This window comes from Xenopus tropicalis, chromosome 3 (genome assembly GCF_000004195.4).
Source record: "Xenopus tropicalis strain Nigerian chromosome 3, UCB_Xtro_10.0, whole genome shotgun sequence".
NCBI lineage: Eukaryota > Metazoa > Chordata > Amphibia > Anura > Pipidae > Xenopus > Xenopus tropicalis.
In genome coordinates this window covers 68,152,010-68,296,188 of record NC_030679.2, presented here as the reverse complement: position 1 = coordinate 68,296,188, position 144,179 = coordinate 68,152,010, and the positions used below count along the sequence as shown (strand labels likewise).

The following is a 144,179-nucleotide window of genomic DNA, read 5'->3' as shown; positions in this document are numbered from 1 at the left end:
GCACTGTTGATCACCTCCTCCAGTCTCTTTGCCTGCTTGACACTGCCCTATCGTAGTGTTCTTACCTGACAAATCTGTTTTTCAGTGACTCTTATAATGGTGTATCATCTTCCTTACCTCTGTTGGAGTCCCACAAAGCTTTGTCCTAGGTCCCAATATTATTTTCCTCTGTACTTACCTTGGCAAATTAATTCATATTATTTTGAACACCTCCTTTATGCTGACAAGACTCACATTTATTTCTCCTCTATTGATTTCTACCCAGAGCTCTTTACTTGGACCTCTTACTGCTTTTATGTTATCTCACCTTGGATGTCCCAAGCTAAGTCAGAAATGGTTCTCTTTCCCCCATCCAATAAAAGGGGGGGGGGGAGGACTAAGCCCAGTACTAAGACCAATGCCCAGCTCAGGTGGCATTTATCCCAAGTAATGCAGGAAGGTGCCAGCCTTAAAAAATATGACTGGAGGTGAATAGTTAGGACCACCATATGGGGTTTACCTTGACATGGTATGGTGGCTTCTCAATTTTAAGATCATACCTTTGTAACTAAAAAAAGTTTTGTAAATACATGCACTTGCATAGATAATTAATGACTGGTAATACAGGAGTCTTCACTTCAATATTGAAGTGCTCTACCCCTTTAATCCTTTTTGAAACAGGTGCCTATCAATGAATGAACCCAACCTGCTGTGGGTCTATGAGCATGCTGTAAGATTTGTTGTACTGCCTCAAAGTGACTTTATTTGCTCACTGAGGCCCAAAACGTTGCCTTGTTGGATGCCTACTTACAATGACTGGCCTACTTACAATGACTGGGATGCAAAAGGAATCTTACAGTGTGCAGCAGTTTCTTGGACTACATGGTAATACAGGAGCATGGAATGTGCATTGATCAATTCCCTCTTTATTGTATGATTGTAGCTAATTTGGCCAGATCAATTGCACTTTCATTTTAACTTTGCCTTGGAGTGCTCCTTTTTGCGTATTTCCCCCACCCAAGACCCACAGCATTCCAGAAGTGCCAATTAAAATTAACAGGCCCGGTGCCTTAGTGTTATCCTTGATTTTGCCCTGTCCTTCCCTCCTCGTATCCAGTCACTTACTAAATCATGACACTTTCACTGAATGTATATTTCCAAAATGTAGTAATTTACTACTCAGGATGCTACAAAAATTGGGATTCACTTACTCATTTTATCATGCATTGGTTACTGTAACTCTCTGTTAATTGTCCTTACTCTCTAAAGACCATCCAGTCCATAATAAATACTGACACCTAGGCTAATACACCTCAGCATCCACCCCCCACCCACTGCCATTCTATTCTGCCAATCCCTGAAATGGCTTACTCTGCCATTAAAAATAAACCAATTGTTGCTCTCCTTTACATGTCTCTAATTACCTCCTTGCACACTTGCATTTAAGACTTTGCAAGAGTTGCACTCCTTCACTGGAATTCTCTCCCATGTTCTGTATGACCTTCTCTCACCCTCTTCCTTCAAAAGATCTCCTAAAACATTTCTTTAAAGATGCTTACCCTCATCTAGCTTAATATAGCTTCAGTATGCACCATATGCTGCTAAAAGCACAATTCCACATCTCTTACCTGATGTTGCACATCCCCACACTATTGGTCTTAACCCTTTCTTCCTTTAGCTTGTAAGCTGTGTTGGGCATGGCCCCTTTTACCTTTTTGTATTGGTTCTTGGTAATTTTTTTTAAATTTTTTATATGTTTTTTATTGTGCATTTCCATTGGCTGAAGAGAGCTATGGGGGCAGATCAAAAATCAACAACAGAACATGTAATGTCGTCCTGATAGTAAAAAAAATGACCAGGAAATGAGTCTGGAACACCTGGTTTTAGGAGTAAGGAGTGAAAAACAGAATTAATCTGCAGGCTGGCTGGAAGTTTTAACTTGAATGTTAAAAAATGAATTTGTTTGGTTATCATAATGGAACCTATAAACACCTGACCCTTCTTGTCTCTTCATGAAATTTCAGTCAATCTAGATGATCAGATTTATCGATCTTCAATAGTGTCTGGAATCTAAACAAGGGCTAATTCCTCTTCCAGTTCTTCTGAGAGACCAATAAAAAAATGGATTTTTCAGGGCTTTATGGCTTTATCATTCCACTGTGTATCTAGAGCAAACTTGTGAAACTCAGTAACATAGTTCTCAGCAGTATGCCTTCCCTGTTGAAAGTCCTTTAATACAGCCTCGCCTGTAAGAGCCTACATATCTTGTAAAAATGCCTTTGCTTTGCTGTTCCAGGTGATGGTACCCCAGGTCTGAGGGTCTCCAGACCAAACTTACTTTAGTTTATTTGCAGGGATAGGTATGTGGCTGAAGACAAAAGAGGAGCTGATTACTATTCAAAAATGCTCCGTATTGATTGATATTTATTATTTAACCATTAATGAATTTATTGATATTAATGCAGTCTTCGAAGAAACGTTCAGGGAGAGGAACTTGTGTTCAGTGGAACAGTTTGGTAGTGAAACACAAAGTGCGGCAGCAGTCTAAGAGTCTGAGGTAGCGTCAGGAAAGAAGACTTCCTGTAAACAATTTTGTGCTAGAGCAGTGGTTACTGAACTAGAATGTCTATAGAAGAGGCTTCCACACTAGTCCTCCTCTTGGTGAAGTGATTCTGTCAGGTACAGTGTTATTTAGGAAGCCAGTGACGGTGGTAGTCTCTCCTATAGAAGGAACAGCTGCCCAGAGAAGGAGTGGCAAAAGCTCTGGGTAATGAAGACCACTACTAGGCAATGGCCATGAAACTTGGTACAAAATCAGCAGGCGAAAGCAGAGTTGTGTCCATGTATAGTTGGGTAGGCAGCAAAGGTTTGCAGGTCAGAAGTTAGGCAAAAGGTCAGAAAGAAACAGATATGTCAAATCACACGTTGCAGTTTTTTTTTTTTTTTTTACAAAACATATTTATCTATTCTATATAAATACATATGTGGTATTGTGGAGTCTTCACATAGTTTAGGAAATCATATGAACATTTCCTTTATAACTACTGAGAATACATTATGATGTTGTAAACTGCAAGTGCCAGTAGAAATACAAAGTGCATACATAATGGGTAAATACTTTCAAAATACTTTTGTATATATGATTTTGTGGAGTTTTCTTGACAGACAGTTTTTTTTTTATAATTCATTTTTTAATGGTTTTCAATCTTTGGGGCACAGAAAAGAAAGGGTTGGAAAAAAAAGTCAAATATAAATCAATTTACACAATGGTAATATATAGAGGACCAACCAGTCCCTTAAGAGGTGGTCACTTATTTGGGTAGGCTGATATTACCTAAGTAATATAGAGTGGGGGGAATAAGAAAGAATAAGCTAGTGCAGATTTGATCTCTAACATCTTTATCTTGAAGGGATGTGGTAGTAGAGAAGCAAATTAGTATTTATCAATTTAGTATCATTTCATCACTTGCTAATCTTAAAGTAAATGTTCCAGGCTGTCAGTTTGTTTTTTTCTTAGCAGCATGGGGACAGATTTTTCAAAATGTGAGATTAGAGCTCACCACAGAAAAATTCACTCACTTGTTGAACTCTAATCTCACATTTTGATAAATCTGCCCCTTAGGGCTCTGGCACACGAGGAGATTTGTCGCCTGCGTTTTTTCCCCCTGGCGCTTTGGCGACAAGTCGCCATGACAATACCCATGAAGAGATTTCATGCGAGTTGAGCTCCAGGCGACCTGCTACCCATGGTACACTCAACAGTTAACCCCCCCTCATGTTTACTCAAGTCGCTCAGAAAAGGGTCTGTGTTCGATTTGAAACAGCAGGCGATTTGAAGTAACCTCCCCGTGTGCCAGAGCCCTAACTCAGAAGCTCTAGTGAGAAAGCAGGGAGCTTTTAAGCCCCAGCTCATTATCATACACTAGAAAGTAGTTCTTTATTTTAAAGGCTACATATCAGCTAGAGGCAATATTTGGCTACAATTTGTACACGAAATACAGATAAAGATTGCCAGTGCTCGGTCTAACCCAGGCTGTAGTGTTGACCAGCTGCTAGCAACACTATTGTGCCAGCACTCAGTCTAAGGGCTTCCGATTTCCGGAAATCGCGCCGCCGCGTCTGCCATCCCGCTGGCGACTTACATGTTCGCCGGTGGGATGGCAGGGGTAGGCAACTCGGGGAGATTAGTTGCCCGCGAACAGGGAGTTAATCGCGGGTGACTAATCTCCCCCGTGTGCCAGAGCCCTAACCCACATTCTGGAGTTGACCAGCTGCTACAAATGATAAAAAGCCATTATTTGTACACAAAAAGAAAGAGAAAGATTGCCAGCGCCCAGCTAATTAGCATACAACTGTAAGTAGTTTCTTATTTTAAAAGCTACATAGCAGCTAGAAGCATTATTTGGCTACAATTTGGATAAATAATGGCTTTTTTATCATTTGTAGCAGCTAGACAACTCCAGAATGTGGGTTAGACCTAATGCTGGCACAAGAGTGTTTCTAGCAGCTGGTCAACACTACAGCCTGGGTTAGACTGAGCGCTGGCAATGTTTTTCTGTGTTTAGTGTTACCTTGAAAAAATCTTTAGGTGGGGAACCCAGTAGACTCCAATGGCCTTATAGATGGCAAAGATAGTAAGATTAACAGTAAATAGCCTGGGATACACAAGTGTAGGCCCTCTTCGCTTTTATCTCAGAATTGTATCCATCTAGTTGGAACCGACCATGAGGTTTATAGCCACATTCACCATGTCTTGAAGCAATGGTTGATGGATCTTTAGAAGAAAGGCATACTACAGAAGTAAATGTTTAGCCTCTGTGAAATTTGCAAACCTAAAATTATGTAATGTTTTACAAATTTGATAGCTTCTTACTTGTAACAGCCAAAAACTAAATCAGATGTAAATTTAGAGCAGATAGTATGACCAGTCGTTTCATATTTTCTATAGATAAGCTGAGCCATATTGCTTTATTCATAGTTTGTATAATGTAAAGAATAAACTATTTTGTATTAAAAATAGTTCTTGCAGTCAGAGCACAAATGTAATGCCAATATGTGTGAGCTACTCAATTAGGTATCTAAGACGCTTTCTATATTCTCAAGTAACACCAGACTGCCATTCTAGCACTGCTATTTTAATTCTACACCTGTGCTGGAAAGTTGTCATACTGATGGCTGGTTTTTATTTTAAATCACTTCTCTGCCAAGATAAATTATATATAGTTTTATAGTACAAAGCAAATATTTAGTTTTAGTATTTGAATGTTACAATGCATAACTTCATGATTACTGCATTTATTATTTGTTTTATGTTTCTTTTCAGTGATTTGAAGAACTTGACTATATATATATTTGCAAATTCTTTGCATTCTGTTTTTGTTTGCATTTTTGTGAATATGTATGGATGTATATCTTTATTTATAAACCACTACTTATGTACGCTGCGCTGTACAGTAGAATAGATTAATACAAACGGGGTTATTAAAATAATAATAGATAAATACAAAGTATAACAACAAATATAAATAAATACAAGGCACAGTTGCAATAAGTTAAGAGACAAGAGGATGGAGGTCCCTGCCCTATAGAGCTTACAATCTTGATGAAATATATTTATAGTGTTAGAGCATAAGCAGGGAAATCATCTAGGCTGTGCTTTTTTGCATAGTTCGGGGTTATTATTTTATTACTTTTACGTCTTACTTTTTAAATATATTGATGCATAGAATATACTAGCCTCCCATAAAGCATCTCTCTTAAAGGAATAGCATACATATATACCTTTGCTAAATATGCACACAATAAATAGGACTTTGTTGAAATTGCATTCTGCCTTTTGTTTGCATTAAATTCCAGATTTTTCTATTTTTTGCCATTAAAAAGCACAACTCGCCCATTATGTGTGTGACGTAGGCGGGTAAGTCGCATGCACCACTCCTATGTCACGAGCATGCACATAATGAATGAACCGGGAGCCTCTCTCATTATGCACATGCGTGCTTAAAAACATGGCCGTCCTCACTGGGAGCTGCTTCCCGCAGCTGGCAGCCTAGCACTATTGTAGGGAATCAGAGAACCCTTACCCCTTTTTTCTGTTTGTAACATCATCCAGCACAGTTACAGACTAGAGACAAATCTGATTGGCTGGAAGCCCCAGTGCGCCTGGAAAAAAAGGATGATGCAGAGAGAGACAGGGTTTGGAGCCAAAACCACAGAGTGGGCCAGCAGAGGTTATAAGGGAGCCCTACTGCAGCAGCCAGAGAGAGAACCAGCCAGATCCAGAGACAGTAAGAGCGCAGCATGGAAAGTAAAGGAGCTGCCAGTAGCCTGAGAGGCTATGGGTGCTCAGCTTGGGTCAGCTTTGAGCTCCAGCCCTGGAGAAAGAGAGATTGTTCTGCATTCTGTTCAGCTGCTTGGATGCTTGGTTGCCATCTTTGTGTGTCCCCTGTGTGAGGACAGGTGTTTTTCATGAGCCTACTATGTGGGAACAACTGCCTTATCCAAAAGGAGAGATACTTTGGGAAAAACAATTCTATTGTGTTTTTTTAATGTTTTTTTTTTTTTTTTAAAGTATGGTGATCCATCCTCTAAAACAGGAGTCCCCAACCTTTTTTACCCGTGAGACACAATCACATGTAAAACACATTAACAGAGATCCTGGGTGTTGCCAAATAAGTGCTGTGATTGAACGTTTGGTAGTCCCATGTAGACTGCCAGCCTGCTTAAAGTAAACTAGTGTCTTTATGCCTCTAAAACTTTCCTCCAAACCTGGAATTTTACAATTAGCACCTGCTTTGAGGCCATGGAGTGCAACATCAAAGGGGTTGTTGAGCTACATGTTGCATGCAAGCAACAGGTTGGTGATTACTGCTCTAAAATATTCTCACAGTCTAAAGAGAAGTGTGATACAGGGCATTGGAAAATACTTGCTGTCAAATTGGCTTTATAAGTTTAGTGCCACCTGCTGGAAAGTGCGCTGCATGCGTCATGATGCAGCACATGTGTGTTGTAACGTGACATACGTGGTGACGCGGCACACTTTGTGTGGCGCACATATTGCGACATATGTGCATTATGACGCAGCGTACATGTGCCGTTACATGCGCACAGGCGCACAGTTGAGACATCCAAAGCCTTTTAAAACTACACAATTCCTAACCGCACCACCACCAAGTCCTCTAATGTAGATAACAAGGAAAATTTTCTCAGAAAGAATAATTAACTGATAAACTGATAGTTTATAGTATAGTATATTACATGACCTACTAAAGGGGTTGTTCACTTTCAATGTCCAAATCATTTTAAACCACCAACAATGCTCTCAGCATGTTAGAAAATCCATTTTCCTTAAAAAAAAAGTTAAAAGGCCACCTTAAAAGTTACTTTTTATACCTGTTAAATCAGTCCTTCTTTTTTCTCTCTGATCAGTTTTCTGAAGGGATGGGAGTGGCTTTTTTTTGAACCTGACACACTGGGGGTCATTTATAAAATTCACAGAGCGCAAAATTATTTGCACAGTACATACAACATATTTGACCTGCCCCTGTTTACATTTAGAAAGCATAACAAAACTGGTGCATTTAATGTGCAAATATAATTGCGAAATTTTTATTTAAATGTCCTTAAAGCTTTTTAAATATGACATATTTGCAAATTGCGAAAAAAATAACTCTGCGTCCAAGTTAAGCCACAACTTTAGGGGCGGAAAATAATAAACTTGCACAGAGGGCATGCTCATGCAAATCACAATCTCATTTGTGAATTCTTGTGTTCAATTCTCATTTCACTACGATTTACAAAAAAAGGAAAGACAGGCACAGCAAAATGTAACCATTTAGAGGGAAACATGCACAAACAACCATTTGCAGAAAAAATACATGCTGTGTGAACCTTTAAACAGGGAACCAGTTCATGGTCCCTTAAACTGTTGGGGGGCCGGACTATAGTCCTCAAACTACGGGCCACTCTCACTGCCTGCTCCCCACTCCCTGCTGTGGAGTCAAACTACGGCCTGCTCCTGCGTCCTCTCTCTCCCAGTTCCCCTGCTCCCCACTGCCACCTCCCACTCCCTGCTGTGTCCTCCTGCTCCGTCTTCCCCCGCCAGAGCCGGTCTTACCAAGTGCGGGGCCCAATTGGAACCAATGTAGCAGGGCCCCCTTGATGGAGTTTTGCTATCTGGCACAGGGTTTCAGGGCTGGGTATGTGAAAAATACCTGTTTTTGCCTGGAGTGGGGAGCCTGGGGAAAAACCATCTGTGCGCCTGTTGGATATTTGGGCATGCCCTTGTAGAATTTCCCAGGCAACTGAGAAGCATAGCACAGCCAATATGCCTCCCTCTCTTCTCCTGTTCCCCCCTACTTTTTGTCCTGACACATTCGCTTCTCTTCTCTGCCCCACTTTAATGTGTGCGTCATTTATTGCCCAGTTTCAGTGCAGCATCGTTGATTCAGCCAGTGGCTTTAAATTCTTCTCTCACCGCTGATTGTTTCCTTCTCCTAGGTCACGGGTCAGACTTGTGCTGTGTGCCTGCGTGCCTCTTTTACAGGATAACAGACATTGTGCAGCACAAAGCAGACCCAGGAGTAGGAAGCAATCAGCAATGCCATGGAACTTGCAGGGAACTGGCAGGACTGCAACCAAAGCCAAAAGAAAAAGCTCCGGTATGCGCAAACATGCCCAGTTTAGGCAAGCAGAAGTAAAAGGACAAAAGAAAAACTACTGGCTCCTGCTGTGGTATGGGGCAGCCATTGGAGCAGGGCCCGATGTGGCGCAATCGGTCCAATTGGCCTAAGGCTGGCCCTGCTCCCCTCTGCCACAGGTGAGGACGCATTAGGGGCTGGTTAAATTACCTTGGGGGGCCGGATACGGCCTACAGGGTGTAGTTTGAGAAGGCCTGTCTTACATCATTAAGGCCAGGCTTTGCTTGTGCACTCTAACCAGTTGCATAAACTGAAAGGTCATTGGTTAATTTCTGCCTTGCAATAAATCCAACATACAGGAGTTAAGTCTGCTGCAAGTACTATACGTGACATCATATAAGGAAGTAAAAAAGCAACTGTAGTGTTTATAGGGGTCACTGAGCCCCCCCCAGCACAGCCTTTTCATAGAGAATTATATATACTCACAGAATGAATTCACAGAAAGTGTGTTATCATTTATTGAATTAATTGAAATTACAGAAAAACATTCAAACACCAGATGGCAGTATTTGTTTTCTATTTACAATAGTCTCAGCTTGCTTAGACTTCACAATTCTTTTTTTTTTATATATAAACTTTAACCTCTGCATCCATCTAATATATTAAAGTTTAAAATATTTAACTCAGCATAATTCATAACTTCTGTATGCCAAATGAGTTAAAGTTACTTTCAAGTGAGTGCCAGTTTGTTAGACCCAGAAAAGGGGCATCTATGACAAATTACAATAATTTTATTAAACAAATTAATTAAAAATCAGCATCTTACATATTGCTTTATAGAGATTGTTCATTATTCATATTAGAACCTGCTGCAATACAGTGATCTTGCCTTTCTAATTACAGGTGTTTTCTAATTCAATATTAATTATAATATATTTCATTGCCCAATAATTATCTTTCAGGAGTCCTCTACCAAAAAATTTATTTTGCAAAATGAAAGAAAAATGTACATGAACAATTATCCAATATATGTTAATGAAACTTTTTTTTTTATTGTTTTTAAAGTTATTGAAAATGTGATTATGGCAGAGTATACACTAGAGATGCACCAAATCCACTATTTTGGGGCTAACTACTGAACTGAATTTGGATCCAAATTTGCATACACTGCTCTCAAATTGCAAAGGAACATGATAGTTTCAAGTCTGGGCCACAGAATAAAGCATACTTAACATGGTCTATATGCCTCTAGTAATAGGATAACATAATAATTAAAGTATATATTCTAAAAAAAAAGTAAATGTTGCTACAAGGCTCCGTTGACATTGGAATGCGAACATTCTAAACAAACGTTTTCTGAAATTTGAACATAACCACTAAGCTTATAATAAAATAACAGATATTTGAAAATACAGGACTTATTTAGTACTTATACAGGACTTATCCAGCAAAAGTTTTGAACCCTTAATTTTAAAATGCTTTTGGCATCCCTGGGATGGGGTAGTCCCACAATCTGGGAATCACTGTTTGTCTTGTCCTATGAATGTTTTAATACTTGACTACATACTAACTGACTACAAGTTAGTTCTTGCCCCACAAACTGCAAAGTCAGTTTTAAATAGATGCAAAAGCGACAGTATGTTCTTGCACCCCTGTGAATGTACCTGGAAGTTGAAGTTATATTTAAAAAAAAACAAACCTTTTCAAATAGGGAAACATTTTCTAGGTGCATTGTACTGAGCTACTACTAATCTGTATTGCCTAATGCTGTAATAAAAGCTGAAATGCTTTGTTCAATAGCATTTTAATAATATAACTAGAAAGGGAAGTTTGAGAACAAACTTCATGTTGGGTTGCAAAACGTGAAATCTGATCTGTTGTTGGCTCCTCCCACTTTTTCTAACCTTTGACCACAGTTATATAGTAAAAACCATTGTTTTTTTTAAAGGGAAACGAAAGGTAAAGTCACTTGGGGGTGCCAAAATGTTAGGCACCCCCAAGTGACTTTAACCGCTTACCTCGTACCCCGGGCTGGTGCCCCTGTTGGGAGAAAACAGCACCAGCCCGGGGCACCTGGAGCGCAGCGCTTCCGTGTTCTGGCTTCCTCTTCCTGAATGCCAGCGGTGGGCGCATGCGCAGTAGAGTGAAAAGCCGACTTTAATGTTTAAGTTCGGCTTTTCTCTCTACTGCGCATGCGCGCGCAGCGAAACAAGAGGAAGGAAGCGCCGGCAGCTACCCCGGGCTGGTGCTGTTCCCTCCTCACAGAGGCACCAGCCCGGGATAAAAGGTAGGTGGTCAAAGTCACTTGGGGGTGCCTAACATTTTGGCACCCCCAAGTGACTTTGACTTTCTTTTCCCTTTAAAACCCTGGTTTTAATAGCAGCAATTTAAATTTCCCCACTGAAAGTCAATGAGTGACATCTGATTGGTGGTCGGTGGCTCCGCCCACTTTTTCTAACCTGGAACTGCAGTTACCCAGTGACTAACTCTGCAAAGTTTAGGGACCCTAGGATTAATAGTTAGAGAACGGCAGCATTTTAAATTTAAACCATTAAAGTCAATAGGTAAATTGTGATTGATGGTTGGTGGGTGTGCCCACTTTTTCTAACCTTGAGTCAAAGTCACCCAGTGACAAACAGTGGGCACCCTGGCATAAATAGTGTGAGAATGGCAGCATTTTAAATTTAAAGCAATAAAATTCAATGGATGTAATCTGATTGGCTGTTAGTGGCCCAACCCACTTTTCCTATTTTTGAACTGCAGTCCCCCAGTGACCAACTTTGCAAAGTTTGGGGACTCAGGCATAAAAATTGTGAGACTGACTGCATTTTACACTTCACCATTGAAAGTAAATAGGTGAAATGTGATTGGCTGTTGTTGTCCCCGCCTACTTTTTTCTAACTTTGAACAGCAAATACCCAGTGACTAACGTTGGAAAGTTTAACAACCCTGGAAGTAATACTGAAATAATGGCATCAGTTTAAATATAAACCAATGAAATTTAATGGGTGGAAATGGATTGGCTGTTGGTGGCTCCGCCCACTTGTCTAACCCTGAATATGCAGTCATCCAGTGACTGACTGTGCAAAGTTTGGGTACCCTGACATAAATAGTGTGAAAAAGGCAGCAATTTAAATTTAAACCAAAAAAATTCAATAGGCGAAGTCTGATTGGCTGTTGGTGGCTCTACTCACTTTTCAAAACCTGAAAATCAATAGTTAAAATCTGATTGGCTGTTGGTGGCCCCACCCACGTATTCTACCGCTGAACCGCAGTTACCTCGTGACTAGCTCTGCAAAGTTTGGGGACCTTAGTATTAATATTTAAAGAATGACAGCAGTTTAAATTTAAACATATGAAGTCTATAGGTGAAATCTGATTGGCTGTTATTGGCCCTGCCCACTTTTCTAAACTTGAAACATAGATACCCAGTGACAAACTGTGTAAAGTTTGGGGACCCTGACATTAAACATGTGAGAATGGCTGCAGTCAGAATTTCCCCACTGAAAACAATGAAAGAAATATGATTGGCTTTTGCCGGCCCCACCCACTTTTTCTAATCTTGAGTATGAAGTCATGCAGTGACTGGCTGTGCAAAGTTTGGGAACCCTGGCATCAAACCAATAAAATTCAATAAGTGAAATCTGATTGGCTGTTGGTGGCTCCGCCCACTTTTTTTAAAACTAAAACCACAGTCCCCTAGTGACCAACTGTGAAAGGTTTTGGCCCTTGGTGTTAATACTGTGATAATGGCAGCAGGTTGGATTTCCCCATTGAAAGTAATTATGTAAAAACTGATTGGCTGTTAGTGGCTCCGTCCACTTTTTCTAACCTTGAACTGCAGTTACCTGGTGCCTAACCCTGCAAAGTTTGGGGACCCCGGTGTTATTACTGTGAGAATGGCAGCAGGTTGAATTTCCTCCAAGTCAATAGATACAATCTGATTGGCTGTTCACAGCTCCGCCTACTTTTGGGCACCAAACTATCATCATATTTTCATTCAGGCTGATCCCATGACTGTGTGATTCAAGTTTGGGGAGTGTGGCCTCAAAGCTGTAAGATTGGCCGCAGTTTCAATTTCCCCATTTCAGTCAATGGATGAAATTTGATTGGCTGTTGTTGGCCCCTCCTACTTTGCGGCCATCCAACAAATGTCGCTGTTTCATTTGGGGTGACCCCATTATTATGTTATTCAAGTTTGGGGGGTGTAGCTTCAAAGCTGTAAGAGTGGCAGCAGTTTGAAAATCTTCCTTGTCAAAGTCAATGGGAAAATTGGGGGGTTTGGAGCGGCGCCACAAAAAGACGGGGGGCGGGATCACTTAGAAAAGCACAAGCACAAACCTGCTCCGCTATGGGGCGAAGAAGTGTGGAGAGTTTGGGTGTTGTACCCCTAAAACTGTAGGAGGAGTAGCGTTTCGAAAATGGGGGGGGCGCTAAGAAGAAGAAGAAGAAGAAGCGGAAGAAAAAGCCAAAGTTGAAGAACAGTTTGTTGGGGTTTTCAACCCAACACAATTAGACTACTAGAAGTTACTATTTCATTTGGAATCTGTGAATAATAGCCCACTTTACCTAAATAAACAAGCAGTATGCTATATCTGATAAATAATTTTTGGGTTTTAAAATAAATTCTGCCTTAATCTTCACAAAACATGCAGTGACTAATGTAATAAAAACCACTACACATAAGGTATATTTTCCCTTTAACTATGAAGCAAATAATTATGGTCACTTAAATACATTTGTAAGAGTCTGTAGTGCTGTCTACAGGGAAGTAATCAATCTTCTGACTTTGGTGTAATCACATTATCCATTGCCAATTTAGATTGCCCAACCATGCTTATTTATTTATTTTACAACTGACATCACACATATGAGCTAAAAAGCTTACTGCCAAATGGCAAAAGTCAAAATGTCACTCATATAAAACATGCACTGTCACTAATGAATCGAGCAATGTGCTTAGAAGCATGAGTGCACCTGCCCTCTGCCTGCTAATGCAGACAGGTTCCTGACTTCATGGGGCTTATCCATTGCTAATTTTTATTTCAGACGTAACACTCTATGTTTCTGTAGTACTAGCTCCTTTGTGATCTAAGTTTACATCTTTATGGCTAAGTTACACAGTTTCTGCAAGACTAATGCTGCATTCAATGCTTATGAAATATCTACAAAAACTTTGATTGGGACTGTTTCAAGTAGAATGCTGTAAAATTATAAAGTAAGATAGTATTGCAGGTTTGTAGAAACTGCCTGTTTATTATATATCTGTAGCATGCCCGGTGCAACGTCAAGCCTACAGCCCCCCGTTTGAACTCCGCTTTTCCTTAGTTGTTCTGCCTGTTCCCTTCAGTAACCCCCAATAACACGACTCTCAGGCATATTTTGGGGTGGAAAGGCCACAGCTTTTTATTACCATTAAGGTATTCTTAACAAGAAAAACTGTTTCAAGAACTGGATATAACTGGGATCCACCCCCAGAGAGTTCCCATAACAGTCAGCACTGGCTTGCAGCCATCATACCACCGGGCCCTGTTCCCTCCTTCGCAAGCATTTCTCCGCCACAGCCGGCTACTGCCTAGGCCCCTAGGCATAGTTCACTCCCCCCAACAACTCATAAATGGTCGTTTCCATCCCCGCCTGCAAACATGTCTAGTCCCACTTCATTCAAGTGGATGCCATCGGGTCATAGAAAACCCGGCAAAATAGGGACTAAACCTCTATGTCTGATAACAAAGCCTCCTAAACTACGCACTTTTTGGGCCACCATTGCAGCCCAGCTATCCGCATATTTCCAGTAGGACCGCCCAATTATTTCTGGAAAAATTTACTTTGTAGCAGGGAACAACTCCACCAACTGTCAATGTCTCTCTGCATAATCCTGATTAGCTCCCGCTGTGATATACAACCCAAGTCGTTGCCTCCTGCATGCATGAGCAGCACATCAGGCGCACTGGCAGTGCGGGCCCACCTCAAGCAAAACCTGCTCCCACAACATCCCCGAGTGCCTGTGCCACCTAATGATCATTTGGTCTTTAGCAAGGCCCAGCCGTGTACCCAGTGCTCAGATGATTGCTCTGTCCTGGGCCAAACGGATGAATAAGTGGCCAACAATCCAGGCAATCAGCGGTGAATGACCTGAAAAAAGTGGGGGGGGAAAAAACAAGGAGCAAGGACAAAACCAGTAAAACATAGAACATAAAATACAAGACTGTGTCAATCTTAACCGTCAGCTAACGGCCCTCGGCCCCCTTTTTGCCGATCCTGACATATGATCGAAACCGTGCTGATACCCATCTGCCCAGTTTCTTTATTACCTCGCCCCCCCAGGCCCAATCTAGCTGCTTTCGTTGCTGCCCCAATGCGGAATGAGTGCCGTACTCTGCCCCCTCCAACCCACTGGCAAGCAAACCCCTTCGGAGCATGTACAAGAATTGGTATCTGGTCAGGGGTGAGCCATCACTATGTATAAAGAATGGCCCTTCGCTGACCCCCCTCTTTTTTGCGTAGTCCCTCACAGATTGTACTGGGCAACCCTGACCCCCCAAATTACACAATGGCTCCTTTTGCCAGCTGACCCGTTTCGATCGGCGTAGCCGTATGACCACCTGCTGTGTTGTCAAGGAATCATCCGAAAATGCTATCCCCCAGGCTTCTGATGGCTATTGCTGACTACTTCCCCTACCCTGAAAGCCCCGAAAAAACTAACTGAAAATGCTGCTTGAAATAACACGCATTCAAAACTATCAGCGCATACCTCTGGTAATTTGCTGAGCAGGTTACGTAGCAGTGAGAGAGAAATGGGTTTTCTCGTATCCTGACTGCAGCGCTGTCGTTGTGCACATCTCACCACTAGACCCACCATGAATTCCTTTGTAATGTCCTTTTTGCCCCAACTTTTAAACCAAAAAGCCATGGCCGCTACTGTCCTTTCAATGGATGCAGCCGAGAGGCCCCTCTTCAGCTGCCGGCAAAGCAACCACAATAGGCCCTCCAGCTGTCTGGTCTCACTTTTTGGGACCCCCAATGGCACCCACAGGCTCTCCCAATTCTTCCATAAGCTGTAAGCTGCCCATGTAGTAGACGCCAAAGCCGCCTTCAACGCGTGCTCTAGGACCGACAGGCCAGGCTTCAAAGGGGCGGTGGGCAGCATGTGCCCTGCTGATCTGCGCTCGGGGCAACCATGTGAAACCTGTCCCACTGGAATCAAGAGAGCGAGTCAGCAATGTCAGTCTGGCACCCTGGGACATGTCGTGCCCTAAACCAGATGTTTCGCTCTAGGCAGAACAAGACTAACCAGCTGAGCTGCTGGGCGGGAGTAGGCTGTGAGACCATTTAGCACCTGTACTGCTCCCATGTTGTCAGAGAAAAATACCATTTTCTTGTAGCTCCAGTGCCACCACCAGGGGCAACAGTTCCAGAAACAGAATATTGTCACATATCCCCTCCCTTACCCATTCCACTGGCCACCGTTTGGCACACCACCTCCCTGACCAGAAGGTTCCAAAACCTGTGCTACCTGCCACGTCAGTGTACAGCTGCATTGATTCTGATGTGACCTCATCATCCTGAATCATTGCCTTACCATTGAAACCTGCCAAGAACCTGTCCCACACTGGGAGATCCTAACAGATTCCTCGGGTAAGGCAAATTCTGTGATGTGGCTGTTTCACATGCGAAGTGGCCACTGCTAACCTTCGGTTGAAGACCCGGCCCATGGGCAGTATCCTGCAAGCAAAGTGCAGTTTGCCAAGCAATGATTGAATTTCCCTGACTGTAGCCTTCCTAGCTGTTTGCATGCCCCCAACCGCCGCCCTTAGATCCTGAAGCTTGTTCTCGGGCAACTTATACTCCATCAGGACCGTGTCGATGGTAATGCCCAAAAACTTGAGGCATGTAGAGGGGCCCTCTGTTTTTTCGTGAGCCAATGGGATACCCATGAGCGCCACCACTCGCTCGAACACCTCCAGCAACTGCTGGCCCTGTGGTGACTGCCCCAGGCCAACAAACAAAAAATCATTGAGGTAGTGGGTAACTCAACTGAGCCCCGGCCTTCCATCTTACCACCCATTCAACCAAACGGGCGAACGCCTCATATGTACACGATATAGAGCAACCCATCGGTAGGCAGAAATCAACGAAAAATGCCCCTCAAAGTAGCAGCCTAGCAGATGGTGGCACTTCGGGTGCACCGGAAGCAAGTGAAATGCTGATTCCACATCCGTCTTTGCAAGCCTTTACCTGCTTGCTGTACCAAGCTAATGGCTACATCAAAGGAAGCATATTGCACCGAGCACAGTTCTTTTTCAATTCCATCATTTATTGACTCGCCCTTTGAAAGGAACAGGTGGTGAATAAGACAGAATTTTTCCATTTCTTTCTTGGGAACGACCCCTAGTAGGGAGATTGTCAAGTTTGCAAATGGGGGGCAGTGAATGGGCCTGCCATCCTGCCCAACTAGACCTCCTTTGCCAGTTTTTTCCTGACCACTCTGGGGAATTCCCTTAAAATTTCTTTTGCAAGACACCCCCGGTCTGCCTCAGCTCGTTTAGGATAGCTGTCTAGCCACTGTGTGATCCCCTCTGGCCTCAGTGGGGTTCTCCCTCTTTCCGCCCATGTTGCCAGCTCTGTGGATTACAGGAGGCTGTTGTTGCCAATAAACAGACAAACATCACAGTAATATTGCAAAGAGCAACCAATACGATCTTTGTTTTTGTTATCTAACTTGTAGGTGTCTGTTCAAATCTCATTGCTGATTGGTTGCTATATATTGTCTGTCTCCAATGCTAATAAATGCACCCTGTGGCCTTTATGCCTCCAAAACATGCCTCCAAGTCAGAAATTTTAAAATAAGCACCTTCTTTGAGCAACATCAAAGTGGTTGGTGAGCAACATGTTGTTTATGAGCCACTGGTTGGGGATCACTGGGTTAGGTGAATATAGTAGTTAATAAGGATGTTATTACTCATCATATTTCACCTAGCATGTTGGATTGCAGTGGTCAGCAAAGATAAATCTTAAAAACATCACATGGACACACAGCATAGGATTAAGATATAACATTGCCTTGTCATGAAACAGAATCATACTGAGATGGGTGAGGTTGGGGTAAAACTATGACAAAAACAGACTTTGATTCAGTTTAAGCCCATCACCAGAGTATTCTGGTACAATCCAAAGACTAAAGTGATCAAGATCCGTGAAGACAAACAAGTCTGTGGCAACCACTGACCACTTAGGGGCTGATTTACTTACCCACGAACGGGTCGAATGGAGTCCGATTGCGTTTTTTTCGTAATGATTGGTATTTTGCGATTTTTTCGTATGTTTTGCGATTTTTTCGGATTCTTTACGAATTTTTCGTTACCAATACGATTTTTGCGTAAAAACGCGAGTTTTCCTATCCATTACGAAAGTTGCGTAAAAAGTTGCGCATTTTTCGTAGCGTTAAAACTTACGCGAAAAATGCGCAACTTTTCGCGTAAGTTTTAACGCTACGAAAAATGCGCAACTTTTTACGCAACTTTCGTAATGGATACGAAAAACTCGCGTTTTTACGCAAAAATCGTATTGGTAACGAAAAATTCATACAGAATCCGAAAAAATCGCAAAACATACGAAAAAGTCGCAAAATGTTCGTTTTCAAGTCGGAACTTTTCCAATTCGGGTCGGATTCGTGGGTTAGTAAATCAGCCCCTTAGAATTGAAAGAGTCACAATTAATCACAACAAGCTGATAGTGGCCCATAATGTATAATTGTCAAAAGCTATTGTTCTGTTTGCTTGGGCCACTGCCCCAAAGGATTGAATCTGCTTATTTATTATGTCTTATACTATGCTTCATGCATAAGTTAACACAGTGCATCAGCAGATAGGGTAGTGATTGTCAAAACATATTTTATTTGCAGATGCCAGCCAGACATACTGTATATAGATAATATAACACTTAAATGTAAATTAAATATTTTCACTTTATGTTGTTACTGGTGATTTATACTGCCACACTGCCCTGAAATACATTTATAGGGAATATAAGTGCAGAGAAATGTTGCTTCAGCTAAATGTAAATAGCTATCGTATGTCAAGTACTTTTATAATACAGATAATAGGCAAACACTGTAAATTAGTTTTAAAATAAAACAGTTGATAAGCGCAATATCTTAAAAAACCCATAAAGTTTAAAGAGTAAAATAAAATTTTATGTGTCAAAAGTGTAAAAATTATGGGACCTACTTTTACATTCATTTTAATCCATTCATCTGGATTAAAGAAATTCTCATTTGTGTTGAAAAACGTGATGTGAATTTTGCTTGATATAGACATTTATAAGTTACTTATTCAGAAGAAGGTTACTTTAAAATGCTACAAAAAGCCTCAGCTTTGTGGTTGGGCTAAATACTATTATATACTGTAGATTCAATGCAAAGCTGGATTACTTGCCAAAAATAAATGAGCTTATACACCAGAGCAGCAGTCTGCTGGAGCATACAGACATTGGCAGGAGGAAAAAAAACCCTGTTAACAGGTTGGTTCACCTTTAAGTTAACTTTCAGTATATTGTCTAACAGCAAGTTCCATGCAACTTTTCAACTGGTCATCATTACAGGTATGGGACCTGTTATCCATCATGCTCGGGACCTGGGGTTTTCTGGATAAGGGATCTTTCCGTAATTTGGATCTCCATAACTTAAGTCTGCTAAAAATCATTTAAATATTGAATAAACCCAATAGGATTGTTTAGCCTCCAAATAAGGATTAATTATATCTTAGTCATTATCAAGTACAAAGTACAGGTATTGGACCGCTTATCCGGAAACCCATTATCCAGAAAGTTCTGAATTACGGAAAGGCCATCTCCCATAGACTCCATTGTAATCAAATAATTCATTAAAAATGATTTCATTTTTCTCTGTAATAATAAAACCGTAGCTTGTACTTGCTCCAAACTAAGATATAATTAATCCTTATTGGAGCCTAAACAGTCCTGTTGCTTTTAATTACTGTTAAAATAATTTTATTAGCAGACTTTAGGTAGGAGATCCAAATTACGGAAAGACCCCTTATCCAGAAAACCCCAGGTCCCGAGCATTCTGGATAATGGGTCCCATACCTGTACTGTTTTATTATTACAGAGAAAAAGGAAATCATTTTTGAAAATTAGAATTATTTACTTATGATGGAGTCTAGGGGAGATGGCCTTTCCATGATTCAGAATTTTCTGGATAATGGGTTTCCGGATAAAAGATCCCATACCTGTATTTATTTTGTATAGTTTTTTTTAATTATCCTTCTTCTGACTCCAACAGCCAAAAAACTTTTCCTCTGCGAGGCTACAATTCTATTGTTATTGTTACTTTTTATTACTTATTTTTTATATTCAGGTCCTCTCCTATTAATATCTCAGTCTCTCATTCAAACCCCTCCATAGTTGCTAAGGTAATTTGAACCCTAGCAACCAGATGACTTCTAAAATTCCAGTCCTGAGAGATGCGAACAAAAAATGAAAGTGAAAACCAAAATTAATAAAAAATGAAGACCAATTGCAGATTCTCAGAATATTACTCTGTATATCATACTAAAATATAACTAAAAGATGAAAACCCCTTTAAGAATAAACTAAAATGGATTATTTCTAAATGCTTTTGTCCTTAATCTTTATATTTTGTTAACATTGGTAGCTTTTCAGTTTCTAACCCCATTTACAGTGAGCGGTTTGCACAGATCTGGCCTTTCAATAATGAATAATGTACAGCCAGATCTCAGGTCAACTATTCAGAAACACAAGTATTACATTGTACTCTTCCTGGCGCTGCTCAGTGTGACACAACTAATGCACGGAGTGTACAATTGCTTGGCTGTACCACAGCGAAGGTCAGTAATGAAAATGGTGCGGAGCTGCAGAATTGTATGTAAATGAGCCCTTATTGTGTGACAACACAGAATGCAACTAGGATAGTATGAGGGAAGGCGCTGCAACATGAACCATGCATTTGGGAAGTACAAGGATAGTTCAGTATCCAAACTGACTTTTCCTAGGGGCATACCAATAAGAAAAGTAAAACATCTGTATGTTCAATGACATTTATAAAAGCATATAGACAGAAAACATTAACATTCTTATGTTCATGATTCCATTTGTCCTACCAGTTCTACTTAAAAGCCTGCGAATAGCAGTCTAAATCTGTCTAAAACTGCAAATATCTCAGAAACCACTAAAAATAGTATGAAAATATATGTACATAAAAATAGTTCAATTAACCATTTTGGGCAAATTTAGATCACTTTATGTTTGAGGAGTATATACCCTTTAAGGAATGGTGCTTCATATTTGCAGTTGAGTATGGTTGAAACATAATCATTTAGTTTTTCTAATACCACAAACTAGCGCTATTTGGTCAGGATACCTCTATGAAGACATTTAGAAATTATTAATTTACTTGACAAGGCTGGTCAGCTTAAATACTGGTGGCACAGAATATAGTATATAGTATTGCGGACTTAGTTGTTCACATTTAAAAAGTCAATTGACTCCTGATAAAGTATGTATTTCTGAGACTTTGTCCAAGAGGCATGGTGGGATGGGCACAGCACAGGCTAGTATTTAATTTTAAACCTTATCTAAGAGTTAAAAAGACTACGCCTTAGTAAATGTGTATATAGTTTATATTTGCCTTTGCCTGCTATTATTATTTTCTGGGTTAGTTAAACAGCATGCAGACTTTTCGATCATTGCATAGTTTAATTATGACTAGGAACAGCTATGTCTCATTGGAGGTATTAACAATGACCACCGATAGAACTGCCCCCCCCAACAGTGGATTTGCTCTGTCACAGTCAGCAGAGAATGACTTTACAGAGGCAAGCTACATGGTAAATCCTACTTAGATGAATAATTGTTCTATTCTGCCATTTACATTCAATTGAAAAAACCTGACCAGATAGGTAACACAGAGGTTCCTTTAGAATTAGAACTACTGCCTTGAGTTCTCAGTGATATTATGTGTTTCATTCTGAATGTTTCAATATGCCTAGAGAAGCATTCCTTGCAGTACAGTAGGGTTATTGTTTGCTTGCTCATACAGTACCTCGTGTCCATGATCCTCAGTCAGTTATTTGAATTTGATTTGTCACTCACTGCCACTGCAAGTAAAAGTAAGAAAAATAGATGGGTGTTTTGTAGAAAATGACCTTTATAGCAGGTTTAAGCAGTGCCGCTCTCAGACAGCAGGGTGCAGTATTTTACCAGGGTTGGCAAAAAGCCATCTCCCATAACTTTAAAAGCCAAAGATCTGTTTTATTAACTAGAAATTCAACTCCTATTCCTGCAAAGAGCACAATTGCTATGTATTGTTCTATTCATTCCGACTGAATCAGAGTTGCGTCTTCACTTCCTTTCAGCTGACCAACAGAAATTTTTTGCCTGGACTGATAATCCTTGATCAGCCAGCATTTCCAAACTGACTGACCAAGTCCATTCATATACTGCCAGCTTAAATGATGAACAGACCATGTTAAATAAAAATGCAGAAAACAAACTGTTCCTGTCTAATGACTCCCCTAGTTTATAGGGGTAACTGGTCAATCCGATTTGCCTTTTCAGTCATTTTGCTGTGTAAGAGCAAGACTGGATAGTGGTTATACATGGACCAATATTCTTCCATTTGGTTTGTAGCATGCGTTTTTCCACATCAGTTTTGGGAATATATTTGACATAATAATAAGAGTCTATAAGTCTATACACTGAAGTTTCAGTAGCCATAAAGCAGTGGAGCAGGGAGTAGCAACTTCCTAAATCATAAAGTCTGTTTTGCTCATAATTTTGTAACTTGATACTGATTTAGCATTTTAGTTTCTGAGTGTTATAAAGGGAATGGATATTAGCATGCATCTGTCTAACTTTTCTCCAGTAAAATCAATTCACTGTGAATCTTATACAGCATTGATTTTGAAGAATATAGTCTCCTCTTTCTTATATATTGTAAAGGAAATGCTTTTATTGACATTACGTTCTTTATTTAAAAGCTACTGCTTGGATTTGGGTAAGAACATTAAAGAGATGCCTGTGTTTAAGGAAGAAAGAGCTATGCAGGATGTATATTCAATTTGTGGCCATTATTAAAGGGGGCAACCCTAAATGTACTGTTATTTCATCATTGCACACGCAATTGAGCATTGAAATCGGAAACAGTTGCTCAATAAATTTTCGCAGTCTGCCCGGTGTGACAATTCCATTTTTACTCCCGATTTATAAAAGATGGCTAGCCTCCTGTACAATATTCAATTAGGCAATGTTTAGGCTGTTATTTATGGGACCTTTTAAGTCATCTAATTTTCTTATTTATTTAAATATGTCAGTGATTGAATATACTGATGAAACTGCTGAGCTAGTTTTAAAACTAGTTTTAATTAACTAGTCATTTAAAAATAAAATCACCAAAGCATTACATGCCAAATGTAAATTCTTGCTCGAAAATGAAATTACCAAGACAGAAAAATGGAATGTTTACCAAAGACACCATCTGTGCTTTTTTTTTTTTTGTTAAAAGCAGAGCCTTTCTTAATGTTAAATCCACAACCCATATTTATGTGCATAAACTATAGGGTTATGTGTTAACATGAGCACTTAGCTTTGACTGGTCTAGTCCATTTAGAAGAATGGCAGCAAATATGTGATTGGGTGCTGCAGAATTTGTTTATGTGAATGAATCACCCTAAGTTTTTGCAGATAGAGCAGTATAAAGGTGGCCATACACGTACCAATTACGATTTTTCCTGCAACCATTGGTAGTTCCCTCCATTGAGGGTCAGGGCTGAATTATCAGATATGGAGGTAGAAACAATTGGGATTCTAGCTCCACATGACAATTCAGCCCTAAACGCAGATTTTGCTTGGGCCCCTTCAACAGCACCTGATCAAAATATTTTGTCCGGCCGGATCGATGAGAAGACCAATTTCCGAAACTTTTGCAATACCAGTCGTCTCGTCGATCTGCCATACGTGCACTGAATATCGTACGAAAGAGGTTTCGATAATATCAGTGCGTGTATGGCCAGCTTTAGACACATTTAACTTAAATCCCTAAAGTGTTTAGAAACTAGCTGGAAACAACTATTAGCTGAAATAGTGAAAAATGGAAGGGAAGCACTGATATACTGATATAGACAGCAGTATTTAATTGTTTTATCACTTTTTTCTGCAACTCTTAAGTTGAATTTGATACTGCTATTTGGTTGAATAGGTTTTTTGCCATTTCAACCAAGCAGCAGAGCTAAAATTAAGTTGAAATGCTCTATACAAAATGACAAGAAAACATAAGCAATACAAATATGAACAATAATCATATTGAAGCCTAAATGTCTTTGTTTTTCTGGTGCAAGACAGAAAGCAAACATTTTAGCTGCAAATAGTAGAGTTGCATGTCAGGAAGACCAGCTGGAACATTTAAATAGGTTTATCTATACCTCATGTTAAAATGTAATCTAAAGGAGTATTTATGGCAACCCCTTTGCAAACTGCCACACCAAATTGGTGGTCGACATACCATAGATTGATGCTGAGGATTGGAACATCCTCATTTACTCCCATTTACCTTCTGTAATTGGTTGTAACAATGTTCTTCTACAAGACTGTGTTATATACATTCCATGGGCCTTATAGGACAACAAAACCCTAAAAAATGAAAATGACTAAAAATGCCATATTTTATAAACTGTACTTACTGCACTACTGCCTAAAGTTTCAGTATCTCAATAGCAACAATGACTTCAAACTTATCACAGGAGCTCCCCATCTTACAAAGTGTCAGCTGTTGAGAAGCTAAGCTTAGGGGTCGTCACAAATAAATAGATGCTACAGGGCTGATTATTATATTTTTATGCTAATTGCAGTGGTTTCTGAGCAGCCATGTAGTAATTATCCGTATTAATTACTAGTCAACCTTATTTTGTAAATTGTCAGGGATCGAACTTTGGACAGAACAGTGATTGCATTCATCTACTGAGCCACTGGAGGTTTTTTGAGCTGTACTTAGTCAGTTGCCCTGATATGTATCAAGCATCTCTACCTGTCTCCACTCATCTTGTTAATCATACGTGTCGCTGGTCTAGCGATTAGGGGCCTTTACAAACCTGCTTTGTGCAACTCCCAGTTGCTTAATCATTGTTGCTCCTGAACCTGATCTAGTCTGTTATCCTGTGATTCCTGCCTGATTCCCAACCTGGTTCCTGTGTCTTTGCCCGATTCCTGTCTGGTCCCTTGTTCCCAGCCTGGTTTCTTGCTCCTGTTGTCCAGTTTTCTATCCAGTGCCATCTCCCATTTATAGTGGATTCCTTGATTTGACCTCAGGCCTGATTCTTGACTGTGCTTGCCTGCTGCCAGTTCCAGACCTCAACCTGTCTTTCGGACACTGCTTGTCTTCAGCCTGCCCTGATCTTGGCTCATTACCAGATTTAGCCTCAGCCTGGCATTAGTCTCTATCACAGGCCTGTATCTCAACATATTTTTTCATTCTGTTTTGTTATTTCTGTTTGGTTTCTTAAACCTCATACCAAGGCCTCCGGTGATTATCCAACCACTAAAGCACATATTCTGGGTTACTTAGCACACCGGCTCTTATCTGTTAGAGTCGGTCCCTAAGCTCAGTAAGTGACAGCAGCATGTGCGGTGAAGCAGCAGAAAAGAAGACGGACACATACTGGGGCATCTTCAGAGGCACAAATCTTCACTACTAAACGGTTGTTGTTGCCTTGGGCTGGTACAGAAGTCCAAAACATAGTGTATATAATTTCTGCCCTACTTTTTTAGTTTTGCTTTTAAACCAGACAATCTATGCTTCAAGTGTGGGGCAGAGGCCTGATACATTCCTACATACATTCTGGACCTGCCTTCTGATAGCAAGGTTCAGGGGAAAAGTGGTAAACTTTCTAGTACAGACTCAAACATGGCAAATGTACGATCTCCCGCCACTTGTGATTGGTTGAGAACATATCAGGGTTGTACAACAGCATACCCTTTTAAGGCTACTAAACGTCTAGGCTAGAAAAGCAATTATCTTAACATGGAAACCGCCTACAGTTAGAACCTGCATTATTTTTCCTGCGTTCATAAAATGATTACTCATAAAAAATTGTTGCTCAAGTTAAAAAAATAAAGGGACATTTTTGTTTATTTGCATATGTTAAATTGATACGATTCTTTTCATTGGTCACTTATTAGGATATAGGTTATCAGTTGGTTAAGTTTCCTTATATATTGTATAGTTCTCTGAAGGTTTAGAGGGTTTAGTATGGTAGTAAAATAGCAGGTATGTGAAATATTGCTCTTATTTACCGCCCTCTAATGTTGTATAATCATTTCCCCACGGCAATGTAGAGATGTGATCTGACAAGGATGTACATCACCAGACTGAATTTCCAATAGACAATATGATATACACAATACATGGCAGATCGTAGTGCCGAATGCCTTAAATGTTTCAACTACTCCTGCGCTGATTATGTGTCTGAGTTACTGATTCTGGCTTGCTGGAGATCACTCTTTATAAAAAAAAAAAATGCCCCAACAAACAATTCCTAGCCCTTTGCCAAATGACTTTGATTCAGCTGAAAATATTAGCAATATAATTAACATGTGAGTAATGTGCCTGCTCTTTCCCAGACAATGTTAAACTGTACTTGGCAGTCATGTGGAACCCAGTCCTGAACCGCGGAGGTAAATCCAATAAAAGCTAAGTGTAAGTAATAGAGGCTGTGTGTCATCAAGGAAAATGTATGATAAAAGATACTGTATAGGCATGTACTGTAACTTCACTATTGCACAAAATCAGCTGCTGTGCATGGCATTGGTATTTACCTTGCAATTCAATTGTTGATGTTGTGGCACAGCAAACCAATCCTTTAGCATTTTGTAGGCAGTGATATTTTTTTTAAAAAAAAACATCTAATCGTTAAAGCATAATACTTTTTTGGACCTTTAACATCTTTTGAAAATCATTAGGAGCACTATCCCAAAAATAAAATAGAAGCCACTAAAAAAAGTTGCTGCCAAAAATTGCTATTTTTCACAATATATTTTTCATGGTTTTGCAAATATTTTGGTAGAGCAAAACAGGACAGATTCGCTCATCACTAACAGTGAGATAATGATACAGTCCTGGTATTTAAATGGCTTTAATCTATGTGTAACATGGAATGGATTCTCCTTTACAACAGAGTAAGTTGGTATCTATGTTAGCACAAGGGGGCACACTAAAAAGGATTAGGCCAAATCTACTTACTGTTTTCTGCATCTAATTGGAATAGAGTGCAGAGCCAGGCAACTGAGCTAGGATAATGCAGTTGGCTATAAACAGAAAGATTACTTAGGAAAGCCCTGACTTAAAGTATAACTGAAACCCTTTTTTAATAACAACATGGCTCAAAGTTGCTTTACTGCTTCCCATCCTCTGTTGCAATTCCCCTTCTCCAAATCTTTTGAGACATTGTGAAAACGCACAGCACTGTTTTGAAATTCAAAGTACTGGTGCATAATAGGTACTGTGTACTCTAACACAGACCGTGTTTAAATATTTTTGATCCAGGCCATACTCGTACTAATTACGATCTTTCCTGTGACCAATAGGGATTCTACCTCCACCTGACAATTCAGCCCTAAACGCAGATTTTGTTTGGGTGCCTTAATCCACACCCGATCAAAATCTTTTGTCCCACCCGATCGAGGAGACGACCGCTATCTGAAGCTTTCTCTCATCGATCCACCATACACGCACTGAATATCACATGAAATTTCATACAATAATATTGGTGCATGTATGGCCAGCTTTACATTCAGTCACTATCTAGAACCAGTTGTACTGTCCACTGCTCCTCTGGGTTGAGCAACAAGAGGAAGTGTGGTGGGACTGGTGCATTATATTATTGTCTTTCACTCCAGTCTGTGTTCCCTGTTAATCACTTGTGATCCAGCTGCAGGTAATAGCCCAGTTAAGGGTCTATGTAGATCCTCCAACAACCTTCTGCTTTGTCCAAGCCTCAAATTCAGTAATCCTGAGATCCTGAACTCCTTTATCCCAAAGTCCTTGATCCTGAATCCTGTCTGTTCCTGCCTTGTCCTTGTTCCACATATGCCATAATAGACTCCCCCTTTTGTTAACTATCCTTATCAAATTTACAAACCCTCATAGTTTATAAGTGTAAAAACATGGGCCTGCGGTGCTGCTTTCAGCTGCCTCAACCAAATTTACCTTGTTTTGCTTTTTTATCCAAGGGAACCAAGCAGCAAGTCTGTGCCTAACACTAATAAAATAAGGACATGTGTGTCTTTTCCAAAGTACATGACCAGAATATAATTATCACTATCATAACCTGTTATTCTTGTTGGAAGCAATTTCGAACCTCCCATAAAGATTAGGATGGATTAAGATGCTGCACTCTGAGGAATTCACTAGAATTCCCCACATATACAGATATGTATGTATATATCCAAAAAATGCAGCTCATCCCATGGTTCAATCAAAACTAATTGGGTACATGCAGGTGAGTGGCTTGTATTATATACTATACACATTACCCCAGCACTCCGTAGAATTTTTTTTTGATAGACAGTCAGGCCTAATACATCCTTTGGGGGGGGGGGTTGCACCTTCTGCCTAGAACAGGGATCCTCAAACTTTTTAAACAGGAAACCAGTTCACGGTCCCTCAGACTGTTGGGGGGCCGGACTATAGTTTGAAAAAAAGCGAGCAATTGTCATATCACTTCATATGCGCTATTGTGCTTCAGTTTGCACACATCGCGTTGTTTGTTATTCTGAAGCATCTCAGGGCTGATGTGCCCTTAAAATTAAATGTACAACCTGGATCCATGTGAGATATCCCTTTAATTGTATGTAGTGTGAATTAGAGATTTATACCACTAACTAGAACCTCAACAATATTCCACAACACAAATCTTTCCAGGCCCTTACTACTCTACATCAGAATGCCCACACATCCTCCTAGCCATGCTCTGTGTGTCCCTGCCCAGCTTATAAAACATATCACCTGGCTTTCCACAGTTTCAGATTAGCTTACCCAGCTTCACATACAGGTCAGCCATGTCAGCTCCCATGGCATCTCATTGCGCCCTCAGGGGTCCTCAAACTACGGGCTGAGGTCATTTATTGGCTCCCACCCCGCTGCATTCTCACCCATGGCTACTACCTGTGTCAGCATTGTACTCGGCCCCAGCATGTCACATTACCGCGTCTGACGCGGTAGCCATGGGTAAGGACGCAGGGGGGGTTGGGTAAAAGACCATGGAAGGCCATATCTGGCCCGTGGGCCATAGTTTGAGGACCCCTGGCCTAAAACATGTATTAGAGCTCAAAATAACTGGCTCTGATGGAAACCCTCTTTCTCTGTATGCTAGGTGTGTGCTAGAGTCAGTTATTTTGTTTGCTTTTGTTTGTGCTTGAGTCAGGTATTTGAGTTAGCTCTAAAACATCTGCTAGGAAAGGGAGCCACCCTAGAAGACATTACTGTAGACCTACCTGTCAATCAAAATGTGACCCAGACCTCAGCATGAAGAGAACATGGAGACGGACAAGTTCCTGTGCATGAGATACTGAAGAATAAATTATTTCATAAACAGTATAGAATATTTAATTGATTATATTTAGAAAGTTTCTTATTTCAGTGAGATGAAGCTTATATTAAATTTTTTTTTCACGATAGATCCCCTTTAGATGCAAGGCTGTCCTTGCATTTAAACAAGCATTAAATTAATGAATAGCATACAAATATATCCAAAAAATGTAGCCCATCCTATGGTTCAATTGAAATTAATTGGGCGCACATAGGTAAGTGACTTGTATTATATACTGTACATTTACAGTATATATATATATATACACACATGGTTATAGCCACCTCCCATTTTCTGCCCTTGTGCTTCCAGGATGTATTCAGTGGTTTCTAACTGCTTCAGTAATCTGTCAGCTTCTAAACTCTTTCTGTGCTACCCCCCCTCACACCAACATAGGAACCCTGATCAGCCTGTTAGCTGTAAGCAGAAATATTTGACTTAAGCAATTAAAACAATCCAAGCGTGCTGTAACTGAGCTGTAAGTGACTTTGACTGGCAAATGGATTATTAACTTTTGATATTAGCAGATATTTTAGTATTCGCATTTAAACATAAAATCTTCTGTGCCCTTAATTTCAGTTGTGGCTAAGTCACCGCACATTTGGAGCCCAAGTACTCCCAGCAAGCCATGTCTTGTCACATTATGTAAAGTTTCTGCTAATTGAGGTGTATGGATGGGAAATAAGAAAAATGCCCAGAAAGTAAGTGGAAGAATGAAAAGGAAAAGTAAGAAGGAGAAAGCTGGGCAGCAGCTCCAGGGGCAAGATGTAAATTTATTAACTTAGCATTAAACACAAAGTGGTTTTATGTATTTTTAGTGGGTGTTTAAGGGCCATGGCAGACGGGGAGATTAGTTGCGGTGCAACAAATCTCCCTGATATGCCATCCCACCGGCTAAAATGTAAATCGCCCTCTCAAGGCAATGTCGGCAAATTGCCACGCCACGTATGCCATCCCACCGGCGATTTACATTCTAGAGAGAGATTAGCCGCCCGCGACAAGGGAGATTTGTCGCGGGCGACTAATCTCCCCGTCTGTCACGGCCCTTAGACCTCCAATCTAAATTGCAGGCTGCATAGATAAGGTCGGAAGAGAGAGCATTAATAAATGAGGTGAGAAGAAAACAGTGCTAAAATATTATGGACAGAGCAAAACTATTGTGGGGGCATGTGAGCAGCATGCACATGAATAGAGAAAGAATAGGAGAATATAGAATATGAAGTTGGCACTGTATATATATTGTTCTGGGTTATTATTCATGAAGTTCATCTATACTGCTATGTGTTCTGAAAGCACTCAGTTTATACTGTTATGTGTTTTTGGAAATTAAACATTAAGTTGGCATTGCATATATGCAGCTATGTGTTCTAAGGCATTCAAGTTGACATATATACAGTGGTACATTTGGTTTGTAAACATAGGTCACAAACATCACTAAAATGATATATATTTAATTGTTTACCATGAATTAAACTTAAAAACATTTCTTGCTTGATTTACTGTGCTACTCACACTGCAGCTCTACCTCAGTCACTGCATTTCACTCTGAAATCTGATAACTTTAGTTTAGATTCACTACTTTAATCAATTGTGAAGTAATACCTTTGTTCCTGAAACACTCCTCTCCATCATTATAATGTTTCTCAGTTATATATTCCCTTTTAGGGAAGAAATATGCTTTTTTGTACACTGTAGGAGCAATTTACTGCATGTTCTACTTGACTGGGATACTACAAAAAGGCATTTTTTATAGTATCCACAGGCCACAAATCCACAGTTATACAATTATCTTTAAATGTGCTGCTTATCAACAATAATACAACCAGACATCTTCTGCTGCAATCCCTCCAAAAGTGACCATTCAAACGAAATAACAGAGCTGTCCAGAGAGCACTCACATTTGGTGAGTGTATTGGGTTATCTGTCAAACCGGAAGTACAAAGGCTAGATTTCAACTGATTGTATGGGATGATCCATCAGATCAATGTAAAAATTGGTCAAATAACTTGATATGAAAAGGCTGTTTGTACATTTATAACATACATTAGTGTCCTTTTAGTAGGAAAGCTTTTTACTGCTTGGTAATTAGCAATATAAAGAAAACAAGCTTTATGCTCCGATATATCCTCTATATTATTTTTAAAATTCTTGTATTTTAACAGCTGGAAAAGCCAGCAGCGTGAAATATGAGAAGGCATCATTAGCAGAAAGCATCACAAATGAAGTGTTTCTGACGACTGAGTTAAAGTTAATAACGCTTTTAGAAAATCTTTCACAGAACTAATTGCAGAGTTTTAATAAAAATACTTTTATTAGCAGTTTTCCCAGGCATAATTTGTTGTATTTATTGCTGTGCTAAAAGATGCACTCTCCTTCACACTTATTATATTGGATACAAGAAATGCTTCATCATATTTAATGGTCTGCATAATACTCATACTACAATAAGATCATGCAACTAACATGTCAAAGCCTGTCAGATTTCCCAAAGCATAATGTCCCTAATGTCCCAGGTATACTGGAAGTGACCTTGTACCTTACAATAGCTATCTTACAGTATTAAAAATCATAATGTCAAATACTAGTTAATGCTCTACATTGCTGTATGCCTGCTGAGGAAATAGAATGTCCATAAACAAAACTTACATTACCAGTTGTAAATCAAAATCCATTATAGTTTAGCTGAGCAGAAAGGTTAGGACAGAATGCCTTAGCTAGGGGAACATGTAGCCATGTTAAAGCCCAAAGCTAACAATTAGGAAGCTTACTGAAATTTCCAAAATGGCTGCATGCATAACATTTTATAGATTGTAATTTAGGCAATACAGCAGTTTTTTTTTCATGTAACAGTTTTTTTTTATTATGTATTTATTGTTTCCTTTTACAACATATGATTGAGCAAGTCTCTCCACTGCTAACCTCTATTAGCACACATATGCATGTGCATGCTGGTGTTGAGATGGAAAAAACATCAACATAAACAAAAATATAAGTGACCAACATTTTTGTCACCAGCCACTACAATCAGCAGTCTTCAAATAGAATAAGAACATGAATTTATAAAGGTGTACCTAAAATACCTACTACCCATAATAACATTCCAAAAGGTAAAGGGGCTTATTTTTCTTCTCCTTTGTGGTTACCATGTAATACAATAGAAGAATGCGCTTTATGCATAAAAATATACAGAATGGGATCTGTTATGTGGAAACCCATTATTCAGAAAGTTCAGAATTACTCTAAGGCCATCTCCCATAGACCCCATCACAAGCAAATAATAAAACAGTACCTTTTATTTAATCCCAGCTGAGATATGATTAATCCTTAGTGGAGGCAAAACAATCCTATTGCTATCCTAATTATGGATATGTAATCCTAATTATTATTATCCTAATTTATGTTTAAATTATTTTTTAGTAGACATAAAGTATGGAGATCCAAATTATGGAAAGACCCTTTACCCAGAAAAACTTTAGGTCCTGAGCATTCTGGATAACAGGTCCCATACCTGTATTACAAATATGTAACCAGTTATGTTCAATGTAGGTGTAAACACATACTATAAAAATAACTCTGCAGATTCATATTAGAGTAATCTGCAAGCACACGAATATATATAAAATCATAAGATTTTATACATATTTTTACAGTATATACTTTTTTTTTTAAGAAATGTTAAAAGCTATAATTTTTACAAAGTATAAACTTTAGGATGTGTTTGCTGTATTCTATAATAAACTATAATTGACCTATAATGAGTAGGGCTTGCAAAACTGAATATAATAACATTATGGAAACGACCATAAGCGATACATTTACATGGGTTGCTATGCAACATTTTAATAATAAAGCTTTATGATTTCCCCAGTTGTCCAACAACATCCCAACATAAGTAAAATATCACATATGTTTGTTTTGCTCTCCACTATGTGTCTCATTGATTTGACTTAAAAAAACACACAAAGTTTTTAACATGTTTCTTAAAACTTTAATCATACTTTTGAAATCAAAATGACACAAACATTTTCACTCTTTCTTTGAGCAGTTTCAGATTATTAGATTAACCTTGTATACAGCATTAAAAATAAACATTTATTTATAAAAATATAAAACTTTAATAGTGATACATACAAGAAATGAACAATTCCAGTTACATCCAACACCAATAAACTGTACAGCATTAAGCAAAAGATTCCACAGGAACAAACATTATAACTAGTCACTGGTTTGACTCACACAGCAAACGTGATAGATTTGCTAGTATTCACACTGATGCTAGAATGGACCGTTCTTTCTAACTCCTACTTAGGCACTGCCCACTGACCAACTTGCAAAGAAGTCATGCTGAATTTTCTTTTATAGCACACTCAATGGATCTACATTACCAGAATCCTAACACACTACAACAAGGATATCTGCATCTGAATCTAGCTTGAAATTTATCAGAAATGAGTGTAATACATTTTACAAAATGTATAAACCTCAGCAGCAGTCCCACTGCTTTAGCTACACCAGGAAGAAGCAGTAGGCACTCCCCTCTCTGCTTAGGCTAATGTTACCTTCTGCTTGGTTTGAATGATGCTGTGCACATACACTCTCAATCTCTTCCCACGACTGACTTGCAGTCAAAACTGCCATTAGAGCCATGAAGCCATATACCAGTTGCGTGGATTTCATGGGTGACTGTAAAATAAACAAGTTTGCAAGAATTCTTCCCAGCCTTAGGAATGAAATGGAATGTCATAAAGTTAAATGTTGCTACAGAAAGCATGACAAGACTGCATGACAATAATGTGCAACGGGGCAGTTCCAAAGAAGTATATAACCTCTAGTAAATTGCCTAATCTCAAAGACAAAGCTTGCTTTAAAAGTACAAATAAACATTTATTTTAGTAATGATCAGGCATTGACAATACCTATCTGAATAGGTGAATATTTTATAAGAAAGCTATTAAACTAATGTGACTTGCAATAAATGTAGTAAACTTCCCTCACTGGGCAAAGAACGCTGTCTGTTATCAGGTAAAAGAATTAATGTCAGATCAAGGTTCCATCCCTGTTACACTGTACAGTTGATGAAAAGACAAGACCCTAAAGACAGATATGCCACTCAGGCATTTAGCTGGTTGTGGCTCACATTACTGCATCAAATCACTATGAGGTAGTTACTAGATGGCATACAACTGGCTAAACCCCATTAAATCAGAAAATATTTTTAATTCTGCAAATTACAACAGTGAATCATACAATGATTGCATTGACCTCTGTGTATAATCCTGGACTTGTTGGGCCCCTGTTGGTTCTCTATAAAACTCCAATATGACCCTCCATATGTATGGCCAAACAGGCATTATTAGGCAGTCAAGTTGGCTGTGTGTGATCACCTTCATTCTAATTAGAATTTAGACAGGAGCATTGTGTAATAATATATGTCACCTATGCTTATTCAGACAAGTATAAATCGGAAAACAGTAGTGTTAGCAAATATTATAAAACCTGTTTAAAACTAAGATTTTTTAAAATCATACCTGTATGTATAGAAAGTGCTTGTTTTGACATGACATAAAATATCTTTGCACATAGTGTCCATCTGATTTTATTGCCAGCAACTATAGCATTTTTCTGTGCCTCCTATCTTGTATTTGCCATACAAAATGTGTAACCCTATAGCTGCTTTGATCAGTCATTCCTATCACCACAGCACCAACTAGTCCCATTACTTTTGTCTGTCAATTAAGAATTATAAAACATAGAGACCAACATGAGCTTCAGTATATGTACAAAACTTGCTTTAAGATTGACTGGACTTGATATTAAGTGCAGATTTGTATGCGGAATATTTTAGGGGAATGACAGTAATAATATGGATTGGTGCATCCATAATTACACAGAAACACATTGCCAGTGTATAAGAACCTACTGGCTAGCCCAGAAGTATACTGGATAGTCAACCTGAATAACTGCAAGTTTGATGTTATATTACAATAGTGTACAGATTTTTAACAATAACTTGACAAAAAAGTGCAATACAAAAATGAATTCAGCAGGTTAAGACCTCACATTAAAAGGGAAAGAAATATAGGCAAAATGTAGCTTGCAGTAACATAAAAGAGGCTGCTATTTCTTCCACAAAACGATTCAACAGGTTTAACATATGACTAGCAGAAATCCAGAGCTAAATTCCCTGTTATCTTCATCTTTATAAAATGTGACAATAATTACTGTGTACCATCTTCATTAGAGCAATCTGTATGGTTGAGACCAGGAAAATCTTATAGTGCAATGAAAGAAAAACAGAGAATGTATCCAACAGCACTGCCATGAAACACCGAAGAGGTACGGAGCAATACATTTTCTCCTACACAGATAAAAGACTAAAATTTCACATTCAGTCCCAGTTATCTTGTAGTCACGTATCTATACTGCATTCAGTGTTGTCTTCTGGAGACAGAAGAGAAGGGTAGGGAGCAGCACATTTTATGTTCACATAGGTTGCATTAAAAAGTACATAGTGTTCCCCTATGAAGGTTGAAAATATCGAAGAAATTCTCGAGACCAGTTCAGAAAAAGTTGGACGTAGCTCTGGTCTTGGATGCCAGCATTTCAACATTACTTCAAATCTGTTAAAAGAAGGGGGTGTATAGCTGCATTAATAAACACAAGCATGAAAATGTCTTCAAGTAACTCCTACTCATTTTTGGCATTATACATAATCACATTAAGTTGTTTACACAGGGATCCACAATTCTGTTATTTTGTACATTAAAGGTGTGGTTTTCATAGTTAATTAGTTTTCCTTCTTTGCTCAGATTCAGCTTATCTTCCAACTCCTCTTCCTCCCCTAACTTATAACCTAATAACAGCCTTAGCTCTAAGGCACACATATCATTTTCATCATTTTGATCTTCAGAGCCACAAAAGTGCATTTAACTACTGGCAAACACTTCCAATTTTAGTTTACTGGAATCTTGCTGCCGATGCCAAATATGGGTAAAAACAAAACAGATGAAAGCTCCCCTTTTAACACTTTCTTCATATAGTCCGTGCACATACTATTGTGTAAAGACTGTAATGGTCTAAATGCTGTACTTAGTTTGATACATAGGGGCACATTTACTAAGACACGAATCAGAACCGAATTGGAAAAATTCCGATTTGAAAACAAACATTTTGCGACTTTTTCATATTTTTTGCGATTTTTTTGGCGTCTTTACGACTTTTCGGAAATTGTCGCGACTTTTTCGTTACCAATACGATTTGCGCGAAAAAACTCGAGTTTGTCGTAGCCATTCCGAAAGTTGCGCAAAATCTGGCGATTTTTTCGTAGCGTTAAAACTTGAGCGAAAAGTTGCGCCTTTTTTGTAGCGTTAAAACTTAAAAGGTGCGACGTTTCGCGCAAGTTTTAACGCTACGAAAAATCGCCAGATTTTGCTCAACTTTCGGAATGGCTACGAAAAACTCGCGTTTTTTCGCACAAAACGTATTAGTAACGAAAAAGTTGCGAAAATTTTCCGAAAAAAATCGCAAAATACCGATCGTTACAAAAAAAACGCATTTGGCCCGTTCGTGGGTTAGTAAATGTGCCCCTTAGAGCTGATACTTACAATGGATCTGGGCAATATTCAGGCTGCAATAGTCTTCGTCCTTGAAGCAAATAAATGGTTATATCAAAAGAATTGACATCAGGATAAGGAGGTGCTCCTCTTGTCATAAGTTCCCACAGCAAGATTCCAAATGACCACTAAAGTGAATTGAAAAAATCATCACTTAATGTGAAAATTACCATCAAAATGTTTATATAACAAAAAAAAAGTCATATTATGAATGTAACGTTGTTGGCACTCCTTTTATCTCTGATCTCTCAGCCACTTTCAGAAACAAGGTGATTTGGGCACTGGTAATTATTAGTGTATAGTGATATAATTACCACATCAGATTTTGTAGTGAATTTTTGTGTTTGCAGGCTCTCCAGTGCCATCCATTTCACTGGCAATTTTGCTCCTGTTTTATTGTGGACGCTGTAGTACTCCTTGTCATAAACATCTCTAGCAAGGCCAAAGTCAGCCACCTTTACAGTGAAGTGTTCATCAAGCCTGGAACATTAAAAAAATCAATTATGTACTATTCTTGATTTTTATATTTATAAATGGTTAATTATTTTTATCAACTTAAATGTATAAAATGTATTGAAAAGTGCCAGCATATTCTGCAGCACTGTACAATAAATGGGTGCATGAAAGTAACATTCAGATTTAAACATAAAAACTACCAATAACCAATACAAGATGTAAAGAGGGCCCTGTGTTCTTGATACATTTTAGGAAGTAGATGATAAATTTGAGCTGGAATGTTACACATTCTGCCATTTGGTTATATTATCCAACAGTTGCCATTACAGACATGGCATTCTATTAATGTGGTCATTGTAGCAATAGCAAAGCCTGCATTTTTATGAAAATACAGATTATTCATTATTCAGTTAGAATCTGTTAATAAGACAGTTTAGTTATAAAATACCATGTGACAAAACCATTTAAAATTCACACTGTATTGTGTGCAAGATTATATATCATGTTTCTGTAATACAGACTATTCTGCTAGCATTCTAACCCATCTATTCTAGCTTTAATTTATGGCATTACAACATTAAAATCGTCATGTCAGAGTAAATTTAAAGACTTTTTAACTACACAACCTGCTTTTAATTAAATGCAGACATTACTGCTACAGGTCAGAGAGAAGAATGACTCAGAAATGGCACCAATTCATTTGGAATTAAAAAAATGGTAACTTTACAGAGGATAGAAAAAAAATATAGGGTAGACACAGGGTATCCTACATGACAAGGGAAGATATTAAGGGCTAATAACATTAGCTTAGAAAAACCTCAGGTGATTTTGTTTTTATGGTGGATCTTTATTTTGAACAGTTATTCTGTGATGTTTCTTTTTTTCATAACAGCCTTTACAATATGTTTGACTGGAGGTTAAAGGGTAAAGGTAAATTATAGTCAGTTAAAGTACAATTCTGCACTATATTTCATGCTATTTGTCATTTGTTCAGCTCTAAGGTATATTAGCAAAACTTTATAAATATATATATACCGGTATATATATATATATTTTTTTTTTTCAAATAAGATATCAATATTAAAATATTAAGTTTATAAAAGCAAAAAGCTTGCACCCACTGTTCAGTATTTTTCTGGAGGTCCTTATGCCAAAAAAGATTGGCTGTGTGTCTGATACTAATGCAATTTATAGATTTGAATACTAAAACAGAAAACAAGGCATAGTAATGAAGCAGCCATTTAAATATTAACAGATATTTTATTTTGGTTTTCTTGCTGAATTTACAGACAGCTTTTAGGCAACCACACATATTATCTCCAAATTACTCATTTTACTTTTGTTGAAAAATATTTGAAAACTACATGTAGAAAATAAAGGTTCAAAGGGCTAATTCTATATTTTTTAAGATATTTATAGTTATACTTTTTATTTAAATGTAAAATATCATATTAAAATAGTACGGTCAAATCCAAATTTATTTATATGCAATGGATTGATTCTTTTACATAAGTGCTGCATGCACAAATTACATTGCAGGCTAACTGTGCATCTTCAGATTTGACTATAATTTAATTAGCAAGGATTAATAAAGGAGACTGCCTTCTGGAAGCTGTCTATTTGCAAATTTTTTTTAGAGCACCAAAGATTTAGTATAGAGATGAAATCCACCCACCATCACTCAACTACTGGCCATATATTTCCCAGTAACCTTCTGTCATTGTTTGCATATTTTCCTTTCTTCTTTGCTAATTTGACAGGATGTTTATTATAATGATGCCATGTCATTTACAAATGAGTGCAGTCAAGCTTGTGACTCCTTATATATATATCGAGTATGTCTATGAAGATACTCATTCATCCAGGTCATTATATACAGTATCTAGTAGAATTTAGTCTAAAACAACTGGAGGTTATCTTGAAAACGTTTCACCACTCATCCGAGTGTCTTCTTCAGTTCAAATGACTGGTAGGGAATTATCCGGGATTTAAACCCTTGAGGGAAGTACAGTCACAGACATCCAATCACAATGGTTTAATTGAACCAACACTTAACTGAATAAGTTCAATAGAACCATTTAATTCTACTAGATACTGTATATATATATATATATATATATGGCCTTGAGAAAGGTCCCGATGGCAGGCCCGGATTTGCAGAGAGGCCGCAAAGGCCCGGGCCTAGGGCGGCACAAATTTAGGGGAGGCATGCCGACCCTGCCTGCGCATGCGCACTTGAGTCGACGCGGCATGGAGGGAGGGGGGGCTTGTTCGCGCATGCGCAGGGGGCGCGAATGGGGGACGGCCTAGGGGCGGCTGCTTTTGAAATCCGGCGCTGCCCGATGGGGACCGAAACGTAACGTTGACTGTTCATGCGTTTTTAATACACAATTGATATAAATGAAAATATATGGAGACACACTTTTATATTAGGTTACATGGTTGGTTTAAATAGAAAGTGCAGAGATGGCAGGGTAACATACTGAGGTCTGCTCTTTCTGCTTCACTACAAATCACTCTCAATAAAACACCAACTCTACTTAGGATAGACCAAGTTCTCACTAACTGAATAACCTGACTTTTGTGGAACTGAGGGTGATATATATTTTTTTAAGTAAACCTTAAATGTAATATGAATAATGTGCATCGCTTTTGAAGGTAATTTTGATTTGATTCTTACCATTGATAGGAACATGTCAGTATCACTTTAGAAACCACACAATATATTCCACATACTTTTGATGTATAGCCACTATTTCTGAGCTAGATCCTCATGTAATTCAATGGACCAATAAAGGAGTATGGGCATATTTAAAATGTATTAATATTTATATAGTATGAGCATATTTAGTATTGGCAATTAGCATATACTAAAACTAAAGATAGTAGGGCTCATTTAATAATGCAAGGAATGGAAATGCGCACAGGACTGTGCCAATTAAAATGCCAAACAATAAGCACTTGTGCCTGCGGTCACTCGTCTATATTAGTGCCATGTTATTATTTGTATGCATTAGGCTTAAGGTGTAGCATGCTCTTCTACAAGGAAGGCCTTGCCAACCAGTAAGTTCAGGGTAACCTTTGGCACCAACTGATTTACTGATTTAAATTTACAGACAGCACTCACTTTTTGCATAATTCCACTGTTGGGGGGCACATTCAAGTTTGACAAAAAAGCCCAGTGTGACTTGAACTGTTTCTATTCCCAAATGAACTGCAGACTAAAGGATTTGACCAAGTTTTCCTCACCTTTATTAAATGAGGCCTAGTGGTTCGAATGTATCTAAAACAACATACACCACATCAATTATATACTTATATTAAAGGGTTAATATAAACAGTATTAAAAGCAATGTACTGTATGTTCAACATGAGCCACATATAGAAAAATATACGTAATTAAAGGGAAACTATACCCCTGAACAATGTGAACATCGGCAAGATCTCGATCGGGCAGGTTAGAAAATCTAGTCAGATCGGGGACTGCATCGGCTTGTTGATGCGGTCCCCGGACCGATTTTTCCTATAGCCGTCGTTATAATTCGATCGCTTGGCCCCAGTGAATTATCCTGGATTCTACCGATATCGCCCACCCGTAGGTGGGGATATCAGGAGAAGAGAAGCTTGCTTGGCGATTGGTCCGTGTATGGGGACCTTTAGGCTGATGGCAGACATGGCGTAGGGCTGATATTTTCGGCAAGCGGAAAAACGATTGGCGAAAATTCAGCCCTGCTACTTGTGCCTGCACCCGAATGAATGAGATACGCTCGGGTGCAGGCACATGTAGCCAATATACGCATGAAAACGCGAGAGAATGCAAAGTCTCGCGTTTTCATGCGTATATCGGCTACATGTGCCTGCACCCGAGCGTATCTCATTCATTCGGGTGCAGGCACAAGTAGCAGGCGTAGGGCTAAATTTTTGCCAAGCGTTTTTCCACTTGCCGAAAATATCAGCCCTACGCCACATCTGCCATCAGCCTTAGAGCTGCATTATTAACTGTCAGGTGATCTCTCAGAGAGCACACAGACCATCACAAAATGGTGGGTCAAGGTAAACTATGTAAGGGAGGAATATTTACCAATTTATATATATATATATTCCAATTTTGTAAAATTTTTAATAGGTACTTTTTTGATAAACACTGGTTAAGTATTCATTCTGGGGTATAGTGTTTATTTAGAAATATTATACAGATATTAACATATACATTTCTTTTTATAAAGTACTAATTGATAATTGTTTTTACACTTAATACCTCTTCTGTATACTCTTTTTCTGTAATTATTGCGTGTGCTTTATGTTACAGATAAAGAGTTAAGTATACAGATGAAATACTTTGCATTGTAATTTTAAATTAAATGAAACTACTTTTGATTCAATATAGATTGGTTCTGTAATGGATGAATCTGTATTGAGTTCACCCACAGGTTCATTGCCCCCTTCAATCGTCAGTGCAGTTTCAATGAGTTTCAAGTTGCCTATGAAGGATTGTGTCAAGCAGTTTCATGTTCAAGCTCCAGAGCTGTTCTTATCAGTTACTATGGACTGTTTTATTGCTGTGGAGCCACATTTGCAAGTGCTCCTCCCAGGTAACTCTTTGTTCTTTCTCAAGGCATTGCTTGTACCCCCACAGTTAATGCCCCTTTCTCCCTTTTACAGAGTTTGGGTACAATGTTCCTTTGTATGGGTATGTAATAGGGTACAAAACTCAAAAACCAATCCTTTGTCCTGTATTCTGACTTTTGAAAGTGCGAAATATACGCAGCAGCATGTGTCAAATCTTCATCTTACACCTTAAATGACCTCCAGTATCTGAATTTCCAAAACAGTTCATGTTTACTGATCTCAAAAGATTTGTTTAAATCCTTATTCACCCCTTGATTTGACACCCCCAAGTATTATTAGTGCACAATTCACTTGATACATGTCAGGGCTATTGATGCAACACCATAAGTGAACCCTGGAACTATTGCCATTCCCAGACTAGCAGTAATTCTATGATTCCCTAACATGAATGCATGCTGCTTGTCACAACCTCAGGGCCGTGAGTTCACAGACATAGGGCAGGACCCAAAGAGCAAACGGTTGATATCACAGGATGAGGCGTTTATTGGAGAATAGCAAGTAGACATCAGCATGTTTCCATAAGTCAGTAAGTGGTAGCCAGCACGCGCTCTTGTTCCTTGATTCCAGGGGAACAGTCCTTCCGTAGTGAATAGGGAAATACACACAGTTGGGGGGAATCTTCTTGCCGCAGCTAAGGAAGATTCCAAGATAACGTAGGGGAGGGTGTCCTACCGTAGCGAGTTTACACCCCAGACCAAAAGGCTCCTTGGAACTGTTGGCAGCCACCTTTGTAGCCAGAAAGGGAGCAGCCCCTGTCGTAAATGCAGAACAGGATTTGATTCCTTCTGCCAAACCAAAGGCAGCTTCCAGAGGGGCCAATCATAACTAATCCCACTGGGCCTATGGGAAGCCACCTAGTGAGCATGCCCAGTTCAGTCTATTGTATTTACCAGGCAGAGCACTGCTCTCACAAGGGGGTAACTATGTGTATTGTGTCACTGTGGGGTGTGGCTCTGTGTGCCCTCACAGTAGGGGGCAATTACATTGGAAGGGCCAGACAGAGTCGGCTGGCTACACACAATACACATTTACATCGAAGATTAACCTACACATAGTATTTGCTACAACAGGCAGGAGGGGCAGGGGGTACATTTAAGCATAACCGGAATATTTCATGTTTTCCCTCCAACTTATACAACTTGTTATGTCACAGTTTCTTGTTATGTCACACTGCTGCTCACTATTCATCAGTTGAGGCTCGTTGGTGCTGTAAATAGAAGGAGCACGTATGGGTGCAATTTATGATTGCATTCATAAATGACCTCTCTATTCTTTGTTGTAATAAACATTGTTTTTATGGAATTAATTGTCAACTGCTTGATTAGCAGCCATCATAAGCATAAAGAAATGGATGCTAAAATATTTTATGTCATTGTTAAAAGTCAATCTTACTGATTTCTGTTTTAACTAACAATAATAAACAATATGTTTATTGCATTGTTTGCACAGATTTAGATGAGGAAGTATTAAATCAATTCATTTCATATTCTATAAATGTAGCGCTAGCAACTTCCTTTTTACTTTGATGTAATTAGCTTTGTTTGGCTGGATTTCCCCTTTGAGAATTCATTCTCATTTCCCAGAGAAAATAGTACACTGTTTGTGGCTCACTATTTTCTTGCCATTGTATTTTTAGAGAAGTGCCAGTCTCTCTACCTATCCTTTGTTAGTGCTCATCCGCAAATGATGCGTCTCAGCTTCAACTAATTACACTAGCAACTGTGCTTATATAACCACAGCTATCGTGTTTCCACACAGTGAGTAGTATGTACTATAAGCTGTATACTACTAGTTGTACAGGTATGGGACCTATTATCCAGAATGCTTGGGACCAGGGGTTTTCCAGATAAGGGACTTTTCTATAATTTGGATCGCTATACCTTAAAGGAACTGTAACACAATTTTTCTCATTCAAAATATCCTCTCTAAATACTTTGCTTAGCAAATACAACATAGCAAAATATCAATAGAATAAGTGGTTTTTAAGAAAATTAACCTTATATAGCCCAGGAAGCAGCTCTCTCCCTACTTTTGCAGCACACTTCCGGGTTTCTCCCCCCCCCTCCGCCTCCCCCCCCCTTTCCTCGTGCAGGCTCAGATAGCAATCCGTTCCTACAGGCAGACACTGTTATCTAGGAAGAAGAAATGGTTTATTACCTATCCCTCTCCCAGCACCATCGCTAAAAACCCCATTTTTTGTGTTACTTTTCCTTTAAGTTTGCTAAAAATAAGTTAAACATTAACTAAACCCAATAGGATTGTTTTGCCTCCAATAAGGATTCATTATATATATATATATATTTTTTTTTTTTTTTTAAGCTTTTTGAATAATCGGCTTCTTGATAATGGATCCCATACCTGTACTTTCATCTACAGTATAAGTGGCACTTATAGCTTTAAGCTTCAACATAGTATCAATATTTATGTTATCTGTGCTTATGCTGTAAACAACACTTGCTCCGTACAGATTCTGCAATATAAAGTATAAATATTTTAATGTAATATCCTTTACTTATATATTCAAACAACGACATATCTTGCTCCAAAGTCAACCTTTCTGCAGCTAAGAAATAGCCAAAATAACTATCCAATTTCTTAATAATTCCTGTCTACACTACTGTAGGTTACTCATTTTAAATATTTCACTCAATAGTTTTCACATCTATCTGTCTGAAATTCTATGACCAGAATTTTCTCAACCTTCTATGCTTTCTACACATTCCCCATCTCCTCTTTAATTAAATGTAAACATTTGTTGCTAAGACTTAAGGCCCTTACCAATGCAGACCCTTCCTGCATCTCCGCTCTCATCTTTAAATAACATCTTATGGTCCTGATTCTGCTCCAGTTCTGGTATCTGCCTCTCATTTTTTAATACTGCTTCAGTGTTTTCCCTGTAGTTAGACTTTCTTTCCTTTCAACCTTTCAACCTTCCTTAAACCCCAACCAGCAGTGTAATCCTTCCATAGGCAGAAGTGCCAATATAAACAGTACCCCAGCCTATAGAATGATGGTACTGCCTCCAGCCCAAAGTGAGTGATACTACTGATCCTGTACTCCCTATTAACTAAGCCATGTAGACAGGGCTGGGGGCGGTTGGGGACACTTTTGTAGAAAAGAAGGTTGTGACCATTGTTCCCTAATAATACTGATGCAGTCCTATCTATTTTAGTAAAGTTATCAGTATGTGCTGAATATTGGTTTAATTATTCAAACAGTGTTAATATTACCATTAAGTGGTTGCTATGGTGCAAGAATGGCAGAACTCAGGCCAATGGCAACCCCATTCCAACATGAGTTTCTTATCATCTAATAGACTGATGTACAATATGCGCAGACAAATACTATAAAACTGATACGTGTTTACTTCACTAACTTGTTAAAATGGCCTTCTCCTGTAACTACTGTATATGAAATCAACTGCTGCAGCTGCTGCTCACAGAGGCAATAAAAACACTGTTACCCATTTCAAAATGTAATCCCATTGAAATCGTAATTAAAAATGATCAGTCATGGTCATGGTTAAGCAATGGTCATGGTACACTTATTTTAGCACTGCTATACATTTATTGAAATACTTTAAATTAAAACCAAACCACATATGTACAAGTATCTTTTTAAGTTCAAATATCTGTAATTAGTATTGGTTATCACTTACATACAGTTCCTTGCAGCCAGATCTCTGTGGACAAACTTCTTGCTTGCAAGATACTCCATACCTTTAGCAACTTGTAGTCCAAATCCTATAAGATCTTTTACGGTTGGGTTCTGAAATAAAGGATTTCAGGATTAATAATGACATAAAATAGTGTTCATGTAGAAGAAGCATAATGTATAGTAAAAAAAATCTACTATAAACGAATAAATCAGTGGGTTAGGTTGATCAGATATTGTGCAATTTAGTCGCTGGATCGTTTAAGAGGCATCAAATCCTGAATTAGCTAGTTGCAATACAAACTGTAAAGATGTTATGCTAAAAGGAAGAAGTTGTACACAAAATACATACATGAGTTTCATTTCGGATGAAGTTTCTCAGATCTCCATGTTTCATAAATGGCAACACTACTAAAGGAGAGCCCTCATTAGGCAGACAGATGCCCAGCAGAGAGAGGACATTGGGATGGCTGAAATCTTTCATTATGATTCCTTCCTTCAAGAACTGTGACACTTCCTCAATATCTGTAATTCCTGAAAATGTCAATAATCAAACAAATGAATTTATACAAATGTGATACATGCTACCTGCACCCTCTGTTTACAGAGCACACACAGTGTTGTGCAGAAGGCATTCAGTGTATGCCACTATGAAACTAATTTTCCTACCACAGGTATAAACATGTACAGTCTACACACTAAAGTATCAGAATTAACCAATCACCTAGAATGATTTTGTACTGTGACAGTGCACCCAGGGTAAATCCACCTAAACACAGGGATAGCAAAATTTGAAAGTATAGAGTAGGTTATACCTTTTATTGGATAAATAGATCTAAAAATGCAAATGACACTGGTTAAGTTTGAATCTGGGACTCCAATACTACAAAGTAGCAATGTCAGACTTTATTTCCAGTAGAAGCTGCTTACTCCTGTAATTTTGACCTGCTATTATGCATATGTGCTCTGACTGATATGTGTAGTTGAAACTGTCACACTGATATCAGTAAACAATGCAATTTTCTTTCTAAATTCATATTTCTGTAATACAATGTAACATAAAACTTACTGTTAAGAGATTTAACAGCACAGTGGACATTCTTTCCATCTATATCCAGAAGAGTACCATGATAGACACAGCCAAAATGCCCTGTAAACAAGAGGAAATATTACAAGTCAATTAGCTTCCTGTGAGAGTCAAAGCTAGTCAATGCAATTTGATTTTTTGTAATCCCAAATTTCCCAGATCTGTAATTATTGAACTCAAATCAAATGGAAGTTCTTTCCAGCTTAGATGTACCATTGAATTCAATGGGAATTAGATATCTGAGGAAATTATAATTACTTTAGTTAGATTTAAATAGTGATAGAAAGAGATGATTTGCAAAAATTAATTGCTAATTGTTTGGTTTCTGAGTGTGTCTCTATCTGTCTTATTTTATATGCAGCAGTTTACAGTGGCTCATATGATGAGATCCTTGGTACTAAAGAAAAAACTGCGTAGAAATGCAAAAAGAATATTTGCACAAAGCATCCAATCAAAAGAGACTGTGCAAAAACAGGGTCTCTTTTGTTTATTAGCAAGGGGCATCATTCATTATTTTTAGTGCATGATCTTCTATAGAAAGCAGAAGTGTAACAGCCACAAAGAAGATTTCTCAGGCTGAACAGGGAATTCTTAGTTATGGCATCTTCTCCTTCGAAAAAGAGGATCTATACCAACACTATCAGGGTTAACAATCAGACATTTTCCTTTAAACTGCAAGTGAAAGTACACTTTTTAACCTTGGGTTGCTGTACTGGGGCTCATTGTTCATTACTACAAAATAACAATGTGATTGTTCATTGCTAAAGAATAAATCTGAAGTCAAAGTCCTTGTTATATCTTATAAAACATTCACTCTCACAAAGCTTAAAAAAATATCAGGATAGTCAATTGGATTAGTTGAAGATAGAGACATAAACCATTTGTTCTGTATATTTTCATCAAACATTAAAATAAGCATATCTGGCAATATATAACACCCCTGTGAGAATACCTGAAAAGTGCTATTCAAACTATGACCTAAATACATACCTCTTCCAATAACTTTGTTAAAGTGCACTATAAGTCTGTCCACTCGAATAACCATGTGTTCTACTTCCTTCATAAGATCTGTGCTCAAGGCACTTATATCGATATGGACATATGAATGTAGGAGGGGGCTGGCAATATCTGAATCTCCACTTGACAAAATGGGGGAGAGGTCCCGATGAGCATACTGTGCTGGGCGGCATGACCCATTCTGAGATGAATTTGGAAACGGATCTGTACAAACAATAATAGGAAGAAAGCTTAAAAATTCAGACTAGTCAGGGGTGAAACTACAGTACTCTTTTTTTGTAAATTTATGGGAGAATGGAATAAAGGTCATTAATGGGAAAAATACATGCAACAATTTTTTTTGGCACAAATGTAATTTAGGTTATGTTAACCTGCAAGTAAATGTCAAATGAAGAAAACCCTGTCCTCCATAGGCAGGTGTAGTAGTACAGCGTTCCTTATATGCTATAGGCTGCAGATGAATTCACATTGTGGATAAAGTGCAAAAAAGTTTGTGATCTGCACTGGAGCCTGCCAAGCAGAATTACAAGTGTTGACTTAATAGGCAAAACACATGGTGACTTTCACCTTTGTACCTGGAATCAATTTAGTAAATGGGTCTTTATATTTTAAACATATATCAGAATACTTGATAAAATTGGCAGTATTTCCCAGAGAACCCCTGTATAGTACTAATCAGGACTTAACCTGCAGGTCTACAGAGGGTTAACCATTACAAATACCAGGACTTTTTCGGAATGAGGAGTCACATTTTTTTGGAAATGTTCATGTTAATTTTATATCATGGTACAGTAAATATGCAACTAAGGAAATGCCAGAAGGTGATTCATATCCTGGAGTTTAAGAATTATAGCTTCAGCAGAAGCCTTACAATTGTCAAGAATGCACTGAAAGAGAGAGAAAATGACAGCCTTGATTTCTTGCGTATAAGGCTTGTTATCTGCTCAGCTGGTGGAAAGTAAACATTCAGGCTCACTGAATTTCATGATCATGTGTGCCAATAATTTCAATCTTTATATAGCAACTGGGCTAGAGCAACTCTTGCAATGCAAACACTGAGGCAGGTCAGGCAAAAGGAATATATATCAATTTTACCCCTAAATATTCAAATTCGAACTCTAAAGCTCTATTGAGATTTCTTCATTTAATATAGATAGAAGGCAGTCTTCTTTACAGGAAGTTCTTTGTACCTATTTTAAACACAGCTCAGTTTCCAGAGGGCTAGGCAGACTGATAATCTAGTAGGCATGAAATGCACATCTTTCGGTGCCTGAGGAAGAGCATGGTGATTCATACTGAAGTCACAAATTCCAGAGGTGGGGAACGAGGTAAACATCTTTCTCTTATTTCTGTCTCCTTGACATCAACCTTTGTAATGTCAAGGAGCCAGAAATTACACATGTGGACACACATATTTTGATCAAGTTAATATTTGTCTTATACTGATGTTTCTAATAGAGAGAGACAATAGTTCTCTAAAGAAAGGTCCCTTGTGTAAGATATATTACTACCATTTTAAATGTGTGCATGATTTGCACCTAGCTACCATATGTAGATAATTTCCTACCTTCTTGCACTGTTGATCTGTAATCAACAGATTCACTTGACACCATTTCTGTGGTTGGACTAATGCTTCTGGCACTCACAAGTCTATCCAAGTGAGGGGTATGCACTCTTCCATCATAAAGGACCATATCTCCACCTAGATCTTGAAATGTAGAATGCAAAACATGTCACTTTAACATTCAATATTAGTCAAAGAACTCACTTAATTTATAATTCAAACCTTGTACCTTTCAGTTGCTTTCGCTTTTTCATCCATATTAGAACTCCAAATATTATTAATAGCAAAACCACACAAGACACAACTCCGGTGATTATTCCTGTAAAATTCTGATCCTGTGTAACCATCACTTTTCCGATAATTATGGAGGAGACTCCTTGCAAGAACTTTGAAATAAAAAAACAAAACGAAAAACGTTTTCAACAAATAATGGTGTCTTTATTTTGAATCTAATTATTTCCCAAGCCTGAACCTGCCCAAATTTCTTATATTTACCCTAATCATGGAGCAATCTTGTGCACTCAATTCATTATTAAAGATTATAATACAGATATGGGATCCATATCCAAGCAACCTGTTATCCAGAAAGCTTCAAATTATGGTGAGACCTAGTGATGAGTGACCCTGGATCTACCACCTGGTCAGGAGGTAGCAGTAGCTCCAGGGTTCCCCTGCCTCAATCGATGCAGCAGCGCCTGATTCGGAACAGAAGGCAGAAAGGACTAAGTGACACCAAGCGCAAGTATTGGGAGGAGCACATTATAATGCAAATACCCTTAAAGGAACAGTAACACCAAAAAATGAAAGTGTATAAAAGTAACTAAAATATAATGTGCTGCTGCCCTGCACTAGTAAAAGTTGTGTGTTTACTTCAGAAAGTCTACTATAATTTATATAAATAAGCTGCTATGTAGCCATGGAGGCAGCCATTCATAGGAGAAAAGGCACAGGCACATAGCAGATAACAGATAAAACACTATTGTATTCTACAGAACATATCTGTTATCTGCTATGTAACCTGTGCCTTTTCTCCTTTTTTCCAGCTTGAATGACTGCCCCCGTGGCTACACAGCAGCTTATTATATAAATTATAGTAGGGTTACTGTAGCAAACACACCAGTTTTACCAGTGCAGGGCAACAGTGCATTATATTTTTATTACTTTAAAGCTCTTTCATTTTTTGGTGTTACTGTTCCTTTAAGTGTGCAACTCACTGCGGGAAAGAGAGCAAGATGCCCACTACACTTCATTTTTGTTTCTGCAAATCTCCTACAGCTGCAATGGTTTGTCAAGAGCAGCTCACTGCCTCACATCTTTGAGCAAATCATTTTTGCAAATTTCTGTAGATTGTCTAGGTGACCCCCCCTTGCTGCTGATTTGGCCTATTTTTTCACAGGCTGTACCTTTTATACCAGCCTGTGACTCTGTTCACATATGTGATACACACACATACATATATATATAGCCTCCTGCAGGCACATGGGGCTCCCAAATAGCCAATCACAGTCCTTATTTGGCATCACCAAAGAACTTTTTTCATGTTGGTGTGGCTCACTATCACCTTCTACACCTGACAGTGACTCATGCGTATAAAAAGGTTGGGCATCCCTGCCCTAGAATCTGCTGTCAGGACACTGGAACTTTCAATTGAGAAGCAGCTGTGGAGCCACATGCTGTTTAGGCTAATGCCACACGAGGCGTAGGGCAAATATTTTCGGCAAGCGCAAAAGCACTTGCTGAAAATTCCGCCCTACACCTCCCACATGTGCCTGCACCCGAATGAATGAGATACGCTTGGGTGCAGGCACACGTAGCCGAAATAGGCATGAAAACGCGAGATTTGTCATTATCTCTCGTTTTCATGCGTATATTGGCTACATGTGCCTGCATCCAAGTGTATCTCATTCATTTGGGTGCAGGCACATGTGGGAGGTGTAGGGCGGAATTGTCAGCAAGTGCTTTTACGCTTGCCGAAAATATCCGCCCTACGCCTCGTGTGGCATTAGCCTTAGAGCAAGGGTAAAATGTCACATATAATTGCTCCTGATTTGTACAGCTCCTCAAAGTCATTAGAATTGTTTTAAATGGATTGCAAATTGTCAGCGTTCCTAATGCAGAGCAGGTGTGTAGCTTCATTATTCATGAAGTGTTTTGAGAAGATGTTATTAAAAAATCCAATCAACTCCTGTGAGCCGATTGTTCAACAAACTAGGAAATGCAAAATAATTATTATATAAGTGCATGGCGAGCCTTGGCTGCCAATATGCTAACAAGCTGCATGCAAATGATTATTTACAGAAGCAAAATAGCTTTCGGAGACAACTGAAATGATTGTATGCACATAAGTCATACAATAAAGGAGATCATAGATTCATAGCATGCATCTTACCTCTATCTTTAACTCGCTGTTGGATTTAAACAGGTCCGTGGGAACCGAGCAGGAAACAGAATCTGATTTAGATTGAATAATTTCACAGCTCTTATTGCCAACTTTCAGAACTTCACCTCTAACTGCTTCAGAATCAATATGATCTCCCTGGGTGAAAAGGGCAGACACATACAAATAAGAAGACAATGTAACCTTGACAATTTAATGCTTTATTTAGCAATAACTACTTATTAACCCAAAATGTTTTTAGTATGATTGGCAACCAGCACTAACTGGTATTAAGAAAGGGCTGTAATTTCTTTCTGTTCATTTCTTTTACTCCTGAACGGAGCTGAATTTTATTACCTCAATAAAACAGGGGGAATATGCACTTATGTGTGAAAGTCTTAGCAGTTCCAAATGAATATATTATTCCAGGGAGACTCATTTTCAAATTGGAGAGTTTTCTGACACTCTAGTAAAAAAAAGGTTCAAGAGACAGTGGGCTAGAGATATGCCTCACACTAAAATGTACATCCCTCTGAGAGTCACAAATGTGTTTCTTGTTAGAATGAGAACTGGTCCCTCAGTTCTGTAAATATACATCAGGATATCAATCTTGGCATTAGCTGAAAAAACAATCTGAGATATTGAGGGTCACTCAGCCCCAGCTGTAATAACGACTACACACAATGTATAGCCCACAAAGCTGCTTTTTTTGCGTGTGTGATCGTGTAGCACATGGCTTTTTCTGTGGACATAACAACACCTGCCCTGTAACAATGACACTGTTTATTGCTGTATTTCAACCATAAAGAAGAGCAGGTGGGAACCTGTCACTGGTTAATGCTGTACTTTTTGTGTGCATTTAATGTTTAACAAAGTACTGTATATTTCTAGAACAGAATTTAGATTAAAAATACAAATTATTAGTCCTCAGTAAAAAAAAAACGAAAAAAACCCCCAATCATTTAAATAGGAAATGTTCTCAAAAATACACATAAACAAATCAAATCCCTAATGGATATTAAATTATGATATTGACTAGGCTTTATTATTTACCCTTTGTCTGGTGCAACTACATTCACTAAAAGTCCAGTTTTTCTTTAGTCTGGTTATTCTGTGACTTTGAATTTTACTTGATGACAAAAAATTAAAAAATAAAATAAAAAAATTAAATCATCATACTGAAAGAAAAAAAAAACTTTCTTAAAGGGGACCTGTCACCCTAAGAAATAATTACTAATTGTTTTCTATTGTGTTTGTCAAGCAAAATAAACTTCAATTACACTATATAAATTATTTTAAACTTTTTCCTTCAGCATTGGAATTCACAATTGCACAAAACAGACAGGCTCCATTTTGTGGACACTGTTATTAAGGCAAGCTGTGCATCCTGATAAAATCTTGTTTCTGTGCCAGTATGGGCCTAATACCCATCTCAATGCACTGGTAACAAAATTAGATGGTGAGGAAGAAGGGGCAATGTGAGGAGTGCAGTGACAGCTAAAAAGTTCTGAATTGAAAGTGAAAGTAACTGTCTGCCCCACCCCTATGCCTAAGGCATAGAGGCGGGTCAGGCAATATATGATTGACAGCTGGGACTTTTAAATGCTTATATAATGGGTATAGGTTTGTTAATATAAAAATGAGTTTGGGTTTCATGTTTAATTTGAAAAGAGCTTTTATTATACAGCTTTTTATGTCTGGGTGACAGGTCCACTTTAATATAATCAATTACAAATTATGTGCTGTTTCTGTAATAAAGTAGAAATAAAGTTACTCTTCTCTATTCCCCTTTCAGCAAGCTGTGTGTAGGAGTCAGAGTCAGATTCTGATTGACAGTTAGGTCTAAAACATCCTTTGGGGGTGCTCCTATACCCATAAGATGTATTAGAGCTCACTCTTCCAGAATAACCATAAGTATTCTTTACATGCGGAGTCAGTGGTTAGACTTTGGCTGGAGTAGGTTACTGAGTTAGCTCTAACACATCTGAAAGGGAGAACCTCTAAAAGACATATTAGACCTACATGTTATTTAAAATCTCACCCCAACTTCTGCATGAAGAGAGAATGAAGAGAGACAGATGCTGAGAGAGGGATAGTGAAAAGTAACTTGAATATTTTAGAAATCAGTAAAAAATTCTTATTGAAAAAAAAAAATTTCATAAAGCTTATGACGCCAAGCTTATATTAAATTTTCATTTTTTAGTTCCCATTTAAGCCATTTACTTTGACAGAAAATAGTAGAGTGACACTGGCTTCATATTCTTGTTTAGTATCAGAAATAACAATAACTAGAGATATTTCTTAATTATAAAAATGGGCAATAACTATGTAAAACAATGAGCCACAGGTATATTTAGTACAAACCCTGTTCACTCAGCACATGTTGAAAATGAGTGTATACTGTCTCTAACTAATTTATTCAATTTCCCTTTATACCCCTGATTTACAAATGTGGTAAATAAAATTGCTAGTAACATAACCATTTAAACCATATTTAACTAATTTTTATGTTGTTTTACAGTCTCACTGCAATGTGACAGTTTCAGTGGTAATGCTTAAAAGATGTCTGTTATATATGCTTCCACCCCAATGACATCCTAAACTATAGTCTGTAATACATGTTTCGACCAGATATCATCATCATCAGCAAGTTATGCAGCATATAACCCCTCATTTCATTAGTTTTTCATCCTGCCAATCTCTTTGTTAGTTTCCAAAGATTTTGTGTACAGTTCTGCCAATCACCTACAAAACTATGTATGGCTCTGCTTCTCCCTGTATCTCTCAGCTCCCCTCCAAATATTCACCTCACCCTTTGTGCCCCACCCATTTCTAATCACATTCACACTTGAACATCAAAATTTTACAGTCACACCCTATACTTGGAATTTATCTCCTAATGTCTAAGTATGTCAGCATTCCCTTAAGACACATCTGTCAAGCTTCCCTCACCCATCATCCTGCCAGTGCCTGAGGATTGCACTGTTCTTGTACTCATGAGCACCATTTCATATTCTGCAATGTGAATTAACGTTTAACATGTGAATATAGCTTTTAAGAAAAAAAAGCCTTTATTGGAACAAACAGCTCTTAAGTAATTGATTAAATTATAATAATAATCGAACTGTATCATTACTAACCTTAATTTCTAGGATATTCTTATTTCCAATTGGAAAAACAACAGGTTTTTCAAACGTCTCAAAGATGGGATTGTTCACATAACTTAATTCAAAATAATTAGAGATGACACCATCTAGAATGAAAAAAACCTGCGTGGTAATTGGTGGCTCCAGATTCAACTCTTTCAGGGAGGGAGTTGAACAGCAAATTAATTCTGAAGTAGATCTGTGGATACAAGACTGCAAACAGAGAAAGAAAACATTGTTAGCATTATGCAAAGGGTCTTTTCAAGTGACAAATATATAACTCACAACAGTCCCAGTCAAATTACATAGATACTATTATTACAGTAACTTATTACTGCACGATTTTCCATAGATAAACCAACAATATCAAACATTCTTCTAATTCTTAACGAGTGATATTGTTGTTAGCAACCAAATATACATTTAGCTACCTGTCAAAAAAATCTAAGCTTGATATATGAACGCAGTTCATAGTGGAATGAACAAAGCTTTCTGGAATTATGTATAATATGAATTAGCTGCTCCTGTGAATGGACCAGAGAAGCAGCAATTTTTATCTTCTGGGATTTAGTGGTATATTATTATATTTTCTAATATAGTGCGGGACACAATGTTTTACATATTCTTTCCCAGAAAAATTATGTTCTGATAAAGCCAGAAAATCTTAGATGAGTCAACTATTACAGTTAGTAAACAGATTATGGTTAGTAAATGTTTGCAGGATTTCCTTTAGAAATAACACTGTAGGGTGAGAAGTCCTAACAATGAAAATGTAATCTTCCCCTCCTCCCCATCCCTTTACTTTAAGGGCTCTGGCACACGGGGAGATTAGTCGCCCGCGGCAAAACTCCCTGTTTGTGGGCGACTAATCTCCCCGAGTTGCCTTCCCCCTGCCATCCCACCGGCGAACATGTAAGTCGCCGGCGGGATGGCAGACGCGGCGGCGCGATTTCGCGCAAATCGCCGAAAAAGACTCGCGAGGCTTTTTCGCCGATTTCCCGAAATTGCCCCGCCACGTCTGCCATCCCACCGGCAACTTACATTGTCGCCGATGGGATGGCAGGGGAAGGCAACTCGGGGAGATTAGTCGCCCACGAACAGGGAGTTTTGCCGCGGGCGACTAATCTCCCCTTGTGCCAGAGCCCTAATATAAACTAGGACTATAATTAATATCTGAGAACAATAATAATCTAATACATACATAGCTATATGTAAAAGAAATTATGCAACAGCTACACATTTTATTGTTTTTTATTTTGAACAGACTTTCTATAAACTATATGAAATATATATGAAATTGAGAAACCTTCCATCATAAATTTGACTCTCTTTTTGATAATTCACTTAAGGTGCTTGTCCCATGGAGATATTTTATTGGACCAGTGTGGATGATGCAGCATATTTATGAAATAGTGAAAACAATGTGATTTCACTTGGATACTCAGTTTTATTCTACCTAATGAGATTCTTTGAGGCACATCTACAATAAGGGAAAAGTGCAAATTTAGCTGTGATTTTAATCATCTATGTGTGCAACAGCAAAGCACCTCCATAGCACGCTTGCTGATGCATAGTGGGTGCAGTTCATGACATCCAATGTATTTATGACATGTTACTCCTTATTTTCTAGCCTCTGTACCATCCAGGCCCACAGCAACAAGATGGCATGCTACTGTGTGCCTGGATACAGGTATAGGATCTATTATCCAGAAACTAGTTATTCAAAAAGCTCTGAATTAAGGTAAGGCCACCTCCCATAGAGGCAAGTTTAGGCATATAATTCTAATTTTTAGATAATAAAAATAATAAAACAGTACCTTGTACTTGATCCTAGCTGAGCTGCATGAATCCATATTGGTGGCAAAACAATACTATTGGATTTATTTAATGGTTACATGATTTTTAGCAGACTTAAGGTATGGTGATCCAAATTATGGAAAGATCCCTCACCCAGAAAATCCTACATCCCAAGTATTCTGGATAATAGGTCCCATACCCGTACTTACTTTGAAGAGCTGATGAACAACTGGACTGTTACAGTAAGGTAAATATATAAAATACAGCATTTCTTGACATTTCCTTATTTAGGCTTTAATTCTTCTTTAAGTTTACACCTTATTTTTGTTTTTTATTGTAGCGCATGTGTGTGTATGAGTGTGTGTATGTGAGCGTTGTTTGTTTGTGGGATCATAAACTACTGTATCTAGTGGAACGGCTGGTCCCACAATTCATTATACACACAACTGAACATTGCCTATGCCACTAAATAGCTGAAAAACGAGAAACCATTTTCCAAACCCATCTGTGTTTTCATAATGAATTAAGTCCTATTTACAGTATTTGATGTCTTGATATTTCAGTATGTCAGTTGTTGTTTAGCACCCTTATGTACAATGCTGCAGAATATGTAGTTTTACTATACCCTATTTTTGTTTATTGTTCACTTACCACATAAATGATTTCATCATACAGTATCAGAAAAACCTAAACAATCCCCTTCTTGCACACTGATATTTGCAAAGAACTGTTAGGAATGATGCAATGTTTGGCCACTAAGTTGATCTGGGCCATTGTGCTCCTGCTACTACAGAGAAGGTTACACTGTTACTGAAGGTATTTTCTGTTATCCTCTGTAATTGTATTATTACTAAACTTGTTGCTCTTGTTAGCTGCTAAAGAGTAGCAATGCCCTTTAAATTAATCATGGCCATAGATGTAAGTCTCTTTGAGACTATTCCACAGAACTGGCTCACAATTACAGACCACACATTTCTCCAGGCAGGTCAGCAAGGAAGAGCCTCTCATGGAAAGATTAAAATCTAATAATGCTCTTTAGAAGTGATGCAATGTGACTGATCAGTGAGGGCAGGAAAATCTCATTTGTGGTGACCTTATTGTTATGTGATTTGACATGACATTTTAAGCTCCAAATTGGTTTTAGCAATTGAAGAATATGAAGGTTTTAGTTTTCAAGAAATATTGGATTGCAGAACAATGAGGAAATGCTGTAATTTAATCTATTGGCTGCTCAATTAGAATACTGCTCACAAAGCAGTGCATTGGGTTCTGATCAAATTATTTGTACTTTAATGGATAAAGTTAATATCTTGTTTATATTACTATCAACTTATTGTTGAATAGATTTTTTTATTCAAGCATAACCCTAAAGAATAAAAAAGCTGATAGTATCTACATGTCAGTTTTCCTCTTGTTTTTTGAGTAGGGCTCTTATCAATCCAATCAATCACAGATTTTCTAAACTGTCCTCTTTTTTAGAAAATCCAGCATTCTGGAACTGGCTGAAATTACTGAGGGGCCTAGTTTTTTTGCTGTGTAAAAAACAGCTAAATTTTTGAATACATATTTTTCTACCACTGGAGCGTACTTACAACAACGGTGGAAAATCTGGCGTTTAGACAGCGAAATTTTTCACATTTATTTTACACAGTTTTTTCAGCGCTTTTCGATTTACCCAGCATAATAAATAGGCCCCTAAATTACTTGGCCTAGAAAGCCGACTCAACAGATACCTTGTTAGTGCAGTGGTATACTGTAGCATAACAAATGCTATAGACAAAGTCAAGCATGTAACTTAATTCTTTCTGTGCCACATGGTGTGGAATGGCTGAGACTGCAGCTTTATAACCAACCCACCTGTCCTATAAATCAAGCTGTAATCACTGAAGTAGACTGATACCTCTGTTTCAGTGCCATAGGGTCTACGATCATAAGCAAAGTTATATAGTTATATATTTCAGTGACATGGTTCTCTATGTGCAGACCACTTGGCAGATGCAGAGAGCATCTATTTTGATTTTGTGTGATATCCAGTATAACAACTACACTAAACCTCCAAAAAATGAATCAACTACTGCATAATATATCCGTGTTATGAACCTTCAACATATTATTCCGCCATTTAATAGTCACTATTCCATTTTATGCTAAGAGGACAGTACCCTTTAATGCATAACTGCCAATGTTGGAGTGGCCTATGCAAAGGATCACCTGTGCACTTCAAACAACACTTTATTTTCTCCATTTCCCAATATGTACCTTGTTGTACTTTATAATTTTGGGAGCCCTACGTCTGGGTGTTCTGCTGATGTGAGGTGTTATTTTAAATAAATTACACTGTTGTGTAAAGGGGATGTGGACAACCAGAAAAGTGTCAGGTTTGTTGGATCATGTATTAGTAGAGAAGAAGGAAGCCTGGCTAGAGAAAATCCGTGTGTGTTCAGTTAACAATACCAAAAATGACAGGAGTTATCAGTTCATCATGGGCAATATTAAGAGTGACTGAGGTTGTTGACTGAGGTGGTGTGGGGAATGGTCATGTCAAATATGCTCCCAAAACTCCACAATTTTCCCATACTAGCTGGTTTAGAAGATATTTCAGTATAGTGATTTACAAATTGTATATTCTTTGATATCATGTAACAAACTCACCATGTTGTAGCTTAGTTCTGGTTTGGACAAACGAATTACCATTTGAGGTGAAGCTACAGCATTTAGGTTCCTTCCATAGGCAGTAATGGAGCTTCCTCCACTGTGTAATACATAAAACCACATGCATCATTTTCTGCATAAATAGTCATCTTAAATAACATTCAGAATTAATTATACAATAAAATGACAGGCTCTCCTGAACATAAATAGCACCTGTTATCGACTGCATATTTTTGTCTTGCTTCAGAGAACCTTTGCATATACTTAGCTACCAATGATTGTGGGAAACCTCCCCACAGATATCCTTTAAAACTTGCTGTCCAATGTAGAGAAAGGCGGCTTCTAAAAGGTTTGAAGACCAAGCCTATACAAACCTTACCTATATATTACACTTTTTATTTATAAGGCAAATTAAACCTTAATTGGATTTTATTTTATAATAATATATAATTTTCATTAAATACTCTAGCTCTCCAACACCCTCCTACCAAGCCAGGGGCAAACCATGTGCCTGTGACTTGACTGAAGCATGTAACCCATGGAGCATGAACAGCAGCATAATGCCTTTTTTGCACATACCTCAAACAGATAGGAAAGAGAGTGTTCTAAAAGGTGAAGCAGTAAGTAGTAATTAATGAAGTGAAGTAAACCCATTTTTCAATATGAGTTTAATAAAATGTGTTTGTGCTAAACATTTTGCCTATTATTTGAACCATGACAAATCTATGTTTTTTTTTTACATCTTGAGCAAAACAGGCCAAACAGGGAAATTCCATATTTGGTCCTTACAAGGTAGAAAATTAGACTCCCCCCACACACACAATGGACTCCTGCTCACAAAACAGTCACATCAAATAGAGATAGAAGGGGGTTGTATACTGGTAATCTAAATATCTGCCTTACAAGGGCCAACCATGTAGTAACTTAAATGTCCTGTTTGCCTTTTTTTAAATAAAAACAGTTAAGAAAAAGTATGATCAGCAGAAGCCATATTAAATGAACTGTTATTAAAAAAAGGGAATTTACTGCCACTTTAACCACTGAGTCTTAAGGGCTGGTGCTGGTTGGGGATTTCCTAAGCGGATGATAACGCTATATGATCTATTATGTGGTTGAGGTCTGATGACCCCTAAAACACTGTGCTATATTCAACATATAACATGCATTTTGTATTGAAATAGTTTTTACTGGAAAAGCGTTTGCGCCATTTGGATATTGTTGGTGTCATCCTGTATAGTGCATTGGTGCAAGATATCTGCAGTATGTTACTTATTTCCGCCAGATAGACAAGATTCTTCAGTCTTTTTTAAGCTTCCAAGCTTTCTAAACAGATTATTAACATAGCCAAGACTACCATCAGTCTGCTTTCTTAGCCCAAGGAAGGAATCTGGCAGTTAGCCATCCATGTGACTAACTCTCCCAATTTCCCCAGCAGTCTCAGAAAAGTCATCTGAACTGTTGTGGCCAAAGTGAAATAACTTTAGGAATAATTATTATGTCTAGGTTCAGTGATAGCTTCACTGTTTTCTGTCAGAATGATGAATAGCTACGGTATCTGCAGAAGGATGAATTAAAATTACAGAAACGTACTGTTATTGCAATTTTAATTCCAATGAAAAGCAATAAAGTAATAAAATTGGGAGAAACCTTAACCTGTGAATTGAATACTTACTTTTATTGCAACATATATAATTTTGCTACAGGCCCTTAAATATTTATTGAAAATTGCACTTAGAAGTTATTTCAATATGTGTTCTTTTTACTTTTTCGTTCGTGTTCGTACTCATTGTTATCATGCTCCAATATTTTGTAAAAAAAATGTATTTGACACACACACACACACACACACATATATATATATATATATATATATATATATATATAAATGGCTGAGGCACACACTTATAGGGATTACAACCTGGATGCAAATCAGAAAAACAAAGTAAATATGTAAAAAATGCTGATGCACACCAGGAAAATTTCATAAAAAAAAAGATACTTATTTTATTTAGATCGACTTTTCGGTCCTCACCTGGGATCTTTATAAAGATATATATATTTTACTGAGAACACCAACAAGGGGTAAATTATAATAGAACATATTAAAGTATGTAGTGGAATGTGTAGGCAAAAAATTATATTAAGGGTAAATCATAAGGTTCTGACATGGAAGATACAGTAAGTATCATGGAAATTCATATTTCACCTGTTTTACGCAGTGTGTGACTTTCAGAGGAAATACAATCCTCTTTATGAAGAAATATTTGTACCATGTTACTTAAAGGAGAAGGAAAGGCTATTAAACAGTTAATCTCAAGCTGCAGGCATACCTATAGTTGTCTCAATAGTGCCCTTAATATTTCACCTATTCAGAAGATCTGAAGCCAAACAGGAAGAAAAAACACTGAGCTGTGTAAAGAAGGTTCCCATAATGCCTCACTCCTGCACAGACATGCAGACCAAGTGAACATGCTCAGTTAGTAAGACTATAGGGTTGATTCACTAAAGTGCGTTAAAACGAGCGCTATTTATAGCATGCGTTAAAAATTTTATCACGTCTTATTTTTCACGACTTAACGCATGATTCACTACAAGGACACGTGTCAAAATTAAGACGCAATGCTGTTTGTGTTATTTAACTCGTGAAGACTATTCTCGTGCGGTTAACAACATGCGCTAATTAACGCAGCGCTCACAAATTGTCGGCGCGTGCGAAAAACACGCCATTACTTTCGGAAAACTACTGTTCTGCATTTCCCTGCAAACTGGAGGCTGCATCACTCTAGGGCCAACACATACTTGAATAAATCACACTGCAAAGTCCATATTGTGTTGCCAAAAGCTCATGAACTGTACTTTTCTATAATTACCGCCTGCCCCAAGTAGGTGTTAATTTTCGCATAGACTAATGTGATATTTAGCGCGTTTAACGCTTCATATGTTTTTGTGAATCATGCGTTAATACCAATTATATTCGCTAATTAACGCAATGTGTTAAAACGAACACATTGCGGTTGCGCGCTATTTAACGCACGCGATATGCAACTTAATGCATGCGACCATAGTTTAGCGAATCACACGTTTGTTTTCCGTGTCAATTTTACCGCAAAAAAGCATGCGATAAGCGTTATCACACTTCAGTGAATCAACCCTCATGAGTCAGCTTCCTGCTGATTGGCTCAGATCCACATTCCTAAGGGGAGGGAGTGAGTTCTTAACATTCTTGAGGGAGCAGGAAAGAGCAGAGAACAGAAAGCTGCGTGTCTGTGGCACAGGAATTACAGACACAACTAATCTTTTTTCAGAGAAGTCAGTGCAGCGTTTCTGTGAGTGCTTATGGCTATTTACATAGACCTTTCTGATAAAGCTTAGTGTTTACCTTTCTTTCTCCTTTAAATATGATTGAGCATGTTGTATCTTACCTAAGAAAAGATTTCACTGGCTTGATATTAGAAACACTAGGATCCTCCATGTAAGTAAATCTAGTGCTTGATTCCCGATCTGCGTTGTCTATCTTCAGTGCAACCAGATATGTTCCTGTGGTTCTCTGCACTGGTGTGTAACACTCTATAGCTGCACTGGATACACTGAAACAAACACATAGGATATGTTATTCAATATTTTTCTGAAAAAATTAAAAAAAGAACTCAGTTCAAAAAATGTTGTACTGGATTTGCAGTACAGTGCCGAAACAAAACAGTTGTTATTTTAACTAAATAACATTAATTGATAGATGTTGATATGTAGTCAAGAATCATTCACAATTGAAGGCATCTTTTCACCTTTGCAATGCTTTGAGCAAGATGTATGTCAGTACACATTACTGGGTCTCTCTCTTCACTCAAAGGTTAGACCCATGTCATTTTTATTAAAACTGATTCCTACCAAAACTGTTTCCAATACAAATGAATTACTACTGACAATGCTTGAATAGTTAAATTGTATCTAAAGTGTATTTTTCCCTGGCAGACATACAGTTGACATAATGGATGCCATATAAGATAAACATGCAATAAAGTGATACTGACACTTTATGGCAGACATGCTAGTGAGTGTAAATGGACAGTTCAGTGTAAAAATTAAACTAAGTAAAATAGATAGACTTGCTTTCAATATAGTTAATTAGCCAAAAATGTGATCTTTAAAGACTGGAATGGGCAGATGTCTAATATAATAGCCAGAACCCTACTTCCTCCTTTACAGCTCTCTAAGCTGTTAGCAATCAGTAAGTAATCAGTAACTCGAGGGGAGCCATTTTGGACATAACTGTTCAGGTTATTTGCATCTGAAACTGACCTGCATGCTCACGAACTAAATGAACAGCTATGTCCCATGTGACCCCTCCTAGTCACTAACTAAGAGGTTAGAGAGATGAAAACAGGAAGTGTTCTGGATATTATGTTAGACATCCACTCACTCCAGCCTTTATAGATAACATTTTTGCCAAACTAAATATATTACAAATATTTAATTTTTTTTTGCACAGTCTATCTATTTACCGTTTACAACTATAATGAGGCGGTCTCATCTTTTTTTTTTTTTAAATGGTTTTAGTCGTCTTAACATATAAAGTTCCACAGAACAGAAAGATGCATTATCCAGAAAACCACAGGTCACAAGTATTTTGCACAATAGGCTCCATACATGTACAGTGGTGTGAAAAACTATTTGCCCCCTTCCTGATTTCTTATTCTTTTGCATGTTTGTCACACTTAAATGTTTCTGCTCATCAAAAACCGTTAACTATTAGTCAAAGATAACATAATTGAACACAAAATGCAGTTTTTAAATGAAGGTTTACGTTATTAAGGGAGAAAAAAAACTCCAAATCTACATGGCCCTGTGTGAAAAAGTGATTGCCCCCCTTGTTAAAAAATAACTTAACTGTGGTTTATCAATTTCAATTTTCAATTTCAATATCAATTTCTGTAGTCACCCCCAGGCCTGATTACTGCCACCCCTGTTTCAATCAAGAAATCACTTAAATAGGAGCTACCTGACACAGAGAAGTAGACCAAAAGTACCTCAAAAGCTAGACATCATGCCAAGATCCAAAGAAATTGAGGAACAAATGAGAACAAAAGTAATTGAGATCTATCAGTCTGGTAAAGGTTATAAAGCCATTTCTAAAGCTTTGGGACTCCAGCGAACCACAGTGAGAGCCATTATCCACAAATGGCAAAAACATGGAACAGTGGTGAACCTTCCCAGGAGTGGCCGGCCGACCAAAATTACTCCAAGAGCGCAGAGACAACTCATCGGAGAGGCCCCAAAAGACCCCAGGACAACATCTAAAGAACTGCAGGCCTCACTTGCCTCAATTAAGGTCAGTGTTCACGACTCCACCATAAGAAAGAGACTGGGCAAAAATGGCCTGCATGGCAGATTTCCAAGGCGCAAACCACTTTTAAGCAAAAAGAACATTAAGGCTCGTCTCAATTTTGCTAAAAAACATCTCAATGATTGCCAAGACTTTTGGGAAAATACGTTGTGGACCGACGAGACAAAAGTTGAACTTTTTGGAAGGTGCATGTCCCGTTACATCTGGTGTAAAAGTAACACAGCATTTCAGAAAAAGAACATCATACCAACAGTAAAATATGGTGGTGGTAGTGTGATGGTCTGGGGTTGTTTTGCTGCTTCAGGACCTGGAAGGCTTGCTGTGATAGATGGAACCATGAATTCTACTGTCTACTAAAAAATCCCAAAGGAGAATGTCCGGCCATCTGTTCGTCAACTCAAGCTGAAGCGATCTTGGGTGCTGCAGCAGGACAATGACCCAAAACACACCAGCAAATCCACCTCTGAATGGCTGAAGAAAAACAAAATGAAGACTTTGGAGTGGCCTAGTCAAAGTCCTGACCTGAATCCTATTGAGATGTTGTGGCATGACCTTAAAAAGGCGGTTCATGCTAGAAAACCCTCAAATAAAGCTGAATTACAACAATTCTGCAAAGATGAGTGGGCCAAAATTCCTCCAGAGCGCTGTAAAAGACTCGTTGCAAGTTATCGCAAACGCTTGATTGCAGTTATTGCTGCTAAGGGTGGCCCAACCAGTTATTAGGTTCAGGGGGCAATTACTTTTTCACACAGGGCCATGTAGGTTTGGATTTTTTTTCTCCCTAAATAATAAAAACCCTCATTTAAAAACTGCATTTTGTGTTTACTTGTGTTATCTTTGACTAATAGTTAAATGTGTTTGATGATCAGAAACATTTTGTGTGACAAACATGCAAAAGAATAAGAAACCAGGAAGGGGGCAAATAGTTTTTCACACCACTGTATATGCAAAACACAACTTGAAAATCATATATACTTGTTTTAGTTTTACCTTTTAATTTTACACATTTCCTTGCCAATAATAACTTTCTGTTCTTTCCCACTATTTAAGTATTGACCCTTCATAGTAATCAAAGTTCTTCCTGCCTTTGGCCCATGAGAAGGCATGATGCTTGTTATAATGGGGTTCTAAGGAGAAAAAAAACATGGGTTAGTGGTTTCTGGGTAAGAAGTGAAGGAGCAGATTTTCTGCATACCTGTGAAACTTACCACATAGGAGAAAGTGGTGAAGTTGACCACCTGCTTTCCATTGGAGACACTGCTGCTTATGTTAAACACACTGCTGGCAGAGGAATCAATTCTACACACCAACCTTCGGAAAGGAAGCAGTTTTATTTATTTCATATATTTATATAGCGCCACACATTTTTCAAAGCACTTTACAGAGATTATACATCGTTCACATATGTCCCTATCAAATTCATGCACAGAGGGGACATTTTTTATCAGGAGCCAATTAACCTGCCTGTATGTTTGGAGTGTGGGAGGAAACCAGGAGGACACCCACACAGACACAGGGAGAACATACATTCTATTTTTGTCCTAAAGTAATTTTTTTTTATATAAATCGTAATCCATATATAAAGCCTATCGTAGGCACATATTCCTCCACCAGTAAGGGGGTGAATTTATTAACATTGTAAACAAACATCACTGGAATAGCAACCAACCAGCAATTAGGTCTGAACTGACACCTACAAGTTAGAAAACAAAAGCAAAGATCTGACTGGTTGCTATGGGCAATATCACTGGTGATGTTTCTCTCCAGTGTTAATAAATACATTCTTCAATGTTTTTAATGTTCCATTGGTCCTACTAGCCAAATGGTTTGGATGGCAGATTAGAAGTTAAACAGGAAGTGAATGGACAGAACCATAACAATAAAATAATAACTATAATGAACTATAATATCTAAACAGTAAATGGATCTATTCTAATCCGGTTGATAAATGTTTTGTCGATTCCAGCAACCAGCCGTCTTGGAAATTTCTGTATGGATAGAGGAGAAATAAAAAGATGAACAAGAGGATGAATGCCCTCTGTAAGTGATAATGTCCAGTGTATGGCCATTTTAACTCACAGTTGGTCTCTGTATAGCTTGGTTAAAACTCTTGATATCCATATAAATCCTTTTTTAGATGCTTATTATTTAAATCTTCCCTTGTAACTACAGATATAGGTACAACTAAATGTACCATTCTGGGCTACATGGGATATTGGGCTGAATATACTATATTAGGGGCCCCCAACCTTTTTTACCTGTGAGCCTGTGAACCTCAAAACAAAAAACTCTTATTATCGTTATGCTTTATAATGAACTTTCCCAATAACATAAACAGCAGTATTCAGAGACAGTTTTTGAGGAGTATGAACTTCTATCAGCACTATACTAGAAATAATTTTATGTAAAGTTCTCCTTAATGTTTTCCTAAAATGTGCAACTTTATGTAGTGCTTTCTAAATAAATATTCTATCACTTTCACTTTATGTAGGAAGCCGCTATATAACTGCTCTGGAACTAACACAACTAGGCACCAAATCATCAAGGTGCCTGCACTACCATTTATATATACATATATATTTGAATATGACTTATTTTATTCAAGCCCTGCTATACATATTTCAGTCTCTTATTCAAACAACTGCCTGTTTGCTGTACAAAAATGGTACCCTAGCTACCAGATAGCTACCGAAATTTTAAACTATAGCACTGCAGAATACAAAGCTAAATAGTTAAAAAGCCACAAAAAATTGATAATTGTTTCAGACTGTCACTGCATCATACTAATTCTTAATTTAAATGTGAACTACTCCTAAAAGGCAACTACTGTATCTCACTTGGAAAACTGCATAAAGAAGAGTGTTGGTAGGTAAAACATGGGTAACTGATGCAGAGTACTGCCTATGGTACAACAAGCTTGTTGTCCAAAAGACACCCACAGGTGCTCTTGCCACTGATCTGACAAAAAGGCACTTTTTCCCATTTTATGTCATGCCTATTTACTGCTTGTTCTTTCATCTATTGTCTTTAATGTTTACTGCCCTTGCAAAGCTATATGGCAATTTCTTTATCACAAAGAAATATAATGTGCCCAGTGTCATAATAAAAGTTCAATAAAACATCAAGCAAAGCTAAGGTCTGTATGTGCAGCTACTGGCAAACTACATGCAGCTGCCAATATTCCTTTACTGAACTAAAGGTACTTAGCAATAATCTTTCCAGTATCTCCATTCTATGCAGCACCTTGGGGCATGGGCTGCAGAGCCTGTTTTGGACATTAAACTGTGTTTTCACATGACTGATTATAATTTATTGTTTTTCCCCCTTTTAAAAAAGCACACACATGAAACTATGAAAGTCAATAAATCTTACTTGTTTTGGTTGCTGAATTTCCCTTCTATCTTGCAACGCTTTTTGCCAATTATTACCATAGTGTTTTTCAAATCGAAATTATTATTTTTGCTCAGGACAAAATCAGATCCACATATGGTTAACTGAGTGCCACCCTCTAATGGAGCTGAGGAGGGGAAGACCTAAAATAGAGTAAAATAACAGTTACTATCGCTCATTCAGTATATTTTTATTCTTGGTTTCAGCTGTTACATTCTTTTCTGGTATTTATCTGCTGTTGCTGAGAAATGCATCAACAAGTGTTGCAAATTTTAATATTTGTGAAGGGTGGTAAATAATGGAAATAATTCCTTCTTCAAAACTAATTTAATAAAAAGTCTTACATTGCCCACATCTAGTAACCCACAGCAACCAATTTAATTTTTATTTTCAAACAGCTGACTAGTAAATGCTACTTGCTGATTGGCTGCCATGGGTAACTAGAGCAGTAATTAAAGCAAGGGCTATTTTTCAGTATTTCAGTATATAATTATATGAATTAGGTGAACTACCCCCTTAAAGGCATCCTCTATCCAAAAAAAAAATAGATAGTAAGTGAAAGAAAATGTAATTTTATGCAATTCTATTAAAATTTTTTAATATACGTTGAATAGAAGTTTTCATACATTTAAAAGTTATTTATAAATATAATTGCTATTGAAATGGTTTTTGTCTGTTTACATTCTTTGCACTGCTGGCTCTAACTTCTGAATTGATGCTGCAAGCCAGCTCATTAAAGCCAATTAACAGACCTGAAGGAGAACTGACTACTGTTACATTGTGCAAAGACTCAAAGAACAGAAAGGGATAAACAAACACTTGTTTCAATAGTAATTTTATTTACAAAGCTTTAAAACCACTAAACCTCTTTAATGAATGTATATTAAACAATTGCTTAGAATGACTTTTCCTTTCATTATGCAGAAGATCAAACAGTAGTTGTGGTAGTTTTGAAATATGTAATTTAATGGATACCTTAATTAACACATATAATGAGATAAAAATATAATGTGTAAATTAAAACAGATTATTTGTTGGTAGCATCTATTTAAACTGGAGTAATTGCATTTGCGAAATTAAAGTACTGCAGCCCTGCTGTAACCAATACTATACAATGAAATTACTTTTGCTTTCTTATGATGAACTTTTGTTTACCTCCTGTTCTTCCTTTAATACAAATACATAAATACCCCAAGCAGTTGGATGACAACTATGAAAGGAAGAGATTTCTATATAGTGCAAATTGTGCTTAAAGTACAACAATGGTGGGAATATGAATCTGGTAAAGCAGTGCCAATAAAAACCATTAAATGGCATACGTGGGACATTTTAGTTGCTCTTAAACAATTGAATTTAAGTCAAATAAACATGAAGCAAAAAAAAAAAAAAAGTCTTAATAACACCTTTAAGAGAGAGCTTGCATTTGTTAATTATGCATTATTATTTTAAACTGCAGTTGAAAGGAACTACCTAGGTTGTTCTCACAATACATGCTTGCAGACAGATATATCCCAAAGGCATTTATTGCAATATACAGCAGTGGCCTTGGCTCACAACAAGACAACACCTACTAAAGGTGCCCTATATGATATCAACTAGCATACAGGGCTGCTGTATACTGGATATGAAGCAAACCTCCAGCACCATTTATAAAATAAGAGGATAAATATCCATACATCCCAGTATCCCTTACCCCAAAGGTAATGGTAGATCACAGGGATTGTGTCAAACATTTTTTGGAAGATATTCATTATGGTGTAAAATGTTAAGCCCCAATATTATGGAAAGATCACTCAGGTCTATAAACATCATATTAAAGTGAAGAGTTGTAACAACATCTGCAGGGCTGCAAGTTGCCTAATAGACAGGTTTCCTAATATAGGAATGTCGATTGTAAATCTTCAGGCAAGCCACACAAGAATTTTATAGAATACTCCTGCTGATTTGCACCACACAAGCCCTGAAATGTTCTGCTTTTCTGTGAGTCATGACATGATTTATGAGAGGAGGAATAGGTGCACGGCAGCTAGAAAGAAGATTTAGCGGCATAAAGGTTATAGTTCAGAAATGTCAGGGGAAGACTTGGAACTCCTTGTTTTAATCCATTTCTAAGTGAATTTTAGATCACTCATCCCTAATTGGTTGATATGGTTATAAAGCTGATGCTCTGTCGCTTCTGAGGATCCCTGCTGCAGTCTCCCTTAAAGTGCTATAACAGCAAATAGTATCATTTAAAGGGATTTCTGTGCAGACATTTTGGCTTTTTGACATAATCGTAGTCCCTTGGGCCAGTTAAATGCGCGTGACACACTACTACTACTAATGTGTAAATACTGAGACAGACTTGTCACATTGCTATATGAATAGTGGCCTAGAGCGATATGCCTAGAATATCAATTCATTTGGAAAATGAAATGCCTTGTGTAGTGCTTTTATTTAAAGCAAAAATATACCCCAGTTATCTTCCATTTAATTCTCCTGACCAGACAGTTAAAATGAATATACTGTATAAAGGTCCAAGTGCTGTGTGAGCTAATGGATGTTCCATAGGCACTTGAGCATGCACCTGTGGAACGGCACACTCATAAAGGTGTTGTGTGCCATTCATGGGCAAATCTTTGTATCTGGCATATTAAAAATGGCAACTCTCACATATGTAGAAATTAAGTGACGCTCAGCTATTGCTTCATAATTTCCTGCCTGTTTAAGAGAGCATAAACACTATACTTGCAGTAAAAGTAATAAAGTAATAAAGTACAGCTTCAATAGAACATGTAAATGTATTGAGGAAGTACAGAAAAGGGAAAGGACATGCTTTAACAGGCACTGTGGGATTACAAATATATATAATTAAAATAATTTGCAATGACATATTATATGATTCCTTCTTTAGCAGAAGTATGAGTAACTGAATTGTGCACTTTTCATTTTCCATCTGTTGCAAGAGTGATAAATCACTGCATGTGTAGTCAATTCAAACCTCCAAATATCTATTACTGGAGAAAGTTTAATGAATAAATATTATACAAAAATATTAAATAGCATGTAAATCCAAATCAAACTGGACAACAACCAAGTTTAAGGATACAAGGCACAAAGAAAACAGTAGTAGACTAGGAGACTTAGCAATAGACAAAGATAAAAGGTTCAGAGTCATCAATCCCACTGTAGTCATACATAGGGAAGTAGCTAGAGGGCCCATGCCTGTTCATATTGTCCCTTATCACCGATACCTTAGTGCCCACTGGTTTCTTCATATCAAGCCCTCTAGCCACACTTTTCATCAAAAGTCGGCATGAAGAATTATGAATTGTTCCCTTAACCCCTTAGTTTCTGAATTTGTGCTAACACTTTATACTTTCCAGACACTAAGACAGTAACACAGCCTGTAATGCACAGAAGGCTGCAAGCAGAGCAACTACTTTGGAGGTATATTCAATGTAAAGAAATACAGAGTCTCAAAGATAGGGTGTCAGGGGCCCACCAGGGCTGCAGCCTGGGGCCGCATTCCAAACCAACATTAAGATAGATTAAATACAGTAAGATTTTATATTGTGCATTTATAACATTATATAACCATTAGTAATGATCTTAGATCAAATCTGTCCTGTTTCAACTTTTTTTGAGAGCAGTGGCGCCTATAAGCCTTTCTTCAAGGTAAAAACGTTTGCTCATCACTAACTATGGTATGGTAGACTTTTTTTTAATCCAGGATCCTGCTGTTTACGGAACTATGGGGAAAATATAATGAATCTAAAGTTTGCTACTCTTCTAGTAATTCATAGTACTCGTCAGTTAGTTGAAAACAAGAATCTGATCAGCTGCTATAAGTTACGGGATATATGAAAACCATTTATTACCCCAGTTGGTGGTAAATTTATATATTGTAAGTCCAAGCAAATAGATGCCAAGTATTGGGAAAATAGTGAAAGAATTAGGGCAAGGTGGGTTTAATTATAACTTCCATAACTTCCACACTTTATTTGTGTACTCAGAGACCTTGTATATGCTTATCAAATATTTATTTCCATATGAAATCTTGCAAGATCAAAGGTACAAAAACTACGGTTTCTATTAGATAGATATATAGATAGAGGTATTTAAATAGCTGTTGGCAGACTGAATCTGGAACCCTCTGGAATTAAACCTGGGATATACTGTTACCTCATAAACTGCAGGAGGACAGGTTTCTTGAATCCATTCTTCATTTAAACACTCCTGTTTTCTGGTACAGCGATTCTTGCACCAACCACAATTCACAGAGGGAGACGAAAGGCAATGGCTGCATGATTTCAGATGTCCACATGTAAGAACCACTAGAGGTACCTTTGTTAACTGTAGCACAGAAAAGCAGTTTAGAGCATCTGCTTTTTATCAATGACCGCAGCAGTTCATACTTAAAATGTAAATAGCTGTATATTTTTTGTAAAAAAACAGTATCATAAAAATTTTCCTTGATTTCATTAGAACACATGCAAAGTTTTGTTTGCAGTTTTTAAAGTGCTAGAAGCCTTTGGGCAGTAGGATCTCAGTGACATGTAGACTAGTGCATGAGAGCCCTTAGACTACAGTATGTGTAGCACAATCTGCATCACAATAAATATACAGACTCTGAATATTATCTTCAGAAAAGCTTGCTGTGTTTTTCACCTGTGTCCAAGGCAGGGCTTGAGCAGACCTGTACCCACTCACAGCATTAGAAAATCCTCTAGGCTTGAGCAAGTAACCTGGAATTTTTACATCTCAAATGTCAGCAGCACGCCCAGCTCCAATACGAATGCATGACAGAAAAGGGCTTAAACAAACTCAAAATCGAACTTCATATTTAACTTGTTAAACTTTAAATGTAACTACATGGTTTCTACAGCTGAACAGGGCAAACATGCCAAAGGCTGGCACCGCAAACAACTCGTGAGCAACATGTTGCTCCCCAAGCCTTTGGATGTTGCTCCCCATGGCCTCAAAGTAGGTACTCATTTATGAATTTCTGATAAGGAGGCAAGTTTTGGTTGCATAAAAACCAAGTATAATGCCAAACAGAGCCTTCTGTAGGCTGCCAACCCACATAGGGGCTATTTAGTAGCCAATTATAGCTCTTACTATCACCTCCAGGAACCTTTTTCATGGTTGTGTTGCTCCCCAACGTTTTTTCCACTTAAATGTGGCTCCTGGGTATAAAAGGTTAAAAGGTTGGGGATCCCTGTTGTAATGTATCATATCAGCACCCGAGGGCTATCCTCTAGGCACATAAATTGAGTGCCTAAATGGTGAATAGTGTGCTGCACAAAACACACACTATATAAATGAAGTTTGTGTAACAATAAATCTTTTTTCAATGAAATATTCTTGTAGTACAGCATCATAATTCTTAATTATGTTAATTAGCAGAAGGAACCAACTAACTTGCATTCCGGTGTTAACCAAAGTATATCCACTTTCCTCTGATGCTGGATTAATGACAACTTCTGGAGAAACTGGCCTTGGTTCAAGTAGAAAATTAACATGGGGCTTTGGCTGACCAGTGCGTGAGATAACAACCTGAAAAATAAATGTATTAAAAGTCAGTTATGGTATGTGCTTCTTCAACTCTTCCTCTTGGCAATTATCATCTTTGTAGAAAAGATTGCTGAACGAATGTACCTCTGATTTGTATGTTTCTGGTTTACATCAAACAGAAACATCTCTTTCTGTTTGCTGTGTTCTGAAAATATGCAGAATATTTCTATAAAAAAAACCTCTAAATAAATGGGTAGATGAGTCAATGTGTGCGTTTAAAGTTACATCCCTGAATTTTCCTTTAGCAGTAACCCAATTGTATCACTATCATGCCCACTCTACAATCTATACATGTTACAGTCAGAATTTAAGTAAAAATACAAATGTGTTAAATGAATCTGCAAATATTTAGAAGAAATGCAAGTTTAAATAGTAAGCAAGTTAATGTTAAATAATGTTAAATAATGTTTAAATTTGTTTCAAATGTTTATTAGTAACATATTAACTAATTAGTATATTAACAGCATACTATTATTGGGCAGAAGATTAATCAGACAATAGATACAATGGAAAGTTCTTTTGATCCCTATATATATATCCCTATATGGGCTGATTATACCCATATGGCCTGCATTAAGGCATCCATTTGGGGGAACAATTTTACTGGGCCATCAAAATAAATGTAACTGGGCCCAATGGCAAGTGGAGCTGGCGGCCCGCAATTAACAATCCTACAGAATCCTACACCATCTGTGTCACTGCAATGACTGCTTAGCGTTGTGTAGGCTGAGATTAACTGCATTGTGTACACTACTGTACCAAACTCTGCCTCCCCTATGCCACCTGTGTGTTCCATACTCTGCCTACCCTATGCCCCTGTGAGTGCCATACTGTGCCTATGGGTTTCATACTCTGCCTACCCTATGCCCCGTGTGTGCCATACTCTGCCTGCCCTATGTCCCTGTGTGTGCCATACTCGGTCTGCCCTATGCCCCTGTGTGTGCCATACTCTGCCTGTGTGTGCCATACTCTGCCTGCCCTATGCTGTCTGTTTTTGCCATACTCTGCCTTCCCTATGCTGCCTGTAGGAAGTGAACCTAGCTGGGGTCTGTTCTAAGAGTTTTCAGCTTTTGGAAATAGTTAGGGGATCCCTATGGCGTATAATTATGTGTTGGGGCTTGCTGTGCTATCCACAGGGGAGAAGGAGGCATATGGATTTAAGGGTATGGCTTAATATGACTAAATTAACTTTTTTTGATGGGTGATATCCCTGCAGTAAGCACCAACCATTTGTCTTTTTGGTGTGGTACCACCATTAACATGGATATATTCTTAAAACCTGTTTGTGTTAATATGGGTGTGGTTTAATGCCAAAGCAGACTCCCATTATCGGCCCTCCACCACATAGGCCAGAAATATTCCAGCCACAAAAGTTGGACAACACTGCTCCAAGAGATTTCCAATGTGTATCTTAGTCTGTCACTATTGAATATATGTCAGTTGTGAAGTCAGGGACAGGATTGATTTGTAATTCTGGCACATGTTTAGTTTGATGTTTTGAAGTATTTGCACAAGGGTCATGGCCTAATGAAAAGATGTTGTTGTGCTTGTAATATCTCACTATCCAGAGTATGCTTCATGCTCTAATTCTCACACATAACGATGGCAACAGCTATTATAAAAAGAACCCTCTTTATTTAGAGCTTTGCAAGTTCACAGTGAAATAAACACTGACATGCCTGAGTCATTTACCCTAAAATATCTAATTACTTTGCAAACGGTGTAAAGCCCAGAAGTGTTAGGACCTGGCACTGAAGCCCAGTGTTACGCATCAGAGCGGATGCCCACAGCAAAATACACAATTCACTTTGCACCTAGCAGCTGGACTCTCAGCTCCCTTTTCCCAGCCCCAGACTGGAAACAATGAGCGAGCCTGAAACAGCTGCAAACTTTCATAAAAAATGAGAATGCAAAGGGTTTTCAACAAGTTGAAGCATAGGAAGGAAGTAAAATTGTTTCTCTTTTCCTCTTCATACTTGGCAGCTGCATTAAAAACTGTATTACACTCCTGTTTTGTCATTCACACTTTCTGTTAATAAGAGCCTATAAACAGACAGAAGTCAAGTTTAATCTATTGTTCAGTCAAAACATATTGCTTAAATAGGCTGCAGTCAATAATTTATAGCACCTTTTATTCCTTGTCACAACATGTAGATGTGTGCCATGCACACGTTAGCTTTATCATGCTTTATGCTGCAAGTACTAAAGGTTTTCTATACATTTTTTCTTGGAGGTATTTTACAAGATCATTTTTTTTTAGTTAGCATAGTGCTTATCAAGGCCATCATGCAATAAATGATAAAGGCAAGTGTGTAAGAAAATGAAGTAAGTTAAATGAAGTCCCCTGCCTATGTAAGAGGCATTTTGATCACCACAATGTTATTGAGGATACTGCAGCAATCAAAATGCACAACATTCTGTCACATCCCATGAATGCTATTGGGAAATATTGCCATTCGTAAAAAATGTTTTAAGGTGATAATTGCTTCCATGTACTGTAAGCTGCATGCTTTACATTGAAAATCATGGGATCATGACTTTGATTACAACAGTTATGGTGATTTTCAAAAATAAGAATGGAAATTATTTTATATTGCACATTTTAACTGAGCATTGTGCTTTTTGTAATATAGGTATAGTATCCATTATCTTGAATGCTTGGGACCTGCAGTTTTCTGGATATGGGGTCTTTCTGTAATTTAGATCACAATTTTTGTTTGCTAAACATCATTTAAACATGAATTAAACCCAATAGGATTGTTTTGCCTGCAACAGGGATTAATTATATCTTAGTTGGGATCAAAAAAAAGGTTCTGTTTTACTTCTACAGATGGACTCTATGGGAGATGGTCTTCCTGTAATTTGTAGTTTGCTGGATAATGGGTTTCAGCCTAATAGATCCCATGCTTTTTTCTATGACATTTTATTACATTCACTCGTCACTAGCGCAAATAAAAAAATATGCATATATATCTTTTTTCTGTTGGACTTTAAGTTAAATTATTTTTCACAGTGCACATTTTTGGGGTTTTTGCCAACACCATTTTTTACATAGTGGGGTTATAGTCTGTCGAGGACAAAAACTATTCTTCCAAGCAGCCATGGCCCAATGTCTTGCTTTGAAAAGATGGTGACTCCAGGGAGCAGGCTTCACCAGATTTTAATCAGCATGACAATCCATCCTAGGGTCTCATTAATTACTGCAATCACAGACAGTCATATATTATGCTTAAATAAGGCCAGTTAAACGGGGTATCATGTCAACTACTAAATTCCAGTCTGCATTATGTATGCTAAATATCTATATAGTTTACCTTCTTTACAATCAGTGTAATATGTATTATAGTATATGTAATAAATGCCCATTTGCCACCACATTCTATTCATACAGTATTAATTAAGGATGTCAGGCTTTTTCGTAGGACCGATATGTTCACTGGTTATGAAAGCACAGGGTAGGCCTATAGTTATATACACTCCATATTTAACCAGTCTGCAGTTAATGCAGCCAGATCAGAATGTCTACCATTATGCAGATTTCATACCTTTGACCACCTTTTAGGAAGATGACCTATCATTTATTGAATAAAATTTATAATGAATTTTAATGTATGGATTATTTGTTCTTACAGTGCCATTCATATTGAATCAATATTCCCATTTACCTGCATGAATCGCCCCTCAGATGTTCCCAAATTGGCAATGGTGAGACGTCCTTGTGTAAAGACAGAGATTGATGTTAGCAACACATTGCGAAATTGATCCATAAACAAGTCAAGGCGCCGTAATACAGTGGTGACTTCTACTCGATATTCATCAATCGGTGTTGAGCAATAGGAAGCATTTCTCAAGAATTTCTAAAAAAAAAATAGAGAAATAACATTAACGCCTTATAAATGAATACTTCAGGTTAGTAAATACTGAGAGGTATTAAATATGTCCCTAAATCTGCAAGCTGGGTGAGAAACATCGAAGCATGAAAATATTCTTAACCACACCCCGTTCCACCCAGACCACACTACCTTTTGCCCCATCGACTCCTTGATCTCTGTCTATATCTGAGGTATATTGCTTTTCAATGAAATGGGGTAGAAACAATTTAGGTGTAAATCAAAGAGAGTTGGTGACTGGGATGTTATTATGGGTGACCAGCTGGGTCACCCATGTGAGTTGATATGTCTGAGGGGGATGTTTTTTCACTAGAGCCAACAAAAACTCCCTACCTGTCAGGGAGGCAGTTCTGTAACTTCTATTGCACCCAGGGTTACCTAACTATGGGGAATCTTGTAAAATTATAATTAATGCTTAAATCAATTCTACAATTTCTTTTTGTGTTGTTAACACAGAAAAAAAGAAAGGAATCTTCCTTTGGAATCTGCTGTTGGTGCTTTCCCTTTTGGATGTAATGCAATTGCATTTATGTACCTTTAATAAACTGTCCTTATATTATTCTTTCTTGCTTTGTACTAGTGCAGTCTAGACAGCTCATTGAAATTCTTCAGTGGTGCATTGTACTTCAGAGTTTTTCAGTGCAGACGTTAACTGCCTTGACAATTCAATAGGAATGTATTAATTGGTAATGTGCTTTATATTGATGTTTTCCTCTCATTGCACAGAGATGATGCCTGCCATAAATGAAGGCCCTTGGAGAATACCCATCAAAGGGAAGAAACCAGCAGTTTCTTATTGTCTCATCTCCAGTCTCCATGTCAAGCTCATTTTGTGCTTATAAAAAAAAGTATAGTATAACGAAGACTTTTACTTTATATACATATGCTTCCACGTGTAGTCATGTGAGCGAGAAATATCAAATATGCATATTCAAAGATATCAATGACACCAAGGGGCAGATTTATCAAAATGTGAGTTTAGATTTTTATTCACAGAAGCGTATTTATCAATGTATTGGGCTCTAAACTCACATTTTGATAAATCTGCTCCAAACAGTCATAATGCCTCAAACTATGAAAGGGAAGTACTATGTAACTATGAAGTCTGAACTATTTTCCCAAACATTCTAATCAGTTCCCACTGAGACAATTTGTAGTTATTTCATGGTGCATTATATTGCATTACATCTGGCAGTCTATAACCTATGACATATGGGGTGTTGTGTCTGCTGTTGTGCTCAAGTGGAAAACAGCACCAGTTATAACACTCAAAATTGCTCTTGCGAAATAGCAGAACATTGCATATTCTCTGCTTATGGCACAGGCTGGTGGCGACAGGTCACTTCTGCTCAGAAATGCACATTTTGGCTGGCTGTCACCATTGCTATAGTGGTGGCATATATTGTTTTTTATGATTTTAGATAATGTGACCTGCAAGCATGTTTTACATTAGATTATTGGCCTACTACTTAATAAAAAAATGTTCAACAGTGGTGCACAGATAATTTATAGCAGCAGTTTAAATCTGTTGTTAGACTCCAGTGCTTAGAGGTTGCCACCAAACCAGGATTGTGCCAGTCTGTGCCAGCCTACTGGTTCAGATTGAATATCTTTAATTGTAACTCTGAGCAGCTACGATCTACCATGGCAGCGTTTATTCATTCAAAGAACACATAAATTAGGCTATTGTATATTAACTCAGTTGATATATTTTCTTTTAATACTGGTGCTATTAGATACTGAAAGTGTATGACAAGCAGAAAGATACTAATGATATGTGACTAGACTAGACCATATAAAACCACCCAAAGGTATTGGAGATGCAATAATTCATTTACATGTTGCATACTTAGCAAAACACTGACAAAACAAATTCTTGCAGCTGTTATTTGATGTAAGTTTTACCAAAGCAGTCAGCAGCGAAATGAGTGGAATGATTGGTACAATTTTTGGAAACAAAACAAATACAGATATTTACAAGTTAAGCCTAAAGCAATTCTGCCTCTGCATTAAACCAACCAGAATTACTTGACAATATCTTGTTGCAGGATCTGATTAATGTTAAAATTGGCTGCCACACGTTTTTCATGATGTTACATACAGTAAAAATATTCAGACCCATGGCCAATTCTATGATTCTAAGATATTTTTATGAAACTCAAACTTTGTATCTTGAAGAAAGTCTTTACCAGCTTTGTTTGCTGTTTAAGCTGATTTTGGCCTATTCTTCCAAGCTCCAAACTGCTCAGGTTGGTTGGATAATGCTTTCACATCTCTATTTTCAAAGAGCCACAGATTCTCTGTTAGATAAAGACGTGGCCCACTGCAGAACATGCACATTATTGTACTTGAGAGAATAATACAGTGTTACTTTGACCATGTGTTTGGGAACATTGTCCAGCAAAGAGGTGAACTTTAACCCAAGCTTCAGTTATCAAGATGCCCAGTCCCTGTTGATGCAAAGCACACGATTCAGAGAGCAGCAAGGGGAGGGGTGTTCTAGGCATTCTGATTCTGCATTTGTAAGGCACAAAAAAACATGATACGCAAAGGGCTTGCTACAGCTTCTTGTGTCATGGACCTTGTACATAGTAAGGCTTATTTACTAACAAAAACAAGCGCAAAGTGCAATATGTTGGGCTACATACTATTAACAAGCATACTTGCACCTATACATGCTCCTGACAACTTGCATGTACTGTAGTGCTAATGCACTAGTTCTGCCTGATTAAACTCCATGCAATTGCAAAGTACAGGGTCCTGGAATTAACACCTGCCCTTAGGAGATATATACTTATATATGCAAGTGATCTCCACCAGAATCAGAACTGATAGAATTTATATGCAAAACTCTGCATGGTTAGTAAAAAACAAGAAAAAAAACCAACATGGCAAATAAAGTTCAAATTCTGCATATATGGCCAGATTTATAAATCTTCACCCATTTGGTTAGAGCAAGCGACTGCAAAAACTGTGAGCTCCTGAGCTACCGAATGGGTATTTAAAAAAAGAGGTTTGTTATTTTCCCATAAATTGATTTCTGGCACAAATAAGAGCTTGCCACCTTAAAGTGATATTTACATTGAAAAAAAACTACTCTTCAAAATATTATTGTACACTAAAAGTTACCTATAGGTCATGTTGATCATTTTTTGTTGACAAGGCACAAGTAATTATTATATGAAGTTCCTAAACCTGACTGTTTTGCAAACCTGACTGACCCTTCTCAACCTGTCAGTTACAGCTTCTAATGCTAATGGGCTACTGCTGCACAAATATGGCAGCCCCCTCATAGAGGAACATGGGGGTCAGATAGATTATGTAAATGCATCAGGCAAATACTTTTATGGCATAGTTGTAAATAGCATGCAAAGAAAAAAAAATAATTAGAGGTGTCAGCATCTCTTTAAACCTGGTCAGCTTTTAATTTCTGGCAAAAACCCACTTACGGGAAAAAACCTATTATGCAGCAAGCCAAAGCAATCAACTGCAGAAAACGAGCGAGAGTTCAGGAACTCACTCACAGTTTCTGCAGTCATTTTCCCATATCCCAAGGGGTAAAGATTCATAACTCTGGCCCTAAGTGTCTTCATAAAAGAAATGCAGAGGATAAATAAATGACTGGGCTGTAGGCTAGCATTTTACCCTTATATACAAATACTACAGCTTTATTATATTTTCTGAACTTTATGACCAGAAATAACAAATGACTTGAGAATGTATTGCTGTTTAGATAATGAAATAAGAGGTACATTGGCAGTTTAAAGTAAGAATGGCAAGTGCTGAATCAGTAACTAAAGTTATAACCGTCATCTGCATTTCTCTTCCTGTAAGTGCAATAGATCACACTGCTATACATAATGCTCTGCCAGTACTGTGCTTTTATTTCCTTATGTAGTTATTTTTGGACATGCATCTGTACTGTTCTGATACTTCTTACCAGTTCCCATTGTAAACCATTAGTTCTGAGCTCATGAAGCTGAACCCACAGACAACGTATGGCGGGCAGATACATTATATTCCATGTTAAATCTATACAGGATCTTTTTGTCTAGATCTGTTGGCAACTGGTTATTCTACAAAATTATAATGTAAAGGTAGCAGCTAATATCATATTTTGTATGCTCATTGCATATAAATATGATAATTGCTTTGTGATAATTGTTTATTCATTGCTTTGGAAGTAAAATGTTGGGATTTGAATTTATGTACATGATTATTTAGCAATACAGAAATAGTACAAATCACTGCAATAACAAAAGTACACAGTTACAAAGATTAAGTGCCATGTGAAAAGAGATACAGGAGAAAGGTAGCGTACAGACACAAATATAATGGTAATATGCTGCTCTTCACAATAGTTGTGGTATTGGTGAATATATCTGGACTACATACTGTGCTAGTGCTCAAAAATGTAGGCTTTTCATACAATTCATATTTAAAGCCATATGAACAAATAAGGTCTTCCAATGATACAATAGGCAGGGAGAACAAAGAGCCAATTACGGAATGCTGAGGTACCCCCATTTTAACAAGAACCACATAAGATAATCTGCAAGCATAAGAGGCGAAGAAGGATCAGTAAAAAGGCATGTAGCTTGATTTCCCATACCAAGAGGCTAAATAATTGGCATTAGGTTGACATTATCAAAGGTGGAGGATGCATGCAGAAGACTAAAAATATAGAAGTCTAATTTAGTCTTGGAAACTTCTATTTGCAACTGTACATAATGCAGTCTCATTAGTGAAAAAACTATATTGCATAAGGTCCAGCAGACTGTGGGTATGAAAAGAGAAAAGATGTTCCAGTCTCAGAAGCTAGGGAGGAATTGAATATGTGGGCAAGGACACAAGTACAGTATTTAAGTAACAGGGAAAGAGTAAGTTCAAAGGCACAAAGTTGTAAGTGGAGAGGATAGAAGAAACTGAGAAAGTTTTGACCCTAAGAGGCAGATTTATCAAGTTTCAAGTTTGTGGGAAAAAATGCAATTATGTACACAAAAATGGAACAAAACTCACATGACTTTTTTTCTGCGGCACTGTTTGTAATCATGGTAATTTGTAGATCATTTATTAAATAATTTACTATATCATCCGTGATAAGGTATTCTAATTTGTAGTTGACATACTGTATCAGTCACTTAAAGGAACAGTAACACCAAAATATAAAAGTGTTTCAAAGTAATTGTTATACAATATACTGTTTCCCTGCACTGGTAACGCTGATCTGTTTGCTTTGGAAACTCTTCTATAGTTTATATAAATACCCTGCTATATAGCCATGGGGGCAGCTATTAAAGCTGGAAAAAAGGAGAAAAGGCACAGGTTACATAGCACATAACAGGTAAGTCCTGTAGACTACAATGGTGTTTTATGTTATCTGCTACATCACCTGTGCCTTTTCTCCTTTTTTACAGCTTGGATGGCTGCCCCTGTGGCTACAAAGCAGGGTATTTTTTAAACAAAAGTAGGGTTTCTAAAGCAAACACTCAACTTTTACCATGCAGCAGTATATTATATTTTAATTACTTTGATACATTTTCATTTCTTGGTGTTACTGTTCCTTTAAGCATAAAATAAAGGCCTAGACAAATGTCTCATCTTAGCCTAAAGGAAAACCGACAGTAACCTGGTTATTGGAAGAAGGGCAACTCCTGTCCAGGGAAGGAGGTAAGGGAAATGGAACTGACATAAACATGAGGGTTGATTCACTAAAGGTCGATAAGCGTTATCGCATGCTTTTTTGCGTTAAAATTGACGCGGAAAAAAACGCGTGATTCGCTAAAGTATTATCGCATGCGCTAAGTCGCATATCACGTGCGTTAAATAGCGTGCAACCGAATGCGCTAATTTTACCGCATTGCGTTAATTCTCGTGCAGAAATAATAGTAACGCATGATTCACAAACACTTAGACGCGCTAAATATCGCATTAGTCTATGCAAAAATTAACACCTACTTAGGGCAGGCGGTAATTATAGAAAAGTACAGTTCATGAGCTTTTGGCAACACAATATGGACTTTGCAGTGGGATTTATTCAAGTATGTGTTGGCCCTAGAGTGATGCAGCCTCCAGTTTGCAGGGAAATGGTCATTTTCAGAAAAGTAGTTTTACGGACCTAATGGTGTGTATGGCTAATATGGCGTGCTTTAATTAGTGTGCGTTGTGTGAAATACCGCACAAAAATAGTCTTCGCGTCTAAATTAACGCAAGTATCCTTTTAGTGAATCGCGCGTTAAGACGTGAAAAATAAGACACGCTAAAAATTTTAGCGCATGCTATAAATAGCGCTCGTTTTAACGCACCTTAGTGAATCAACCCTATGATTTGTTTAACCATTGAAGTATGACTTGAGTTTGTAATATAGTGCAGAATAAAAAATTTCATTTATTGATGAAAGAAAGAAAGAAGTCTTAGAACAGGTATGGGACCTCTTATCTAGAATTCTTATGATCTGGTATTTTCCAGATAAGGGTTTTTTCCATAATTTGGATCTCCATATCTTACATCTGCTAATAAAATAATTTAAACATTAATTAAATCTAATAGGATTGTATTGCATCCTATTATTAATTAATCCTTGGATTAAATCTATTTTAGTTAGGATCAAGTAAAAGGTACTGTTTTATTTTTACAGAGAAAATGGAATCATTTTTAAAAATGTAAATCATTTGATCAACATGGGGTCTGTGGGAGATTGCCTTCCCATAATTTGGAGCTTTCTGGATAACAAGTTTCAGGATCCTATACCTGTACATACATTTATTTTGGTTATAGTTTTATTTATTTTATTGTGACTAACAGGCCCCCACGCCTTTAATGTATATTTCTTTCTTATTTATATTTGGTTTTACACAAGAACATGGTTGTAAAGGGACTGAGTTTCCACACCTTCACGACACACCATACTAAAACTGTTGAGATATTTCTGTTGCTCCCTATTAGATTTGCATGTATAAGGTAAATATCAAATAACTTATCATGTTAGGGATTTTCTATTTTATTTTTCTGCCAATCCTCTCCCATGGGTTTTGCATTGTGTTTATATACTAGGTAAAACCCAGATGACTGTACTGTGTGTGGGAGCCTGAGCAGGAGGAATCAATCAAAAGCATGTAATGTATTCCATCTGCCTCGTTATTAATACCATCCCATTATTATGTTGTCAGGTAGATGCTGAAAAATTGCTGCTAATATATCATTCCTAAGAATTAAATCTTATTTAGCTGATCTTTTCTCTCTGTCTCCTTGAGAACAATCTATGCACAAAGTCTTATTTACAAGCGTTGAATTATTCTGATCAGTCGGAAGCGTATTCATATGCAGTTGTGTTATTACTTTTAATTTAGACAAAATTACTACAGCAAATGATGTGTGGGACTCCAGTTATAAGGTCTCTAAAGAGCCATTTGTCTTAGTTTATTTTATTTTATCTTACTAGCCATTCCCAGAGGATGATGGATCAATACAAGCTGTTGTGGCTTTTTGATGGAACGCTGTAATTGTAGCCTTCCATTAGCCTGCACACAACAGTTTTTTCCATGTATCATCTTTTTTATTAAAAAAAAAAATAAAAATAAATTGGTTTATGTATGGCCTTTTGAAACTGGGTATTTTTAGACTGGGGTAAATCAATGTCATTGTAACCATTTATATGGATTTTATATAAATGATATCCTGAGTTAATTTTATGTATTTTTGCTGGTGTAGTATAAGATCGGTGTAATATGTTTAGGATAGCTTGTTTTCGCCAACCTCTTTAACCTGTGCCCTTTAGTTAGTACAATAACACTACAGAAATATAAACACTTCTTTTCTCAGGGGTCCTTCTTGTCAACTAAATTGTGTAACATGAACAAATCCAGCCCCACCAGAGGCAGAAAGGAAAATCATTTTTAGTATGTGGCTGTTTCTTTACCACTGAAGTTTGAGTTATACTAAACTGGACCCTACAGAGTTACTGCACATGGGCCTGGATATAAACATGAGTGGAAGATAAGAGTGACATAAAGCTTGGCAATTTACAGGTAGAAATGAAAAGAGGTTTTTAGAAAATAACAAAAGTGAATTATACATTTACTGATATGTGCCATGAAATTGCCACAAACACCAATGCAGAGCTGCATACCTTCCAAACTAACCTTGAATATAATCAGAGCAGTGACTATCTGCATACCCTTAGACTGAAAGGGACTAACACAAAGTGGGCTGCAAGTACCATGAAGTATGTGGATCAGGAGCAGCCATTTTTTTGGAATCAACAATATTGGGTGGCATGAAACAGGATATATGATAACCACCAATAAAGTACCATTTGTGTTACATAATTATGTTACTGCACTTTCAAAAATTGATTTAGAGCAATTAGAACAGTCAAGTGAAAAATAATGAATCGACTACATAGCTTATGTATTTCATACCAATACAACCAAATTCATCTGTATACCTCATGATAAATAGACATGTTTTAACTACAACTACTTCATGGCAGTCTCTCTTTTGATTACATACAAATAAAAATGCAGTTTTAGTCAGCCTTTCATTGGGGCCATGTACAGTGTCAAACTCGTCCACTGGGATACCAGGAAAACTCCCGGTAGGCCCAGGTGTCAGTGGGCCCTCCTACTTTTAACCACTTGGCGGCCTATTTTATGGTTATTTTCTGTTTCTGTATGGAAATAAAGAGGCTAAATAGATGGAAGAGTAGATTATAGTATGTAAAAAAAAACAGCCTAGGAGAATACAGAAGTTAAGTGGGGATAGGAGAAAAATAGCTTGGAAAGTGGGCCCATGAGCTAAGGTTTTCCGGTGGGCCTCTGGCTTCCCAGTTCAATGCTGGCCATGTATAAATGCAGGGTAGTGCTAAAAGCAGGACTGTACAGAGATATTCACTATTTAAGGGCCATATTTTGTATATAGGCACCTGAAGCACGTGCCTAATAGTGGAACAAAACCTTTATACCATTAAGTGAAGGCAGTGAGCAGCTATTATAAGTGCTCCTGTAAGATAAAAAATGTTCCCCCCACCAGAGGTGCAGGGTAACAGAGCCTGCACTCTGTAATGGGGAAACTATAGTATTTTTTAAAAGAATCACCCTAGCAAGTGCTCTGTCCTTTGGTTAGAATGGATGTCAGACAATGTAAGCTCCCAATTTTTTCATTGAAATAATACTGTGAAGAAAATGGCATATTTTTCTTAAACATTAATAAAATGGTCCATGATAGCCAGCATTTCCCGTCATACAGGGCTGCTCCTGCTTTGGGGCAAGGGGAGAAGTTTGTTGCCAGCAAGAGGCAGGTTACCAGAGGATGCAAAATCCATCTCTGGAAGTGTTAAGAACCAGATTAAGATTTTCTAAAATAGAAATTCAGCTTCTATGCATTCTAGCGTTGTGGCCCCCCTTGACCCACTCTGATACATAAGAGGGGAGTGTCTTCTGGAGCCAAGGTAAACAACAATAATTTTCAGCAATAATCCCCTCCATATTCCCCCCAATAACAATTCTTCCTCAACATACACACATCCCACAGCAGTTTCCCCTTGGAAGGTCCACCAAGTTCATTGAACTTATGAAGCACTTTGTAACACAAACAATTAACTTGTGTTCCATTTGTAAAAATAGGCACTTATAATTAGCCTGCTGTATGCATGTCTGAGTGCAAGTGAAAGGGCATGTACTTATTCCTTCATTTGTTTCATGCATGTTAACTGTTGTTTATCCATCTAGGAATGCAAAGCCATAAAATCTGCATATTAAAATATCCCTAAGCTGTATTATAATTCCCTACATTCTCAGGCAACAAAATATACTGTATGTGGGCGCTTACAACAAATCCAATGCTGGTAGTTCTACATTTAGTGCCAAATCACCGATGGCTGATACATTATTATTAGTATGGTAATGCAGGAAACTAAAGGAAAATGAAATGATTCTTGGTCTTGGTGCACAATTAAGGTTGGATATGCAGTGTTCAGCCCTTGAGCAATTGTTGAACTAGAACACAAGAGCTACATGACAAGCAGTACAGTTACACAAGAGCCCTAGGGTCACAGGCTTAAACTTTTGCTGCAGAAAATATTTGTTTTGTCTTACGAGTAAGTTTTGTTTGCATTTGCATAATCATTTACAAACTAAATGGCAACACTATCATGTAACGTATCTTATTTCAACAATGTTAAACACAGCAACAATTTGCCTTCCTGGAAAACATTACAGCTGCAAAGGTCACTATGTACCCTAATGGCAGAGGTTTTGGGGCTAGTCTTCCCTAGACTGAAAAAGGGCAATATATTTTAGAGCAGGCTGGCAGTATCTCATTTACAACATTATTACACTGTATTTTAATCGGAGAGCATGTCATGAATTATGAAGGTAGTTCTAATGACTCCAGGAACCAAAGAGCACTATCCTGTGATCAAAAGTTTCCCCAAACAGCTGCCTTAGCAGAGGGAATCTGGTAGTTTGGAAAGATGGGTAGGGACACTTCCCAAAAAATGACACCCATATTCATATCCATGCCAAGATTGCATAACAAAAATCAGATGGTGACCCTGGCCAGTGAAATGTACAAGATAGATCAACTAAATGAGTATACGGGGATCATACTATAATTTGATTTACTTATTTTAGCCAGCTGTGCAACACATGGAACACATTTTGTAGCCCTTATAACATTTCCAAGCACCTTATAACCATACAATGACCTCTAGTATCTATAATCAATTCTGTCTAAATATGATGACATATCTTCTAGAATAAGTTCCTATCATTCTTAAACCTTGTATTAGTCCTTTTAGTGGACAAACAGAATATTGCATAATAACTGAATTAGATGATGACTTGGCCATGGCATGGCCATACTCTATTTGGATTGTACATAACAACTTCAGAAAGAAATTATGTGCTTGTGTATTTGGACCACCCACCCCATTTTAGCCTATGGACAAGGCTATTCTAGTGCAGGTCGCATATTTTGATTAGGAAACAAACATTTTTTCAGGCCTTTTTTCAAAATACAATAATGTCATCATGGTTTCATTTTCTCTTTTTAGTACATAAGCAACTAATTAAAAAAGTAGAATCCTCCCTATCACCGGAGTTATAAATATGGAAACCCCAAAAAAACAAGAAAACTCTTTCTTGTGACTCCCATTTTTCAGGTCAAGCAGACCTCCATTCTCCAGCAGATCAGAAATACACATCTGACCAAATGTGTGCTATAACCCTTTTTTAGCTAGTAGGCTACTGGCTTACAAGATAAGCTAGTCGCATCAAAGATACAAACACAACTGGGAAAAACCCTCAAAATGTGTATATTAATGAATTAACAAATAAACGGGTGACGGTTATCAAGTCACATAGTAATAGTACCTTAATAATATGTTGGCCTGGGTGTGTAAACCCCGGGCCCGCTACCTGTGTATGTCCACAGCCAAAGCACAATTTAAAACAGTGAACTCTCACCAAAGTCGATGAATGGTCCGGGTGCTCAAAGCCACAAACCAGTAGCCCAAAGGAGTGAATCCAATTCAAACAAATTCCGCTTCAATCAGCACACCGGACAGCCATAGAATGTCTTAAACTTCAGCCTTTAATAATTTCCTTTAAAACCAACACGCCTAACATGTTTCGTGCGCATCCTGGCATACCAGGATTAACTTATTTGTCCAAAAATGCCACATTCAAATTTGTTGTGCTACAAAAACACTGACGGAAATTTGTTTGAGAAAAACATGCTGAAAACATCTAGATTTTCACAATTAAAGAATGGCAAGCATCATGCTATTAATGAATATTGCTTCTTTGTAATGCAAGAAACTGACATCTAGAGTAAGGATTTGCAGCTGTTCTACCCAGTTACAGTGTAATTTAAAGAAAGATGTTTATCATTTTTAAAAAGTTCAACAAAATGGCTGCAAAGCCAGGCATCAGTTAATCAGAGAGGGGCAGAAATAATTATCCCATCTGCTGCATCTCTGACAGAAGTAACTGAAACACATAAAGATTTAATGGCCTAGGTCTGTGCAGGACTTGTAAATTTTACTTTTAAAAAATGGGCTGAGGTTTACTAAATAGGTTTATCTGGAGACCAATTCTAAATATTACATTTATTTTAAAATTAAAATTCTCAGTGCTGATGAGGAACTGCTGGAACAAAGCAATTTATATTAGTACAAATAGATCCGCTTAAAAGCCTCATGATTTTATACTTTTCTATGACAATGATTCATGTGCATTTTTATTCAGCCTTAGCTAGTATTCCAACTATATGTATAAAGAAGGTATTTAAAAATACAACTTTCTACTTGTAAAGCTACCAGGCTCATGTCATGAATATGAAATTATGTTAAGCCTGACTGAGAACTGTGTCTCTGACACTGAGTGGGAGTTTGTCCTGAAAATCAAAAAGGATTATGGCTAGAGTTGTTACATTTTATATACTGAACAGACTGTGCCAACTCGGTTATAATCCATGACTTCAAAGTTGTTCATAGCAACTCCCCATTTTCTGATCTTGCTAGGTTACCTTTTGTGCCAGTGGTTCCACACATGCTAAATATTCTCTGGGCTAAGCTTAGAGGTTGCCAATGATTATCAAAACATTAGCAGAAACTGAGAATACACCTGTCATTGTAGCTAATTTGGCGTGACTACATGACTGGTCATTGATAATTTGGATGCAAAATGCATCGCTTTTTATAACCCCCATATAATTTGAACATGAATTAATGATTGTGATTTTTATGTTTAAGAAATAGAATATATTGTGAGTTGACCCTAAGCCCAGGACTGCAGCCCAGTGAATCAGCAAAAGAGAATACAGGGAGCTACTGGGATAATTTTCAGTGACACACATTCATTGCTAAATGGCTGTGTTGATCTTGAGCTGGTACATAAGTGGAAAAGGGTTGCACCTCCTGCTGCTCCTACCTTGCACCTCAAAATGATGTGAAATGTAGGGGAGGACACCTACATGGCTCCCCCTCACCCACCTCCTTTTGAATCTAGTGTGGCCTAACACCAAAATGGAAAGCAGAGGCCTGCAGGTTTAAGCATTTTAAAATGAGCCCTATGGTATAACATGACTATTTCTTTGTTGAGCTTTATCTCACTTAAAATCATAGGGCTGCTGCCCCAATACCAGTGATCCAGTGCTAACTTCCCTTCTATGCCTTGTGGCCAGTATGAAAACACCTTGGTGATGATTTAATAACAGGTGCAAAATGCGCTATAGTAAGTAAGTCTAGTAAGAGAGCAGTAGTGGCAGAAAGATGACCCAAGCTTTAAGGGAATAATGCACATTTCTTAAACATAGCATTAATCTTTGAGGTTTTAATGTTTTACAACAGGGATTAGATTATTTTTTACAATTAAGAAGTTTCAGTGCATCATGTGAAAGAAACTACATAATTAAGCCCCATTCAAAGCTGTTGATATTACTAAGCACTGTTTATAAGGATACCATATACAAGATAATCATGGCCATAATATATTTTTACCTCAGTCTATCTAGACACTAGCAAGGTTTTATATTATTTACTGGGACTGGCATTCCAGGGAGTAAGTTAATAAGTGGCCCCATGTGTTTGCACCTTTCTGGAAATGTTTATTACTTATAACAAATGTAAAAAATGAATTACATGTTTTTATGGACAGTGTTTATGTAGAAAATGGCTACTTTACAATTGAATCAGAGGCACATAGCCAGTTAGATCATAAGATGAGATGTTAGAGATGTCAAACATGTCACTATGGCCCCTCCTAAGGAGAACTGTATAGACTGATAGCCATCAATAAATAAACTAGCTATGTGGCGTTGATTCATATTTCAGAGTATTTCCACTTGAGGGTTTTCCTTTCTGGTTTAGTTTGTTCATGTTTGACACTAATATGATATGATAAATTTGGTGTTCCAGGAGAAATAATCTATTCATTTGCTATATAAAGCTAGTGCAGGTACAATGGGACTGAGCTTCTTTTAGGGACTGACAATAGATAAACCATACATACAGTATCTTCTGCTAAGAGCCCCTGGGGCACAACTGTCTCAATCTGCCTTCCATGGATTGATAGATTATATTATGTCTGTATAATCCATTATTAATAGTGACAGTGCCATCCAATGAATGTGTTAGGGCAATTATGTGTTTGAAAAAAATAATGTAAATAAAAATATTACATATATTTAAAATAATACACAGTATAACAAAAAAAACTATCTTAACGGTAATCTCTGGATATTATGACTGACATCAACAACAGTTGGTTTTTGGCTGTCTTCCATCTGGAATTTATCAACCTTGCTGATTTGTGCATCTAGGAATTTGTCATATCAGATTTAAAAAAATCAAGCAAATCTCACTCGAGAAAAGCAAAATGTTTTTAAGAGAAAGTAACCCTGCCATAATATTCTGCTCAATAAAACCTAAAACTGCAATAATGTTTTATGGAGAGAATAGGAATTACGTTTAAAATGGATGTCTGTCAGCACCTACAGACAATACAACACCTCAATGGCCATGAAAACCTGCGTCTGTTTTCAGTCATTGGTGCGTATGTGTGTATGTGGAATTTCTACATACAGAGAGGGTTGAAAATGTGCTTATTAAATTTGTTACTGATGAGAGATACACAGTTGACACACTATTCATATCATGTAACTTTAATCAAATGCTCTGTCAACTCTTGAAATGTCACATGTAACTTCAGTACCACAAAGAGGTTGGATTAATGTGACAGCTGGAGTGCTCTGAAAGGGAACAGTCTCAGTTGAAAGGGTTAATCCTTATTATAAATTTTCTGTCCTTGTGTTCCCTTGAGACATTATCTGTCAGTAAATAAATTATTGTCCCCAAAGTCAGCAGCTGCCGACCATAATGATACTGTTTTGTCATCGCCTGATTTTGTTTTGGCTCTGAAAAGGTTTTCAGATCTTTTTATTGAATAATATCTTTTATTTTCTGTCATGTTAGAGGTGACATCATGCTATGAATATTGTAGCATGGAAATGTGCAACTATACAGCAAATTGTAATAACTTGAACTAGGTTACAACACTAAACAGGCAGCATTTTATGACCTATCATACTATTGTATTACCCAGAAAAATGAGGGAAGTATTTCCCTGTCGCACTAATCTTTCACTTCCTGCTTTCTCTTCGAATGCACACTACTATTTCCTTATCATGGAGGAGTTTTGCTTAATGAGTTGGGGTATTAACCTATAGCAACTATTCAACAAGAAGAATCTACTGGTTCTGTTTTTTTAAGGCAAAAATCGAATTGCATCAAACAGATTAAATCAACACAATGCATATTGTTCTTAAATAACTTCCACTGATCCTTATATCAATGGGACAGTCCCAGTGGCACTATTAAATAGTTTTGTATATGTGAATTATCAAAATGCTGTTTATCAAGTCAACATTTTTTTTCTCAGGACCAGAAGGTCAAAGTGCCTGTGAAAATATCAACGTAATTAACAGCATTTTAATATTGCACAATTGCATATGCAAGACTCATCCCTGCCTCAATGATTTACATTTTTGCTTTTAAGCTGACTTATTTTAGTACCAGGGCAGTGTTTTATTGGTGTGTACCTGCTCGAGTACTGTCACACACATACATACACACGTTTGTATTTGTATTATACCATGCCTGATAAAGGGACCTAATTCATTCTCATAGCTTGCAATTGCATTTCTATCCAGATCATGGTTATCAATTTAATCCCACATCTGAAATAATAAAGGTATATTAATAACACTGGGTCTAGTGATGGTGAGAGTTCTTGAACAACTTGGGGGCCACAATATACAGTATAATATAATATTAATACATGTTAGCTATGAATTTGGTCAAGTTCTGGAACTCACCTTGTTGTTAATGCATAATCTGTTGTCTTTTTCATAAAAATGCTCAAGACACTTGGTGTTTTGCTTGTCTGCAGCGTTGTTGAAGAATTCATTGATGGTTTTCACAGACACAGCACAGACAGCTGACCTGTTGTTTGCCTCAGAAGAGTCAAGTTTGCTTTGGGCGAAGACAGCATAAAGTATATCATCATCTGGTTTGACGCCCATCTCTTCTGCCAAATCTTCACCAGCTCTGCCTAAGTATGCTGCTTGTAAAATATTAAAAACTGCACCAGCGGTAGACCTTTTTCTTCGTTTTTCAGTAAAAATACACTCCAGGGGCATCTCAATATAGGAGCGCAACTCAGAGTCTGAAGAACAGACCCTCACAATTCTAGTGTGATAGGCCTGAGAGTCAATGGACTCTCGCTGTACAGTTAAAAAGTAAACAAAATTGTTACTTTCAAATGTATAAATATATTTAATGGGATATATATCTCTGAGCTGGGGTAGTACATCTATGTATGACTGATCTGTGAGGTATTCAAAGCCATCCTGGGTCTCCTTCAGTCTACGCACTGACACAGAATGAATCGTCGAAGGTTGTCCTGTTAGTGTGCTACCCACAAAAAACTTTACAAACCTGTCTCTCACTGTTACCAGGATCTTGCTTCCTGTTGTACTAACAATGCAGTCAGGACAATTGTCTTTATCTTCTATCATTTGTGATGAATATAAGCAATGAACATTACTTGCTATATCCCAGGGTTTATCAGAATGCAAAGTATGACGCTGACATTCACCTCTACGTATATTTCCACAACTAATGAGCTGGTCATCATAGAAATCCTCCACAAACAGAGCCATATTAACGTTGTCTTTCCAGGTGCCATTTGGGGACAGAAAATTATCCGTGCAGTTTTTACATGGCAAACAATGAGAATGTACCAATAATGGACCTGTTTTATACTCAGAAACCTTTGTAAGATTTTCATTCAAGACATAAATCTTATTCACTGCTCCCACATATATGTAGCCCTTAAACATGATAATATTTTGTATTGGTGTATCTGTAGTGAAACTCTGGAGGTTGTGCTTTATATTCAAATCCATTTCTGCCATTTTGGCTGCTTCCTCGCATTGTCCCATACATTTCAGCAGCAAGCTTAGGAACACAAAAGCAACAGGAACAGCCACGAGCATCTTGGCATGTACCTGAAAAAGACAAGAAGGAAAAGGGCTTAAAACAGTTAAACTCAGCCCTGACTATCTCATGTCTAGACAGCAGAGTCATGAAGCTGACTTTCAAATACAATAATAACTAACAAAAGATGTAGTCCACTTAAACATTTTTAGCCTCCATTTAAAAAATAAGTATATTTAGCTTCAATGGAGTGTGAAACAATGGGGTTCCAAGGTAAGAAAGAAAAAATGCAATTTTCTTTGTGCCTTGACCAGCTTTACTAACTAGCACATTTCCTTTATAATGGTTAACAATGGAGGGGTTTGATGTGGTACAGAATGACGAGTAGCATGACATTTAGACCCTGTGATGGATAGGGTAAACGACTTGTGGCTACCCAGGCCTGATTGCCACAAATATATACTGAGTCATATATTATTTTGCTCTGCTAATTGTGCTCTTCTGTTACTGAGCTAAATATAACTTATCAAAGAAAGTCAACAATTAGAAATTTAAGAAGTAATGAACCAGATGTTGTTTACAAGAAAACAATAACTGATAAAAGATTTTTGCAAACCCTTGTGATTCACAAAAGATTGCTCATATCCACACTGGCTTCCAGGCATTTTACAGCAAGAAATAAGCTATAAGGTTTAGAAATAATGCTTGATAATTGCTATCTTTTACAAATATTATAAAACAAGATATATGTTTTCAACAGTTGCTATTAAAGAAATGCTTTCATATATAATGACAAATGCCTGTGTATGTTATCGCTTGGTAGCTTGTCAGCTTATTTTCATGAATGCTTTCAGGGGTCACTGCAAGTCTCTGTGGTGGGATTGGGGCGATTGGTGATCTAATGATCTGAAAAGAGAATCAGACTGATGTCATTGCTCTTGGCTACACAGCCAGCAGAAAGTACAGCATGTGCTATTTTTCTTCTTATATTTTTATATAAGATAAGAAAATACAATCATGAACACTGAACTGCAATCTACAGACAGTAGGGAAATACTCTGGAACAAGAATACACAATTCTGACTATTTGAAATGGTGGCATTGGAGAATACAGTTGGTTTTTCTAGGGTACAAGGATGTTAGAGCAGTGAATATCAACAGATATTTTCACAAGATTAGGTGAAAAGATAGGCAAGGAAAAGGCCAATAAGCCTTGGTTAGACATTTTATGGTGGTCATATAGAATAGAAATTGGCAGCTCATTTTAACCCCCTTTGGCAAGTGTAAGAGATCTTACTTCTGTCATTCTTCTCATGTGACCTGATCTTTGGCAAGCAGACTTTGCAGTGTATGGAAAAGGTTATGGAAGTGTATGGAAAAATTACATTTATTGTGCCCTTGAGGCTCCTTTAGGCTTCAAACGTTTGTCGGGATTGCCACACCTGTAACTGTGGCCTTGTACAAGTCAAGATACATACAGATACGGATCAATGCAGTAGGTAGGGGGTCCTGTTACGTAGAGCTTTCCATTTAAAAGTTAGTTCCAGAACACAGAGAAATAGGTCATTAAAAGGGAACTTCACCCAACAACTGTTTCTTGCATGATGAAAAAATATAAATTTCTTAGCAACTTTCCAATATACATGAATTGGAAAAGTTTAATAGTTTTAGAATTAAGCTAAAGTAATGGCTATTGAAAGCAGTACAGGTATGGGATCCGTTATCCGAAAACCCCATTATTCAGAAAGTTCTGAATTATGGGAAGGTTATCTCCCATAGACTCGATTATAAGCAAATAATTCAAATTTTTAAAAATGGTTTCCTTTTTCTCTGTAATAATAAAACAGTGCCTTGTACTTGATCCCAACTAAGGTGCAATTAATCCTTTTCGGAAGAAAAGCACTCTTAAATAATCTTCCCTTATCCGGAAAACTCCAGGTCCTGAGCATTCTGGATAATGGGTCCCATACCTGTAGTACTATCTTTAATATAAACAGCAACTCAAACTTTGTAAATGTACAGTTGCTTTGGTGTGGCTGCAAAGACAATGAACATGTGCTGAAACAAATGAAAAGCTGCACACACAGTCATTATAAACTCAATGATACACAAGGCAAGTATTGCAGCTAAAGATATGCATACTACAAGCACTTTTTTTTTTAATCTGTAACCTGGGGCTTTATAACATGTTTTCCTTGGAAGAGTGGCATTTGCATAACAGCTCGTCCTTTGATAAACAGCCCTCGGGGGTTATTTGATTAACTTCTGCATGGAAAGTGAAGAAGAAGCATTATCTTTGCAAGCAAAATGAAACATACATAGCTTTACAGGTGCATCTTCTCTATAACATTGCTTTATTTTGTATAAATCTAGCTTTCTATCTATTTCCATATGTCAGTGTGGCGTGGTGACTTACATGAAAAGCATTGCAATGCATGTAGTTCATGTACAAGGGGGACACACAACAGGCTAATTTATTCTGTTTCTCTGAATTTGGTACCTATATAATTCTTGGTTCTTAAGAGTTACTGTAAAACAACATTCAAATAAAAACATTGATATATAACTATACAGTGATAGCAAGGTATGCACAGATACAATTACACAATGAACATTTATCAATGTACGATTGGGCCCGAATGGGAAAAATTTGTATTTTTTCAAATTTATAGAACTTGGCGTGTTTTCCACAATATTTTTGTTACTTTCAGCAACTTTTTCATGCTTTGCGTCAATTTGTGCGACAAAATCGTATTTGTCGCAACGACTACAAAAGTTTCGGAAATAATTCAAGCTTCGGTATAGTGACGCTGTTTACGATAGTTCGGATACAAAAATTTCAGATCGTACCACGATATTTTCGTACGACCACCATACGAATTTTCACACAATTAACGCACATCTGAAATTATCGTATTTACTCCGAATTTTTGCCAATCATACTTAATTATCCGAAATTCGGACTTTGATAAATCTGCCCCTGAAAGTAGAGTCAGTAAAAATATTCTTATTCTATTATCCTAAGCAGACTGACCAACTATATTTGCTCTGACAGCTTGTAGTGTGTCCCCATTATTTACATGAAATCTGTCCTTTGATAAACAGCCCTTGAGGGTCATTTGATAAAGGGTCTATATTAAGTATTTTGGTAAATGCACCAAAAGGGTCAAAAGCATACATATTTTGATTTTGTTAAAATAACTATTTTTGTAGCCACCCTCCAACAGTTTCCCAAGACCTTACTAAAAGTTGCACTGGATCCATTTCATTGTGAAACTGATCTATTTCTAACAGGTGTCTCCCAGTCTCAGTAAATCAGGATACTTTGTCCGGCTATACCTTTCATGCTAACCAACAATTTGGGAAGAGGAGGATTAAGACAAAGCACAGTGAGGGTAAAGGGCACAAGGACATGAAAAGGACATACAGCTTATCTCCGTATGGCTGGAAAATCTTGAGCAGAAGCCGATGGATTTCAACACATCAGAAACTGAGAAAAATAAACCACAGTCAAATTCACAAGCCCAACTACAGAAGCAACTTATTTGCAGAAAGGCAGAGACAAACTCTATCTGGTCTTCTGGTATCTAAAAAAAATTGCGGAAGCTGCCAGTAGCCATTATAATGTTACTTTTTATTGGTATCCTCAGTACTTGTCCTGAAAAGTAGGTACAGGCATCAGATTTATGACCTAGAAATTTATTATCCCGAAAGCTCCAACTTAAGGTCATTTACCACTGAGTTAAATTTGCCTTTTTCTTGTAATAATGTGACAGACAACTTGACATTACCTAATGACAATACTACTACATTAAGTAGCCTTAATCCATGTTTTTATATATTATATAAAGAACCCATGCCCTCCCGCTGAAAAGGAGTAGTACAAAATCTTACCATCAAACTTGACTTGTGATTAAGATGGGATCCGCTCCTACTTCTGTATTAGTCCTGACTAGCTCTGTGTAAATTGGGCGTATTCTGCATTTTTTGTATAGCAGGTAAACACTAAGGATCCTGCAAGCTGATAACACAATGCAGTCTAATAATTTGCATATAGAATAGCCTGCAGTTAATTTTTTGAAGGGAAGACTTTTTGTACCATGTGATAGAACCTCTAACAGAACCTTACCACCAGTGCCACATAATATAGGGTGCCACAAGGTTCTGTGCTTGATCCACTGTTATTCTCCTTATACAATCTATCTGTGGGAGATTCCATCCACTCATTTGGCTTTAAATTAAATTGGCTTTAAATAACATCTCCATGCAGATGATATCAACCACTCCAATAACAGCAGAAATTAAGACTCAAATCTCTAACTGACTCCTAGCAATCTTCTCCTAGATTAATCAATTTTATTTTAAATGGAAAATAACAAAAACTGAACTGATCATCTTTCCAGGGGTGGTCCTGCCATTAGGCAGCAGAGAGTGGCCAGGTACCAGGGGTGGTAAAAACCCACCTCTATTAACTTTAACCTAATCCAATGCTAAATTTATAAGCACGGAGCAGGAGAGAAGGGGTGGCAGCCCCTGAATCATTGCGGAGTCTTTTGGCCTAAACCTGGTCCTTTTCCACTAGTGATGTGTGGGTCGATAATTTGCTGACCCGACCCCAACCAGCCCCTTTTCCACCCACACCTGAGCCGGGCCACGACTTTGAGACTATTTATAGACCCCCAACCTGCCCTGCCTATGACTTTACAGAGGGGGGAGGGCGGCCTGTGCCTCTAAATAGATGCTGCTAGACCCGGAAGTGGGGCACAGTTAGGTTGCGGGTGAGAAGGGAGGCAGAAGGGCTCAACCAGCACCCGCCCACAACCCGCTTTTGATGTTGTGGGCCTGCTCGCACATCACTATTTTCCACCATTTGCTATTTCTACTGTCAAATATTAACCCTCTGCTCCCTTCTTGCAATATTTCCAAAATAAATCCCCCTCTTGTGGCTCCTTACATTGAGATTGCTATTCCTAAATTCTCTGGAGAGAATCTTTACTAAGTCTCTTAAAAAATAAACTTAGTCCTGAGGCAGTGACAACCGCTGTAAACTGCTGCACTCCTGTGTGTTACCCACCCACTTAGACTGTTAGCTCTTTGGGACAGGGATTCTTCTATAACACTTAGCACCTAATCTTAAATGTAGATGATTATTGTATTGACCCTGTTTGTTCTGTTAATCTATTGTTCTACTGTACAGAGCTGCAATCTATTAAACAAAATATGTGAAACCAAGGGGTATAATTTTTTGAATGTGAACAAAATAGGGCTAATATATGAAATGCAGTTGGCAGTGGCTCCAGGGTTTTCCTGTATCAATTGGTGCTCTGCACACAGTTTGTAGATGAATTCAGGGTGGACTGAGAAGCACCCCAAAGCAAAAGTCTTCTGTTTTGAGTAGAAAGTGAGCATGTATAAATATTAAATCAAACCCATCATTCATACATCTGAAATGTTTTGTTTCACTGGATAAAATCATACAATGCTGCTTTCTATCAGTCAGATGCTGTCCTGCTTTAATACTGTGACAGATAATTAACATCTTCAATAATATGAGAAGAGGGATAGTGATTAATCATCCAAAGACGCTCATTCACATTTATACCCTTTGTATTGTATTAAATGTCTGACTTTCCAATTGCTTTTCAGCAAAAGTGAAGTCAAGAACAAAAGAAGCGAACACTGTACGATGTTATTCATATACAAATCAGCATGAACCACAAAAACTAAATAGTTTCCAATTTTAACAGCTACATTATGTATTTTTAAAATACTCAGTGTCACACTTTACCCCTTTCTTTTGCTGCAAACTTCTTCCTTGGGTAATTTATCACAAAGCATTGGTTATATATTCCACTAAGCATCTTTATCTACATTGTGAAAGGGTTCTACTTCATCATTTGGTACAGGGCCCCTAGAGCTATAATAACCCTTCTTAGAATTGAACAAAGGGTTCATACAATCACCTACGGCACACACATCATGGCTCCAAATAACTATCACTGACTGTTAACACCTTAACAAATATCAGTTGTCTGTCTCTGGAAAAAAACAAGCTTACTCTGTAGAGGATGCCTTGGTGTCACCATGTTTTAGTTCTGTTTAGACACAACATGGCTGCAAATAATAAAAAATTAATACATAGACAATCATTTGGATTTATGCTTTATACGTATTCTGCATATTGTTTTTATAAATAATAAAGCATGAGAAGGTTTGATGGCAGCAAACAGGCTCCAAGTGACTGGCTGATTATGACTTGATAGTGACTAATAACTTGTTATTCTCATCTGACATTGTGGTTTGCAAGCAATACAAAAGAACAGAGATTGATACTCAGATGCTTTTTCCTACTGGGCCACTACATTACTTTTTATGTAATCCTTTCCTACTCCATAAGTTTCTTACTTACTAAATTTCTCATTTATGTCTACAGGGCATCTTTTGTGCTATAAAATTCTCTACTTTGCTCCCATGCTGAGACTACTGTACAGCTTTCCAAGTTTCAAAAGCTTCCTAAAAACCCAGCCTTTACGGACATCTGCCATGTAATGACTTATAAAATATTCTTGTTCTCCTTTTTAATCCAGTTTAAACCTCTCTTGCCAACCCCTCTTCACAAGTTCCACCAACTCCTAAACTTTCACTGCAGCCATTTATGCTGCTTACATATAGGCATCCTTCCCTTGGGTCCATACCTGCATGAATGGGTGACTTTGCTGTTTGCTGCATAGGAAATTGAAGTGCTTGTATTCCATCTTGCCCAGAATGCAAGCTTCTGTGACTAGGACCTGCTTTTTTCTCTTTTATGACCTTTACAGATTTATTCTTTAAGATGGAACTCAGTCGTGACTATGTAGTACCCTGGTTTTGCTGTGCAACAGTACAATCCACCCCTAGGATTATAAGATATGAAAACAGGGCTTGCAGCACAGTTTACTTCTGCACTGTCTTTCGGGAGAATAAAATAAATAAAATGTCAAACACTTATTATTGTAAAATAATATTCAAAATGACATGTCAAGCTGGTAGCCACAATGTCTCAAACAAGAAAGCACAAAAACACATCTGCAAGAGAAAATCCCCTGCTGTTTTAAGCTATACGGTCACAAGCAGCTCAACTGCATAAAATGAATTTTAATAAATGTCGTCTATTATGCGATGTGAGCAGACTCCAAAATGTACATTACAGGTCATAGACCTGAGGCAAAATTGATGAGAAGGACATATCTGCAGACTTACCAAGCTTCAAAGCAAGATAAAGTTGACATTAATATGACACCGAGAGCAAGACAAAGAAAAAACTGCTGAAGGAGAAACATTTATGCTGATATTATGAGCTGATGAAATAATAGATTAAACATACTTTAAGAGCTGTATTGTGATGCCATTGTTTAATTCTGACTCAATTCTCCTGGAAGGGCTAAAATGTGAAATTTTGAGTGCATCACAGAGCTCTACTGTAAAGAAGGAAAGAAAGCAATGCCACATAAAATTACCCAGGTGTATTCATGAGCTAAATAGTGTCAGTGACTAATCCAACACACATGATCCATAAGAAATATGATTTAACTTGGGGAAAAATAAAGAAAATATGTTTTAAATTCAAACTAAAAGCTTGCTACCACCTTTGTTGCATAGCATAAACTGCACTTCACTGGAAGAAATGCCTCTGCGATCACCACAGGGAAAATTGTGATCACAATGATTAAAAATCAATAATGTTTCAAAGTTCCATAAATGTGCTTAGTGCAAACAATTAGCACAAAAATAAATGCAAAATTGAATTATGAAACTGCTTTGTAATCACAACACACAGTGCTATATTTAGTTACATGGCCATGAAATATTAAGGGGCAAGTTATTTACAATATAATATATTTGATGTTTTTATATATATATATATATAACAACAATGCCTCAAGCTATCAGCCAAAGTTTTTTTGAGGGTAGAACATGAAAACAGAGCAGTGGAAGTAATACCTACTAAAGTATGTACTATTTCAGGGCTCCTTTGTATCCATGTACCCTGTACTTTACTTTTTATTCAGCAAAACACTATTAACTGGGGGTTTGACAGAAAGTGAAGTTGAAGGTGCAAGTACATATATGAATAAGGTTTAAATGCACTCAGTTTTGTATTCATTTTTGTACTTGCAGTTGTAAATGAGCCCTTTTTGTATTTTGCTGATGCTGCACATAGTATTCCTGTGTGAAACAAAAAAGAACCTAATGTGCTCTGCATTGCAGTTCTTTAAGTCTCGTTCAGCAGTCCAAAAAGTTCTGCAGTTTTTAATTTAACACCAGCCCTCTGGTTCATTGAATGGCAAAGAAAATTGCCCACCTGACCCCAACCTTAACTATCAACAAAGATAACCTGCATTCCAGAGGCAACAGAAGGGACAGAGGAGATAAGATCATTTTTAAATCAATCCCGGGAGTTTACAGAGTTTATGCTGGAAGAATTTTACCAAGGAGAGAGTAGGCTAGAACTAGTATGTCTACTCGCAAGGGTAACACAAAAGATCGGAAGGTAGGTATTATTATTAATAGGTATACAGAATTACCAGCCATAAAGTAAAAAAAAAGTATCTAGTTGTTTAAATATGTACAATTGCTATATACAACAGACTGCACTGCTGTCATAAGGGGCAATTCACCTTTACAAAACCTATTTTCTAATATGTTATTTTCTAATGTATTCAATTGTCCCAGTCTAGATAAAACAGATTAACTTGCACTTACAAAATTAAAAAAAGAACATATAAAAAGAGAAAAGAAAGCAACTGATAAATTATTTTTCATGTGTTATTTAAACATTTTATAACAGTGCACTTCCCCTAAAAAATACCCTAAAAACCACACAGGACAATGAGACTGCTCTCTATGCCATGACATGAAAAGGATATTATGCCATGAATAGCCTATCAGCAAGGGCATCTGAAGGTGTTTATAAATAGGAATCAAAAGTAAGTAGCAATGCACGATCCATCACTTTAGGTTTTACTTCAATTCTATAATCTTTACTTTTCCATGTTATACATTTTTGACATTTTATACATTTTTGACAACTCTTTATATTTATGTAAGAGCTAACATGACTAGCAAATTAATGCTGTATTAGAGCACTCATCTATAACATATAATTATTAGCTATTGTGGAGTTTAGTTTCCTGGGACAGCAGGATTAGAAGGTAATCAATTATTGTTTACCTGCAATGGGACAGGGTAGAAATTCTATGCCTGTTACTTTTACCAATACCAACCTTTCATTTAAAGTGCCCAAACGACATAGTGCAATACGTACTGTGCTGACGGCGATCAGCTAGCTGGAAAATTGCACATTACCATGTTGTGCCTGCAGATAATGCTGCAGCCGTGTACAGTAAAGCACTTCATCATCAGTGTCCCGCTTGAAAGAAAGATGCTGAGCCAAGCCAAGCTCCACACTGAGGATGGGCCTCCCTGCTGTGCACTTGTTAGACAATTCTGTTCTCTTTCAGGAAAGGACAATGTTATTGCGTCCCTGGAATGTAGAAACCAGCAGGATTTGTAAGGTGCTGCGTCCCAAGAATGTAGCTTGTAAATCTGAGCTGGCCCCCACACATCTTTAGAAATAGCTGGGACATGATTAATTCACTGTAACTAGGGAATTGTCATATGTTTAGTAAATTAAATCACTTGTAGACAGACTGCAGCCTCAAGTTATAATCTACTTTCAAAGACTGTATCACTGATGAAAAAAGTAACAGCAATTACTTGACTTGATTTTACTAGATTAGGTTCATATAAATATAACATTATTACAGGTATGGGATCTATTATTCTAAAACCCTGTTATATTAAATGCTCCAAAACACAATTTAGCTATTTCCCACGGCATCCTTCATTTTTGATTGATTTGCTTTTTTGGAAAATTAAAAGGCAATGCCTTGTACTGTTAACTAAGCTAGTATTTATAACATATGCTGCAGAGATGATATATAATTCATATAAATCCCCGCCCTATTGGCGCCTATAATCAAAGGCAGTGCTGTTAAGCTAATTACATTTATTAGGATTATTCTTTTCATAATGCATGCTTGAGGGCCAGATTATATGAAAATGATGATGACACAAAAACAAGGCTATCGAGCCCTTGAGCAGGCTGGGGGCCATAACAATCATAAAATAAAGATCACATTTATCAAGACTTAACCTGTCTATATGTTATGAGTGTGGGGAAAACAAGAGTATACGTAAAAAAAACCAAATGAACACAAGAAAGACTGACCTGTTCAAAACAACTTTTTTTAATTAATCTTCATTCCTTATTTTGTATGTCTTTGAGGTTCTAAGCATTTTTTATTAGCCTATTTCCAAACTGCAAGTGAAAATGCTATCTGTTTATATGGGGGTCGCTGACCTAGGAGCAGAGGAAGAATTGTGCCACCATGCTGTGCTGCAAAGTTCCCCAGTAAATTGGTAAAAGGATACTAATTTTGCTCACTGGCCCTGGCCTATGTTTTATTTTCTTTTTAAAATCATTGCAAATACACCTACTTTGATTTGCTGTCCATGATCTGCCTGATCTGTATATGACAAAAAAGTGTGGCTTCTCCATTAAGTCTCATGTGGGTCTGTACCCATAGGACCAGTAGCAATGCTAAATGCAGAACTGCAGACCTGCAGTACATATTTTGACCAGTTTACACACCAAATGCAATGTCGTGCAATGGAACTTTAACTAAACTGCAAAGCAAAGGCACCTGTAAACTCCCTTGCATACCGAGCCTAATGCCTCACCTCTAGTTGGATCTACTGAGGAAGTAAGGGAACCCTAAACTAAACCTGACAATAACATAACAAACTTTAAAGCATAAATGAACCCCCATAATTTGCAACAAATCTTTTAAGCTGGCGATGTGTTACTAAGTAAATTAATATAGTAACCATTTTACTGTGGAGGCAATCTCCTCTTGGCATTCCAGTGCAATGCACTTAGATTAGTTAAACATTAACACCAAGTGAGTCAGCTGGGGATTGGCTCCTGGAACTGTTGCAATATCCCGAAAACTTTGATCTGTCTGAATCCTCAGTAAAAATATATTGTATAAAAGCAAAGTTCTCAAAAGACGCTCAGAAAATTCACCAAGGGAAGTTAGGGTTGCCACCTCACCCCATAAGTTACAAGCAGGGTACATGGCCTGAACTAAAACTTTGACTACAAGTTTAAACCCACTAGCCTTTACTGGCTTTACATTATAATGCTTAAGTATGTTCGCAAGTGCAGTGAGCAAAGTTCAGCTTTGAGTGCATTTGGCATGTATTTTCAAAGCACTGTTTTTTCCCCACAATGCTAGATTCAAACAGCAATTTTCTTGAAACAACTGTGCTGTGCCTACTGTACACTTCATTACAAATCAGGTGCAATTGTGCCTGATATTTTCAAAGTCCTTCTAATGTTATATCCATTGTTTGCTGGTATTATTTCTGGTGTTCGGCATGCAAGTGATGTGTGCTCCCTGTTCTTTTGGCACAAATGTGTTGTGGCTATTGACACAGGGTGCTGATGTAATCCTGCATCTTCCATCTGGTCCGAAGGTGGTGGCAGCTTCAGGGTTCCCCTGTGTCAATATGTGCAGCAGCACTCAATTCAGAATGGAAGGCAGGGAGAACTGAGTTTGTTGAATGCAACTAGAGGGGGAAGCAAGGAGCGCATTTTGACACAAGTACCTTTAATGATAACTGAGTACATCGAATGCAACTAGAGGGGGAAGCAATGAGCGCATTTTGCCACAAGTACCTTTAATGAGAACTGAGTACGTTGAATGCAACTAGAGGGGGAAGCAAGAAGCGCATTTTGACACAAGTACCTTTAATGATAACTGAGTACATCGAATGCAACTAGAGGGGGAAGCAATGAGCGCATTTTGCCACAAGTACCTTTAATGAGAACTGAGTACGTTGAATGCAACTAGAGGGGGAAGCAAGGAGCGCATTTTGCCACAAGTACCTTTAATGAGAACTGAGTACGTCGAATGCAACTAGAGGGGGAAGCAAGGAGCGCATTTTGACACAAGTACCTTTAATGAAAGTGCGGGGAAAAGTTGCTCACTGCATTTGCGGATCTTAAGTATAATATACATATATAGTTTTAAGGAGTAAAAACCACTGGCTACAGACATATGGCTAATCAGAGATGTTGCTAGCTAACAAACTAATAATGAGGTAGGGGTTGGTCCTGAGAATTAAAGTACAACACAGTCTCCTACCTACTTTGTTAATAACGCTGAGCTGCAGGAGAGGTCAGATAGTTTGGCTCTGGATTTATGAAATATACGTGAAACCCACTAAGTCACTTTACATAGCAAACCCACTTTAGACAGGTGAGCAAATATATTCTGACAAATGGATACACTGCACTTCTGAGCCTGCTGCCAGTTCAGACCAGACTCAGGTTAATGATGCTTTCAGAACTGAAATACCTTCGCTACTAAGGGTACTGAAGCAGGAGGGTCAAGGTAGAACAAGCCTTTGACGAAGAACATAAAATAGGGATATTTAGAGTCAAGAGGTTGCAATTTTTGCAGTTAAAATCTCAGTATTTTCACATAAAGTAGCACTGCTCTTATTTTATAATAGCGATATGTGAAAGAGCTCTCTGACTTTATCATTGTGTAAATCAGATATTTTAAACCTATAAATGCTCAAGCTCAAAAATGGGTCACCATCAACATTCTAATTTTTAAATTTTTTGCAGGCTGTTTGCGAAATGATTACGTGTCAGAACAAAGAAATTGCGCGCAGAGCAGTGGTTGGGTCCAAGCCAATATTAAATTACATGTATGCAAACAAACATTTCATCGGACACCGCTATTGTGTGTGCTGGTGTCAAAACCTGTGTGTACAGGTCCAAACACATAGCTTAGAGGGAACATTGGTCACCATGATGTGGTATTTCCGGCACTCACATATATTTACTTTGTACACAAAGGCAATACAGTAGTAAATCTAAACCAGATATATATATAGTGAATAATGTACCCCCATTGTAAAATATAAGGATATTATAAGTCACCTCGGAGTTCCATGACCGTATAAACCACAAGGCCGAAAGGCAATGACCATGTGCTTTTATATATGGTCATGGAACTCCGAGGTGACATCTAATATCCTCAGATTTTACAAAAGAGGGTACATTATTAATTATAATACAGCTATAGAACCCATTATCCAAAATGTTGGGGACCTGGGGTTTTCCAGATAAGGGGTCTTGCCATAATTCGTATATCCTCCCTTAGGGCTCTGGGACACGGGGGAGATTAGTCGCCCGCGACAAAACTCTCTGTTCACGGGCGACTAATCTCCCCGAGTTGCCTCGCGAGTCTCGCGAGTCTTTTTCGGCGATTTCCTGAAATCGCTCCGCCGCGTCTGCCATCCCGCCGGCGACTTACATGTTCGCCGGTGGGATGGCAGGGGTAGGCAACTCGGGGAGATTAGTCGCCCGCGAACAGGGAGTTTTGCCGCGGGCGACTAATCTCCCTGTGTGCCAGAGCCCTTAAAGGGGACCTGTCACCCTAAGAAATAACTCCAAATTATTTTCTATATTGTTAGTTGAGCAAAATAAACTTTACTTACTCTATATAAATAATATAAATCTTGTTTCATTCTGTTGTGGAATTACTCAATCAAAGCAAGCAGGCAGGCACCATTTTGTGGACACTGTTATAAAAATAAGCTTTGTATCATGCCATGCCAAAATCTTGTTAATGTGTCAGAATGGGGGACCTGATGCCCATGCATTGGCTACACAATTAGATGATGAGGAGAAAGGGGAAAAGTGAGATGAGCAGTGACATCTAAAGTTAATGTCTGCCCTCCTCTATGCCCAAGGCATAGAGGAGGGGCAAGCAATATATGATTGATGTCTGCTAATAAAATTATTTAAACATTAAATAAACTCAATAGGATTGTTTTGGCTCCAATAAGGATTAATTCAGTCTTAGTTGGGATCCAGTACAAGGTACTGTTTTATTATTAGAGAAAAAAAGAATACCCTTTTTAAAAATGTGAATTATTTGATTAAAATGGAGTCTATGGGAGATTGCCTTCCCGTAATTTGGAAGTTTCTGGATAATGGGTTTCCGGATAAGGGGTCCAATACCTGTACATGCATTCAGTAAGTCATGTGACAAATTACATCACTATGCACCGATTATAACTGATGACATGACCAAGCACCATTTATAAGGATATACTTTTGTGTATTATATAAATGTATATATACATATGGGATCTATTACCCAGAATGCTCAGCACCTGTGGTTTTCTGGGTAAGGGAACTTTTCATAATTTGAAATAAATAATCCTAAAAGGATTGTTTTGCCATCATATGGAGTCATGTGGCTCAGTTGGGTTCAAGTACAAGGTACTTTTTTATTTGAACAAATAAAAGTAAATAGTTTTTAAGCATCAGAATTAATTGTGTATAATGTACTATGGGAGATTGCCATCCTGCATTCTTTAATTCTGATTAACCAGTTTCCTGATAAGGGATTCCATTTCAATCTATCTATCGATCTATTTATTTATATCTATATGTATGCATGTGTTTTATATATATATATATATATATATATATACACAAGGAAGAGTGGAGCACACCCTATAAAGGCTCAAATGCCTTGGGTGCTGGCAAAATGAGGAAATATAAGGACAGAGAGCCACACGCACAAGGACTTAGCGATTAGTGAAAAAATGTATTTGAAAAAATCCAAATTTTTTCAAATAAATTTTTTCACTAATAGCTAAGTCCTTGTGCGTGCGGCTCTCTGTCCTTATATATATATATATATATATATGTACACATACTACTAATATAACCATTCAGATATCTGATTAAAGTGCAAATATGTTAAATTAAATTACTTGCTTTATTATCAAAGGGCATGTTGCAGCAAAAACAGACTTAGGTGTAAATTATTTTACTGAGTTAATCAAATATATTAAAACTATTATTTTATTTTTCAATTTTTTTCCCTAGAGAGTAAATAAGAACTGGATACAAGGAGAGAAAACTTGCTGAAAACATATGCTGAAAAATGCATATGAAGTTAAATTCAATCAGCAAAACCATACATGCAAATGCTATATTATTCATATTCACATACAGAAAGAAAAGGGCAGCTAGAAAAAATACGAGTATGGGACATGAGCTCCAATTGGTAAAGGATTTGCTACTAAAGATTTCTCCATGTACCCTATGGTAACTGGCAACTAAGAGCAGTGATTGTGCAGTTATTAGTAATGTGGCTGATATGATCTATGTTTCAATTTCCAAATCAAAAATAATTTAGTGCTTCACATTTAGATTTCAGTGTTTGGAAATGGATTGTGCTGCTCTTCTCAACTGAGTTTGCCTGCTGTTGAAATGACTGAAAGGACTGAAGACTGGTGAAGCATGGACTCGTTCAGCTTGGCTAGGTTATATATTAATTAACTAAATAACCATGAGTAAACCTAAAGGGCGTTGCTTTTCAATGTCAAGTGAAAACAAACAATCCAGAGTGGCCCATTACTCATAACATTAAACTCTTGAGTGTGTCAGAGAGAACATCTGTACTGTTTTACTAAAAGAGAAAACATCAGTACATTTCTGGTCAGAGAGTATATCTTTACATATAAGATTAAAGATAATGCAGAACACCAGTACAGTTGCAGTAAAAAGATAAAATTAGTGCAGATGTTATTAGAAAGAACATCAGTATAGTTGTGGTGAGAGAGAACATACAGATGGGTGAGAGAACATATCAATAGTAAGACACCACATTATTATATAACGGCTCAGACAGAACACCAATACATATGTGATGAGAGACAACTCTAGTATAGCTGTGATCAGAGAGAGACCAGTAGTACTATTCACCAATATAGCTGTAACAGCATACTACTGTTCCAGTCACGGCACTTATCAGTATAAGGCTACAGACATGCTGGAAATTTTCTGAGCACCACTGTTCAGATGGAAAACAGCTGGGGTGAAAATGCCCATGCTCTGAAAAGCCTAGAAAGAGGTAACTGCCTATGGTAAATCTGTTGGTTTATGAGCAGTGGTCCATACCAAGTCACTGCCAGTTTTGTCACAGGCAGATCATTTTCTCTACATGAGAAATGGTGATAGGATGATAAGGGTGATTTGACTTTTTTGGCTATTTTCTGTCTGAGCACAGTGGTAGTTAAAAATCTCCATGCCATAGACCCAATACATCAAAGCCATGAATAACCTGTAAAATGTATCCTTTGAAACAGAACTGAGTGATATCATCAGCTATATGTGATGCTGAGTGGTGCCCTTGTGTCACATGGCACACTGAAACTTCTGTATTCTTAGAAATGATGTAGCCCCTATGTTAAAATGTAAGGATTTTAGAAACCACCAGGGGTAACTTCTAATAAAGTTTATGATCAGTGACACATTTTAAAAGAAGAAAAAATGTATCACTACTCTTAAAACATGTAGATATTACAAGGCGCTCTATGACCTGTGCAAACACACTTGGTCTGTGGCCTCATGCCTTTATATGGAACTCTTACAATTGGCGGTAAAAGAGTTTAGTACAGTATTGTCATAACATATAATTACAGTTATGGTATCCCTTTATTAATAAAACACATTAGCGCCAACATATTCTGCAGTGCTATACAATAAATGATTGTATACATTAAACATATGGATTTACATAAAAAGCAACCAATAACTGATACAAGAGGTGAAGATGGCCCTGCTTAACCCATGGATGGAGCTTATCTAGAAACCCATGATTCAGAAACCTCCATATTGCAGAAAGCCCATCTCCCATAGAGTCCATTTTAAGCAAATAATTTTAATATTTCAAAAATGATCCCCATCTGGAAATCACCAGGCCCCAAGAATTCAAGATAAAAGATCCTATACCTGTACTACTTAGTGATAGACACTGTGTTAGGAAAGTCCTGAGTAAGTTTTTAATATCTTTATGTTTTAAAACAGGGCTATATTTTATTTCTTCTATAATCTAACAGCAAATATTACTACAAGTTCCACTTAGTGAGACATCTGTAGGTAGAGAACAGGAGTGCAATTCAGGTCATTGATATAGAATATGCAGAAATATTTGTTTTCATAACACAGCCGCTTTCAATGCTGAAAGGTTTTACAGCATCTCGGACGCATGCAATTTACTATGCTGCTCTCTAGATTACATTACATCTACAGCTTTATTCAATTAATGTGCGGTTTATTAAATTACATTAATTTTATTGCTTTACTCAATTAAAGCTTTGAGGATTGAAGGGGACTGAAATATATGCCAGGCTATAGAGGAATATTATTTATTTATTATCTACTGTTCCTTGGCTGCACCATTAATGTATTGCATACATGCACAGTACTTTGTATACAAGTACAGCTATATAAATTAAGTAGGCACACACTGAATCCAGGATTCTATTGCAGTTTTGGCCAAATCCCAGCACCTTTTAAAGAATTTAGTTTAGTAGGAATCCAAGGGCGGTAGATTTACCAATATTCAACATATTTTGCTGAATACAGAACTATTTTGTAAAAACAAACTCCAAATATTTCCATGAAAAAAACTTGACAAGTAAAAGCTGAAAAGTAAAAGACAAGTATAAAAAATTGCATTAGTGGAAAACAAGTTGCATGTGTTTTATCACTTTTTTCCATGATAGCATCTTTTTTTCCATCAACTTGAAAACTGCTAAATTTAACTTAAAGCGTTCAATCAACCTGAATCTAAACCCACAGTCATGTTGACTTAAAGCTCTGCAGACAATTTTTTGTTCATAATTCATACAACATTTTGATGTTTCTCAAATTTATCTATGAAAAGTAGAGTTCAGATTTGGTTTTGTTATGAACCAAATCTTTTTGGTGTTTGACCAAACCCAGGAATTATGAATCAGGTGCATGTATAAATAAAGATACCCCCATATACATACATGAAAAGCATGTCAGCTCCTTTATACTGATCCAATAGTAATACAGTGGTGTGAAAAACTATTTGCCCCCTTCCTGATTTCTTATTCTTTTGCATGTTTGTCACACAAAATGTTTCTGATCATCAAACACATTTAACTATTAGTCAAAGATAACACAAGTAAACACAAAATGCAGTTTTTAAATGAGGGTTTTTATTATTTAGGGAGAAAAAAAATCCAAACCTACATGGCCATGTGTGAAAAAGTAATTGCCCCCTGAACCTAATAACTGGTTGGGCCACCCTTAGCAGCAATAACTGCAATCAAGCATTTGAGATAACTTGCAACGAGTCTTTTACAGCGCTCTGGAGGAATTTTGGCCCACTCATCTTTGCAGAATTGTTGTAATTCAGCTTTATTTGAGGGTTTTCTAGCATGAACCGCCTTTTTAAGGTCATGCCACAACATCTCAATAGGATTCAGGTCAGGACTTTGACTAGGCCACTCCAAAGTCTTCATTTTGTTTTTCTTCAGCCATTCAGAGGTGGATTTGCTGGTTTGTTTTGGGTCATTGTCCTGCTGCAGCACCCAAGATCGCTTCAGCTTGAGTTGACAAACAGATGGCCAGACATTCTCCTTCAGGATTTTTTGGTAGACAGTAGAATTCATGGTTCCATCTATCACAGCAAGCCTTCCAGGTCCTGAAGCAGCAAAACAACCCCAGACCATCACACTACCGCCACCATATTTTACTGTTGGTATGATGTTCTTTTTCTGAAATGCTGTGTTACTTTTACGCCAGATGTAACGGGACACGCACCTTCCAAAAAGTTCAACTTTTGTCTCGTCGGTCCACAAGATATTGATCTTGGCAATCATTGAGATGTTTTTTAGCAAAATTGAGATGAGCCATAATGTTCTTTTTGCTTAAAGTGGTTTGCGCCTTGGAAATCTGCCATGCAGGCCGTTTTTGCCCAGTCTCTTTCTTATGGTGGAGTCGTGAACACTGACCTTAATTGAGGCAAGTGAGGCCTGCAGTTCTTTAGATGTTGTCCTGGGGTCTTTTGTGGCCTCTCGGATGAGTTGTCTCTGCGCTCTTGGGGTAATTTTGGTCGGCCGGCCACTCCTGGGAAGGTTCACCACTGTTCCATGTTTTTGCCATTTGTGGATAATGGCTCTCACTGTGGTTCGCTGGAGTACCAAAGCTTTAGAAATGGCTTTATAACCTTTACCAGACTGATAGATCTCAATTACTTTTGTTCTAATTTGTTCCTCAATTTCTTTGGATCTTGGCATGATGTCTAGCTTTTGAGGTGCTTTTGGTCTACTTCTCTGTGTCAGGTAGCTCCTATTTAAGTGATTTCTTGATTGAAACAGGTGTGGCAGTAATCAGGCCTGGGGGTGACTACAGAAATTGATATTGAAATTGAAAATTGAAATTGATAAACCACAGTTAAGTTATTTTTTAACAAGGGGGGCAATCACTTTTTCACACAGGGCCATGTAGATTTGGAGTTTTTTTTCTCCCTTAATAACGTAAACCTTCATTTAAAAACTGCATTTTGTGTTCAATTATGTTATCTTTGACTAATAGTTAACGGTTTTTGATGAGCAGAAACATTTAAGTGAGACAAACATGCAAAAGAATAAGAAATCAGGAAGGGGGCAAATAGTTTTTCACACCACTGTATAATATAGTATTTTGTTAAACCACCGCTAAAGAACAGGAGAACAACCACTGCAAGGGTATAGTCTGAGGCATCTTAATGTTAGTACATACTACTTGCAAAGGTTTATATTCTGCTTGAAATGTCAGGTATCACCAAGGACGGCTATATATATATATATGTTTGGGGCCATCAGTCACCACAACACTGCCTTCACTCCATGGGGCAGAAGCATGACTGCCTTGAACTGTCTGATCAATCACTCAAAAATATACTTCCTCTCATTCAAGGGTATGTAAAGGTTGGGAATTTTTTTCTTCAAATATATGGACATTGATTTAACCGTCCTAGTCTTGCTCCATCTTGCCACCACATCCTCTAGACATGCTGAGTGCAGATCTGGTTGCCATGAGCTGTTTAAATTCTTGCTTAACACAAATTGTTTCTGCAGATTGTAGGAGAGAAGGTACATTTTTAAAATTTTGCTAGCGTATTTGTTATAATGCATATGAATATTTATTTATGTAGGTGTTCAGAACAGTCAAGTTCTTATTATAATTGCATAGTATTATTTTCATTGCCAGACTGGACCTCCTAGGGTCTAGCAGAAAATCTGACATCCTGGGTCCACTTTTATAGCATATAGATATTAACAGTGATAATGAAACATTTTACAGGTGTATTGACCTTGGCTGGGGTCCATTTGCAAGTCCTCTAGTACTCTGGCAGGTCAGTCTAACCTCCAGATAATTTTTATTTTACATATGATCCTTCTTCCCTTACCATTAACAGCTGGTTTGACTAAAGAGCTGCAGCTTTAAATGTTGCAGTGCAGAGTGTACATAAATAACATCTGTATGTTGACCAGTCCTCTGTGTGACCAAATTGTATTAAAAAGTGCAGATCAGGTATCACATCCTTAGACCATGACAATTTCCTTAGTGGGAGTATTTGTGAACAGTACAGGTAAACGAGTTGTTATCCAAAAACCTATTATTCAAATTCAATTAGCAAAGCAAGTAGAGCTGGAATAACCAAACCCAATGATCCATGGTTTCTCATATAGAGGGTGGGCAAATATGCTTTTGCTATGAAACAGAACCATTTCTTTGTTTTCAACAAATTGGACTTCTCTCTTCATACCTTTGCAGCAATATTTTTATTTACAAAATATAAATAGATTTTTGCTGAGGCATTCTTGTCAATCTGGTTTATTCTACATTATTTCAAATGGACACATGAAAACCGTACATTTCAATCAGATTTTCACTTTGGCACATTTCACGCGCAGGTGATACATACTGTGTGACAGCTGATCCAATTTGGAATAGGCTTGCAGAATCAATCAAATCCATGCACCCAGATGTGCCAGAAAAACAGCAATAAACTACCGTTCAGATATAATATCACCATCCAAAATAAACACAGGCACAAACCATATCTGTAACATACATATCTGTAACATACATGAACTGCCATCAGGTTGGGATAAGGGAAATAACAGAAGCAGAGGACTGCTATGTTCCAGCGTCAGTAAATGGCCTAGGTTTAGATATTATTTTTATGTTTTTTATTATATCATTTTTTTAATTGAAGCTTATTGTAAACTGTAGTTTGAATCAAGCACCAGGCAGGCCAGAAGCCAAAATATAGCTGGCCCACTGTTATTGGTTGGATAGATAATGTGACAGTGAGACCATAAACTCCAAATCACATTGCACTTGTAGCATCTTTAAAGGAGACATATCCTATAAAAATTATGAATGTGCCAGGGAATTATACTCCTCTAGATATAGAAGGATTGTGCTTAAAAAGTTGTGTTTCTGACTGATTTATTGAGAAATTCCACAAAAACCCCACTAGCCCCGCCCATCTGTTCCACTTCCTGCTGGCTGAATTCTCTGGATGAGCTGGGGAGCCGGCGGCCCTCCGTACCCTGCACTGTAGGATAGGAACAAATCAGCAGCTAGGCTGACCTGATAGGGAACTGAAGCCTGTCTGTGCTTGTGTGCCTGCAGGGCTGTGATTGGCTCTCCCCCTCCTACTGTGCTTCTGGCAGGGACCGTTAGGACACGCCCACTCTCCATTTCAAACTCTGACAGAGAAGTGATAGGATCTATAGGGAGCTCCAATAAAGGGGCCATTGTTACAGACAGGATTAATGTTTAGCCCAAAGGGAAACCAGCACCAGATATTATTCATAATTGCCTACAAAATTAGGGTTTTCCCATTTATCCAATATGTCTCCTTTAACATAATGTGCAAGAGTCACTAAGAAGATTCTGCCAGCACTTTTTTCACAGGGGCCATTTAATATTTATTGTGTAACACTGGCATCAAATACCTGTGGTAAATGCCCAATTACGCTTATAGAATTTTGCAGGGTGGACAAATAGCCCCTTATGTGTCAATGCATTGTATTTCTGTAAGGCAAAAAGAAATGAAAGGTCAACATACACAACAGGATAACATGAGGGGAATACACTAAAATGTCTTAATAGAATATTACAGAGAACTCTGTAGCATATAAGAGACAGGCCACCATAACTCACTCTCAGTGATAACATCACCAAGTAGGGTTTTCAGCCATCAGGATTTTGAATAGTGAGTGATTATCATACAAGTGAGTGTCAACCGATTAAGATTGTTTTCCAAAGGCACCAGAGAATTGTAAGAGCTAAATGTGGACCTCAGAAATAAAATGCATTCATTTTGGTTTAAAGAGCAAATAACCACATTTTAATTTTTCTTAATGAAAGGAAAACTGTAATTCTAATCAATTACATTAAGTACAAATGTTTTATGGTTTTAATGTTAATTCTTTATATACCTGTTGATAAGCAGCATCCATCCTTTTCTATTTTGCGCCATATTTTAGAATAATTTATCAGAAACTAAAAAGCCTGGAGGAAAACTGCTACAAACACTGCAATTACATGTGGTAAGACATTTAGAATACTGTATATAGAATTACATGTTCTTTCCAAAAGCAAGATGTTATTTTTAGGTTTGCATTCCCTTTAACCTGTGAGCTTATTGTCTTCCATTCGTAAACTAAAATTATATTTTCATCCTATTAGTTGTCCACACTGTTAGCTATAGTTTGGCAACGCTGAAATGCATTTAATGTTTTTAAATCCCTATTCCTGTAAGGTGTGAGTCAGGTGCCTGCCAAGCACACCCATAATTAGCAACCTATATGAGACGGCTTCACTAATTTGCATGGTATGCCTAAGGCACAACACTCCAACACATCAGTGGGCTAACTGACTAGAAAGGCACTGTTTTAAAAAGAAATAATTTACAAGTATGAAAGAAATCCCATGCTGATATTTATATTTCACAGAGATTTCAAAATTTGTGAAGTTGTTATTAAAGCAAGTGTAGAGCAAGTAACTTAGCATCTAGCAGTCATGCTCCTCATGACAGATTTAAAAAGGCAGTTTTTTTATCATAATTTCCATTTAAATGAGATGGAGCGTCCCATAAGCTTAGCAAAGCACAATGTTAATAAGTGTTAAAATGCAGGGCTTTATTAGCACCTTGTGCCAGTGCCAGTCTCTATGCTAACATGTAAATGGTAAGTCTGTGCTAGACTTGCTCCTACATCACAGCAGTGCTGTTTTTATTAAATAGGTAAACCATTCAAAATATATAAAAATCTATAATACTACACACATATAAAACTGAGCACAATTATATGCTTTCTATTCTGTACAACACATTTACACATTTTGATGCTTTGTTCAGATCCTTGATTAGATAAACAATGAATAAGCAAATGTAGCAACTAAGCAAATGAATTGTTTACAGTTGGCAACTCCTCAGAAAGCCCTAATTGCCTAACTAAAATATATTTGCATACCAACCCTGAATTTGCAAGATACATGCAAGGTGTCAGGGCATCACCCAAGATTTTCTTCTCCCAAACCCCACACACAATCTGCTTTCCTGTCTTGTCCAAATGCATTCCTGCATTGTATGGAAAGATACTTAATGCCTCTATATTGTAATAACATTTCACATAAACAGAGCAATTATCTACCACCAGTTTTACAAGCAGTATTAGCTGATTTGTATAACAAATAAAATAATAGTAATAACAACTACAAAATTACTACTAATAAAGAAATAGGCAACTTATTCAGTTCATTGTCAAGAAACTAAAACTGACTAGAAACCCTCTCGGCAGGGGAGCCCCCAACACTAAAATCTCTACTGAATGTAAGGATATTGCTGTATATAGATAAATAATGTGATTTTGTATCTACCCAGTTAGAAGTTTAACCCTGTGTGTGCCGCGGTACGCTGGAGGAGAGGAGGGGCTGTCTGGCACTGGGGAATAATGATGCCGCACCTGCGCCACTTGCTGACACGTTAGTTTGATTCTGATACACGACAGTCTGTATTAATAAATACGGAATCGCCTTGCTAGGCTCCTGAAAGTATTTCTTTTCCCAAGAGAGTTCTTTTGATAGAACTTTCCGTTAGCTAGCACTGCATAGCTCCAGTTACGGGTTCTGACAGGGAAGTGTTCATTATAAGTAAAGCAAACAACAATTGCCATTCTCTATTCCCAGCTCTGCCAGCCCCTGGCACCTGCTCGCTGTCACCTTTATGCTCTTTGGGTTCTGGGAGCCAATAGGAAGTAAGAATCGGAGTCAGACTGAGCATCAAACTCACAGTGTGTCCCCAAGAGCCCCTAATGCAGCCGGGCACAACTGCCCATTAAGATACTCAGTACCATCCTGGTACGCCACTCCTCCTCTATGCCAGGGGTGCCCAAGCCGCGGCAATAAAGCTGTAGAACAACTAATACTTTCCACCCCATCCTCTATGTCAGTCGAGTGGAAGAATTTACTCCAACAAGTGCTGGAGGGTTAAAGGTTGGCCAGCCTTGACCTATATCAATAAAGCACCAGTATATGCACATTAATAGCCATAACTGTATATATCAGACTCACCTTGCACTTAAATGCAGATCTGGCTGGGAACGGCTCAGTGGGAAAGGATTCGCATACTCATTCAATCCAGGGCACACACCTAAAAGCTGATAGCAGCGCCAGGCAATCCCAGTATGAAAAAACAACCGATATCTGTGCCTCCTGCCCACATGGAATTCTGATCATTGACTCACACAGGGAGAGAGAAGGGGAGGGGCGAGAACACACAGCAGCCAGTAGAAACGCAATTTATCTACTTGGCCCCTCCCCTTCTTCGGAACTGACAGTAAGAGAGCCGACAGACAGGGTTGCTAGGGACACACTGTAGGCAGCAGCGGCAGTAGAGTCTAGACAAGTTTTGAGCAACTGATACTTCGTTTCGAGGTAGTGTTGGCAGAAAGCAGAGGGGCAGGGATAAGCTGGAAAAGCGAAAACAGCTGCCTTATCTTGTACAAGACATTCTTGGGAATTAGCATCCTTCCAGATATGATTGAAGCAGCTCACTGCGGCTGCATCATGTGAGGGGCATGTGTAACATCTGCAGTTCAGCTCAGAAGGGCCACTGTTTGGGGTGTACCGTTACTGGAATGTAAGTTTAGCGTGTACAATTAAGGGCAATTTATAGTGTAATCAAGTAAATATCAGAAATAAGGTATGTGCCAATACTTTCCCATGCCTGACCATTAGGTCTTTACAAAACAAAGTGCTATGGCGCTTTCTCCCTCATGTGTTCCACCTGTGACGTCACACCTTAAAGGGATAAAGACACCAGAAATTGAACTTTTTTACATCCATGATAAAATTGTCTTTGCATGTTATTTATAATCTTTCTTTGAAAGTATTTGCCGATGCTTTTATATTCCTTATCTGACCCCCATGTTCCTCTATGAGGGGGGGCAGCCATATTTGTGCAGCAGGAGGCCGTTAGCAGTAGAAGCTATAACTGTCAGGCTGAGAAGGGACAGTCAGGTTGGCAAAACAGTCAGGTTTAGGATTTTTAGTAACAATGACTTACAAAAGCAGCCCTGTTAGTGAAGAACGATCATGACCTATAGGTAACTTTTAATGTACATTCATATTTTGAAGAGTAGTTTTTTAGTATCAGTATTATTTTAATGTTTTTCTGACAGCTTCTTTAGAACAAGAACTGCACTGTAACAAGCTGGTGTGTGTGCTGAATGTTAACAGTATTGCAGTAGGTTCAGTTATTTGTTTTTTTTCCATAGCCTGTGGCGCTGATCTGTAGTTTATCTTATTTTCCATCTCCTCAGAAAAAGATTAAGTATCCATGCTCTAAAGGAAAAGCACTTATATGTTTTGGGGTTTATTTTGCATTATTTTGTCACAGAAAAACAGTTGCACATGGTATGGTATCTCTTACTGCAGAGCTTGTAACCTGGAGTTTTCTGGATAAAGAGTCATTCTATAATGTGCAAAGGTGAACTAAAGCTTCACAAAAGGTAGGGTAGAAATGCTGCACATTATGTTTTGGGGTTCTATACCAGCCTATGGCAACTACAGCCGTTTAGCAGTGGAGATTTGTGCCTCCAATGATGCCCCAGTACCTCCCCATCTTCTTTTCTGCTGATTCCCTGTACATGCTCAGTGCTGCTGTCACTTACTGAACTTAGGGGCAGATGCACAATATACTGTATATATAGAATGTAAATGTCCCAATACAAAGCTATGAATATTAATTATTACATGGCAGCTCAGAAACCAGTGTAATCATAATATAATAATCAGCCATGTAGCATCAGCCTATGTTACAGCCAAACCTCCTTTTCTGCTTGCTAATTTGAGATCACCCCTACAATTAGCTTCTCAGCAGCTGCCCAGAGCACACTGAGCATGTGCCGTGTCACTGACAAATCTTAACAAAAAAAAAAAAAAAGATGGTGAACCTTTAGGTTGGTAGAATATGTTCAGTATATAAAATACAGCATTTGTAGCCATATTTATTTTTAGGGTCTAGTTTTCCTTTAACACTACTAATAAGTATTTAATCATTAAAACCCTAATGGGATTGATTTACATTAATATGAGTGTACAGAAATGCAAACCTGGATCTGAAGTGTTCCAGGTGCAATTGAGAGGGTAGGTTTGTGTGCAAATTACTGGCTGTAGGTGTAGGACCTTTTACTGCAGGTGACTGGCTGAGGGAGTTCAATCAGTGAGTTCAACTCTGGTGAGTTGACTTGTCAGACTCTATCCTAAATCTATCAACATATCCAGTAGTTTTGAAGTTATATGAAGATTTAATTGCTGTTGACACCAGTATTTTTGCTGTAACATTTTAGAGAAGATGAGGGGAACAGGCGTTCTAATCGACATGCACCAAAGCACTGAAATAGCCTCAGTATCAACTGAGTACCTTATTAGAATTATACATATGCACTGAACATTGTAGGCAGTTGGCCTATGATTAAGTGCCATTTAGGCACAAATTATGTTATAATAAAATATATTTTACTTCTATAATTTTAGTGCAGAATACACTTGTATAATACTAGTTTGTTTAAAACCATTTGTATAACACCAGTATTTTTGGTAGTGACATGGCAGACCCAGTGCCTCTGTAGCGCACTGCATCTTCCAGTATTCATCTAATTTAGTGCACTGCACCCAAGTAATTTCTGCAGCCTTCCATTGAAGCCTTGTGATATAAATAATACTTTACTATGATTCATATTTTCCAACATTGCTGCATTACTGCATGTAGTCCCTGTGTACCACAACAAAGCAATTTCTTAATCCACTGCGACCACCAATGTCACCTGAATTGCGGCTTGTGCCTCCATTATTTCAGTACATCTTGTAGCACACATACAGACCTGCAGGGAATAAAAACATTGTCCTTACCAGGACTCCTCTCTGATCTGGCTAAAGGTTTTGTATCTGCAGGTACTGTACAACATACAATTATCGACTTGTTTTATGGCTATTCCCTTTTTAAAATAGACTAGAATCCAAGTTATTCTTCTAAGACCAATGCCAGTATTAATGTTCTGATTTTTGGATCCTGCTACAGTGCTCTTGTTACAATGCAGACCACTAATCCCAAGACTGCCTTGTATAAAACTCGAAAAAATGACTACATTATATTAAATAGAACCCCTGTGTCTACAATCCAAAACAGGTACCAACCCCAGTTCCTAATACACAGAGCTCTAACATCACCACAGTACATTGCCATGATTCCAACTCTTATTCCAGAAACTTCAATGCCTGCATTGCACTTTAACCCCATTGACCCTGTTTCATGAATTGCTCACTGCCAAAGGAGTTGTAAACCCAATCATAACACTTTCCCACTGCTCCCCCTAGTTGTGCTATAGAAGTTGTTGAAAAACATAATTATAGATGCAAGAACATTTATCAAAGAGCATTCTACTCACCAAAAAATTATAAATGCAAGAAAAGTGACCAATGAAACACTGATTCCCAGCACTATGTCATGCACCTTGCTGGTATCTTACATACAGAGATAATTATGTCATTTTTTTCTTCATTATCTGACATTGCGATAAAGAACAGACTTGTTCAGCACTGGGAAACTGTTCTTATTGCTTCCAACTCCAATTGCAGGAACTAAGAACAGATCAGCTAGGATTTTAACTGGGGGATTTTTTGCCTTTTAATGCAGCCACTGGCCCTGAAGATTTGGTTAAAAGTTTTGGAAAAGTTCAATAGTGCAATATTGCTTTAAGAATACAACCCTGATGTGGCAGGACTACAGTTCCCAGCATGCCTCAAACTTATTATATGTTACATTATTCTGGGGTTTGTAGTCCAGCAAAAGTAACGTTTACTTGAGCAGTGCAGCAGGGTTTAGTACCCCTTTAACATATTGTGACTGCCAGTTATCCTACCTTCTGTCTGGCACAGTAATACACTGCTGCAATTTGTTGGGTAGTAATTCTACTCTAGGGAGGTTGGAATATTGAAAACAACCTTTATAGGTTATTATACCAGTGTATTGGAACGTACTAGTTAACAAACTTGTTATGTTTTCACATAATGGAGAAAAAAAATATACATTTTAATTGTAGAATAATTAATCCCCATTTTGATGTTTTGTAATTTCCTAGCAAAATTTACAGGTAAAATAACCTCAAGAAATAACCCATCGACGAACTTTCCAGGAAAATATCTACTCCAGTTTTTCAAACTCATTGGCATGCTGTCCTATTATTCTTTCTTACATTTCTAGCATACACCATCGAGCATTTTGTCAAACTGCCAAAATAAACTGGTCTTAAATCTTTTGGGGCTAAATTTCCAGATCATGTAGATTAAATTTCCAAAGATGTTTTTGCAATTCAAAAAACTGAAAAGTCAAATTTTTTTGCAGGTTTTATTTAGCCAGGTGCCATTTAAATTTTTACTGCTTTTCAAAAATTTTTCTCCATGAAAGACCCATGTCTTCCCAGTTTCTGTTTTAATTTAGTTATCAGTCGTGGATCATTACTGTAATGGCCTTTATTTTATATGTTTGTATGTATTTCTAAGTATAAAACTATGACTGAGCTGTATCCTTGGATATAGGAAATGATTATATATATATATATATATATATATATACTGGAACAAGGACAGCACTCCTAGGATTTAAAGAATTGTGAGCAAAATGTAAATGCAAAAATAGAAAGGTTTATTACTCGACATTTCGGTCTTACACAGAAACCTTCATCTGGAGTTTTTTTTGTACTAGCACCCAGGTTTTGCTGCTGCAAATGGTGTGCACCCTATGGACTATTTTATATATATATATATATATATATATATATATATATATACTAGTGATGAGCGAATCTGTCCCGTTTCGCTTCACCATAAAATTCGCGAAATGGCAAGAAAATTCACGAAACGCATATATATATATGCCGCACACAGATCCGGATATACAGTATATATATCTTTTTGTCTTGGCCTTTCTTTAGGCTACAGGTCAGTATATTCCCCTTGTAAGCAAGGAAAGACATTGTAAAGCAAAACCTTTATATGTGGTAAAACTATTAGTGTCGAGGTTGGTAAGAAAAAAAATCTGCTTTTAAAGCATTCAAGTTAGATGGGATAGCTGAAACTTTTATCAGGTACAAGGAAGCCAACAAAGCATGCAAATAAGCTACCAGGCAAGCTAAAATAGACATGGAAAGGGATATTGCAGCTAGGAGGAAAAGGAATCTAAAATTATTTCCTAAATATGTAAATAGTAAAAAAATGAAGCAAGGATGGGTGGGAACCTTATTATCAGGTGAAGGAAAACTTTTCAAAGAGGCAATATGGGATAGGATGCTTGAATACATTGCAAATCACAATACTATCAGTTTGTGCCAGTATGGTTTATGCATAACAGATCTTGCCAGACTAATTTAATTGCCTTTTATGAGAAGGTGAGCAGGAACCTCAATGCTGGAATGGCAGTGGATGTCATCTAGTTGGACTGTGCTAGAGCATTTGATACAGTACCACACAGAAAGTTAATGGTAAAATTGAGAAACATTGGCCTAGAACATGAGATTTATAATAGGATAGAGAAGTGGCTGAAGGATAGATTGCAAAGATTGGTGGTAAATGAAACATTTTCTAATTGATCCAGTGTTGTTAGTGGAGTACTGCAGGGGTCTGTCTATGGTTCCTTGCTTTTTAACTTTATTAATAATCTGGAGGTGGGCATAGAAAGTACTGTTTCTATTTTTGCTGTCAATACTAAATTGTGCAAAACTATAAAATCAATTTAGAATGCTGCCACTTTGCATAGTGATTTGACAAAACTGGAAAACTGGGCAGCAAAATGAAAAATGAGGTTCAATGTTTAAAAGCACTTTAACAGAAATAATATAAATGCGGTTCTTCTTTCTGCCTACCCTTGTTCTGGGTACTTCTTCCCCACACTGCCTGGTGTCAATTACCTCCCCAACATCATCATCATGTATGCACACTTGTTTGATCATGGGTAAGGATGAGGTGGCCGGCTGGGTTGCCTATGGTGCCCAACTAGCTTGGCCTGGAACTAGTGTTTACCTGCAATTCTGAATCCTTTATAGCCTAGCCAGATGAGTAAAGCGCTGTTCTTCCATGTCCCTGCCTTGGTTTATTTTCTTTTTTTGTGGCCTGACTGTAAACAAGGCACTGTGGAGCTTTGTGAAGAAGCTGGTGATCCTTGATCTATGTCTAAAACCTACATTGAACCCCTGTTCAAGCTATAATTTAAAAAGTCACAGAAGCGTCTATGGGTGTAGAAAGGCACAAGGCCATACAGGTAAAGTCAGTTATGCAGGGCACAGTTTTTTAATTAAAAAGCAAGTGGAAAATATACTAAGTTTCAGTACATTTATTTGCAAGATAGGATGTGGCATGCATAAAAATGAATGCATTAGACTCAATTCACTTTAGCAATTCAATGTATTTGTCATTTCTATAAGTATTTAGTGTAAGTAATTGAGAAAGTATTATAATATACTGATTAACTGGGAATGGAGCTCAAGTTTTCAGCTGCTTTCTGAATGTGCTCAATGTGAAAAAACAGTAGGACCCCAATAATTACATGAAACACAACTACATTTTAAGCTTTATCAGGCCTGATTTGGTACAGGTATTAGCAATACCCTTTGTCAACAGTGGTTAGAGTGGTTAGAACTAGAAGAGGTCCAAAAATATTATATAGACTTCAGTGCAGTGTGAGAATCCTTTGATTGAACCATTCATGTCATTATGGCACATAAAATCATCTGTCAAACTCCATGACAATTATATATGGTACCTGTTTGAGTAGGGGTTCATTCTTCTGTTTTGGTCATTTCAACAACACTCCGTGGTGAGTACTTAAAGGCAGTGGTTTAATATATTACATACAAATACTGATCTGGCTCAGCTGTGGTTTCTGTTAGCCAAAGAAGTTTAACTTAACGGCCATGTTTTTTTTTAATTTAAATGACTATGTTAATATGATACTATGATCAGTTTAGCAGGTAAAGAAAGCCCTGCGCTCAACAGAGCTTACATGTAGATAATTAAAGGGCAAGCTCACATTTAAAAAAAGTTTTTAGTGAGTTGCAGCCAAATTTACAAAATAGTATGAGCTAATAGGGCTTTTTTTATGTGTTAGTGGAGATCATTAACTGACAGTGCTCTGATAACTGGAATGGTGTGTCATGGCATGCCTTAGATTGAAAGTGAAGCACACTAATATCTCAATCCTGGGAGTGGTAAGGCTAGGGATTGGCTGCAGTTTATACATTTACTATACTATGGTATGGAGTCCTTTAGTTGATGGGCAGAGGATAGTTAAATGCAGATATGCTTCAGAGCTAAGGTCCGGTAGAAGGTTTTGCTCTACTTTTCTTAGATAAGCCTTATGAACTGTCTTTGTTAATGGGTCTGGTTTGAGTAAGGCAGTTGTCAACTGGCAAGTTTAAGGGAGTAAAATCATGGCGGTGGGACCAGGCCTCTAATATAGTTTCCCAAGATTTCTAATGGCAGCCTAAAAGGAAAACTATATCCAGAGAATGAATACGTAACCAACAGATAGTTTATATTATGTTAAAGGAGAAGGAAAGGTAAAAACTAAATAAGGATTATCAGAAATGTCTATGTAAATAGAGCCATAAGCACTCACAGAAAAGCTGCACTGAGTCCTCTATTAAAAGAAACACAGAATTTATTGTCTCCTTTTTTGCAAACATGTTCTTCTGTATCAGACTTCCTCTCCTTCATTCCCGGGGCCAGAGTCTGCACCGCTCCCCTCTCCTGCTGCCCCCTTCCATAAGAATTCATAAATCTCACTCCTCCCACCCTTAGGAATGTGTGATCTGAACTACAACAAATAGAGCTGTAGCAGGAAGCTACTTAAAATGGCAGTAAATATTGCCCTTTTACATCCTTTCCCTTGATCAGGCTGCAACACACAACATGCTGAGCTGTTGAATCTGTCAGTTGTATCTAATACTTAAAGGTTTGGTGTCTAAGCCACCCCTAGTCTGAACAACAACTCAGATCAAATGGAAGAGTCCTGTTTCTGTAACTTAGCAATTTAAAAGCAAACAACAATAATACCATATGCTGCAGGGCTGATGCATACTGCTTGCTAAAGTGGTTTTTATACTGCCATGTATTGCACGTGACCAAAATACTAAGCAGCATGTGGAACGTATCAGTGGGTTTTTTTTTAGTGTGAACTCCTCCTGGCACCACATGGTTACACAGAAGCTAATCTTAATGCTAATTAACCAATCAATCTTGTAAGAGCTTTTACAGAAGATCATTCCGTCATGCATTCCCCTGTGGTGGCTTTTAAATGCATTCCACCAAAAGGAAACAGAATTAACAGAGCTTATACTCTCCAATACACAGTCAATACAATTACTAGGTGTGCAACACTACACAAAATCCTTTTGGATGGGTGCACATGGAGCAAAAACCCTTGGCAAGGGTAAAATAATCCAGCTGAAAGCTCTTTCCAATGAATGAACTTAGTTGTGCAGAATCCCTGAATATGGGTGGAATGCAACTTTCTTCAAGGGATGCCCATACCCACTCTGAAAATGTCATATCTGCAGAATGCAAAGCTAATTGGCACAATTAGCAGCATACACTTACATACACTTTTTGGACTGCTCTATCAGAGTTCCCGAATATCTCCCAGTGGGCCCAGGGCCAAATGGGCCCCAGCCTGGAAAATTGAGCCCTGTTTGCTTCTAAATTAACTGCCAGCTTAAATATACCCTGTTTTTTAAGGTGGGTAATTAATCCTTGTACCTTGACTTATTTAGGTTTAAAGATTTATATGACACACAATTCTTACTTTCTGTTAATGTTTTAATATGTACTTTGTAATAACAAACCCTAAGCTAAGCTCTAGTACAGTTCTTTAGAACACATGAACATGTGCTCTGGCACCAGAGAGGAGGCCTAACAAGAAAAGAAAGGGAGCCCCAGTGGCACTTTTAGATACATGGATTGTTAGTACACCTCTAGGATCCGTTATTCTGTAATCCAGAAAGCTTTGAATTATGGGAAGGCCATCTCCCTTTGACTTTGTTTTAAGTAAATAATTCACTTTTTTAAAAATGATTTCCTTTTTCTTTGTAACAATTAAAAAGTACCTTGTACTTGATGGTAACTAAACTCCATGAATCCATATTGGTGGCAAAACAATCCTATTAGAGTTATTTTTTTTAGAGAATATTTTTTTGGTAGACCCCTTATCCTGAAAATGGCAGGTCACGAGCATTCTGGATAACAGGTCCCATACCTGTACCATAGGGCTGCAGTACCACTAGGATAATAATGTAGGCTCTCTTGGTACTAGTAGAATTGAACAAAGTGTGTGTGTTTTGAGACAGGGCCCTAAGGACTGCAAGCTCCACAGCTGCAGGGACCGATGCAAATTATATATTATGTTGAAAGAGAACTGTGGACTATGTTGGAGGCATATAACTGAAGCATACTAATTATAATAATAAATAAGCAACATCATTTCTAGCCTTATTTTTTTGGGGCTTTGGTTTTCTATTAATAATAATTAAAAAATAATAATACATAGCATTCATTTTTGCTTTTTAAAATATGAAGATATTCTGAGAGTCTGCATGTAATGGAAACATTATGTTGTACTTTTAAATGATCTTTCTACCCCATTTGTAGTAACAGAGGCAAGGTCAGTCACACATTTGCACATATCATTAACCTCTTCACATTTAGAGGCTAATTTAGAGTCTGATAGGCAACTTGAACAGTTACTCTAAGAACAGATAAGGATAACGGATGGGCTACTTGACAACATATTTATTTTATCCTGTCAGTTGCAAGTGTCTTGTTCACATTAGGTGGATTTACTAGGCTGATGTAGGAACTGTTTCAGCTTTAGACGGGCCCATAAATCAATTCTTTATCCCCCACATTTTTAGTGGTGGTGACAACTTAGTGCAGACCCTTGTTTTGCATTATCAGCATCCTCGGGTACCATGCTTTACTAAATAAACCTAATCACTATGATTATTGGAGAGAAAACAATTACAGTTACAGATTAAAACAAAATAATTACAAACCATGCAACAATAATAAATCGAGATGTGAGTTCAGAGGAGCTCACAATCTAAGGATAATACTTATCATTACTTCAACATAATTTGTGGAAAGCAAAAAAAAAGAGATGATGATTGCTGATTGATGATTGCTTGGCGAAAATTTCCCAACGAAGATATGTTTTTTATTGAGGGCTGATCATAGTGTACTACACTTGGACTGATGCACTCCTTTGCTAAACTGATTTTTTTCTCCTGGCCCTATGTGTATCTAAACATGGCCACGAAATATGGATTGTTTTGTTCCATACATAAGGTAGTTGCCTCTCAGTCTGGTAATAAGAATCTGAATTGCCACCAAATATTAGATGTGTATAGAGAAAGTGAATCTGTAATAAATAAAGTTCATAGAAAGGGTGCAGGGGCTTAACCTGAAGTTTTGAATCTCCCACAAAGTTTGATCCTTTTGAATGCCCTTTGCTCCCCCACCCAAATACACCTTGTTTGAAGATCTTGCCCAGGCTGCCCACCTATGAAGAGAGGAATATTTTTGTTTAAAGGAAACAGAATTCAATCCCTAAACAGGCATACTTACCCTGTAAATGTTGCAGTTACCCATCTTTACATTGATCTGTCAAATCATTGCACCTCTTTTAGCTTGCCATGTGTTCCAAAAGCAATGTGTATATAAAACATAATGCATTCATATTTACAGTTCAGATCTGAGAAAATGTAAGAAGCTTTATTACATTTTTTCATTATTAGATCCGAAACAACTACCAATCTCCCTGGGAGCATTATATTTTGGAATATGAATGCCATTTGAGTTTTTTCTTTTGACTTATTATAAGAGATTTCATTTTTGTGTTCATAGTGTTTGTCTAGAATTATAAACTATATTGAAAGGCAGAATGAAAAAGCACAACTGTGATCAGCTGGATATCTGGAACTGAATCTTTCTTCAAAATTAATTTCAGCTGGCTGGACCTTCAGTTGATAAAAGTAAAGGGGGAGAGAAATGCCACAATCTGTAATAATACCATTATTATTGTATATTCACTTATGTAACTGGAGTATTGTAACTTACCAGTTATTTGCCATGAAAGTTTTGCGCACTTCCATAATGAAGTTTCCACAGCTACAAAAGAAATAAATACAATAAAAGATATTAAGATAAACAGATAACAGGTAAATTTTGCCAAGGGTGGCAATTTTGGACCATGATCTGTGTGGTTTCTGGCAGGATGAGCAGATTTCTGATTGAGAGGGAAATTCTAAATAAAATAATGTGCACTGCATTGGTGAATTCATTCATCCATTGGGCTAAAAGGACAGTTCTGGCAGGCTTCCGTCTTGGCTAGGTCAAGTAATTTTCCAGAAATTAGCCTGCTTTTTAGCCTGCAGTTTTCCAATCAAAGTTCATAAAGTTCTGTTCATTGTCATGGAACACTTTCTAGGTGCTAGCAACATATTTTTCTTTATGCTGCTATTTAATAAAGGTTATAATAGCCCTTAAAATTGATTATAAAAGTTGTGAGCAGAAAATGTGTGTTTATTACAGGAAACCAAAGTCCAAAGCTGTACCTCCAAGTTACCATGCAGTTACAGTGCTGCTGTCCGTTTTTTTCCATGTGATACAAAATCTACAAGGAATAATGTACAAGGATCTATACACATGAAAAACTGCAACCAGGGAGTTTAGCACATTTATTAAAGCCACCAATGTACCATCAATATTTCAAGGGGGCACGATGAGGGGTGAGTTTTCCAGCCCCCCAAAATTAGGGTGATTAGCTGAAATGACTTTGCTCCCCCGCCCAAATACACCTTGTTTGAAGATCTTGCCCAGGCTGCCCACCTATGAAGAGAGGAATATTTTTGTTTAAAGGAAATAGAATTCAATCCATAAACAGGCATACTTACCCTGTAAATGTTGCAGTTACCCATCTTTACATTTATCTGTCAAATCATTGCACCTCTTTTAGCTTGCCATGTGTTCCACAAGCAATGTGTATATAAAACTTAATGCATTCATATTTACAGTTCATATCTGAGAAAATGTAAGAAGCTTTATTACATTTTTTCATTATTAGATCCGAAACAACTACCAATCCCCCTGGAAGTATTATATTTTGGAATATGAATGCCATTTGAGTTTTTTTCTTTTGACTTATTATAAGAGATTTCATTTTGTGTTCATAGTGTTTGTTTAGAATTATAAACTATATTGAAAGGCAGTTTTGTAGCCTTGAAAAAGTAGCTGCTACTAGTAGCCCAGTGTGTATTTACCCAAATATATGTATAAACTGCAATAATCAATAACCACCACACCATCTGAGAGTATCAAGAGAAAATTGGGCACACTCAAAATTTAGCGATAAACATTACTGACACCATCACACCACAGGCATGGAAAGGGGGTGTTCTTGCTGACTAAAAGACTATCAAATTGAACCCCAAAATGCTTATCACCCTCCCAGTCCCTGTCTTACTTCAGGCCAGTGATGTAACCAAAAAGGTCGAGCACCCCAAATTGCTAAAAAATAAAGAGAGCAAAATCAAAATCACATTGGTGGCTCAGTCACCTGGTGTACTTTGTAATTGCAGGTCACATTGAGCATTAAAAAGAATATAAAGCAGAAAGGCACCTGATGCAGGTTTTGCTTTACTGAAGACAATGCTTTTACATTTTGGAAGAAGGGAATGCCAAACTCTGTTGTATTAACATAAGCAGTGAATAATCTGGCTTAGTTCTTTCTTTCCATCCATCATATGTTCACACATTTTTTAACAAAGGATATGGTTTTTAAATTCTAAAACAGCACAACATGAGATAGCACAAAGAAAGCATGAAGGAGGGTTCGTGTAATTGCTAAAAGGATACAAGAAATGAATTGTATTCTGTACAATGTATACAGTAGTTCGATGACCCAAAAATACATGTTTTGTATAAAAGAAATTAGAAGTGGAACAAACCATGACCTTGTAGTGTACTTAAAATTAAATATCTACCAGTAAAATATAACTAAAAAACAAAATACATTGTATCTTTGGTCATTTAATTGCTTGTGATAGTGCCGGGAAAGGGAGCAAGGAAGAGGAAATAAGGTAGAAACTTACCAGCAAAAGAGAGAAAAATAAATTACTCACTGATATACGTGCCTGATGCAGCAGAGGTAAGGAAAGCAAATCAGAGATAAGCCAATAATATGTTTTTCTTTTTGCTTTAATTTGTGTTAGAAGACCAATAACTGTATAGGATGCAGGTGGTTCCCTATAAAGAAATGCATTTAAAAAAATCCCATCCATTGGGCTAAAAGGACAGTTCTGGCACGCTTCCGTCTTGGCTAGGTCAAGTAATTTTCCAGAAATTAGCCTGCTTTTTAGCCTGAAGTTTTCCAATCAAAGTTTATAAAGTTCTGTTCATTGACATGGAACACTTTCTAGGTGCTAGCAACATATTTTTCTTTATGCTGCTATTTAATAAAGGTTATAATAGCCCTTAAAATTCATTATAAAAGTCATGATTAGAAAAGGTGTGTTTATTACAGGAAATGAAAGTCCAAAGCTGTACCTCCAAGTTACCATGCAGTTACAGTGGTGCTGTCCTTTTTTACAAAATGTACAAGGATCTACAGTGGCTTGCAAAAGTATTCGGCCCCCTTGAACTTTTCCACATTTTGTCACATTACAGCCACAAACATGAATCAATTTTTTTGGAATTCCACGTGAAAGACCAACACAAAGTGGTGTACACGTGAGAAGTGGAACGAAAATCATACATGATTCCAAACATTTTTTACAAATAAATAACTGCAAAGTGGGGTGTGCGTAATTATTCAGCCCCCTGAGTCAATACTTTGTAGAAGCACCTTTTGCTGCAATTACAGCTGCCAGTCTTTAAGGGTATGTCTCTACCAGCTTTGCACATCTAGAGACTGAAATCCTTGCCCATTCTTCTTTGCAAAACAGCTCCAGCTCAGTCAGATTAGATGGACAGCGTTTGTGAACAGCGGTTTTCAGATCTTGCCACAGATTCTCCATTGGATTTAGATCTGGACTTTGACTGGGCCATTCTAACACATGGATATGTTTTGTTTTAAACCATTCCATTGTTGCCATGGCTTTATGTTTATGGTCGTTGTCCTGCTGGAAGGTGAACCTCCGCCCCAGTCTCAAGTCTTTTGCAGACTCCAAGAGGTTTTCTTCCAAGATTGCCCTGTATTTGGCTCCATCCATCTTCCCATCAACTCTGACCAGCTTCCCTGTCCCTGCTGAAGAGAAGCACCCCCAGAGCATGATGCTGCCACCACCATATTTGACAGTGGGGATGGTGAGTTCAGAGTGATGTGCAGTGTTAGTTTTCCACCACACATAGCGTTTTGTGTTTTGGCTAAAAAGTTCCATTTTGGTCTCATCTGACCAGAGCACCTTCTTCCACATGTTTGCTGTGTCCCCCACATGGCTTGTGGCAAACTGCAAACGGGACTTGTTATGGTTTTCTGTTAAAAATTGCTTTCTTCTTGCCACTCTTCCATAAAGGCCAACTTTGTGCAGTGCACGACTAATAGTTGTCCTATGGTCAGATTCCCCCACCTGAGCTGTAGATCTCTGCAGCTCGTCCAGAGTCACCATGGGCCTCTTGGCTGCATTTCTGATCAGCGCTCTCCTTGTTCGGCCTGTGAGTTTAGGTGGACGGCCTTGTCTTGGTAGGTTTACAGTTGTGCCATACTCCTTCCATTTCTGAATGTTCAAGGCTTTGGAAATCTTTTTGTAGCCTAAGCCTGCTTTAAATTTCTCAATAACTTTATCCCTGACCTGTCTGGTGTGTTCTTTGGACTTCATGGTGTTGTTGCTCCCAATATTCTCTTAGACAACCTCTGAAGCCGTCACAGAGCAGCTGTATTTGTACTGACATTAGATTACACACAGGTGCACTCTATTTAGTCATTAGCACTCATCAGGCAATGTCTATGGGCAACTGACTGCACTCAGACCAAAGGGGGTTGAATAATTACGCACACCCCACTTTGCAGTTATTTATTTGTAAAAAATGTTTGGAATCATGTATGATTTTCCTTCCACTTCTCACGTGTACACCACTTTGTATTGGTCTTTCACGTGGAATTCCAATAAAATTGATTCATGTTTGTGGCTGTAATGTGACAAAATGTGGAAAAGTTCAAGGGGGCCGAATACTTTTGCAAGCCACTGTATACGCATGAAAACCTGCAACCAGGGCCATCAGAAATCACGGGGCCCCTCACAAGAAAATTTTCTGGGCCCCCCTCCCACCAGTACAAAAGGACTCACAGCCAGCAGGGCCCCCCCCCTAATACATGGTAGCCAACAGTGCCCCCCCCCCAGTACATTGGTAGCCAGCAGTGCCCCCCCCGTACATTGGTAGCTAGCAGTGCCCCCTAGTACATTGGTAGCCAGCAGTGCCTCCCCTAGTACATTGGTAGCCAGCAGTGCCGCCCTAGTACATTGGTTGCCAGCTTTGCCCCCTCTAGTACATTGGTAGCCAGCTGGGCCCCCCTAGTACATTGGTAGCCAGCAGTGCCCCCCTAGTATATTGGTAGCCAGCTGGGCCCCCCCTAGTACATTGGTTGCCAGCTTTGCCCCCTCTAGTACATTGGTAGCCAGCTGGGCCCCCCTAGTACATTGGTAGCCAGCAGTGCCCCCCCTAGTACATTGGTAGCCAGCAGTGCCCCCCCTAGTACATTGGTAGCCAGCAGTGCCCCCCCAAGTACATTGGTAGCCAGCAGGCCCCCCCTAGTACATTGGTAGCCAGCAGGCCCCCCTAGTACATTGGTAGCCAGCAGTGCCCCCCCTAGTACATTGGTAGCCAGCAGTGCCCCCCCTAGTACATTGGTAGCCAGCAGTGCCCCCCCAAGTACATTGGTAGCCAGCAGGCCCCCCCTAGTACATTGGTAGCCAGCAGTGCCCCCCCCAGTACATTGGTAGCCAGCAGCCCCCCCCCCAGTACATTGGTAGCCAGCAGGCCCCCCCCCCAAGTACATTGGTAGCCAGCAGTGCCCCCCCCCAAAGTACATTGGTAGCCAGCAGGGCCCCCCACCCCAGTACATTGGTAGCCAGCAGGGCCCCCCACCCCAGTACATTGGTAGCCAGCACAGCACGGAACAGCACAGCACGGAACAGCACAGCACAGCCCCCGGCCTCTTGCCGTCTTCAGCGGCAGCTTCACGCTCCTCCGGCGAGGTAGTTCCTCGACGACGCCTCTGCACTTCTGAGTGCCGGCAGAAGACAGGCCCTTTTATAAGGTTGCGCCCCGTGCGTACTGACGTGTGTACGCACGGGGCGCAACCAATAGGATCACCCGCTGACCACCAATGACAGGGCCCGGAATAGATTTAAGGGGGCCCGAGCTATTAAGAAAACTGTAGCACGGCCGGGCCCCCTTTTAAGGTTAAAATTGTCCGGGCCCGGGACGAATGTACCCCCTGTGCCCCCCTGATGGCAGCCCTGCCTGCAACCAGTGAATTTAGCACACCAATGTGCCATCAATGTTTCATAGGGGCATGGTGAGGAGTGAGTGTTCCAACCCCCGAAAATGATGGTGATTAGATGAAATCATTTTATTCAAGGAACTGGGTTTATTTACACTTTAAAAAATAACAAGATTTCACTATACTAAAATCACTCAGTTCAGAGCAGTGTATGAGATATGCATCTAAGTTAAGTCAATGAATGTAGCAGCACTTATTGATAACAGATGGTAAAAATTAACTCAGTTTAGTTGCACCATTCATTTGCAAGGTTAAACAGGGTTCCTTTGGCTAAAATCATAAAAAAAAACTTTTAATCTCCAAAAAACATTAAACATTAAACATTAAATCATTCTGTACTAAATATAAAAACAGCACCCAGGTGAACAATAAAGTAAACCAGAGTGAGTGACAAATAATAGGGTAGATGTGGTGACCATATATAGATCAGTGATAATCTCTTCACTAGACTGCAGACAGCAGGGGGAGTTATAATAAAGGTAAATCCTGACTGGTATTCAGGTTTACCCCCAAATGTACAAAATTTACCACCCAATCCCTGCTGAACTATAGTCATGTTTTCTAATTAGACAAAGGTGCCTCATTAAGGGCAGTGGCACACAGGGAAATTCCATCCCACTGGCAAGAATGTAAATTGCCGGTGGGATGGTATACACATCACTTTGGTTGCCCAGAGTTGCCTCTCAAGGAAACTTTGGCGACTTCGGCTCCAGTTCCTTACTGCCTAATATGGGTGAAGACACAAGGAACTACTAGTAGCAACTACTAGTCGTGGCCACTAAAAAAGATAATGCTGTCAATCATTTACTGACAATTGTCTCTACGTGTGTTTAAGCAAAGGCAATTCTCAGTATTGTCTGTGGCAGGGTATTTTGTGGCGTTTCGTAGCCTTGAAAAAAGTAGCTGCTGCTAGTAGCCCAGTGTATATTCACCTAAAGACTCTGCATTAAACTGATAATCTTAGTGGGCATCAACACTAGAACATACATACAAACTGCTATAATCAAAAAGTTATCTACCACACCATCTGAGAGTATCAAGAGAACATTGGGCACACTCAAAATTTAGTGATAAACATTACTGACACCATCACACCACAGGCATGGAAAGGGGGTGTCCTTGCTGACTAATAGACTACCCAATTGCACCCCAAAATGCTTATCACCCTCCCAGTCCCTGTCTTACTGCAGGCCAGTGATGTAACCAAAAAGGTCAAGAGAGCAAAATCACATTGGTGGCTCAGTCACCTGGTATACTAATTGCAGGTCACTTTAAGCATTAAAAAGAATATAAAGCAGAAAGGCAGGGTTTTCTTTACTGAAGACAATGCTTTCACATTTTGGAAGAAGGGAATGTCAAGCTCTGTTGTATTAACATATACAATGAATAATCTGGCTTAGTTCTTTCTTTCCTTTCCATCATATGTTCACACATTTTTAACAAAGGATATGTTTTTTAAATTCTAAAACAGCACAACATGAGATAGCACAAAGAAAGCATGAAGGAGGCTTCATGTAATTGCTAAAAGGATACAAGAAATGAATTGTATTCTGTACAATGTATACAGTACATGGAACAAACCATGACCTTGTACTGTAAAATGCATTTTATCTTTAGTCATTTAATCGCTCGTGATAGTGCTGGGAAAAGAAGCAAGGAAGAGGAAATAAGGTACAAACTTACCAGCAAAAGAGAGAAAAATAAATTACTCACTGATATATGTGTCTGATGTAGCAGAGGTAAGGAAAGCAAATCAGAGATAAGCCAATAATATGTTTTTCTTTTTGCTTTAATTTGTGTTAGAAGACCAACAACTGTGTAGGATGCAGGTGGTTCCCTATAAAGAAATGTATTTCAAGAAATCCCATACAGTTTTTCTTAACTGTTAAACATGCAGGCTTACAATCCAAAATACAAGGATAGAGAAAATTGTATTATAAAACAGCACACTGTTTCATTCTTTTACCAAATCTCTTTATATACTGCTCTTACATTTGGGCTGCTCAGTTTGTTCTAGGTGGATCTTCTATTCTGCTATGTTCCAAGAGCCCTAGAATGGTTGCTCATATCCATGGATCCTCAGGATGGCTCTGCAGGTCCAGAGATCATTTATAAAAATTAGTTATCTTGGTTGGTTTGGGTTAAATAATGGAAGGTAAAGTAGTGCGGTATGTGGCATGAACAGGTAGGTCGAACCACCTGAGATAACTAGTCTGATTGTTGTTCTCCAAGCTGTTGTTCTCTAAAGAAGATTCCCTCTGTTAGTAAATGCAGTTCTTAAAGGAGATAAAAAGGACAAGGCAATATGATCTGTCACACAAAGGTATTTTACCTAGAAACCAACCCTAGTAACAAGAGTAAAAAAATTATGCTAAAATGCTAAAAATAATAAGCACAATTATTACGACATTTTTTGGAAAAGCATTATTCTTTTATAAAGCACTAATGATTTTTTTTTCACTGAACTAACTTCCCTCTCTCCCTCTATAAACAAGGTAAACAAACCCCTCCTTTCCCCATGCTGTAGCCTCTGATGAAGGGAGCAACTCATTATACACAGTGCTTATCTGTAGATCATTTTCTCCTTTGCTCGGCAGAACAGGAAGTTCTAGAATTTTCTTGTTTACTGCAAGAAATTTAAAATAAGCAGAAAGCGTGTTTTTCTGTTCATCATTGGGCCTAATTAGTTGAGAGATATTGATTCCTGCTAATAAATCATGTAATGATATCCTGCATGTGCTTATAACAGGCATGGCCTTTTTGTTTTAGTCCAGACAGACTGACTGAGATCCAATGGATTTGCACAGTATTCTATTGTAGCTAACCCCCAAAGGACCAGACATGGAGCAATAAAACATGTGAATACATTGTCAGATCATATTACTCCACTGGTGACCGCTTCTTCTTATATGGGCATTAAGTTATCAGTTGAATTCTGACCCTTTTAACTTAACTACTACCCAGAGGCAGAGCTACATTTCATAATGTTTATATTTTGTGCCAGATATACTAATCTCTTTTGTAATTGTAAAAAGCACTTAAGAAAGAGTCAGTTGTATTAAAAATGAGGAAGGGAAGTAAATAATTAAATAGCAGTTTGCCATATTCTTTGCCTTAGAGACACACTAAAGGGCATATTGGAAAGCTGTGTAAAAACAGAATTAAAATACACCAAGCCGTGCCACATTAACAGCAAAGTATAGTGTGTAATGAATCATGGTGCATGGGTAGCACTAATTGTGTCATAATTTCTTTGCCTTCTAATGTGAATGGGTTACACCATACATGTAAGTGTGGTGTGAAACTAATACTTTATAAGTACAGGTATGGGACCCATTATCCAGAATGCTCAGGACCTGGGGTTTTCCGGATAAGGGTTCTTTCTGTAATTTGGATCTCCTACCTTAAGTCTGCTAATAAAATATGGGATCCCTTATTCAGAAACCCATTATCCAGAAAGCTCTGAATTACGGAAAGCCTGTCTGTCACGGTCGGTATCCCAAAACTCAGAACAGTTTCCAAGGGCTTGGTCTCGGCTCACGCTTCTGCCTATAACCGCCGCCTTTCACGTCGGGAGGAGCCCTTCGCTACTCGGATGCCGCCAGGTCTTATAGTGAGAAGCCCAAGGAAAGAGTTCTGAGCAGGCAAGGGAACCAGAACCGTTCTAAAGGGGAAATGGGCACAAGAAAACACAGTCGGAGATCAGGCCAGGGTCAGCAACGTTCAGAGAGTAAAGTACCAAATCAGAGTCCAAAAGGGTAGTCAGAGGTCAGGCCGGGGTCAACAACGAAAAGGCAGCACGGTACCAAACAGAATCCGGAAGAGTAGTCAAAATACAGGCAAGGGTCGGTTCAGGCAGCAGTACAGGAAGGTCAAGGACAGGCAGAGGTCAAAACAGATCAGCAGAACAGGAATAAAACACCCAGGAACTCACAGGAGGAAAACCTACGTTGGGCAATGATTTTGCTCTGAGAACCGCTTTAAATATTCAAATCTCGCGCCAAAATGACGTCATCCGCAGCGCAACGCGGAAGAAGGAAAGTGCGCATGCGCGCGCAGCACAGGGGAGAAGGCGCATGCGCAGATGCGAGCGCACGTCAAAAGATGATGGACGCGCGCGCGCGCCACTAGGAACCGGAGGGCGGGCGTCCCCGCACAGGCAGCGGCGGGCGTCCCCGCCGAGCCCCTAGACCACCAGGTAACCTCACATTACCCCCCCCTCCAGAGGGGGCCACCGGACCCCTAGGTTTATCAGGAAACTTGGTATGAAACAATCGTACAAGACGATCTGCCCGAACATCAGGTGCTGGAATCCAAGACCTTTCCTCCGGGCCATACCCTTTCCAATGCACCAGATATTGAAGTTTACCCCTGGAGAGGCGAGAGTCCACTATCCTTTGCACTACATACTCGGACTGACCTTCCACAGATATTGGAGGAGGAGGAGTCCTCTGCCGAACTACTCTAGCAGGCTTTAACAAAGAAACATGAAAAGAGTTAGAAATTTTGAGTTCGGGAGGAAGCTCTAAACGGACAGTGTTGGGGTTTATAACTTCGGACACTGAAAAAGGACCAATAAATTTGGGCCCAAATTTAGTGGATGGAACTTTTAAGGGAACATTTTTAGAGGAAAGCCACACTCTATCACCAACCTGATATTCAGGTGATGCTTTATGATGCTTGTCAAAGGCTTTCTTTTGAGCAGCTATTGCGGTGGATAATGATTTTTGAACCTTTTGCCAAATGTTGGAGAACTGACCGACTAAAGAATTAACCGCAGGCACATCCGAAGATGCGATAGAAAAAGAGAATACCCTGGGATGATACCCAAAAACAATAAAAAATGGGGATTCCCCAGTGGAAGAGTGAGTGGAATTATTGAATGCAAACTCAGCCCATGGAAGGAAATCTGCCCAAAGGGATTGGTTACTGGAAATATAACATCTAAGGTACTGCTCCAGAGACTGATTTGTCCTTTCTGTCTGCCCATTAGTCTGTGGATGATAGGCTGAGGAGAAGGACAATTCTGTACCCATCAAAGAGCAGAAGGCTCGCCAAAACCTGGAAACAAACTGAACCCCCCTATCAGAGACAATGTTCAGCGGGGCACCATGGAGCCTAAAAATATCGGACAAGAACCGTTCAGCAAGGGACTTGGCAGATGGGAGGGCTGGGAGGGGAATAAAATGCGACATTTTACTAAAGCGGTCCACTACCACCCATATGACCGTATTCCCATTGGAAGGAGGTAAATCTACAATAAAATCCATGGAGATGTGAGTCCATGGCTTTTCAGGAACAGGAAGTGGCTGTAGCAGACCCTGGGGCAAAGACCTGGATGGTTTGGAGCGTTGACAGACTGGACAGGAGTCAACATAATTACCAACGTCTTGTTTCAAAGTAGGCCACCAGAGGATACGGGATAGGAGAGAACAGGTTTTGTTGCGACCCGGGTGCCCGGCCACCCTAGAGTCATGGGTTTCCAACAAAACCGCCTCACGAAGGTTTTCAGGAACGAATAATTTTCCTGGAGGTAAATTAGGAGGTGGATTACCCTGGGCTTTGGACAAGGAGGAATGTAAATCCGGACTCAGGCCTGCAATAATCACAGTTTTAGAGATAATGGGACCAGGGTTCCCCTCTTCCCGTGGGTTGGAATCAAAACTCCTGGACAGGGCATCTGCTTTGACATTTTTGTCCCCTGGTCTATAAGTTATGATAAAATTAAAACGAGAAAAGAATAGAGCCCATCTGGCTTGTCTAGGATTTAGGCGCTTAGCAGACTCGATATACAAGAGATTCTTATGATCTGTAAACACCGTAACCACATGTTTAGCCCCCTCCAGAAGATGTCTCCACTCTTCAAATGCCAACTTTATGGCCAATAACTCCCTATTACCAATGTCATAATTCATCTCAGTAGGAGAGAATTTTTTGGAAAAGTACCCGCAGGGGTGAACCTTATTGGTGACTGGGTGACGCTGAGACAGAACTGCTCCTGCCCCAATCTCAGAAGCATCCACCTCTACCAAAAATGGGAGAGTAGTATCTGGATGCTGCAGTACAGGAGCAGAAACGAAAGCTTCCTTTAGTTTTTTGAAGGCAAGCAGGGCTTCCTCAGGCCACATAGTAGGATCAGCACCTCTCTTAGTAAGGGCAGTAATTGGAGCCATGAGGGAGGAATAGTTCTTAATAAATTGTCTGTAGTAATTAGCAAAACCCAAAAATCTTTGAATGGCACGCAAAGACAACGGTTGTACCCACTCTAGAATAGCCTGAACCTTGGCAGGATCCATTTCCAGACCCCTTTTGGAAATAATATACCCCAGAAAATGAACTGACGAGACCTCAAAAACACATTTTTCAATTTTAGCATACAGATGATTTTGTCTCAATCTTAATAAAACTTCCTGGACATGGGCACGATGATCAGACAAATTGTTAGAATAAATCAGGATATCGTCCAAGTAAACTACCACAGTTCGGCCTAAGAGATCACGGAAAATGTCATTTACTAATTCCTGGAAAACTGCAGGAGCGTTACATAAACCAAAGGGCATTACTAGATATTCGTAGTGCCCATCACGGGTATTAAAGGCCGTTTTCCACTCGTCCCCCTCCCGAATTCGTATTAAGTTGTAAGCTCCTCTAAGATCAAGTTTAGAGAAGATAGTGGCTCCCTTCACCCTGTCAAAGAGTTCTGAAATCAAAGGAAGGGGATAACGATTTTTGACTGTGATTTTATTTAGACCCCTATAGTCGATGCATGGCCTGAGCCCCCCATCTTTCTTCTCCACGAAGAAGAAGCCTGCGCCAGCAGGAGAAGAGGAGGGTCTTATGAATCCTCTTTCTAAGTTTTCTCTAATGTACTCTTCCATAGCCTGAGTCTCGGGAAGAGATAAGGGGTAGGTTCTACCTCTAGGGGGAGTAGAACCAGAAACCAGATCTATGGCACAATCGTAAGGTCTATGAGGGGGAAGGGTTTCGGCTGCCTTTTTAGAGAAGACGTCCGAAAAAGGGGAGTAATGAGCAGGTAACCCCTCAATAGAGGTAGTAGCAAGCATTTGAGAAGGCTGGGTACAAAAATACTGGCACTTATCTCCCCATTGGAGTATTTTATTAGTTGGCCAATCGATTTGCGGATTATGCTTACGTAACCAGGGGAGACCTAAAATCACGGGGGTAATGGGACAATTAATGATGAAAAAAGAGATTGATTCTGCATGGCAAGGGTTCAAAGACATAGAACATTCTACTGATTTGGAGGAAATAAAACCGGAGCCTAGGGAAGTTCCATCAATAGCAAGCACCTTAACTGAAGGGAAAAAAGGAACCGTGGGTATACTGCACCTATGAGCAAAATCCCCATCCAGAAAGTTCCCTTCTGCCCCAGAATCAATGAAAGCTAAGGTTTCCACAGAGCGCGTACCCCATTCCAAAAGGACCGGAACCATGACTTTAGAAGAACATTGTTGGGGAGTAGAAATGACATTGCCCAAGCAGAACTCCCCAGACCTGCTTAGGCTCTGTCGTTTCCCGGCCTTTTGGGACAGGTACTACGGAAGTGACCCCTATCCCCACAGTAAAGACACAACCCATTAGACCGCCTGCGAGCTTTTTCCTCAGAAGATAAACGGGTTGAACCCAACTGCATAGGCTCTTCAGAGGACCTAGAGAAAACCGCTTCAGGCTTGGGCATATACTCTGCAGGAATGGTGTGGGGAGTGACTACTGGGACCCTCTCTTGACGTCTCTCCCTATGTCTCCTATCAATCTGAATGACAAGATGCATCAGGGAGTCTAAAGAGGGTTGAGCAGGAAAATTTACCAGACTATCTTTTACAGCATCAGATAGCCCAATCCTAAACTGACTACGTAAGGCAGTATCATTCCAGCCCGTTTCAACCGCCCAGCGGCGGAACTCAGAACAATAATCCTCAACCCGTCATTTGCCTTGTCTGAGGTTACGAATAGCCGAATCAGCAGAGGCAGTACGATCGGGATCATCATAGATTATTGCCATGGCCTTAAAAAAGGAGTCTAGGGATGTACGGGCTGGATCAGAAGGGGATAAGGAGAATGCCCATAATTGAGGATCCCCAATAAGAAGAGTCATGACAAAGCTAACTTTAAGCTCCTCAGTGGGAAAAGAGCGAGGGAGGAACCCAAAATACAATTTACAAGCCTCCTGGAAGGCAAAAAATTTACTTCGCTCCCCGGATAACTTTTCGGGGAACGGTACCTTTGGCTCCACTACTTGCATCCCTGGAGTGGGAGACGGGGATCGGCTTTCAGGAAGAGCAGGAGTAGCAGCGGACGGCTGTTGCTGGAGCTCATCTAACCTCGCAGAGAGTCTCTGAAGGCATTGGATGATTTGATCCTGTTGAATCTCTTGTTGCCCAATACGCTGAAGGAGGCTCGCCCGAAAAGCCTTGGAGGAAGTAGGAGACCCAGCAGGCCCTTCAGCATCCATATCTGGCCCAACGTAATGTCACGGTCAGTATCCCAAAACTCAGAACAGTTTCCAAGGGCTTGGTCTCGGCTCACGCTTCTGCCTATAACCGCCGCCTTTCACGTCGGGAGGAGCCCTTCGCTACTCGGATGCCGCCAGGTCTTATAGTGAGAAGCCCAAGGAAAGAGTTCTGAGCA

At 38.3% G+C, this 144,179-nt stretch overlaps 1 protein-coding gene across 2 annotated transcripts; it reads right to left on the bottom strand.

Annotated features, from left to right (window-relative positions):
- Positions 1–33,201: 33,201 nt before the first annotated feature.
- On the bottom strand, positions 33,202–119,214 carry met (MET proto-oncogene, receptor tyrosine kinase). Of its 2 annotated transcripts, none has more exons than XM_002934955.5 (21): positions 118,994–119,214; positions 93,282–94,475; positions 77,181–77,372; positions 73,363–73,497; positions 72,124–72,294; positions 67,942–68,102; positions 65,778–65,880; positions 65,560–65,696; positions 62,651–62,815; positions 59,229–59,328; positions 54,774–54,992; positions 51,646–51,792; positions 49,486–49,642; positions 49,260–49,400; positions 47,666–47,896; positions 46,658–46,738; positions 45,941–46,122; positions 45,593–45,702; positions 37,164–37,329; positions 36,841–36,977; positions 33,202–35,856 (listed from the first exon to the last, which is right to left on the bottom strand). In XM_002934955.5, exons 2-21 carry the CDS (start codon positions 94,461–94,463, stop codon positions 35,646–35,648), a joined length of 4,128 nt encoding a protein of 1,375 aa, XP_002935001.1. In that variant the 5' UTR covers positions 94,464–94,475; positions 118,994–119,214; the 3' UTR covers positions 33,202–35,645. The 2 variants fall into 2 exon arrangements, with proteins under 2 accessions (XP_002935001.1, XP_031754830.1); XM_031898970.1 differs by lacking the exon at positions 118,994–119,214 and adding an exon at positions 97,832–97,899.
- Between the last annotated feature and the right edge of the window lie 24,965 nt (positions 119,215–144,179).

Bases quoted from the DNA above. Each gene is read 5' to 3' on its own strand.
- met (XM_002934955.5), bottom strand. From the start codon at position 94,463: ATGCTCGTGGCTGTTCCTGTTGCTTTTGTGTTCCTAAGCTTGCTGCTG. The intron at 49,643-51,645 runs GTAAGATGCATG...TTTATTTCAAAG, and splicing joins ACAGCGAGTTAAAGATAGAG to TTCTTGCAAGGAGTCTCCTC. The intron at 46,123-46,657 runs GTAAGTTTTATG...TGACATTTTCAG, and splicing joins TGCTGTTAAATCTCTTAACA to GAATTACAGATATTGAGGAA.